The sequence below is a fragment of the Gobio gobio genome (genome assembly GCF_949357685.1).
Source record: "Gobio gobio genome assembly, chromosome: 2".
Classification (NCBI taxonomy): Eukaryota; Metazoa; Chordata; class Actinopteri; order Cypriniformes; family Gobionidae; genus Gobio; species Gobio gobio.
The window spans coordinates 14,865,460-15,009,638 of record NC_137098.1 but is presented as its reverse complement, the minus strand read 5'-3'; the positions used below and the strand labels follow the sequence as shown (position 1 = coordinate 15,009,638).

Below are 144,179 nucleotides of genomic sequence, written 5' to 3'. Positions count from 1 at the left end.
GGCAGAAGCACTCAATAGGTTCGTATCACCGTGTTATTATTAGTGTTTAACGTGATGCCCTCAGGGCAGAAGCACTCAATAGGTTCATATCACTGTGTTATTATTAGTGTTTAACGTGCTGCCCTCAGGGCAGAAGCACTCAATAGGTTCATATCACTGTGTTATTATTAGTGTTTAACGCGCTGCCCTCAGGGCAGAAGTACTCAATAGGTTCGTATCACTGTGTTATTATTAGTGTTTAACGCGCTGCTCTCAGGGCAGAAGCATTCAATAGGTTCGTATCACTGTGTTATTATTAGTGTTTAACGCGCTGCCCTCAGGGCAGAAGCACTCAATAGGTTCGTATCACTGTGTTATTATTAGTGTTTAACGCGCTGTCCTCAGGGCAGAAGCACTCAATAGGTTAATATCACTGTGTTATTATTAGTGTTTAACGCACTGCCGTCAGGGCAGAAGCACTCAATAGGTTCGTATCGCTGTTATTATTAGTGTTTAACGCGCTGCCCTCAAGGCAGAAGCACTCAATAGGTTCATATCGCTGTTATTATTAGTGTTTAACGCACTGCCGTCAGGGCAGAAGCATTCAATAGGTTCGTATCGCTGTGTTATTTTTGGTGCTTAACGCGCTGCCCTCAGGGCAGAAGCACTCAATAGGTTCGTATCACTGTGTTATTATTAGTGTTTAACGCGCTGTCCTCAGGGTAGAAGCACTCAATAGGTTAATATCACTGTGTTATTATTAGTGTTTAACGCACTGCCGTCAGGGCAGAAGCACTCAATAGGTTCGTATCGCTGTTATTATTAGTGTTTAACGCGCTGCCCTCAAGGCAGAAGCACTCAATAGGTTCATATCGCTGTTATTATTAGTGTTTAACGCACTGCCGTCAGGGCAGAAGCATTCAATAGGTTCGTATCGCTGTGTTATTTTTGGTGCTTAACGCGCTGCCCTCAGGGCAGAAGCACTCAATAGGTTCGTATCACTGTGTTATTATTAGTGTTTAACGCGCTGCCCTCAGGGCAGAAGAACTCAATAGGTTCGTATCACTGTGTTATTATTAGTGTTTAACGCGCTGCCCTCAGGGCAGAAGCACTCAATAGGTTCGTATCGCTGTGTTATTATTAGTGTTTAACGCGCTGCCCTCAGGGCAGAAGCACTCAATAGGTTCGTATCACTGTGTTATTATTAGTGTTTAACGCACTGCCCTCAGGGCAGAAGAACTCAATAGGTTCGTATCACTGTGTTATTATTAGTGTTTAACGCGCTGCCCTCAGGGCAGAAGTACTCAATAGGTTCGTATCACTGTGTTATTATTAGTTTTTAACGCGCTGCCCTCAGGGCAGAAGTACTCAATAGGTTCGTATAACGATTGCAGCAGCTGTATGGCCGGAGCCGCGTGCAGTGTGAAAGCTGTATCCCTTAACATGGGTACGGAAAAAATACGCACCGCATACGCACTGCAAACAGGGTATGTGTGAAACGAGCGTCAGCAGGTCCCATGCTCGATGTATGCGCCACTTTCATACAGCTTTCTTGTGCCACAGTGCCAACATACTGTTAGAGTTTTGTCCACCACCCTTCTTCCGTCATCATTATATTTTACGGGGAAGCCAAAATGCTCCCATACACGTGATTTGAATGATGCGGGGGGCTTTTCAAGTTCTTCTACTTCTCCGCTAGCCACTGTTGACTGATTAACATGTCCTGTTCACGTGAACACATGTGTTTCTCTGAAACTCAGCATCGAGTTTAAAGGAACAAGATTACTTAAAAAGCAATATCGGCAATATCGGCGATCGCTAAACAATTCAGATTAATCCACAAGTTTAAAAAAAAGAGCGCAATAAATCCGCGGGTCACGTGTGTGCAGAACCGTGGGTCGTGATCCGTACCAACTGCGATCCGTTGCACCTCTATTCATTGTTGTATGATTGTTTTAGGGTTAAAAAAACCCTAAAAACTCACTTGGCCGGCATGTTCCTGCCCTGCTTCACACAGAATATTAGGTCCGGCCCTTTAAGAGCTGCACGGACCAAATTCATTGTAACACCCGATTTCTCATTTAACTCTGTATATGTTCACTAAAGACATATCCGACTGCATTTACCTGAATACTCGACAGGACATGCATACATATTATTTACCATTCAAACCAAATTAACTGGTGTCGCGATCTGTCTGAGTGAAAGGCACACGCGACTGCGCACGCTTCAGGTCAGAGTCCGGCAGCGCGAGCACGTCACGGTCACGCTGCACTTTTCTGTTGCGTTCTTTTTCCTGAACTGCGCGTATATATTTGACTGTTCTGCTTCCATTGTTTAGTGAACAGTCTCCCACACACACGTCCTCACTCCTGTTGTCACACATCGACGCACATTTAGAAATACTGCTCTTATTAGAGTGCTGTCATTTTTAAAGTATCGGTACTAATACAATTATTACAATTATCCAACTTACCAAGTCGACGACAAATATTGACGTCGACTGATTAACAGCGTCGACGCAGTCGATTGTATCGACCAATCACGACAGGCCTAGTAAATAATGACATTATTTTAGAGGTGAACTGTCCCTTTAAAGGGTAACTAAACCCCAGTTCAGTGCTTAACTCCACCCACTGGCAATTTTTGGAAAATGCTGGAAAAGTGGGCGGAGCCCAATGGAGACAGAGGGGATGAACCGAGGGCGGGACTGAGCGGAGGGCGTGCACCTGAGACCCACAGTGACTGATTGATTGACAGCTGTCTGACTCGCGAGTCACAAAGATGGAGAATGACTGGAATGACGCCAGTAGCTTTGCAACAGAGCGGTCTTTCTCCCCCACCTTCACCTAAAGTGGAGGAGGGTGGATTGTCTGTAGACACAGACCCAGAGCCTTTTCAATGCAAGCCGCTGCTCAAACTGTGTTAACTCCCGATGCCGACGATGCTAGCGAAGCAGCAGCGCAAGAGAGAATGAGACCACTGACCTAATCTATGTACAGTCAAATCCTTACACTGAATGCCACTAAAAATAGATCAGATATCTGATATACATACGATGTATTTTCATTCAAATGAACTGAAGCAATAAGCAGCGCAGGACCAATAAGTTCAGACCTAATAGCCTTTTATAAACAGATTTCCTCAAATAAAACTCTATATATGTCAGCACGTTACGGTATTGTTGTTCGTTACCACGGCAATCACTTGCGTGTCAGGGTTTGAAAGCGCGTCTCATGTATGAAACTTATCTGTACACATGACGGGCGGCAATAATATCGCAAGAAAAGCCTGAAGTGTACTGACAACTGCATTATTTAACCGCATTTTCTTCATTACAATGTTAAAGGTCCCATGGCATGGCATTTTTCTATTATTTTATAATGTTTCCTGAGGTGTACTTATATTGTTAGTATGATTTTTACATCATAAAATGTCATAATTAAGAAATAAAAGAAATTTTTTCAATACTGATATTTGCCCTGTGGCTGAATGCCCCGTTTCAAGAGGCGTGTCTGCTGTGAGACTTCAGTAAAAACGCCCACTGTTGTGATTGGCTGACATCTTTGCATTTTAAATGAGCGGAGGGGGCGTGGTTTAACGAGGTCTACGAGGCACGAGCAGGCACGAGCTGCTGCCAGAGAGACGGATGGACCTGAGTTCACTTCACATCAGTTCTCAGCATGTCTCAGTTCAGTGAACTGTTTTAGTTACAGCATATACTTCAGGTTATTAGTCTATTTCTAGTCGGAGGGACTGTCACTCATGTCAGAAAGTTAGTAACTTTAGTAAATTATGAATCAGCGCTGACTGGAGACGCGAACCGTTTAGAACGATTCAGTCCGATTTGGTGAACTGATTTGGTTCACTAAAAAGAACCGGTTCAAAAGAAAGATCGTTCGCGAACCGGACATCACTAATGTACCAGAGATGGAGCTCAGCGATTGCTAACAAAGTTATTTATTGTAACTACTGAGTTATGAGAGCTGTGCTGTCAGCGCGAGGTTATGGTGTTTGTATTTGAGAGTTCTGAATAAACACGAGTCCCAGTCACACCGAGTCCGTCTTCATCATTATTACCAACTTTGTAACACATGCAAAGTATCATTACAGCTGTCGAGATGAACGAGTTACGAGTAAGTGTTGATTATAGCATTATTTTTAGATATTTTCCTATCATATGAAAAGTGTCAGTGACGCGCGTTGAGTACACAGCGCAAACAAAGACACAACAGCAGTAATCGAATGTAATCCAGTTTATTGTGGGGAAAGCTGCCTGGCCCGGATACGCTCACGCTTACCCCCCTTCTGCTTAATCTCTCGCCGTGTTTGGTGCCTCCGCTGTGGGCCAGATGCAGTACTGGGGGTCGGGGATGTTGAAGGCCGACCGATCAGTGCAGCCCGAGCTTCGGCGTGCGTGAGGTTTATCTCTAAAGAGATGTGAGTCTGCTGATGTTGAGCAGTAACGACTGTATGCACATTGTAGAACAGATAGACGCGACGAGGACGTACAAAAACACTGACTCACAAGATAGAAGCCGCAGTGTGTGCACGAATAATAAATAATTAGCTACACATAAGAAATCACAGATCAGAAGGAACTGAAAAAAGACTTCTGTTTTCATTTGTACATCCAAACTGCCAGCGTTCACTCGTTCACAAGCAATGATCTCTCGAGCGTTTGCATCGGTGTGCCAGATTCTCTGGTTGGAGGAAAGGGAGGTAACCATTCCTGCTTGGACGTAGGGCTGGGCAATTTTATCGATTCTGCTATATAAATCGATATTTTTTCCCCCAAGAAAGTATCGATTTTTAAGCCGCGAGTATCGATACATAAGTCCCATTCAAATCCCTGTGTTTAGCCCCATTTGCGTTGCAGGAAGAGCGATTTGGTCAGCCAGCCACTAGTATCGCTGTAGAGCAAGTTACCCGTACTACTAACTTTACACAGACGCTGACGTCTACCTCTTCTTGTTTACGGAGTCAGAGCGAGGAGATTCAAAAAAATGGCGGCGAATATAAATCCAGCGCCTTCATGCTTAAAAGCAGATGTGTGGGAGAACTTTGGGTTTAAAAAGAAGAAGGAAAGCGACGACTTAGACTCAGGGGTCAACAACATGAGTCGCCCGCAAGGACCACACGAGTTGCCCGCGGGTCTGTTCTAAAAATAGCTCACCATAGCAGCTGCGTTCAGTCGCTTCCGTGTTCATTTAAGCGCAGGGCTCCAGACTGAAGCCGAATATATACTAGTGTCTGTAAATAATAAACTGCAATATTACTCCTGCATGTTTTGCGTATGTGTGGATGAAGGGCGCCGCGCAATCGCTCTTGTAGTCTCTGCCGACACGAACGCATAAACCGTCACTTCATGAGAATTTACCGTTTCATTTGAGAAAACTGGGTGTGTCTCATTCAGCTCCTGGTTCAGTAGTCAGGGCACTGATCAGGACACAAGTCAATGGGCTGATCCCTGACTGAACTAGGGAGCTGAATGACTGAAACGCGGACCCACTGTCATATCATGAACACAGACACTGCAATCACGGCAACCCATCAAAATAAAAGTTCGGTTTAACGTGAAGAAATTGACTACAGATTGTAGCCTACAGTAAATTTAGCTACGTCTCTATGTAATAATAATACGTCTCTACTAATAATAATAATTATGAAATAAATAATACTAATTCTATAATTATTAATGGTTGCTTATTTTTCACTTGATCTTTCATTTATAAACAATGTTTACTTTTAAACAGCATACAGCCTTTACATGTTTATGTATTATTTACTTATGATTATCATCATATATAATAAAACATTTATTTAAAAAAAAATAGTGGTATTGTACCGACTACTGGAACTACTACTATACTCTTTCAGGTGTAAAACAGTTTGGATAGTTGTTAATATGAGAATTATGATGCATTATTTAACATGAGTAGCTCTCTTTGACTTTCTTTTTTAAAAGCTCTCAAATGAAAAAAGGTTGGAGACCCTTGACTTAGACAAAGCATTGCGGTTGATTTGCAAGCTGTGTGACACAAACGTGAAATACTCTGGAAATACTACCAAATGTCAGTGTCAAGCTAAAAAAGCTGTCAAAGAAACTGTTCAGAACAGGCCACTTGCTGCAATTTTTAAAGCTCCATTGTTAATTGCAATATTGCACTTTATTTACTTTTCAAAGGCTTGTAAGCTACAGTTTGCACTGTTTCAATAAATGGAACTAATTTTCTCAACACATCTTTGATTCAGTTTGTCCAGCATTTGCAAGCTGTAGACTCTCTGTCCAGTCAGAGACATATATTGTGTAATTGATGAGTTTAGTTTTCAGTTCAGTTAATTCAATCCAAGTAAATGAAACACTCACAAGATGTCACCAAAATCACTCTGTCCCCTTTAAATCTTTCAGAAAATGATGTAAGTGTATCGAATTATATCGAATCGTATCGTTGGCTGAATATCGTGATATATATCGTATCGTGAGCTGAATATCGTGTATCGTATCGTGAGATTAGTGTATCGCTACAGCCCTACTTGGACGTCAAACCAGGAGACTTCAGGATTGGCTAGTCTGGCCTGTCATTTTCTCAAAGGCAGAGAAAGACAGCCAGAACTCGGCTTTACACTGATCAACATTTCTATCCACTTGGGGACAATATTCAGGCTAGGGCAATATTCCTCTTTGACTAATGTACTTTCAAGATGGAGGGGCAACATGGCGACCGGCATTCGAACCCATTACCGTATGTATTTTCAATGGCATATTATAAACTTACGAGAATACTTTATTACTTGAAAGAAGTAAATAAACATCAATGAGCACATATATTTTTTAAAGAACTAAGTGTTTTTAGCTAAGAATAAACTAAAAAAGTTACACAGTGTTGCTTTAAAGCAAGTGTCAAGTCAGTTTCATTCATAATGTTTCTACTTCATGTAATATGACAGTTCATACTGGAGTGAAGCCGTTCTCATCATGTGATTGGGGGAAACATTTCTGAGGGCGTAGTGAGCTCGTGCAGGGGCGCGGATAGTGAGCCGTTGGAAGTGCCATCCTACATCACGATGTACCACAACGTCCAATAGGAAAATTCAACTGCAGTAGACACCGTTCAACCTTAAGAGGGCAGCACTTTGGCGGCTTTACACCATATTTTATAGAATTAAAACACTTTATACCCAAATGTCAAAACATTTACTCGAATCAATGAACAGCATTAATAAAGCCCCAGTATTACAGATCATTAACTAAAGAAAGTTGGTTTAGAGTTAAGTTACCCTTTAAGGACGAGCGGCAGCGTGTTCACTAGGCTGCGCTGCTGTCAATGTAAGACCTCTACACAACTCGTTGGCCTCTGTAATGTTGGTCGCAATTCATCAACTAACTGCAAAATTGTGTCGTGGGAGTCTGTTTTTATTTATAAATATTTTATCATCAAAGCACAGCACGGTCTCCAAAGGTCTCTCCACCATCAAACGTCGCTGCTCTTCATCTTATATCATTAATAAATATAACGCTCTCTCGAAAAAGGATTTTTTACTGTGATTTTTACCGTTGGATTTCAAAAAGGTTTGAAGTTAGGACACCAGTGGTGTTGTCCTAAAGTTGAGACAGCTTTTAGGATTTTTTGTCGAGTTAGGATGCTTCTGTAAAACCCATTTCCTATCCATAGTTAAGATAAGATTATGCACTTAAGAAATGTCATTCTGTAATAACGTTTGTCCTAAATGCGGTCCTAACTGAAATTGCCATGGTTACCAAACAGATAAGATAGGATTCTAAAGTTAAGATGTTTCTGTAATACACCCCCTGGTGACGATGTCTGTGTGTTGGTGGGTGTTGGCTGTGACAGTAAGCTTCTGCACGAATATAGAGCTTACCGCTGTTGGCGCATATTACCTATTATCCTGCCATTACTTATATTCTTTTGTTTTAAAAATACTTAATATTGATCTATTTCAGTTTGGGATTAGGAGATGATGATGAGCACACATGACGATGAGTGCTGCTTATATTTATCAAGCAGTAAAAATGCCTCTTCCCATGCCTGAAATTTCAATCAGTTTGGGAATTTTTTTCAGACTGAGGTGTTTACATGGAGCGTTTTCATTCAGATTAGAATTTTAAACTGACTGTAATCGGAATACAATGCTCCGGATTAATGCACCAAATGAAGACCAATGGTCTTCATGGGTTCCCGCAAACATCTTCTGCAACTACATCACTGTAGTACAATGCTCCGGATAACATCACCGTAGTTGTAGTTCTGTTCTAATTTGATATTACATCTGGTCTCTACCTATCTGGTCTCTGAATTGCAGAGGAGATGCTCACCTCCTGAGTGTTAATACAACAATATTGTGGTTGCTTATTTATGAAAAGAAAAGGCACAGAAAACAAAAATGCAAGAAAAGTATACTTAAACTGTATTTTTGTTTTCTGTGCCTTTTCTTTTAACACAATGTAGCAACATAACTGACCTCAGTGCTATTTTGTTGACCTTAGTGCTATGTTGACAAGTTTTACTTGTCAATAGGAAATTGTCAATTTTTAGGGAGTTATGAGTCTGTCTTTGTTGCTTAGATCTTATGATTTTTCTAGTAATTCTATTTGTTTACATTTCAGATGCAGTGAGGTGAGCTGGTCAGTGATGTAATGTTCCTGGCAGCCAAGTTTACTCCATCAAAAGAAAGTGATCCAGGAAATGTGTGAAAATGAGGATGTCCAGGATTCATGTTATCTAAAACTAAAATTCAAAAGCACTTGACAACCTCTAAGAATGATGAAATAAACTAGTTAAAAGTAGTTTAATTATAAAAAGTATCTTTGCTCTACCTATTTGTTGTGATATATTGCTGTATTTTATATTTTTGTTTCACTGGATTTGTTTTGTAATTGCATAAATGAAATGTCATAACTATATTTTATTGTAATATTTGGACCAAAAGGCTGTACAATAAAAATATAATTAGTGAACTTATTATTTACAATCAAGATTTGTTCTTTCATTTTGCACAATCATCAAACAGCAAAGTACAGACTGAATTAAAATGGTAGTTTTATATTTATTTATTGCAGGTTTGAGTGGCACACATTAATTTTAATGCAGTTCAAAAGAAACTTGCTTATCGTAAAGACAGTTTTGCATAGTGATACTAGATCATACATCTCCATTTTTGCATCCAGTAATCATAGACTAGCCAGCTTCAGAGAACTCTTCACTCCTTTAAGTCATCCAGTTGCTGCCAGCTCACCCAGGTAACTGAAGAATAAAAGAACAAGTCAATAATACAGCAATTGATCAAGAATGAAATATTTATATATATATTTTTTTAAATGTGAATACGTATACTATATAGAACAAATGGAGCAGAGCGTAAAACACTAATAATAACACAGCAATACGAACCTATTGAGTGCTTCTGCCCTGAGGGCAGCGCGTTAAACACTAAAAATAACAGTGATACGAACCTATTGAGTGCTTCTGCCCTGAGGGCAGCGCGATGAACACTAATAATAACACAGCGATACAAACCTATTGAGTGCTTCTGCCCTGAGGGCAGCGCGTTAAACACTAAAAATAACAGTGATACGAACCTATTGAGTGCTTCTGCCCTGAGGGCAGCGCGTTAAACACTAAAAATAACACAGTGATACGAACCTATTGAGTACTTCTGACCTGAGGGCAGCGCGATGAACACTAATAATAACACAGTGATACGAACCTATTGAGTACTTCTGACCTGAGGGCAGCGCGATGAACACTAATAATAACACAGTGATACAAACCTATTGAGTGCTTCTGCCCTGAGGGCAGCGCGTTAAACACTAATAACACAGTGATACAAACCTATTGAGTGCTTCTTTCCTGAGGGCAGCGCGTTAAACACTAATAATAACAGCGATACAAACTTAATGAGTGCTTCTGACCTGAGGGCAGCGCGTTAAACACTAATAATAACACAGCGATACGAACCTATTGAGTGCTTCTTTCCTGAGGGCAGCGCGATGAAAACAAATAATAACACAGTGATACGAACCTATTGAGTGTTTCTGCCCTGAGGGTAGCGCGATGAACACTAATAATAACACAGTGATACAAACCTATTGAGTGCTTCTGCCCTGAGGGCAGCGCGTTAAACACTAATAATAACACAGCGATACGAACCTATTGAGTACTTCTGACCTGAGGGTAGCGCGATGAACACTAATAATAACACAGTAGTGCTGGGCGGTATGACCAAAAATGTATATCACGGTATTTTTCTAAATTATATCGGTTTCACGGTATATGACGGTATTTTTTCCCCTATGCATGACAGGGTGTTAATCACATTTTCTACTGATTGAGAGAGGAAATACTGCAGGAGATTGACTAGAATACCCTGTTTTACTGTCATGACGAGTTGTAGAAAAATTCCACACTAGAGTTAATAGGTCTACAGGTTTACAAAATGATGCTGTGGAGAGACAACAACCAATAAAACACAGACATGCAACACGCTCAGAATCATACTTACAGACACCTGAATATTAAAAGTTGAGTTGAGGGCACCTTAAGCATTTTAAAAATCTAACAACAAACTGCCAAAACGAGGAGAAACGCGGATATTTGCAATACATTTAAGAGGACTCTCTGAACGAATGACACACATCAGTTTAACACAGAAAGAATAAAGCAATTACTTTTTGGCCCATTCTTCTTTGAATTGTCAGTTTATTTATTAACTTACATCATTGTCTTTTGTGTAGCAGAATAATCCATCGTGTCAGCGCGTTCGTGATCAGACATAGGTCATCAGTGCATACATTTCATTTTAATAAGACGTGATGAAATATGCGCGCATACACGCTTCTAGTTCATGTCTAGAGCACTAGAGTTTATGAAATATGTCCATAAAAAATTTAAACGCGCTCGCTCCGGTCTATATCAGTGCTATATGACCCATGTGGTGAGCGTTGTTAAACTCATCGCAGCGCTCCGTGCAGAAACCGCTCTCTCTCGCGCGCCGCGTGTAGTTTGAATTCTCAACTATAATCAAGGGCTGAATCCGACATCGCTCCCATAACCTCAAATATAGCATTATTTGGAGGGCACAGCGCTTTTTAGTGGTGTCTGAAACCCTAGTGGACGTTATTGAGTGCACTCATTCTATCCCATTGCACCGCAATAACGAGTGTACAGCCGATGTACACACAACGGTTGTCCGACTTCACGCACGTTTTCATTCACTCCTTCAAATAAAGTGATAACGTAGGGAATAGTGAATGAGAGTATAGGATACAGCCATAGGCTGTGCTGTAATGCGATCTCTACTGTACTCTGACTGCTCTTACTACAATGCATCAATGAAATGGGTCCCCTCTCAAACAATGACGCGCTGCGCCGCGTTCCGAACGTTGTTTAAGCGACATATACCGGTATTGCGGTATCATCAAAATTCATATCATAAAAAAAATAAATACCGGTATTCGGTATGAACCGGTATACCGCCCAGCACTATAACACAGTGATACAAACCTATTGAGTGCTTCTGCCCTGAGGGCAGCGCGTTAAACACTAATAATAACACAGCGATACGAACCTATTGAGTACTTCTGACCTGAGGGCAGCGCGATGAACACTAATAATAACACAGTGATACAAACATATTGAATGCTTCTGCCTTGAGGGCAGCGCGTTAAACACTAATAATAACACAGTGATATGAACCTATTGAGTGCTTCTGCCTTGAGGGCAGCGCGATTAAAACTAATAATAACACAGTGATACAAACATATTGAGTGCTTCTGCCTTGAGGGCAGCGCGTTAAACACTAATAATAACACAGCGATACGAACCTATTGAGTGCTTCTTTCCTGAGGGCAGCGCGTTAAACACTAATAATAACAGCGATACAAACCTATTGAGTGCTTCTGACCTGAGGGCAGCGCGATGAAAACAAATAATAACACAGTGATACGAACCTATTGAGTGTTTCTGCCCTGAGGGTAGCGCGATGAACACTAATAATAACACAGTGATACAAACCTATTGAGTGCTTCTGCCCTGAGGGCAGCGCGTTAAACACTAATAATAACACAGCGATACGAACCTGTTGAGTACTTCTGACCTGAGGGCAGCGCGTTAAACACTAATAACACAGCGATACAAACCTATTGCGTACTTCTGCCCTGAGGGCAGCGCGTTAAACACTAATAATAACACAGTGATACAAACCTATTGCGTACTTCTGCCCTGAGGGCAGCGCGTTAAACACTAATAACACAGCGATACAAACCTATTGCGTACTTCTGCCCTGACGGCAGCGCGTTAAACACTAATAATAACACAGTGATACAAACCTATTGAGTGTTTCTACCCTGAGGGCAGCGCGATGAACACTAATAATAACACAGTGATACAAACCTATTGAGTGCTTCTGCCCTGAGGGCAGCGCGATGAACACTAATAATAACACAGCGATACAAACCTATTGAGTACTTCTGCCCTGACGGCAGTGCGTTAAACACTAATAATAACAGCGATACGGACCTAGTGCGTACTTCTGCCCTGAGGGCATGGCGTTAAACACTAATAATAACACAGTGATACAAACCTATTGAGTGCTTCTGCCCTGACGGCAGTGCGTTAAACACTAATAATAACAGCGATACGGACCTATTGCGTACTTCTGCCCTGAGGGCATTGCATTAAACACTAAAAATAACACAGTGATACAAACCTATTGAGTACTTCTGCCCTGACGGCAGTGCGTTAAACACTAATAATAACAGCGATACGGACCTAGTGCGTACTTCTGCCCTGAGGGCATTGCATTAAACACTAAAAATAACACAGTGATACAAACCTATTGATTGCTTCTGCCCCGAGGGCAGCGCGTTAAACACTAATAATAACACAGTGATACAAACCTATTGAGTGCTTCTGCCCTGAGGGCATTGCGTTAAACACTAATAATAACAACACAGTGATACAAACCTATTGAGTGCTTCTGCCCTGAGGGCAGCGCGTTAAACACTAATAATAACACAGTGATACAAACCTATTGAGTGCTTCTGCCCTGAGGGCAGCGCGTTAAACACTAATAATAACACAGTGATACGAACCTATTGAGTGCTTCTGCCCTGAGGGCAGCACGTTAAACACTAATAATAACACAGTGATACGAACCTATTGAGTGCTTCTGCTTTGAGGGCAGCGCGTTAAACACTAATAATAACAAAGCGATACGAACCTATTGAGTACTTCTGCCCTGAGGGCAGCACGTTAAACACTAATAATAACACAGTGATACGAACCTATTGAGTGCTTCTGCCCTGAGGGCAGCGCGTTAAAAACTAATAATAACAAAGCGTACGAACCTATTGAGGGCAGCGCGTTAAACACTATTAATAACACAGTGATACAAACCTATTGAGTACTTCTGCCTTGATATCATCTGAATTTTTGCATATATCAGCTCCACAGACAGCGAGCAGTTTTGGAAAAGCATTTTTTACTGCAGTGACACGGTAACACTTTGCATTAGTTAACATGAACTAACCGTGAACAACATCTCTGTTCAGCATTAGTTCATCTTTGTTAACGTTAGTTCATAATATCCAGCTGTTCATGGTTTGTTCATGTTAGTTCACAGTGCATTAATGTTAGTAAGATTTTAATAATGCATTAGTAAATGTTGAAATTAAAATTAACAAAGATAAATAAATGCTTTATAAGTGCAGTTCATTATTAGTTCATGTTAACAAATGTAGTTAACTAATGTTAACTAATGTATACCTTATTAAGTGTTACCAGTGACACCATAAGCAGCTTTGATGTGGTCGAGCGATGAAGCAGTCAAATTAAAATGCATGTGATAGGACATTTAGACCAGTGTTTCCCAACCTTTTTTCAGACATGGCACCCTTTGAAAATGTTCTCCATTTTGTGGCCCCCCCTCGCATACGTTACGCTAGGGGTGTAACAGTACAGATTGCTCACGGTTCGGTTTGTATCACGGTTTTAGGTTCACGGTTTCGGTATGGTTCAGTATTTCCTATGTTCAGGGAAAAAATAACTACTGTCAAATAAAAATGAAGAAAATAATAAGAACAAATAATTTAAATACAAGCAGCAGCACAAATAAATACTATTGAGCAAAGATACTAATAAAATAAACTATGCTTTCCAGGTTTTTCAGGTAGGCCTACATCTAACATTAGTTTTCAGGTACAGAAATTGATTAAATGTAAAATAACATAGCATATTTGACTGTATAAATGAAAGATTAACCCTATTAAACTTACAAAAGCTATTCAATCAAGAGCAGTGAGTGATGTCCTTGTCTTTTGTTGTTTGACATTAAACAGACAGCAGTAAAGGCTACTGCCCCTTTAAGACTGCCCCTTTAAGAGCTAACGCTCGGATATGCGTCGTCTTTCTCGACTGTATAAAGTTTACTTAAGGCATACAGACTATGTCTGCTAGAATACTCATCAAGATGGACATGTTGACATACTTAGTTAACTAATTTATACCTTATTAAGTGTTACCAGTGACACCATAAGCAGCTTTGATGTGGTCGAGCGATGAAGCAGTCAAATTAAAATGCATGTGATAGGACATTTAGACGATGATTATTAGCTCTGTGCATTTCTAATGTTCGCTAATTATCTTAGTAAACGTTGGAGGATGTTGAATTTTAACAAAATTGAAAGTAAATACACTTACCTTGTTATGAATGCATTCTCTCCAGATCGGCGATAACGGCTCAGTCTGGGGGATTCCCTCCACACGTACAAACCTCTTGATCCCGCCTCTGCTTCAATTTCATTGGTTGAATCTGTAAACCAATCATTTTCCTTTCTGCCCTCAGAACATGTTTGAGTAAGTAAAACTCCCATCTGCGCTCTCAACAAAACTCTCACGCCGCATTCAGCGTCCTCCCAGCACCACGCAAACATCAACGCAAGCAACTGCACGATCCATACGGTCCGCCTCAGTTTCAGCCGGCAGCCGCAACCGCCGCCGCCGTCCTAGTTTTCCTTGTCCGCCGCTCATTCTGGCCCGCAGTCTATCGCGGCCGCAAACATTAGTTCCGCGGTCGCCCGCGATAGTTTCGCGGTCTCTCCGACTGTGACTGTTACCTTTCCTCGTGCCACAGGTGAGTCTATCACAGCTTCTCCTGCCCACGCTTCTAAGATATATGTTCCTCCTGTTTTTCATTCCCTGTTAAATCCATCTAGCCAATAAATAAATACAAATTTGAGGCTACCTGTGCAAATGTCACTATTTCCCCCCTACCCCCTCTCTTCCATTCCTCTCCTCCGCTATCGGCACAGACCCAAGCTTGAGGCTGCCTCCGCAAACGGTCTTCCCTTCCCCCCTCTCATTAATTTCTCCTCTGCTATCGGCACAGACCCAAGCGTGAGGCTGCCTCCGCAAACGGTCTTGCTCCCCCTTCCCCCCTCTCATGAATTTCTCCTCTGCTATCGGCACAGACCCAAGCGTGAGGCTGCCTCCGCAAACGGTCTTGCCCCCCCTTCCCCCCTCTTCCCCCCTCTCATTAATTTCTCCTCTGCTATCGGCACAGACCCAAGCGTGAGGCTGCCTCCGCAAACGGTCTTGCCCCCCCTTCCCCCCTCTCATTAATTTCTCCTCTGCTATCGGCACAGACCCAAGCGTGAGGCTGCCTCCGCAAACGGTCTTGCCCCCCCTTCCCCCCTCTCATTAATTTCTCCTCTGCTATCGGCACAGACCCAAGCGTGAGGCTGCCTCCGCAAACGGTCTTGCCCCCCTTCCCCCGCTCATTAATTTCTCTTCCGCTAACGGTGCAGGCCCAAGCGTGAGGCTGCCTCCGCAAACGGTCCTGCCCCCCCCCCCTCCCATTCATTTCTCCTCTGCTATCAGAGCAGACCCGAGCTTGATTTCTACATTTCCCAGATTTTAGCAGAAATTAAGAGCATTAGCCCCGGAGGCGGACCCAGTTCCTCCCTATTCAGAATTGATATTCCAGTAACTGTAACACATCTCTGGATTCAATATTTTATGCCATCTCACCCAGAACACTGCAATCCTACTGGACAGCTTGGAGAGCTTTTAAACAATTCCATTCCTCCTACAACCAATTTTCCCAACTTTCCTTCTTTCAAGTTCTTCATTAATCTCGTATCTCAACCAGATTAAGTCCATCCAACCTAGTACCATCTCAGCGGCTTTCAAATTTTCTAATCTACGGCCATCCATCCTACCATCTCCGATCTCCAAGTTTTAAACAAGGACACCATCCGTTTCCTCATCAAACGCAGCAAAACTGATCATTTTAAAAAACGTCCATTTCATCCATATCTCAATCTCCCGACACCCATACAGCCATATCAATATCTTTCCTTCTCCACTCTGGTATCCAAGCTCATTTGTATTCATCTCACTCCTTCCACATTGGAGCAGCCACCACCGCAGCCCAAAAGGACTGCCAGACCATCAAATTAAACTTCTGGGTTGGTGGTGTAGAAGATTTTATTATGTAAAGATTAGCATTTTATGGCTAATGAAAAGACACTATTATGTTCAAATGTCAAATGGTTGCTGACTGTGTTTAAAAAAGTGTGCTGACTTTGAGAGTGCCCTTTAGAAGGACAGGAACAGAATTAGAACTTAGAATGTGGTGATATGTGAGCCAAGGGGTTGTTACCAAAATGGGAAGACAGCTATGGTATATATATATATGCCAGAAAATAAGTGGCAAAGGAGGGGAGACCGGTTGCAACCCTCAGGCTTGGTTGTGTTGTGTGAATAAAGCCTCTTCTGAAATCAATGATCCTTTGTGAAGAAATTTTTATAGAAAGAGAATTCTTCGACATAAATGGCGACCCCGGCAGGACAACTCAGGAGCTGATAAAGACACCACGGCAGGACGTTCCTGGACGAATCAGCACAAACAGTGGCCACAAATTTGAATAGGTAAGCAGTTTTTGCTTAAGTTTGTGTTATTCGCCAGAAATGTACCTGTTATGGTGAGACAGCTTCTCCAAATTTAAAGAACTAAAAAGGATTTTTGATTTCAGAATAAATGCATGCAGTATAATTTCTAACAATTATGGCCTTGGGAATATTAAGAGATATGTAAAGGTCAGGTAAATTAGCTGTGTTTACTTGCTAAGAGGGCCTTGATGGATAGCAAATAAAAAGAGCACAGAAGTTTAAAAAGTTAGGTAAATTAGATGTGTTTACTTGCCAAGTGGGCCTTGAAGGATGGCAAAGTAACAAAAGTTTAAAAAAGTCAGGTAAATTATCTGTGGTACGAGCCAAGTGGGCCTTGATGGATGGCAAAGTACAGCATGCACACAGAAGTTAAAAAAATTTGGTAAATTAGATGTGGTTACGGCGCCAAGTGGGCCTTGATGGATGGCAAAGTAACAAAAGTTAAAAATAAAGTCAAGTAAATTAGATGTGGTTACGGCGCCAAGTGGGCCTTGATGGATGGCAAAGTAACAAAATTAAAAATAGTCCTATTGTTGTGTTAGGGAAGTGTATCAACAGGGATTTATTTTAATTGTATTATGATGTGTTTAGAAAATGTATCGATTTGATTAAAAAATTAAATTAGAATTAAGAAAATAGTGTTGAGTAAGTGTATCGATTTAAGTAAGGTAAAGAAAAATAAGAATAAAACAATAATTATTCTCTCAAAAGTATAAAATAGAGTGCTTGCTGGATTGTCTGTGGCTAAGTGTATGTGAGTGTGTCTGTGTGGACTGTGTGGACTTAAAAATAAGTTGTGGAGCAGTGACCCCCTGAACTCTGAAAGAGGTAGGGGAGGGGTGCTGCATTTGAGGAGAAGTATGAGAGAAGACTTGTATGAGTGCTTTGAATATTGTGAATGTGAGATTGTGAATGTTACATTCAGTTAGAAAAAGTGACATTGCAGAATTAGAATAAAGTAATAAATTATATGACAAGTTGTGAATAATTTTATACTATTCATGCAAAGTAAAGTTAAAAAGTAAAAGAAAAATTGGAAAGTTAAAACGCAGTTGGTGATTAAAATACTATAAAGCTTTCATATGATAAAAGTAAAAGTTAAATAAAATAAAATAAAGATAAATAAGTGATTATTCTTTTGAAAATTAAATTTGAGAACATTAAATTAAAACGAAAATCAAGTCTAGAAATTGGTTATTAAAATAATTATTGATTAAAGGACAATATGGCCACTCCAGTGGAAATGCTAGGGTCGAAATACCCATTATGTAAAGATTTAATAGATGAGATATCAAATACATGGCAAAAAAGAACTCGGAATATGATAACCAAATGGCCAAAAGAAGGGACATTTGATGTAACATTATGCGAAGAAATGGAAACCTTGATAAAAAATTACAAAATCAAGAACAGTTTAAAGAAAAAGAAGAGAGAAATTAAAAGAGAAAAGGAAAAAGCAGTGCTGGCATTGTTTAGAAAAGAAGGAGAGGAAGTATTAAGAAATATTAAACAGGCAAGGAAAATATTAAAAGAGGTAGACAAGGAAACAAAGAAAAAAGAAGACATGTTTTCTAACACTCTGTCAAATGTAACTCCAGAAGGGTAGTTCCCAATCCTAAAAGGACTGGTAGAAGTCATAGGAGAAATGCAAATGGAAGGGCAGGTGGATTTAGAAAATGAAAAACAAACAAGACAAGATGTGAGACAAAAGGAGAAAATTAAAACATTTGAGAAAAATGTACCGTTAGATTGTTATGAACAAGCACGAGAAGCATTAGAGCAACTAAAAACAAAGTATGCAGATAAAAAAGCAGAGAGAAAAGAAGTTGAAACGGAAACAAAAATAGGAGACTTAGATAAAAGCATCAAAGAAACAGAAGAATTGATAAAACACACAGAGAGACGGGCAAGTGATAGAAAAAAATTATTAGAAAGTTTAAATATAGAAAATGAAGAGGAGGTAACATTTGATGAAGAAAGGTGGTCACAAGGGAGAGAAACAGGGAAGCTAAGAACTCTAGCAAAACAACTCCCTATTTTAATTAGAGGAAATCAGGGTCAATATGTGCCTTGGGGTTCACAAGATTTGGAGGGCCTTGTCAATTGCCTTCCTGACATCCATGAGGGGGCTGGGAAATGGATTAGAGTGTTTGAAGAAGAAACAATGGGCAAATTATTGTCTGTGGGGGACATTAAAGCACTTCTGGCGAAAATTCTAGGTGGAGCAAAAATGGAAGAAATTCTTCAAGCTTCTGAACTAGACAGAGCTGTGAACTCTTGCTATATGGATGGGACTGTGTTTGATGCATATCGTCCGGCAATATGGCAGTCATTAAGAAATGAGTATCCAACCAAGATTAACCCTAAAGCTTTAAAAGGGGAACAGCTGGAGGATACAGAAAGTCCATTCATATATGTGCAAAAACAATTAAAAAAATGGAAGCAATAAACGGAAGGGAATCCAGAAGGAGACCCATTGATGGCTACATTGTTTAGAAATGCTGTGGTTGATGCTATGCCCCAAGCAGTAAAAAGCAAGCTGGAAGATGTGATCGGTTTAAACTCCAAAACACACAAAGAATTATGTGATCATGTGACTCATGCTGTAGAACAATACAGAAAAAATGAACAAAAACTGCAAAATCAAGAAAAAGAGCTTCAGAGAAAGTTGACTCAATTGCAGATTGAACAGTTAATAAACAGTCATAAGAAAAAGACTCAAGCTACACTAAAAAGAGAAGAGTCAGACCAAATGACATTGATGACTCATTTGAATGCTTCTGTGAATACCTCTGTAAATAGCCCAATGACTATGCAGTTTCCCCCAATTCCTCCAAATGCACACCAGGTTCCTGCACCCACAGTCGCTGTATATGCTCAGCAAGGGCCTGCAGAGTGGGAAAGGAATGCAATGCCAGGAGGACAGAGAGGGAAGGACAAGCTATGCTGGGGTTGTGAACAACCGGGACATATCAAAACCAATTGCCCAAACAATCCATGGCAACAGTCGCTCAGGGGTGAAGGGTGGGGTAATTGGCAACGACCCATCCAACGGCCAATTTATGGCCGACCCGCTCAGAGGCCAGTTTACGGCCCAGTAAACCCATGGGTAGGTCCAAATCAGACAAATCAATACTAGGGGTGCCCAGAGAATCCTATAGGGGAAAATCAGCTTCCAATTTTAACAACTAATGCTGATCAAGATCCAATGTTAAAAGTAAAAATAGAGGGTAAAAACATACCCATGTTAGTTGATACTGGAGCAGTGTATACATGTGTAAATTCAAATTATGCCTCACACCTCCCCTTATCTGGAAAATTTGCAAAGACAGTAGGATTCTCGGGACAAATACAGTTAATTCCTCTGACAGCTCCAGTTTGCTTACAGACTAAAAATAAAAGTGTGACCTTACCAGTTCTTGTATCAAATCAAACTCCTGTAAACTTGTTGGGAAGAGATGCATTATGTAAATTAGGACTTCAAATTTGGTGTTCTACAGACGGAGTGTATATAGACTTACAAGGAATAGGAACTCAAATGATGATTTCTGAGCCAAAAGCAAATATATACTGGTTAGGAAAAATAGAAAATTATGTAAGAGAAATCATTAATAAATGGGAAGTTTATTGAAGCGCAGATTTCTGAAGCTCAGTTACCAAAGTCAGGATTTCACTGTACTATGACATATGACGAAGAGAGAGATGAAAAAATAGAAAAGAAATGGCAAAAAGAAACGGACAGTCAAAAAATTGAGATTACCTCATGATAGATTTTGTATTTAAATCTTCCAGGCCAGTTCCTGTTTGTAAAATGAGCACCATTTGTCTTTAATGGCTCTTGGAGCCCATGAGTGATTGGATTAGCATCTATGCATTTGAATGTCACTGTTATGCTGATTGGATCAGTATCGATGGCAGGAACATTTGGGGTGTGTAAGAACGATCTCCTGTGGGAGGTCCTAACAGTTTTCCTTTGTCTGAAGCCCTTTGTCTTCCCTGTATAAAGTTCTGTCTCAGAACACAGAACGGTGGGTTAAGATTGTTGAAGGGCGGCATGATAACATCGATGCTGAAAGACTGCTACACTACAAACCTTCAATAAATTCTTCTCCCCACAAGATCTCTGGTCAAGCTTACTTATTTTATGTATTGGAGAAATCTAATACATTGGCGAGCCACCCAAACGACTGCTCGGCCAAATACACCAAAATCTAACAATTTGGCGAGCCAGCCAGGAGAGACTGACAAGAAGAGAACTCACCAGCTGCAACAAGAAACTGAATCCAGATTTAAAACTTCAAGCACAAAGATCTGCTTTCCAGACTGCATCTTGTGGAATCCAGAGTGAAACTTCCAGCTGAACAAAGATTTCCAGACTGAATCTTTCTCAAATATCCTAATTTGGTGAGTGAAACTTATCAGCTCTCTAAAAGAACAACTTCTGACAAGAATAAATAAGTAGACCAGTAAAGATTTGTAGTGTAGTCACACATACTGTGTATTGTTGAGAATTTTAAGCTTAGGCCTTTTTCATGAGTCTGTAGGAACCCATTAAATGATTTAGTTCTGAGGAGCTATTGTGGTGGGTTCGAGTCCCATCTCAGTAAGAATCATTTAAGAAGCGGTTGAGTCCGTTCTCATGTGATTGAAGGAGCTATTGAAATAAGTTTAGTCCTTTCTCTGGAAGTCTGTAGGAATTGTTAAAGAAACAATTGAGTCCGTTCATCAGAGAGATTGTAGAAGCAGAGGCTTAGCCCTTTCACTTTGATGTCTGTAGGAATTGTTAAAGAAACACATTGAGTCCGTTCGTCCAGAGACTGTAGAAACTGTATGAGGCTTAGTCCTTTCACTTTGATGTCTGTAGGAATTGTTAAAGAAACACATTGAGTCCGTTCGTCCAGAGACTGTAGAAACTGTATAAGGTTTGATCCTTTCTTTGGAAGTCTGTAGGAATTGTTAAAGAAACAATTGAGTCCGTTCATCAGAGAGATTGTAGGAGCTATTTTGGTGGGTTCGAGTCCCATCTGAGGCTTAGTCCTTTCACTTTGATGTCTGTAGGAATTGTTAAAGAAACACATTGAGTCCGTTCGTCCAGAGACTGTAGAAACTGTATATGGATTGATCCTTTCTTTGGAAGTCTGTAGGAATTGTTAAAGAAACAATTGAGTCCGTTCATCAGAGAGATTGTAGGAGCTATTGTGGTGGGTTCGAGTCCCATCTCTGTGTTTTCCTCTGCACTGCCAGGGAAGAGTTAACAGACAGCTGTAGGGTTTGGTTAACTAAGTTATCCTCTAAAATTTTTGTTTTAGAGATGAGTTAAGCCTCTGTTCAAACAGGGAAGAATTGTTTTTGCCTCTGTTTTTCAGACAGGGAAGATTAGCATACAGGCTAATTTTTGTGTTGTCCTCTGTTTTAAGCCTCTGTTCAAGCAGGGGAGAATTGTTTTTGCCTCTGTTTTTCAGGCAGGGAAGATTAGCATACAGGCTAATATTTGTGTTGTCCTCTGTTTTTTGTGAAGGAAAGTTAACAAGTCTGTTGATCAGAGAAGTCAGTGTTTGTGAGTGTGTGGTAACAGAACAAAGAGTAGCTAGAGTAGCTTCTTTGTGCTTCTCCGTGCTAGAGTAGCTTCTTTGACTAAGAAATTGAACCTCAACAAAGCTGCAGAGAAAACTGATGTGAATGAAGTTAGTCAGCCTGATAACATTTATCCTGATTTACAAGCTTTCTTTGAAACAGACGTAGCCATTCAACCAGTATCTGATGTGCCATTTGATTCAGTGAAACTATGTGGCGCTAAGAGAACATCTCAGAGATTTGAGGAAATTGAAAATATTTCTCAACCTGCTTACTCATGTGTCACACTGCAAAGTTGTTCCACCACCAACAGGGATAGGATAGGACGGACACATGGACCAGTGAGGAGCCCAGGAAAGAACCGAATGCAACAGGCATCGGGGGCCCATCCTTGGGTGAAGATTTCCCTCATAGGCATTCCCACAATAGTCCATCCTTACCTCACTGTTCTTTAGGTGTCGCAGGAATTAAGAAATAGGGAAAGAAGGAATAACAATAGCAGACTCAGATTGAACAGATGAGACAACCCTAATGTTTGCTGTCTTTTAGAACGAATACTGCTCTGTTGTCTTTTGTTCTCTTTCTTAATCTGTGCAGATACCACTTGACGGTTATCCTGAGCTCAAATATCCTAATTTGGGGACACATCTGCTGTACTGCCATGGCCGAGTCTACACAAATCAAAGATAATGACCAGACAAAAAGGCCAACCACAGAAAAGCATGGAACAGAACCCCCAAATGTAACCATTGCTGAAATGAAAGACAACCTGTTTGAATATTTGGACAAAAGGCTGGGACTGAGGAAGTGCCATGATGACATGTGGAAGAAATATGGCATTAAAAATTCAGAAGATGGATTATGGGACTTGCAGGATATTAAAAGGGTTTACGGAAAGACACATCACTTAAGGTCAAACACTAAGAGAGATGGATTATCTGTTATTCTGGGCAAACAAATTCGGCAACATTTGCAGAAGTGTGAGACTGACAAACTACATCGAGAGATCAATGCGGAAAAGGCAAAAGTTTGAGCACTTGCTGAACAACTGCAAAATGAAAAGAAGGAAAAAGAAAGACTCTTGAATGATAATGACAAGCTGTTAAAATTGCTTTCTGGGCAACAAAATTCCATAAAATCTAGCAGCAAGATAGAGAAAGAGTTGCTCTATCCATTTAAAGAACTCGAGAAGGTTCAACAGCGTCATCATCTGCTAGGAGAAACTGAGAGCTCTGATGGCAGTGATGTTGAACCTGAGACACATGTTCATGTCCCCAAGAAGAACAAAAAGATTAGACTTGCTCCTGTAATTGTCAAGAACAGAAGGACTGAAATTGAAGTTGACAATGAGGAGGAGTATGAGGAGGAAGGCGAAAGACGAACCCACATCGTAAAAAAAACTATTAAGAAATACATTCCCTGTAAGACATACCAGCCAGCTTCACCGGAGCAAGTAGACAAGTGGTCTAAGGAATTACCAGATGTGTACAAACAACCACGAAAAGTATGGCAAGTTCTTCAGCGGTTGCAGAAAATCTATTCCTTACACCCATTAGATGGAGCAATGATACTTAATATCAACATGAGAGACAATGATCAAAAAAACCTCACTGGAAGTGTTGAATCCAGGGTAGGTGAGTCTCAAGAGAACATTGAGGCTGGCTGGGAAGCTGTAAAAACCTTCTTGTTCGAACTGAAACCTGCAGAGATTAATTGGGCTAAAATTACCTTATGCATGCAGAAAACAGGAGAAACTGTTACAGAGTTTGAAGAACGCTTCACACAAACCTGGTTGGAACACTCCGGTGTAAATGACAGTGAGGATCTAGACAAGGATACTAGCATGCCTCTGAAAACTGCATTTGTGAATGGACTGAAACCTGAAATCTCAAAAGCCCTAAAAATCCGATATGACGACTGGGACAGTGTTGGGTCAGCTTTCAATCAGCTTGTTGAGTGGTCAGCAAAAATTGAAAGGACACATGAGGTCAAACTAAGAACTCTGCAATCTGGATCTTTAACACACAGCACAAGGAACATGGGGATTGATGTTCAAGAAAAAGGAGGTTGGAGATATACACACACAAAACCACAACGTCAAGAACGACACAGAAAGTGCAACTATTGCAACAAAGAAGGACACTGGTTTCGTGAATGCAAAAAGAGAATGAGGGATGAAAACAAAGATGGGAATGATCTCACCAAGAGGTTTGAGCAGCATACTGAAGAACAAAAGCACACCCTTCTAAATCAAACTCCAGGAGAACATAGCAGACAACCAAATGGCAAAGAAAACAGGTTTTGCAGTTCCTGTCAGAAAATAGGCCATTCAGAGGTAAAATGCTGGTCACTTGGAAAGGGTCGTCCTCCGCCTTATTTTCAGAAAAATAGGGAATTACTTTCTAAAAGCAAAGATCAGCGCGTATTTACAGGTAAAGCTCTCAGTGAGCTGACTGCATTGTTCATGCAAGGCCTTCAAGTATTAACTTCACTTGCGAGCGGGCTAGCAGCCTCTTAGCAATGAGTTTAATAGTAAAACATCCAAATATCCTGTTTGTTTTCTCATGAATAAACACAGAACACAACACTATCTGCCATTTCCAAAAGATCACAACTCCAAAATAAAAGCTTCAAGAGGATTCAAGCATTCAAGAGGATGATAAGTGTAATGGCAAAAATTAATTCGTCGACATCACTAATAAGAGACAAACCATAATCCAATTGTCTTTATAAAGATTTATTTTCCTTGCAAGGAAGAGCCACGGTCAAACGCAGCCGCTCGAGGCTACCTTGAGTGTGAACTGCTAAAACAAAAGAAAGCACAAACTTTTATACCCTCAATGTTTTAACAACCCCCTCAGTAATTTTCCATACATCTGGCGAAACCCACTGAAGGTTTCGCCTTGAGCAAGAGGTGAGACAATACACAAATGGTCCCCCTCCTGTCTTGGATCTCATTTGAATTAAAAGCAAGAAACACAATGGTCCTTCATCTTCATCTAACAAAGCATGTTAGCCAGGAACTCAGATTCCAAGAGCAATAAAAGATAAAAGGGACAATGTATGGCTTCCACAGGTGAGGCCTCTTTGATCTGACTCATTTAAAACACAATAGAGAAAACAGGTGTGGAAGATTAAATCTTCTGTGATTAAATTTTTCCCCAACAATTTCCCCCTTTTATCATTCTTTGATAACTTTCAAAAAAGAAAAATTTTAAATGTGTATATAATAAAAATAGAAGTAGTAATAATAGTCACTCATCACATTCATTAAAGCTGGGTAACAGCAACCTGTCGAGTCTTTCTGTGGCATGAAATGGTTTCTGTCACCACAAACCCAAATTACAGCATGCGAAGTGTCACTTGGTTTGCTAAACGTACAGGTAAAAACCTGTTGTGATACTGCCTATCACCGCTGTGCAGTTCCCTGTGGTCGAATTCTTGATGTCAATTCTGACTCTGCAGTCAGAACACCCTGCTTTCACGTTCAGCTTCAGTCTCGTGAGCACACGAACACATCTCCTTGAACATGCATCACTCTCAATTTTGTAATCAACATGTCTGTGTGGTTGTACCGCTGCGTTCTCTTTCGAGCAGACGTTGGATGTTTTGTTGGAATCTTCCCTTGCTCGATGTCCGCTGCAGCTCTAAGCACCACCTACTGGATTCTGTAGGCTTGAAATAGGGTTTAACTTGAGAACTGGTTGGCTCAGCACCACGTTGTGCCAGTGTCTCTGCTCCTGAGATGATAACGGCAAATGATGTTTATATATCTGCCCGCACAGACGTTTTCCTCCTGCTTCTCTCTCCTCTTGGCTCCTCCTCCCCGATCACTGTTGGGACCTTTCTGCAATGGCTCGCATGCACCCACGTCGCTCTCTCCGCTACTTTGACGGCAGTGTCGTCAGAAGCCTGACAAAAGGCCCTAGCCACCTTTCCGCCTTCCAGCTTTTCGTACTCAGGTCCTGTTTTACCACGTGATCTCCTGGCTTGATGTTGTGCAAGGGAGTCTCAGCCGGTTTCCCCTGAGCAGTTTTCGCCTGCACACATACACCAGACAACAGAGAAGACATTTCTTTGCAATAATTCACAATTCTATTGATGCAAGCTATTGTTTACCCCCTTCCATTCCCATGAATGGTGGTCTTCCAAAAAATGTCTCAAACGGGCTCAGATTTACTAAAGGCCTTTTCTCGTTTTCATGTATTTCAATATGCATCAAAATGCGAAATTTTCAGCAAATATTGTAACCCCCTTATAAACTTCATTCATTTGAGTACCATTACCATTACCATTCCCCCTTTGGCTGCAGGCTCGCCCATGCAGCCATTTATCATAATCATTGAAAATATTGTTGAGGTAAACAAGGCTTGCCATCACTTCTTGTCTAGACGCCATTTTGCACATTCACACATCATTCATAAGTTTCCAGCCACGTCTCCACAGGTGCTTCTCCGCTGCTGTGGCAAATGCCTGCATACTCTGTAAGGAAATCAAAGCATTTGTGTTAGTTTCAGATAATAAAATGCATTCTGGTTCCTTTGACTGCTGTGCTGCCGCGGCCTTCGCAGCCGCATCTGCTCTCACGGTTTCCTGTTGAAATAAACACTTTGTTGTTAGTTACGCTGCGCATTTAAGTCTTAACTTGAAAGTTTCCCATAAACATACTGAAAATATCCAATAAAATGGAAGACAAATCCATATTTCATCTCTGTAAGCCGGGCTAAGTCAGTAATCACTGTCACTGCTCTCCCATCATGTTAGGGGTGTGTGATACCTCCAAAATTCAAACATGCCAACTTTCTGCTATCAACCGTTTGACGACACACACATCCCTAGGTAAGACCCACAGTCACTCCTCAGAGACTAAACACTTTAGAAAACATATATGAAAACAAACAATCAGTGGTTCTTTTGATTAATCAAAATCAAAACAGACCTTTTTGGCATTCACTCAAACTAAACAATACAAATAAGTAAGATAGATAATAATCCATCTTAGCGCCTTAAATCTCTACATAAAACATCCTTCAGTTTACATTTTGTGCTTTGCCCACAGTTTCTCACTGTGCATCACATTCTTATCAACCTTCCTTCAGTCAGTCATTTCAACACAATTCTTCACAAACTTCCCTACTTACTATTTCCAACAGAACCATTTTCACTCATCATAGCCCACCTCTTATTTAACCATTAACAAATATAAATCTAAATTTGTTAATGTTAAATATACTTCATCAAAATGACAAAATTATCAATTCGTATTACGTTCAATCAGCTCGTTCACTCATCTTTATCTCGTGACATCATACTTAATCATACTCAATACCCAATTCTTTATCAAAATCTTTTCAGCTCCTGTTATCAATAAACAAAATTAATTAATTAATCAATTAGGATTTCTTTTAAAGTACCCTTTTCTCCATGCCCTGTCCATTAAAACTCCTCTTATATCATGTAATTTGGCAGTGATTCTTATCATCAAACTTGCCACATCAATTTCTTTAACGCTGGTTAAAACCAGTCTCTATTTTAAAAAGCATTCATATTTCAATGTCTATTTTAGCCTAATTTGACTTTGATTGTTCACAATCCCTGTCAGAAATCCTAATTTTTTATTTTTATTTTCTATTTATTTTTTTTATTTTTTTGTTTCCTGTATGAATCAAAATATGTCTAGAAGTTATCTAGATATTCTTTTAGAAGTTATCTTTTTGGTTCGCCCTCCGGCCTTTCATAAATATGAGGGAGTCTCTAGATCATTTGGATAGTGACTTCGGTTAAATTGTCACTTTGTCTCTTAATTAATCCAAAGATAAATTAAAATAGTCTTCATCCATGACAAATTTGGTCATAATTACTAGTGACAGACAGAGCTGGATGTCCAATCCACTTAAAGCTCGTCCCATGTTCTGATCATCTTTTCATCAGTTTCACTCAGAATAATCAACTTCCTCTAAAGTTTTTTTGTTTTGTTTAACTTAACTCATCTGTAATGATAAAGACACTAATTCCAGAGGTTACTGACACACTACACTCAATCATGACACATAAATATGAACTGCTCATTCTCAAAATGTGCTTTTACATGGTCTCTTAACCAGTTTCAAATATGTTCGTTCATTAGTTGTTTATTTTTAGAAAAGTCAGCTGGGTTGTTTTGTTCTGATATCATTGTTTTTGTGTAGTCTCAGCTTTAACTGAGCAATAACAGATAGAGTACAATCCCTGTTTCCAGCCTCTCTCTCTCTCTCTCACCCAGATAATCTTTTCAACAGTCTTCTAAGACTTTAACTATAATGTTAAATTCATTAACCCTTAAATCATTAATCCTTCACAAAGTTTAGAAATTTCATAGTGTAACTTATTGTTTCAAGTTATCTTTAGTTTAGATTTCTTTGTTATTCAGACCTTCTCTTTAAACTTCAAAAGCCATCCTCATCTTAAAGCCATCACCATGTCTCCAAATTATCCTCTGCCATCCTAATGACCTGCAGGATTAAGACTATGATAGAGACATATTAGTTCAATATCATACAGTTTTACTAATCCAAATAAATTTTGTTCTGCTCCACAAAGTTATCAATCACAATCACAGCATGGTCTCAGCTGGCTCTTGAATGCCGATCTCATTCATAGCTCTTTTCCTTCAGGGTGTTTCCTGGCTCTCAATTTATGCGGTATTTGGTGAGCGGTATAGAGGGGCCAATATTAGGGCAGGGGCTGCTGTGTCCAGTCTTGACCTTGGCCCTTACGAAACACAGCTTCCCCCCCCAACAGAGATGCTGCTGGCCTCACAGACATCTGCCTCACCTCTCATACACACCTCACATAAAACCCCCTCCTCCTTTTTTTTTTTTTTTTTTTTTTGGTAGGGGGTCCAAGGCGACTTATCGTGATTCCCCTGGCTTGGGTTGCCCCCCGTCAGGCCGTAGGAAGTCTTACCCGTCATCGGGAACAACCACATCGTGCTCAACCTCGTCATCGCTTTGAGATCTTTGACCCTAAACAGGATCCGATATTTTCTGGAGCCTTTTGGAAAGTGCATTCAAGAGTCATCAGAGCCATCTGGTCTGCTTTCAAATTAGCAAAAACATGGAGACAGGTTAATCATAACAGAACTTAACCACTAAAATCCAGCATACTTCTTCAAGGCTGCCCCATAGCAGTGCTTAGATTATTTTCAGTGAATTTAGCCAAAACAACTCTCCATTCCATTTAATGTTCTGCTACATCTGTGACTAAGGCCATCAGTTCTGTACATGGTGAAGGCTAAGAGTAGACAGAAGTTACTGGTCATATCATACATTAATCAAAATTTCAGTTCAATTTCCGTCTTATTGCCCTCTTGATGGCACCTTTTTTATATCTTAACAAATAACTGTCTATTGTGTTCACATAATGCCCTGTGCTTTTACTCATCAATATCTTCTATCATCTGTGGCACAGGCTCATATATCAGCTTTGAGCTGGTCTGGGATGAGAGAGAGAGACTCTGAGGCCTTCAGGGCTGGTACACTGCATTTTCATAAACCTTTCACTCCTCACACTAGCTCAGTGTAAGATCTGGCTTTGTTTTCAAATAAATATAAGACATTTTCCTTTTAACTCTATCCTTAGACAGAAATCACATTTTCAAGTGATCATAACTTTATATTTGTCTTTTGCCCCCAAAATAAATTCAGAAGCTATAATTTTCACTCAGATTGAGTCTCTGTTACTCAAATTAGGCCACGTGGTGGCCGGATTGAGATTACAAATTGTTTATTTCAGCTCAGCACAGGCTTATCTTTTGAAACCAAAACATCAATTTCTAGGGTTTTCAACATTTTAACACCTATAGTTATTTCAACAACCCAATATTCAGTCAAATCATCATTATCAGAGTTTTGCAAAGGTGAGAAGAGCAAGAACATATTTATTATATCTTTTTCATTTAACTCGGTTAATCAGGATTTATATATTTTATATATCTTTTACAACATGTTTTATCATCTTTAACTTTAACCTCATATTAAAATTATCTCAAATCCTTCCTTCAAAAATAATCACTAAAGAATTTATCAAGCTTATTATTTTCTCATTTTCTTAGTGTAAATCTGTTTTATTCCTTTTTTTTTTTTTTTTTTTTTTTTTTTACTGATTTCATTTACAGAATTTAGTCTGGTGGCCTGATTTGCCACACTTTTTTACACCTTATGGGTGTTCAGACACAGTTACGCGCAAAATCAATGGCCCAGCTGAGCACAATTAAAACGCTCTCATCTTTAGCTTATGGAGCAACGTTCAGCAACCTGTGTGCTCCAAAAGTGGCAGTCTGTCTGAGAACAGAGCTCGCTCGAGGTCCAATAAAACAGACAATGGCTTGCAATTTATGGTGCTTTATCAAAGTTTATCTGCTTTTTTCACCAACATTATTTTTAGTTACTCAAATTATATATCTCCCTTCGGGTATGGCACCTCCCCCATTTTATAAATTAATGAATACGCACAAACATCTACAAATTTGAATTCTCTTGTTCTCTCTTTGTTTGTAGCTAGTTAACTTCCAATTACAATAAAAACATTTCTGCCCATTATCTTCATCAGTCCAGCAAATTTCTTTGAAGTCAGGGTTTCAGAGCGGAGCTGCTTACAGCATTTGCTCTTGTTCATCTTACAATCTTTATACCGACTAATCAAATTACTGATCATATCACTCAAATTGTTAGCTAAAATTTAGTCAAAGTTCATACTCACCAGCGATCTTTAAACAGCTGTGGCATTTTAATTTCTCCGTTTCATTTCTCCACAGTCAATGCCTCTCACACCCAGCATTTCGGTGTCTGCTCACAGTTCTCACACGCGTTCTCACAACAGCCAATCGATTTATCCTTTTCCTTCAACTGACTCTTTCACAGTCCCAGTCCGGTCACTCAGCGGTGACACTCAAATCATGACATTTAATGAACTTCGTATACGTTGCATGCATTTCTGGCCATATAATTTTCTCATTTGATAAAATACCGGTGTCTCATATTCAGCTAGCTTGCTTTGGATTTCCCCATATTGGCAGTCTGATTCTGTGGCTTTTTCGCGCGCGCGCTATTAATCTGTTGGACGTCTCCGTACAGATCTGATCTCTTCACCCAAGATCAGCCGGGCGGACACTCGCAATAGTGCCCTTTTCGGGACTGCACACAACTCAGTCCCCGGACCGCACACAACTCAGTCCCCGGACCGCACACAACTCAGTCCCCGGACCGCACACAACTCAGTCCTCCAATTCGCCCACGTGATTTCAGTTTCTATCCCATAAACATATCAACCACGTTGCATTCGTCACAGAGTCAGACTCCCCCTATGGTTTATCCCTATCAATTCAATTTTCAATTTAACCAAATTCTAAAAAATTAAATAAAAATTCCCCCTGAATTTTTTCAAGAGTTTGTCTCTTACCAGAAGCGCCCCGTTGCCATCGGATTCGTTTTCTCTGATTCCAGTGTCTGGACCCTCCGGACACCCCCAGAGCAGTCAGCCCTTCTCCCTCAATTCTTCGGGGTAAGGCTGTGACTCTAAGTCCAGGATGATCGGGTCACTGTCTGCTCTCGGGGTCCAGAAGGCACATCCAAGGAATCCCACTTCTGACACCAACTGTAATGGCAAAAATTAATTCGTCGACATCACTAATAAGAGACAAACCATAATCCAATTGTCTTTATAAAGATTTATTTTCCTTGCAAGGAAGAGCCACGGTCAAACGCAGCCGCTCGAGGCTACCTTGAGTGTGAACTGCTAAAACAAAAGAAAGCACAAACTTTTATACCCTCAATGTTTTAACAACCCCCTCAGTAATTTTCCATACATCTGGCGAAACCCACTGAAGGTTTCGCCTTGAGCAAGAGGTGAGACAATACACAAATGGTCCCCCTCCTGTCTTGGATCTCATTTGAATTAAAAGCAAGAAACACAATGGTCCTTCATCTTCATCTAACAAAGCATGTTAGCCAGGAACTCAGATTCCAAGAGCAATAAAAGATAAAAGGGACAATGTATGGCTTCCACAGGTGAGGCCTCTTTGATCTGACTCATTTAAAACACAATAGAGAAAACAGGTGTGGAAGATTAAATCTTCTGTGATTAAATTTTTCCCCAACATAAGTTTCACCATGAACTCTTATGCTGTAATTTTAAGAAAGAAATATACAGCATGTGTACATGATATCTATATTGTGATCAAAAATGATCAAAGGAGGGATTGATAGATTTTGTATTTAAATCTTCCAGGCCAGTTCCTGTTTGTAAAATGAGCACCATTTGTCTTTAATGGCTCTTGGAGCCCATGAGTGATTGGATTAGCATCTATGCATTTGAATGTCACTGTTATGCTGATTGGATCAGTATCGATGGCAGGAACATTTGGGGTGTGTAAGAACGATCTCCTGTGGGAGGTCCTAACAGTTTTCCTTTGTCTGAAGCCCTTTGTCTTCCCTGTATAAAGTTCTGTCTCAGAACACAGAATGGTGGGTTAAGATTGTTGAAGGGCGGCATGATAACATCGATGCTGAAAGACTGCTACACTACAAACCTTCAATAAATTCTTCTCCCCACAAGATCTCTGGTCAAGCTTACTTATTTTATGTATTGGAGAAATCTAATACATTGGCGAGCCACCCAAACGACTGCTCGGCCAAATACACCAAAATCTAACACTCAAAATACATCATAATAGGTAAATCATAATAGGTAAACAGGGAGCAGCAATGAAAATAACTGAAAATGAATTTACAAAAAATTGGTTCAATGTACCAAATTCTGTTCCGCATGTATCTTTATATACAGGAAAGAATTGGGAAGGCAAAGATTTAGGGCCAATGATGAAAAAAGCTGAACAATGCCAGTGTTATTCATTGTTATTCAACAATAAATCCATTAATTTTTCACTCAATTGACAAAAATTTCATAAAAGTTGTGTGTGAAACAAAATTAATAGGAATTCCTCAAGAAATAGTTATAAATCAAACAGTACAAACGCAAATGATAGCAAAATCCCAATCAATAGAGACTGTTGAGAGTGAGATATTTAAGGAAGTGGAGCAACAAGTGCCAAGTGATTTATGGTCGCAACATGATACAGACGTAGGATTGGTCAAATCAGCCAGCCCAATAAGAATACAGCTTAAGCCAGGTGCACGACTGCCAAGAAAAGCACAGTACCCGTTAAAACCTGAAGCAGAAGCAGGCATAAAAACCACAATTGAAGGATTAGAAAAAGCAGGAGTATTAATAGAAACAAACAGTTACTGTAACACTCCAATTTTGCCTGTAATAAAAGCAAATAAAACAAAATGGCGTCTTGTGCATGATTTGAGAGCAATCAATGAAATAGCAGAAGATTGGCCAGCTGATGTTCCAAACCCGCACACATTATTGACAAATATCCCCCCAGATGCTAAATATTTCACAGTGATAGATTTATGTAATGCCTTTTTCAGCATTCCTGTAGAAGAAGAAAGTAGGTACTTATTTGCATTCACGTATGCACATAAACAATATACTTATACTCGAATGCCGCAGGGATTTAAACATTCACCGCATATATTTAATCAGGTTCTAAAGGCGGATTTAGAAGACCTAATGATAGACAGTACTTTGATACAATATGTAGATGATTTGATGATTTGTTCAACAACTCGAGAACAGTGTCACAAAGATTCTATTAAAGTCCTAACAAAATTAGCCCAGGGAGGTCACAAGGCATCTAAAAGTAAACTACAGTATTGTCAACCACAGGTTGAATACTTAGGAAGAATAATTTCGTATGGTACAAGGGCTATTGCTCCAGAACAATTAGAGGGCATAAGTAAAGTACCATTACCAAAAACAGTAAAACAAATTATGACTTTTCTAGGAATGACTGGTTTCAATGCTGATTGGATAGAAGACTATGCAATAAAAACATCTCGGTTACGTATGTAACCCTCGTTCCCTGAGGAGGGAACGGAGACGTATGTTAGTGACTAACGAATGGGGGTTTCGCTTAGAAGCCAATCATCTTCTAGTATTCAACAGCGCCCAATGGCAGTGCCAATGCCATGGGCATGCGGAATTTGCATGCGTAACGCCGCCCCACCTCGTGGGTATATAAGGAAGTACGCTGGCAACATCGCATTATGTTACTGCTGCAGGAGCCAAGACTGAACTCCGCGTTCCAGTGCAGCACAGCTGACGTGGCAAAGGAAACGTACGTCTCCGTTCCCTCCTCAGGGAACGAGGGTTACATACGTAACCGAGACGTTCCCTTTCGTTCAGTCACTACGACGTACGTTAGTGACTAACGAATGGGGGTTCCAATACAACAACGCCACTCAGCTGTCATCCAGTGCCCTGCGTAAGTGTGAGTACCCTGTCGTAAGACTAGTACAGACGAAGGACTCCCACTTATCACAGGAATACCAAGGTACACTGGGAAGCATATCCCATTGAGGGAATGCCAAGATGCCTACCGTAGGGAGGGCTTAGAGAATACACATATGACCCGCTGAGGGCTGCATATGGAAGATCACTAGGGTACCAGCCGAAGGTGGATTTTTAACCCTAGGGGTGGCAGGGACTTGCCAAGGGAAAGACACCTGCTCACTGAGGAGGCTTACGGTGGGAATACTCGTGTCGGGGTCGCCGGAGGGAACCATGCACATGGTGCACCTGGCCGGACATGAGGGTCTGGGCTCGAAAGGGCAGACTGAACTGATGTCGGCGTAAGCAGTGCTGGAGGAGCTCAGGGCTCTCGGGGAGCTCACCTGAGGAAAATATCGCACGTATCCAGTCCTGGGAGTGGAATGGCGAGCAAGAGAAGACACCTGAGCCTGGCCCATTACCGGCCACCCGTAGGGGCGAGTACATAGTCGGACACTGGCTCCACTCGGAGATTGTAGAATCTGGCGAATGTGTTAGGTGTCACCCAGCCTGCAGCTCTGCAGATGTCTGTTAGCGAGGCGCCATGCGCTAGAGCCCAAGAGGAGGCCACACTCCGGGTGGAGTGTGCCCTCACACCAAGGGGACATGGTCGGCCTTGCTGCTGGTACGCCAAAACAATGGTGTCCACTATCCAGTGAGACAACCTCTGCTTTGAGAGAGCACTTCCCTTCCGCTCTCCACCATAACAGACAAAGAGCTGGTCTGAGGTCCTGAAACACTGCGTCATGTCTACGTAGGCGCGGAGAGCGCGTACTGGACAGAGCAATGCCAAGGCTGGGTCTGCCTCCTCCAAAGGCAGCGCTTGCAGGTTCACCACCTGATCTCGGAACGGAGTGGTAGGAACCTTGGGCACATATCCGGGCCGGGGTCTCAGGATCACGTGAGAGTTAGCCGGCCCGAACTCAAGGCACGCTTCGTCAACCGAAAATGCTTGCAGGTCCCCGACCCTCTTAAGCGAGGCCAATGCGGTCAGCAGAGCCGTCTTCATAGACAAGAACTTAATCTCAGCCGACCGCAAAGGCTCAAAGGGAGGCCTCTGCAGAGCACTTAAGACTACTGAGAGGTCCCAAGAGGGAACGAGAGGAGAGCGAGGAGGATTCAGTCTCCTCGCCCCCCTCAGGAACCTGATGATCAGGTCGTGCTGACTTACCTTTTTGTCTCCCAGGAGATCGATATTGCGGCCACATATACTTTAAGGGTGGAGGGAGACAGCCTTCGCTCCACCCCCTCCTGGAGAAACGATAGCACGGACCCGATTGGGCATTTCCAGGGGTCTTCTTGGCGGGAAGAGCACCATGAGACGAAGAGGTTCCACTTCAACGCATAGAGGCGTCGCGTAGACTCAGCTCTAGCGGAAGTGATGGTAGCGACCACCGCAGGTGGAAGGCTACTCAAACCTGCCGCGTCCCGTCCAGAAGCCACACGTGGAGCTTCCAGAGCGCTGGACGCGGGTGCCAAAGGGTGCCCCGTCTCTGAGTGAGGAGGTCTGGTCTCAGAGGAATAGGCCAGGGAGGGGCTGTCGCAAGGAGTAAAAGTTCTGGGAACCAGGTCTGGCCGTGCCAATACGGGGCGACCAAAATGACCTGCTCCTTGTCCTCCCTGATCTTGCACAGTACCCGTGCAAGAAGGCTCACTGGGGGAAACGCATACTTGCGTAGCCCTGACGGCCAGCTGTGCGCCAGTGCATCCGTGCCGAGGGTGCCCTCGGTCAGGGAATAATACAGGGAGCAATGGGAAGAGTCCTGGGAGGCAAACAGATCTACCTGTGCGTCGCCGAACCGTTCCCATATCAGCTGGACCGTCTGGGGGTGGAGTCTCCACTCTCCGGGGAGAGGCTGAATCCGTGAGAGCTCGTCGGCTGCACGGTTCAGGTCTCCCGGGATGTGGACAGCACGAAGGGACCTCAGGCGCTTCTGACTCCACAAAACGAGATGGCGGGCGAGTTGAGACATACGGTGGGAGCGTAGACCGCCCTGGTGGTTGATGTACGCTACTACGGCCGTGTTGTCTGTCCTGACTAGTACATGTTGACCCCTCAGCAACGCTCGGAAGCGGTGCAGGGCGAACCGTACTGCCAGTAACTCGAGGCAATTGACATGCAGAAGGCGCTGGGGTCCTATCCAGGAGCCCGCGGCTACTTGTCCATTGCACATGGCACCCCAGCACGTGGATGATGCATCTGTTGTCACAACAACATGCCTGGAAGCTCGTTCTAAGGACACTCCGGTCCGTAGAAAACTGAGGTTCGACCACGGGGTGAGTGTCTGTAAGCAGGCCCGAGTCACTTGTACCCGGAGCGTGCCAGACCGCCATGCCCATCTCGGGACTCGATCGCGTAGCCAGTGCTGAAGCGGTCTCATATGAAGCAATCCGAGCGGCGTTACCGCGGCTGCAGATGCCATATGCCCCAGGAGCCTCTGAAACAGTTTCAGTGGAACCGCACTCTTGCCCTCGATTTGCCGAAGGGAAGTCAGCAGAGACTGCGCGCGCTCGCTCGAAAGCTGCGCGCACATGGCGACCGAGTCGATATCCATACCGAGAAAAGAGATCCTCTGCGCGGGGCAAAGTTTGCTCTTCTCCCAGTTGACCCGAAGGCCCAGACGGGCTTGGTGATGGAGCACCAGATCTCTGTGTCCGCAAACCTGCTCTCGAGAGTGACCCAGTATGAGCCAGTCGTCGAGGTAATTCAGGATGCGAACCCCGTGCTGCCGAAGGGGCGCAAGGGCTGCCTCGGCAATCTTCGTAAAGACGCGAGGGGACAGAGATAGCCCGAATGGTAGAACTGCGTACTGATATGCCCGCCCCTCGAAAGCAAACCGTAGGAACGGTCTGTGTCGAGGCAAAATGGAGACATGGAAGTAGGCGTCCTTCAGGTCGATCGCTGCAAACCAATCGTGTGGACGAACGCATTCGAAAAGGAGTTTCGCTGTCAACATCTTGAACGGAAACCGGTGAAGGTAACGGTTCAAGACGCGCAGGTCCAGGATTGGCCGTAGCCCACCGGTCTTTTTGGGTACAATGAAGTACGGGCTGTAAAACCCGTAATTCATCTCGGCTGGAGGGACAGGTTCGATCGCACCCTTCGCCAGTAGGGTGGCAATCTCCGCTCGCATGACGGGGGCGTTGGCCCCGATCATGGTGGAACGGACTCCCCGGAAGCAGGGAGGAACCTGCGCGAACTGAATCGCGTAGCCGCGCCAGACGGTCCGCGCGACCCAGCGGGACAGCCCTGGAAGCTGAAGCCAGACATCCAGAAACTGCACCAGCGGGGTCATACGGAGTACAGACGTACCCGGTGTGGGCTTGCAGCGATGCAGCGTCACCGGCCCGGACATGGGAGGCTGTGGGGCGTCCCGGTGCGGGGGCACGGTTGACAGCTGCGTCCTGACAGAGGAGACCAGGGAAGGACGCACGTTCCACTGGGGTCTGCTCTGCCAGGAGGCTGGCGACAGAGTGGGATGCGAGTGGCGGGACCCGTGGGTGGCGCACACCGTCATCACCGGACTCTGTGGGCTCAGGGATGGGAGTGTTAATTCTTTCTTGGACCAACATAGGGTGCTGCTGACCCGGGGGCCAGCAGCTGAACAAAGGATTCTCCCCCGGCCCTCCACCGGGGGAAGGAGTGGTCCTGCTACCATCTCCTTGAAAGAATTTCCCATCCCTGAGCCGTCCGTCTCAGGAGCGCCGCTTGGCCTGGCGTTTAGCGGGGCGCGGGGCGGCCTGAGGGGACTTGGACGCCTTCCTACGGCTTCCTCCGCGACCCGGCCCGGGTGAAGGCTGCTGCTTGGACCGGGTGGGAGGGGCGGGAGCCTTAGGAGGGCGTCCTCGGCGTGGAGCAGACTGAGGCGACTGTGCTGGCGGCTGGGTGGAGGCAGCAGCTGGCCGCCGGGGCAGTACGTGTTTTATAGCCTCAGTCTGCTTCTGGGCGATTGAGAACTGTTGGGCGAAGTCCTCAACCGCCCCGCCGAAGAGGCCGGCCTGGGATATGGGGGCATCGAGGAACCGGGTCCGCTCGGTGTCCCGCATATCGGCCAGGTTCAGCCATAAGTGACGCTCCTGGACCACATTTGTGGACATCACTTGACCCAGGGAGCGTGCGGTCACCTTCGTCGCCTGGAGAGCGAGGTCGGTGGCGGCACGCAGCTCATTTAAGAGCCCCGGATCAACTCCACCCTCGTGCATGTCCCTGAGGATCCTGGCCTGGTAGACCTGGAGGATCGCCATGGCATGCAACGAAGCGGCAGCCTGCCCCGCGGCTCTGTGCGATTTCGACACCAAGGTTGATGTGAACCGACAGGCTTTGGAGGGGTGCTTAGGATCACCACGCCAGGTTGAAGCGCTCTGAGGACACAGTTGCATCGCAACAGAACGTTCAACTGGAGGGATCCCAGTGTACCCTTTAGCTGCCGCCCCATCGAGGACGGAGAAGGCGGAGGAAGTCACCGAACGGTCGCGGGAAGACAACGGGGACTTCCAGGACCGCGTGAGTTCCTCATGCAGCTCGGGAAAGAAAGGTATTGGGGGCGGGGACTGACGGGTGTCAGCGCGGGCTCCCAAAAACCAATCATCGAGCCTTGAACGTTCGGGACAGGGTGGAGGGTTCCACTCTATCCCTAAGCTCGCGGCTGCCCGAGACAACATGGCTGTCAGCTCTGGATCTGACTCGGGCAATGCTGGCGCGCCCGAAGGCGGCAGCACAGCCGAATCATCATCTCCAGAGGACTCGAGCCCACCTTGTGATGCGGTGATCGACATCGCATCTTCCTCCGGAGCGCCAAACGAGATGCGCGGGGGGGCCGGAGCCGGCCCCGCGATCTGCGTCTGAACGCTCGCAGGTTGCAGTGTGCAAGACGGGGGTGTGGCCCGAGGCATGAGCGTCGGGGCTTTGTTCCACACCGTAACCGTCAAGTCACCCTGACCACCAGCCGAAGTACTGGGCCTCTGGGACTCAGTAGATCGGGGTGTGGTAGAGGGGACTCTCACTTCTTTACAAAGGTCATGGAGTCTTGACCGCAACACTGCGATGGTCATGTTCCCGCAGTGAGAACATGACTCATCCACGAACGCTGTCTGGGCATGCTGAAAGCCCAAACATACCAGACAGTGTTCGTGCCCATCAGAGGGAGAAAGCAACCGACCACACCCAGAAGTACACGGACGAGACATCCTGAAAAGGACGCGCCACGTGTAAGCTCTTTTAGGAGAGGAAAGCCTCGCAGAGAACGCCGAAGCGCCCAGGGACCACACACCAGCTGTCTAGCGGACCACTGCGCAGATCAGCAGGCAGGCAGTATGATGATCACTGGAACGCGCCGTAACACCAACGCCTCTGGAAAGCTGCTCGTCTCGAAAAGCTGTCGAAGACTCAGATCAGGCTTGTAGGAGTGAAGAGATCCTCTTGGCTCCAAAGCAGAAACATAATGCGATGTTGCCAGCGTACTTCCTTATATACCCACGAGGTGGGGCGGAGTTACGCATGCAAATTCCGCATGCCCATGGCATTGGCACTGCCATTGGGCGCTGTTGAATACTAGAAGATGATTGGCTTCTAAGCGAAACCCCCATTCGTTAGTCACTAACGTACGTCGTAGTGACTGAACGAAAGGGAACAGCTCCATTAAGGGAAATTATGAAAGAGGCAGGATTACAAAACTTAGGAAATTCATTAAAATGGAATATGCTTTGGTAGCTTTTGAATCTATTAAAAAGGAATTACAGAAAGAACCTGTGATCGGAAATCCTGACTATACTAAAACATTTGAGTTATATGTGGCAAATAGAACTGATGGCTATGCATCAGCTGTACTGATGCAAGAGACTTGCAGTGGCAGGAAAAAACAGCCTATAGCTTATTATAGCACCAGGCTAGACAGTGTAGCACAAGGCTACCCACCATGCTACCAGCAGGGCCTTGCAGCAGTATACTATGCATATGAGAAAGCATCTACAATAACTATGGGGTACCCAGTAACTATTTATGCACATCATAAAATTGTTGAACTAATAGAGCAAGGAAAATTTGTTTTAACACAAGCTCGTATTCTAGCATATTCATCATTGCTTACGTACCCAGATGTTACTTTTAAACGATGCAATACAGTGAATCCAGCTGAATTGATTCCTTTGGATTACGAAGGAGAGCCACATGAATGTGTGGCCAATTCACTGGCATTCACAAGGTTACGACCAGATCTTGAATCAACACCTATTTCTGAAGCAGAAGTCATTTACTTTGTAGATGGATCTAGTTTTAAAGATCACTTGGGAAATCATACAGGATATTCAGTAGTAAGAAAAGACATGGAAGAATTTGTACCTGTAGTATCTCAACATTGTGCACAACCTTGCTCTGCTCAATTAGCAGAACTAAAAGCGCTTACAGCTGCATGCCAACTTGCAAAGGGTCAAATTGCAAATATTTTTACAGATTCAGCATATGCTCATGGTGTGTCATTTATTTGGAGCAGTATGGAAACAGAGAGGCTTCAAAAAGTCTGATGGATCTCCCATCCAGCATTCTGAGCAAATATGTCAATTGATAACTGCTATGATGAAAAAGGTTGGCAGTCATCAAATGTCAAGCTCACAAAAAAGGAAATGACTTTGTAATTAAAGGTAACAATGTAGCAGATTTGGAGGCTAAAAAAGCCTCAGGATGTGTAGTGGCAATACTTACTCCAGTAGTTCTGATTGAACCACAACCACAACTGGAAGATATTGTTCGAATACAACAACAAGCAGGCTCTTATGAACATTCTATGTGGCATCAAAGGGGGGCCAAAAAAGATGAAAACGATATTTGGCGTTCACATGAAGGACAGATTGTTGCACCAACAGCGCTTTTGAACATTCTCATTTCAGATGCGCATGGATTTGATCACTGCGCAAGGGGGGAAGTAATACGAAAAATTAAACAACAAGGATATTGGTCTCCATATTTATACGCGATGGTAGACAATTTTCTGTCCACATGTGAAATATGTGCCAAATTCAATGTTAGAAAGGGAACAGCGACACCAATTGGTCACATACCAGTGCCAGAAGGACCTTTTAGGCATCTGGTAATGGATTATGTGGACATGATAAAGCGAATACAAGGTAAACGATATATGCTTGTGATAATTGATCGATTTAGCAGATGGATAGAAGCAGTACCATCTGCAGATGAGGGTTCAGGAACAGTAATCAAATTTCTAACAAGAGAGGTAATTCCTAGATTTGGAATACCATCAGAAATAAGTTCAGATAACGGGTCAGCGTTTATTCAAAAAACTGTAAAACAAGTATTGCAGCAACTTAGAATAAAACAAAGACTTGGTTGCATTTATAGGCCTGAAAGTCAGGGCATTGTTGAAAGATCTAATTTAGTACTCAAGGCCAAAATTAGCAAAATATGTGAAAGTACTAAATTAAACTGGGTTGATGCGCTACCACTTGCACTAATGAGTTGTCGCATGCAAACTAACAGAATCACGCATTTAACACCGCATGAAATGCTTACGGGTCGACCCATGCCTGTACCATATTGCAGAGGTCCCTACACAGGACCGCCGTTAGAACAATTGCAAATGGAATTGAGATCATATATGAGGAAACTAACTGCAATACATAAAGCTATATATTTGCAGGAAAAAAGAAAGCAGCCAAGTGAGGAGACGGAGACATCTTGTCCAGTTGTCCCAGGTGACCAGGTGTATCTGAGGGTATTCAGGAGAAAGTGGAATCAACCTCGAAGAGAAGGACCATATAAAGTGGTTAAAGCTACTCCAACTGCAGTCCAAGTGGAAGGAAAAACCACCTGGTATCATTTAAACCACTGCACAAGAGTTCCCAGAGACAGCGAGGAAGTAAGTCCAGAAACAGATGAAAGGGTGCAAAATGTTGAAACCAGAGAAAATCAACAGATTGAGTCCAATGATGTGCCTGATGATGATCGCATATCTGCTGCATCTGACACTGCAAGTTCAAGCCGTAAGCATCAGCACCCAATCCTCCTCCCAGGATCAAACTGTTGTCGAGACCACCCAGACTTCCTTACAATTAACTTTAAATGCCTCGATTAGTCCTAATTATAGCCCAGCAAAGACACCAGCCGAACAAAAATACAAAAAGTAAAACAACGTAGAGATGCGACGGATGAGGAAATTGAGAAAAATAGCGAAGAAGATGAGCTATGGGAAACAGCGCAAAATAATGATTGGTATAAATGGGCATCATTTACAGCAAAAGAAACAGGTTTGAGAAATTGCTTAATGTGTTCTAAATCACCCTTAAATAAGGTAATAGTTGTTCCAAATACGCATGATTACGTAAAATGTGCTGAATTTAAAAGTCACTTTTGCCACACAGATGACTTTTTTAGACCTTACTGCTCAGCAGAATGTTTAGGTTTTATGGGAAATTCTAAACTTCAAGATAAATTTAGTAGACCACATTGGGGAGATTGGTGTAGATATTGGGACGTAAATGCAAACATTAAACTGGAGAACAGGAAAAAATAGAAGTACCTAAATGGTACAGTACAGATTATAATCAAGAGTATGAGTGTTTTAACAAACCAAAAGGAGCTCATAATTTGGGAAAGTTTAAAGGAAAATGTGCTACTATTTGGGACTTAGATAGAGAAAAGGGTTGGGACACAAAAGTACCTGTAAGAGCCCCAGAACCACAAGCACTAGGAATAAGAAATGGGGAAAAAATTTATCCAGATAAAGAAGACTGTGAAACGCAAACTATTGCACTACCGTCAATAGAAGTATATGAAGATCAGACAATGGTAGTAGCAGATTTCTTTTGGGCTTGTGGGAGGAAAAAACTTCTAACTTCTTTGCCACTAAATTGGACAGGAGTGTGTGCTAGAGTGCGATTAATTCAAGAAATTACTTTAATGGAGTGGGATCCAGAACAAAATGCCATACAAGACACAAATAGAACCAAAAGATCTTATGCACCAGACCCTAATGTAAAAATAGATTCAATTAGTCAACCTAGAGGAATACCTCAGGAATATAAAGCAAGAGATGAAGTTAAATCAGGGTTTGAATCCATTTTTATATGGATAACACAAAACAAAAACACAGAATGGATTAATTATATTTACTATAATCAGCAAAGATTTATTAATTACACTGATGATGCATTAGCCGCACTAGGAGAACAACTAAAAGAAACAAGTAGAATGACATGGCAAAATAGGCTAGCCCTGGATTGGTTACTGGCAGACAAAGGAGGTGTATGTATTATGTTTGGAGATCAGTGTTGTACTTTTATACCAAATAATACTGCGCCAGGAGGAAAATTTAGCGAAGCTATGTTAAAAATAAAAAATTTAAGAATAGAAGTTAAGGCAAATGCTGGAAGTGAAGGAAAAATGTTTGACTGGTTGGATTTCAAGTTTGGGGCAATGGGAGCATGGTTCACTAAAATAGGAATATTCATAGGAATAGCATTATTAATAGGAGGAATATTATTCTGTTGTGTACTTCCGATAGCAAGATCATTAGTTGTCCAAACCACGGTAAAGCATATGGAAGTGCTAAAAAATCAAGACAATGGAAGCCTAATGGACAATAAAGACTGGCCTGATAAATCAAACTGGATTTTACAAGCATTGGAAGTTGATTCAAGTACCTCCAATGAGGACGAAGAAGATGAATGATGAGCCAGACCTTGGGTGTATGTGCTAGCCTAACCGCTCCCCAAAGGTAGCCCTCTACGATACGCAAAGTATCTGGGTTGAAGAAGATGACGATGATATAAAAAGAGCTTTTAATAGTATAATGCATGGTTTGATGTTTGACTATATTACATAACTGTGAAAACCACAGGCAAGGCTGAACAAATTACATTCTCACGCTTATAACAATGTATTGATGATAAAACATAGGAATTAGGGAAATTAGAATATTTTACTCCATTCCTGAAAAAGAGAACAAAGCAAAATCTGGAAGGAGATGTTTGGTTCTAATATTCCTCCGGAGTGTGGTTGCATAATCTAGTCATTGGTAGTGAAACTGAGTGACTTATTTTAAGTCATTAGGTAGCATAACTGAAAAAAACTGGATTCTGAAACTACACATCTGGGAAAAGGTTAGTAAAGGTGGGGCTTAGGTAAGCCCCAAAGGGGGGAATGTAGAAGATTTTATTATGTAAAGATTAGCATTTTATGGCTAATGAAAAGACACTATTATGTTCAAATGTCAAATGTTTGCTGACTGTGTTTAAAAAAGTGTGCTTACTTTGAGAGTGCCCTTTAGAAGGACAGGAACAGAATTAGAACTTAGAATGTGGTGATATGTGAGCCAAGGGGTTGTTACCAAAATGGGAAGACAGCTATGGTATATATATGCCAGAAAATAAGTGGCAAAGGAGGGGAGACCGGTTGCAACCCTCAGGCTTGGTTGTGTTGTGTGAATAAAGCCTCTTCTGAAATCAATGATCCTTTGTGAAGAAATTTTTATAGAAAGAGAATTCTTCGACAGTGGTCCTCAGATGCCTTTCAAACTTACATTTGTTTCAACCCCAGCCTCCTCAAACAAGCCATCTAACTCACTTCTCTTTAAGATGGCTGCCCCACGAAACTTAATTCAATTCAATTCAATTCAAATTTATTTGTATAGCGCTTTTCACAATACACATTGTTTCAAAGCAGCTTCACAGAAAGTGCATTTCATAAATGTACATTGAAAAATGTTAGAAAGAGAATGTTAAAGAAAAATGTTAGGATAAGTTAATCAATCATGTATTATTTTAGGCCATAACAACGCTGGCGTTTTAACTGTAGTATAAAACGTATTTATAATGTGAATGCTTGGCTAAAGAGATGCGTCTTTAATCTAGTTTTAAACTGGGACAGCGAGTCTGAACCTCGAACAATATCAGGAAGACTATTCCAGAGTTTAGGAGCTAAATGTGAAAATGCCCTCCCTCCTTTAGTGGACTTAGATATCCTAGGAATGACCAGAAGCCTCGAGTTTAGTGATCTTAAAGAGCGCGATGGATTGTAGGGCGATAGAAGATCCGTTAAATACACTGGAGCTAAACCATTTAGGGCTTTATAGGTCAGTAGCAATACTTTGTAATTGATACGGAACTTAATAGGTAACCAGTGTAGAGATGATAAAATTGGTGTTATATGATCATATTTTCTTGACCTAGTAAGAACTCTAGCAGCTGCGTTTTGGACTAACTGTAGATTGTTTATTGATGATGCAGGACAACCAGCTAATAAAGCATTACAGTAATCTAGTCTCGAGGTCATGAATGCATGAACTAACTTTTCTGCATCAGAGATAGATAGCATATTACGTAGCTTAGCAATGTTTCTAAGGTGGAAAAATGCCGTTCTTGTAACATATGAAATATGATTTTCGAAAGACAAGTTGCGGTCTAATATAACACTCAGGTCTTTTACTGTAGTGGATAAAGCGACAGGACATCCTTCCAAGTTAAAGTTGTATTGTGAGAGGTTTTGTGGGCAGTTTTTTGGACCAATAAGTAATACCTCCGTTTTATCTGAATTCAATAGCACGTAAATTACACGTCATCCAGTGTTTAATATCATCAGCACACGCTGTCAGTTTAGATAATTTAGCGTTTTCATCTGGTCGTGATGAAATATATAATTGAGTGTCATCAGCATAACAGTGGAAATTAATTCCATGTTTTCTTATAATATTACCAAGTGGCAGCATATATATAGAGAATAGCAGAGGGCCTAGCACGGATCCTTGCGGCACCCCATAGTCTACTGACGTTATCTTTGATTTTTCCCCATTTAGACAGACAAAATAGTAGCGGTCTGATAAATACGATCTAAACCAGTTTAATGCCTGTCCCTGAACACCAGTGTAATTTTGAAGTCGATCTAATAGTATTTTATGATCTATAGTATCGAACGCAGCACTAAGATCGAGTAGAACTAGTATTGAGATACAGCCTTGGTCAGAAGCTAGAAGTAAATCATTTGTGATTTTAACGAGCGCGGTTTCTGTGCTGTGATGCGGCCTGAATCCTGATTGAAATTTTTCATAGATATCATTTTCTTGCAAGAAAGAGCACAATTGAGCGGACACAACTTTTTCTAGTATTTTAGACATGAATGGAAGATTTGAAATTGGTCTGTAATTTGCTAGGTTATTATGATCTAATTGTGGCTTCTTAATGAGAGGTTTTATGACTGCCAACTTGAATATTCTTGGAACATGACCTAAAGATAAAGACGAGTTAATAATATTGAGAAGAGGCTCTTCCACTACAGGTAACAACTCTTTCAGTAGTTTAGTGGGTATTGGATCTAATAAACATGTTGTTGGTTTAGATGCAATGATAAGTTTATTTAGCTCTTCCTGTCCTATGGTTGTAAAGCGGTGTAGTAGTTCTTGAGGGGCGATAATTGCGGTTGAATAATAAGACATCATTAATGATTGTACATTTACAATTTTGTTTCTGATGCTTTCTATTTTGTCAGCGAAGAAGTTCATAAAATCATTACTACTAAACTGTAACGGAATATTTTGCTCAGGCGATGCTTGTTTATTTGTTAGTCTAGCCACAGTGTTAAATAAAAACCTTGGATTATTTTCTATTAGTTTGCGGAGATGCTCAGCCCTGGCTGCTTTTAGGGCCTTTTTATAACGTGACATACTATCTTTCCACGCGATTCTAAAGACCTCTAAATTAGTTTGTTTCCATTTACGCTCTAAGTTACGAGTTTCTCTCTTGATAACATGTGTAGCACTGTTGTACCATGGTGCTTTAGTTTTCTCTCTAACCTTTTTTAATCTAATTGGTGCTACAATTTCTAATGTACTAGAGAAAATGGTGCTCATACTGCTAGTCATTTCCTCTAGTTCATCTATTTGTTTGGGTTCACTTAGCAGCTGAGACAGATCAGGTAAGCTATTTGAGAATCTATCTATAGTGGTTGGAAGGATTGTTCTGCCTGGTCGATAACGTGGCGCAACATGACAGATTTCAGCAGTACGCAGTATGCAAGTTACCATGTAATGGTCAGTGACATAATCACTTTGCGGTATAATATCTATATCGGTTGGGTTGGTTCCATGTGATAGAATTAAATCTAGTGTGTGATTAAGACGATGAGTGGGACCAGTGACGTTTTGCTTGACCCCAAAGGAATTTAATAGATCTGTAAACGCAGCCCCTAACGCATCATTTGTGTTATCTACGTGTATGTTAAAATCTCCAACAATTAATGCTTTATCGACGTTGACCAATAGATCTGATAGAAAGTCTGCAAACTCTTTTAGGAAATCAGCATAGGGCCCTGGAGCTCTATATACAGTAGCCAGGGCTAGAGATAATACGGATTTCTTTCTTACATCTAAGAGCGTAACATTTAGCACTAGTACTTCAAACGAATTAAACCTGTGACCTGTTTTCTGGGTAACATTTAGAATATCTCTATAGATTGTTGCAACACCGCCGCCACGACCAATCAGACGGGGCTCATGCTTATAACAGTATCCTGGTGGAGTAGACTCATTAAGACCGAAATAATCATTTGGCTTAAGCCAGGTTTCAGTAAGGCAAAGTACATCGAAACTATTATCTGTGACCATTTCATTTACAATAACCGCCTTAGGTGTGAGCGATCTAATGTTTAGAAGACCTAGTTTTAGAAATTGTTTTTGTTCACTAATATTGCGATTTTCTGGTTTAATCACAATTAGATTTTTCCTAGATCCTACAGTAGATTTAATGTTTGACCTCACTAAACGAGGAATAGACACAGTTTCTATATAATGTTCTACATTGGTACTTATGTCAATTAAGTTAGGACAAAATTGGTTTTGTTCACTAATATTGAGATTTTCTGGTTTAATCATAATTAGATTTTTCCTAGATCCTACAGTAGATTTAATGTTTGACCTCACTAAACGAGGAATAGACACAGTTTCTATATAATGTTCTACATTGGTACTTCTGTCAATTAAGTTAGGACAGCAAATACTGTGATTTGGACTTTGACTTACTAGTCATATGATGGTGTGCAACGCTCTCGAGATGTTGTCCGACAGAAGAGCCGCTCCGATTCTGCTGGGGTGAAGGCCATCAGGACGGAAGAGCCTAGGTCGCTCCCAAAACAGATTCCAATTATTTACAAAGAGCAGCTTCTGTTCATTACACCATGACATTAACCATTCATTTAGAGCAAATAATCTACAGAACTTTTCATGTCCTAGTCGGTACGTGGGAAGCGGTCCAGACACGATGATCGTTGCTTCAGGCGATGTTCTGCGCACCGTCTCGACCAGGCTCCTGTAGTCCTTCTTCAGAACCTCCGTCTGCCGCAGCCTGGTGTCGTTCGTTCCCGCGTGCAGCACGACAGCTCCGATGCGCTCGTCACCGTTCAGGATCTCGGGAACCTGCGCAGCGACATCGAGAACACGAGCACCAGGAAAGCAGTGAGTGATAACCTTGCCTTTACCTGAGGTAGCGTGGACATGCCGGACGATGGAAGTACCGATGACCACAGCGTCGCGTTCCGTCTCGCGAAGAGGGGAGAAGCGGTACCGGGTGAAGATCTCGAAGACCGGGAGGGGCGGAGAGGTCCTCGCTCTGGTCCTGACTCGCGTCTTCCGCTGTGGAAACACCCAGGGTCCATGGTGCTGTGTCGGTGCCGGAGTGAACGAAACCAGGGATGATGATCGCGTCCTGGGTGCTTGGGTCCTGTGCAGAGAAACACACGGAGTAGACGAGGTCGGAGTCAAAATGTTAGTATCCACTGACTTGAGAGCATTGGCGTGCGATGTTTCAAGCGCTGTTCGCCGCTCTCTCAGCACGGCTTGTCTGTCTAGAAGGCCGCGAATCTGCTTCTCCAACGACTCCAACTCCAACTGCACCGAATGCAGCTCGAACGTGTCCTCACCTGCACTCAAAGGTAACATTAGACACACATCTGAGTTATTCGCCATTGTAGCAGAAGTGCTACGATGGCGAATTGTAGCTATCAGTGTTTACCGGGTGTAACGCTAAACAAGTTACCTAGTGCAAGGCTAGCGGGCTACGGCTAGTAGCGGAAGTTCGGATATAAGTAGCGATATCAAAGTGTCACGGGGTGACAAAACAAACCGAACGGGACTAAGATCCTGGTGAATACTGTTGCAGGATTTTCCAGTGAACCTCCGGTCTATGCCCTGTGAATCTGTTGCCATGGCAGCGGGGCTGATTGCCTGAGTGACAGCAGGTGTGGGGCAATTATAGAGAACGCTGTGAGAGGGACACCTATTGAGATGAGGCTTTAAAAACAGAGAGAAAACAGACTGTTGTGTGGATCTCCTCCCGTATGATGCTGTGTTTGTCAGCGGGTTGCTCTTTTTATTGAGGCTGGGCTGTGGAGTGGGGAAGATTGGAGTTGTGGAAGAGGAAAGGAAGGAGTGAAGTATTTGGCAGCGAAGACTTGAGGAATATCGTCCGTAGTGAGAAAGACGCAAGTGATGAGTATTTGATCCGTTGTTTATATGCACTAACACTGAAGTGGTGTGGAGAGTTTGGAAAACGTTTGGCACGAGTGAACTATTACACCGAGTGAATTAATGATCTGTCTCCAACTTCTGTCCTCTCCTTGCCGAATGTGGTGATCGCTGCATCATTCTTCTGCTTTCCCGGAGCAAAGTCAAGCCCTGATCGAGGACGAGATCCGATCTGGTGGGAGAAAAGACCGGTGGGTGAGTGCTGGCCCGAATGCACGGTGTGCGAGTGGAATTGCAGTGCCTGAAGTGAAGATTTACACGGTTTGTGCTGTGAAGTGAAATTTGTGTGTGGAGAAGTAATAGAAGTCTGCCGTGCACTCCTCTCCTACAGTCTTCCACCCGCTGTCTCTAACGAAGGGTCTTGATAAAGCAACTGCCCAACTTCCGGCTGAAACTGTGCTGTGTCTATCCCAGTGTTCAGCCGACGCGAGCGCCCCGCTCTAAGTGTCCTCCCCGCCTGGTGGTCTCCACACGCCCTATTGGAAGCCTTTACCCTGTTCAGAAGAAGAAAAGGTATATCAGTTGCAAGCTTCGTGTACTGTTGAACCGTTGAAACTGTGCTGTGCCTATCCCAGTGTTCAGCCGACGTGAGCGCCCCGCTCTAAGTGTCCTCCCCGCCTGGTGGTCTCCACACGCCCTTATTGGAAGCCTTGATCCTGTTCAAAGGAGGGAAGGTATATCAGTTGAAAAGCTTCACACACTGTTGAACCGTTGAGACCTTGCTGTACTGTTCCAGTGCTCAGCTGAAGTGGAGTGCTCCGCCCAAAGTGTCCTCCCCGCCTGGTGGTCGAGTGTTCCGCCCAAAGTGTCCTTCCCGCCTGGTGGTCTCCACACGCCCCTATTGGAAGCCTTTACCCTGTTCAAAAGGAGAGAAGGTATATCAGTTGAAAAGCTTCCCATACTGTTGAACCGTTGAGACTTTGCTATACTGTTCCAGTGCTCAGCGGAAGTGGAGTGTTCCGTCCAAAGTGTCCTCCCCGCCTGGTGGTCGAGTGTTCCGTCCAAAGTGTCCTTCCCGCCTGGTGGTCTCCACACGCCCCTATTGGAAGCCTTGACCCTGTTCGAAAGGAGAGAAGGTATATCAGTTGAAAAGCTTCACATACTGTTGAACCGTTGAGACCTTGCTGTACTGTTCCAGTGCTCAGCTGAAGTGGAGCGTTCTGCCCAAAGTGTCCTCCCCGCCTGGTGGTCTCCACACGCCCCTATTGGAAGTCTTGACCCCGTTTGAAAGGAGAGAAGGTATATCAGTTGAAAAGCTTCACATATTGTTGAACCGTCGAAACTGTGCTGTGTCTGTCCCAGTGTTCAGCTGACGTGAGCGCCCCGCTCAAAGTGTCCCCCCCCCGCCTGGTGGTCCCCACACGCCCTATTTGGAAGCCTTTACCCTGCTCAGAAGAAGAAGAGAGTGGCTCGCTCGCCCCCACCTCTGAGTACCTCCCTCCGGAGTAACCCCAGTGACTCGCTTCGCCCTCGCATCGGCATACTTACCTGGTTCCAGTCTGAATGGGGTTCGTCTGACCACGGCCTCCCCTCTTGAGTCCCGTAGAGGAATACTTACCCTGTGACCTACCTGGACGGCGCGGGGATTCCCCCCCGATTCCCCTCCGACGAGCCTCCGGTACGCCACGAACGTCCCTCCCCTCCCGTCCCGGGAGGTCGGTAGACTCTTGAACTGTCCTGGTGGCAAGAAGAAGATTTTAATTAGGACTGATCCAATTCATCGACCTTTTAACAATAATAAATAAACTGTATTATTTTATTCCCTTGTCTGTCTGGTCCTTGACACGTTCCTCGGGGTGGTTCCCGGGTTTCCAGGGGTGGGTGCAGTCTGGTTTGGCCCGCCCCGACCTGTGACAAAAGCAATCCGATTGTTTTTTATAGAGAATCGTATCGGAGATATGTTCACACGCTGTAAATAATAGAAAGTATTCGTTTGTAAGCGAGTATTAAGAAGAAAATCAAGGATTATGAATCAATTTGACGGAGCTCAAACACAAACAACGCGCTTAATCCAACCGATGCCTGCAAACCTCGCTTGATTCGATACTGCTGCCGCAGTGCCTCACAAATTTGATGCAGCTGCTGCAGTGTTTTGCTTAACTTGATACTGCCGCTGCAGTTCTACACCAATTTGATACCGCTGCTGCAGTGTTGTGCTTCTTGATGCTGCAGGGCTCCGCCAATTTGATACTGCCGCTGCAGGGTTTCACTTTACCTGATATCGTCGCTGCCGTACTTCACTTGATGCTGCCATACTTCGCTTGATGCTGCCGTACTTCACTTGATGTTGCCGTGCTCCGTTTGATGCTGCCATACTTCACTCGATGCTGCCGTGCTCCGCTTGATGCTGCCGTGCTCCGCTTGATGCTGCCATGCTCCGCCTGATGCTGCCATGCTCCACTTGATACTGCCGCTGCAGTGCCCCGCCAATTTGAGACTGCCGCTGCAGTGTTTGGCTTTACTTGATACTGCTGCTGCAGTGTCCGCCAATTTGAGACTGCCGCTGCAGTGTTTGGTTTTACTTGATACTGCTGCTGCAGTGCCCGCCAATTTGAGACTGCCGCTGCAGTGTTTGGCTTTACTTGAGACTGCCGTTGCAGTACCCGCCAATTTGAGACTGCCGCTGCAGTGTTTGGCTTTACTTGATACTGCTGCTGCAGTGCCCGCCAATTTGAGACTGCCGCTGCAGTGTTTGGCTTTACTTGAGACTGCCGTTGCAGTACCCGCCAATTTGAGACTGCCGCTGCAGTGTTTGGCTTTACTTGATACTGCTGCTGCAGTGCCCGCCAATTTGAGACTGCCGCTGCAGTGTTTGGCTTTACTTGATACTGCTGCTGCAGTGCCCGCCAATTTGAGACTGCCGCTGCAGTGTTTGGCTTTACTTGATACTGCTGCTGCAGTGCCCGCCAATTTGAGACTGCCGCTGCAGTGTTTGGCTTTACTTGATACTGCCGTTGCAGTACCCGCCAATTTGAGACTGCCGCTGCAGTGTTTGGCTTTACCTGATACTGCCGTTGCAGTACCCGCCAATTTGAGACTGCCGCTGCAGTGTTTGGCTTTACTTGATACTGCCGTTGCAGTACCCGCCAATTTGAGACTGCCGCTGCAGTGTTTGGCTTTACTTGATACTGCCGCTGCAGTGCCCCACCAATTTGAGACTGCCGCTGCAGTGTTTGGCTTCTTTACTTGATACTGCCACTGCAGTGCCCGCCAATTGAGACTGCCGCTGCAGTGTTTGGCTTTACTTGATACTGCCGCTGCAGTGCCCGCCAATTGAGACTGCCGCTGCAGTGCCCGCCAATTTGAGACTGCTGCTGTAGTGCTTCGCTTGATACTGCCGCTGCAGTGCTGGCCAATTTGAGACAGCCGCTCCAGTGCCCTGCCAATTTGAGACTGCTGCTGCAGTACTTTGCTCGATGCTACAGTGCTTTGCTTGATGCTGCAGTGCTCCGCTTGATGCTGCAGTGCTCCGCCAATTGATACCGCCGCTGCAGTGCTCCGCCAATTGATACCGCCGCTGCAGTCCTTCGCTTGATGCTGCAATGCTTCGCTTGATGCTGCAGGGTTTCGCTTGATGCTGCAGTGCTCCGCCAATTTGATACTGCCACTGCAGTGCTCCGCCAAATTTGATCCTGCCGCTGCAGTGCTCTGCTATTTTGATGCCTCCGCTGCAGCACTCCGCCTGATACTGCCGCTGCAGTGCTCTGCCATTTTGATGCCTCCGCTGCAGTGCTCCGCCAATTTGATGCTGCCGCTGCAGTGCTCTGCCAATTTGATGCTGCCGCGCTCTGCCAATTTGATGCCTCCGCTGTAGTGCTCCGCCAATTTGATGTTGCTGCTGACGCACTGCTACACCTGATGCTGCCGCTGCAGTGCTCTGCCAATTTGATGCTGCCGCGCTCTGCCAATTTGATGCCTCCGCTGCAGTGCTCCCCCAATTTGATGCTGCTGCTGACACACTGCTACGCCTGATACTGCCGCTGCAGTGCTCTGCCATTTTGATGCCTCCGCTGCAGTGCTCCGCCAATTTGATGCTGCCGCTGCAGTGCTCTGCCAATTTGATGCTGCCGCGCTCTGCCAATTTGATGCCTCCGCTGTAGTGCTCCGCCAATTTGATGTTGCTGCTGATGCACTGCTACACCTGATGCTGCCGCTGCAGTGCTCTGCCAATTTGATGCTGCCGCGCTCTGCCAATTTGATGCCTCCGCTGCAGTGCTCCCCCAATTTGATGCTGCTGCTGACGCACTGCTACGCCTGATACTGCCGCTGCAGTGCTCCACCAATTTGATACTGCCGCTGCAGTGCTCTGCCAATTTGATGCTACCGCGCTCTGCCAATTTGATGCTGCAGTGCTCCTCCAATTGATACTGCCGCTGCAGTGCTTCGCCTGATACTGCCGCTGCAGTGCTCTGTATTTTGATGCCTCCGCTGCAGTGCTCCGCCAATTTGATACTGCTGCCGCATTGCTACGCCTGATTTTGCCACTGCAGTCCTTCGGCAATTTGATGCTGCTGCTGCTGCTGCACTGCTTGTAGAAGATTTTATTTATTTAGAAATTAGCAATTTAAGGCTAATTCAAAGACACTATTATGTTTAACTGTGTGCTGAGTATGTGCATTGACTTTGAGAAAGTCCTGTAGGATGACAAGCATAGGATTTGTGTCCTCCAGAAAAAGAACTTGGAATACAGTGAAATGTGAGCCAGGTGCTTAAAGCTTGTTACCATAATAGGAAGACAACTATGGTATATATGTGACAGAAAGTCCAAAGAGGGTGTGGTCCTTGCAAGCACCCCCAGGCTTTGTGTGGTTGGTGTGAATAAAGCCTTTTCTGAAATCCTTGATCCTTTGCGAAGTAATTTTTATGGAAAGAGAATTCTTCAACATATTTGGCACCCCAAATGGGACTGGCTCAGGAGCTGATAAAGAACCGCGGCAGGGTGTTCCTGGACGAATCAGCACAAACAAGTGGCCACGGTAAGCAGTTTTTGCTTAAAGTTTGTGTTATTCGCCAGAAATGTACCTGTTGTGGTGAGACAGCTTCTCCAAATTTAAAGAACTGAAAAGGATTTTTGATTTCAGAATAAATGCATGCTGTATAATTTCTAACAAAAAGGCCTTGGGGATATTAAGGAAATATGTAGAAGCGTAAATTAGGTTATGTGTATTCTTGTCAAGCCAGATAGTTTTGATAAAAAGGTTTTAATTGTGCTTTATCATGTTGAGGAAGTGTATTGATAAACTTGATAAAAAGGTTTTAATTGTGTTTTATCATGTTGAGGAAGTGTATTGATAAATTGGACAAAAAGAGTTTTAATTGTAAGTTATTGAGTTGAGGAAGTGTATCAATAGACTTGACAATAAGAATTAGTGCATTGATTTGATTAAATAAAAAAATAAGAAATACAAATCGTGTTGAGGAAGTGTATCGATTTGATTAAGTTAAATAAATAAGGAAAAAATTAAGAGTAAAACAATAATTATTTTCTTAAAAGTATAGAATAGAGTGTGTTTGCTGGACTGCCTGTGGCTAAGAATAGTGTGTGTGTATGTGTGTGCAAGTTTGAGTGTCAGTGGTTAAAAATAAGCTTTTCCTCTTGTGAGGGTGTCTTCCAGCATTCTGTAATTGGAGGTGCACATTTCATTTGAGAAAGAGATAAAAGAGTGTCTGTATGAGCCCAGGGACAAATATATGAGCCCAGGGACAAGGATGATAAAAAATTATTGTCCCCATTCAACAATAAAGGGACTTGTATGAGTGCTGTGAATATTGTGAATGTGAGAGACATTCAGTTAGGAAGAGTGGTGTTGCAGAATTAGAACAAAATAAAGAAGTCATATGACAAGTGGTGAATCATTTTATTAATGCAAAGTAAAGTTAAATAGTAAAATAAAAAATTGGAAAATTAAAAAGTAGCTGGTGATTAACAGATATTATATATGATAAAAGTAAAAAGGCAAAGTTAAATAAAATAAAATAAATAAATAAGTGATTAATTTGAAAATTATATTTGAAAACAAGTTAAAGTTAAAGAAAGTAAAGTAAAGTAAGTTAAAGAAGTGAATCAGGTCTAGAAATTGTTTATTAAAATAGTTATTGATTAAAGGACAATTATGGCCACTCCGGTGGAAATGTTAGGCTCAAAATACCCACTGTGTAAAGAATTAATAGATAAGATGTCAAATAAATGGCAAAAAAGAACTCAGGATATGATAACCAAATGGCCAAAAGAAGGGACATTTGATGTAACATTATGTGAAGAAATGGAAACCTTGATAAAAAATTACAAAATCAAGAACAGTTTAAAGAAAAAGAAGAGAGAAATTAAAAGAGAAAAGGAAAAAGCAGTGCTGGCATTGTTTAGAAAAGAAGGAGAAGAATTATTAAAAAATATAAAACAGGCAAGGAAAATTTTAAAAGAAGTAGATAAGGAAACAAAGAAAAAAGAAAACATGTTTTCTAACACTCTGTCAAATGTAACTCCAGAAGGGCAGTTCCCAGTTCTAAAAGGGTTGGTCGAGGTCATAGGTGAAATGCAAATGGAAGGACAGGTGGAGTTAGAAAACGAAAAACAAACAAGACAAGATGTGAGACAAAAGGAGAAAGTAAAACATTTGAGAAAAATGTACCGTTAGATTGTTATGAACAAGCACGAGAAGCATTAGAGCAACTAAAAACTAAGTATGTGGATAAACAGGCAGAAAGAAAAGAAGTTGAAACAGAAACACAAATAGAAGACTTAGATAAAAGTATCAAAGAAACAGAAGAATTGATAAAAGGTACAGAGAGGAGGACGAGTGATAGAAAGAGACTATTAGATTAGTTAAGAACCCTGGCAAAACAATTACCTATTTTAATTCGGGGGGCTCAAGTTTCTTACGTACCTTGGAAGTCACAGGACTAAATGGGCCTTGTCACGTCCCAACCTGACATTCATGAGGGGGCTGGAAAGTGGATTAGAGTGTTTGAGGAAGAAACAATGGGGAAGTTGTTATCTGTGGGGGACATTAAAGCACTTCTGGCGAAAATTCTAGGTGGATCAAAAATGGAAGAAATTCTTCAAGCTGCCCTAGACAGAGCTGTGAACTCTTGCTATATGGATGGGACTGTGTTTGATGCATATCATCCAGCAATATGGCAGGCTTTGCGAAATGAGTATCCTACTCGGGTAGATCCTAAATCACTAAAAGGGGAACAGCTGGGGGACACTGAAAGTCCAATCATATATGTGCAGAGACAATTAAAAAAATGGAAGCAAGAGACTGAGGGGAATCCAGAAGGAGACCCATTGATGGCTACATTGTTTAGAAATGCTGTGGTCGATGCTATGCCACAAGCAGTAAAAAGCAAACTGGAAGATGTGGTCGGTTTAAACTCCAAAACGCACAAGGAGTTCTGTGATCATGTGACTCATGCTGTAGAACAATACAGAAAAAATGAACAAAAACTGCAAAATCAAGAAAAAGAGCTTCAAAGAAAGTTGACTCAGTTGCAGATTGAACATTTAATAAACAGCCATAAGAAAAAGACTCAAGCTACATTAAAAAGAGAAGAGTCAGAGCAGATGGCTGTCATGACTCCTGCAAATGCTTCTGTGAATACCTCTGTAAATAACCCACTGACTATGCAGCTTCGTCCATCTACAGCAATTCCTCCAAATGTACAACAGGGTCCTGCACCCATGGTCAATGTCTATGCTCAGCAACAAGGGCCAGCAGGATGGAAAAGAAATCCAACAGAAGGAGGACAAAGAGGAAAAGACTCTCTTTCTCTCTGCTGGGGGTGTGGACAGCCTGGACATAACAAAACCAGGTGCCCAAACAATCCATGGCAACAGTCACTCAGGGGTGGGGTAGGTGGCAACAGCCCTATCAAGGTCCATGTCGAGGCCCAGTAAATCCTTGGGGAGGTCCCAATCAGGGATATTAGGGGTGCCCAGAGAATCCTATAGGGGAAATTCAGCTTCCAATTTTAACAACTAATGCTGATCAAGATCCAATGTTAAAAGTAAAAATAGAGGGTAAGGACACGCCCATGTTAATTGACACGGGGGCGGTACTAACTTGTCTTAATTCGAATTATGCGTCACACCTCCCCTTGTCTGGAAAATTTGCAAAGACAATAGGATTCTCGGGACAAAAACAGTTAATTCCTATGACAGCTCCAGTTTGCTTACAGACTAAAAATAAAAGTGTGACCTTACCAGTTCTCGTATCCAATCAAACTCCTGTAAATTTGTTATGAAGAGATGCATTATGCAAATTAGGACTTCAAATTTGGTGTTCTCCAGAAGGAGTGTATATAGACTTACAAGGAATAAAAACTTAAATGATCATTTCTGAGCCAAAGGCAAATGTATACTGGATAGGACAAATAGAAAATGATGTAAGACAAATCATTAATAAATGGGGAAAGTTTATTGAAGCGCAGATTTCTGAAGCGCAGTTACCAAAGTCAGGATTTCACTGTACTATGATATATGACGATGAGAGAGATGAAAAAATAGAAAAGAAATGGCAAAAAGAAACGGACATTCAAAAAATTGAGATTACCTCAAAATACATCATAATAGGTAAACATGGAGCAGCAATGAAGATAACTGAAAATGAATTTACAAAAAGTTGGTTTAATGTACCAAATTCTGTTCCGCATGTATCTTTATATACAGGAAAGAATTGGGAAGCCAAAGACTTAGGGCCAATGATGAAAAAAGCTGAACAATGCCAGTGGAATTCAACAATAAATCCATTAATTTTTCACTCTGTTGACAAAAATTTCATAAAAGTCTTGTGTGAAACAAAATTAATGGGGATTCCTCAAGAAATAGTTATCAATCAAAAAGTACAAAAACAAATGATAGCAAAATCCCAATCAATAGAGACTGTTGAGAGTGAGCTATTTAAGGAAATGGAGCAACAAGTGTCAATTTATTTATGGTCGCAACATGACACAGATGTAGGATTGGTCAAATCAGCCAGCCCAATAAGAATACAGCTTAAGCCGGGTGCAAGACTTCCAAGAAAATCACAATACCCATTAAAAAGAGAAGCAGAAGCAGGCATAAAAACCACAATTGAAGGATTAGAAAAAGTAGGAGTATTAATAGAAACAAACAGTTACTGTAACACTCCAATTTTGCCTGTAATAAAAGCAAATAAAACAAAATGGCGCCTTGTGCATGATTTACGAGCAATTAATGAGATAACAGAAGATTGGCCAGCTGATGTTCCAAACCCGCACACATTATTGACAAATATCCCCCCAGATGCTAAATATTTCACGGTGATAGATTTATGTAATGCCTTTTTCAGCATTCCTGTAGAAGAAGAAAGTAGGTACTTATTTGCATTCACATATGCAAATAAACAATATACTTATACTCGAATGCCGCAAGGATTTAAACATTCACCGCATATATTCAATCAGGTTCTCAAGGCTGATTTAGAAGACCTAATGATAGACAGTACTTTGATACAATATGTAGATGATTTGATGATTTGTTCAACAACTCGAGAACAGTGTCGCAAAGATTCTATTAACCCTCAGAGCCCGACGGCATCGCCCACGACGTCACACGGCACCTCCGATAAATATCTATATTATTTCATGAAACTTTTATAGATTTTCTTACCGTTTTTTTTTCCAGCAGAAAGCTAACGAGCTAGCCATCACGGGGGTGTCTTTGTAGCCTTTACAGAAGGTTTTCTATCCAGCCTGGAACATGTGCATCTTTTTGGAGTTATAAATCAAAACGCTTACATCCAAGATTTATCCACTTGATGTCCATAATTTATAAGTTTTCCGTCATTTTTGCCGCTAGCTCGATGCTAGCTGCCATTTTGGATGAGGGTTTGACCAATGACAGGCTGATCCGTCATCCACGTTGGTGTGCGTCATTACGCATGAACCACAGCTCTGTTATTGTGAAGAGAGAGAGACGCACGGCTAGTGTTGAGGATAGAGAGAGAGAGACGCGCTGCAGTTTTTAGTAGTTTTGTGGAGAAAGTTTGAGGAAAAAGTTTGAGGAGAAGTTCCTGATAGGAACTGTTTTGAGGCTTGGCACCAGTAAATATCCAAAATCCAAAGAGGCCAAAAGCGCCTGGACTTTTTTTGGAAAAATTTAAATAGTTTTGGTTCTGTATAAGTTATCATGTTTATTCCTGAGTTCCAGGACTCCAAAGACTTGAACAAACTGTTTTCCAGAGGAAATATGCTTAGCTTTTATTTATTTGTGTGTGTTTTCAATAAATACTTGAGTGATTCAATTTCCGTTTTATGTTTTCATTTGTCTTTATGGTCCCATAACTTATTTTACATTCAGGTGACATCAATGCAACACAAATATACTGACAGTGCAACTTGTCTTGAAAAAAAAAGAGGTGTGTCAATTGTCTGTGCACAACAGGGTTGATGCTTTTTTAGTAAATAACACCAGGCGGAAAATTAATTGTAAAAATACCCTTAGGTCTTAAAGGGTTAAAGTCCTAACAAAATTAGCCCAGGGAGGTCATAAGGTATCTAAAAGTAAACTACAGTATTGCCAACCACAGGTTGAATACTTAGGAAGGATAATTTCATATGGTACAAGGGCCATTGCTCCAGAACAATTAGAGGGCATAAGTAAAGTACCATTGCCAAAAACAGTAAAACAAATGATGACTTTTCTAGGAATGACTGGTTTCAATGTTGATTGGATAGAAGACTATGCAATAAAAACAGCTCCATTAAGAGAAATCATGAAAGAGGCAGGATTACAAAACTTAGGAAATTCATTAAAATGGAATACAGATGCTTCAGTAGCGTTTGAATCTATTAAAAAGGAATTGCAAAAAGAACCTGTGATTGGAAATCCTGACTACACTAAAACATTTGAGTTATATGTGGCAAATAGAACTGACGGCTATGCATCAGCTGTGCTGATGCAAGAGACTTGCAGAGGCAGGAAAAAGCAGCCTATAGCTTATTATAGCACTAGGCTAGACAATGTAGCACAGGGCTACCCGCCATGCTATCAGCAGGGCCTTGCAGCAGTATACTATGCATATGAGAAAGCATCTACAATAACTATGGGGTACCCAGTAACTATATATGCACATCATAAAATTGTTGAACTAATAGAGCAAGGAAAATTTGTTTTAACACAAGCTCGCATTTTAGCATATTCATCATTGCTTACGTACCCAGATGTTACTATTAAACGATGCAATACAGTGAATCCAGCTGAATTGATTCCTTTGGATTACGAAGGAGAGCCACATGAGTGTGTGGCCAATTCACTGGCATTCACAAGATTACGACCAGATCTTGAATCAACACCGATCTCTGAAGCAGAAGTCATTTACTTTGTAGATGGATCTAGTTTTAAAGATCACTTGGGAAATCATACAGGATATTCAGTAGTACGAAAAGACATAGACGAATTTGTGCCTGTAGTATCTCAACATTGTGCACAACCTTGTTCTGGTCAATTAGCAGAATTAAAAGCCCTTACCGATGCATGTCAACTTGCAAAGGGACAAGTTGCAAACATTTTTACAGATTCAGCATATGCTCATGGTGTGTGTCATTTATTTGGAGCAGTTTGGAAACAGAGAGGCTTCAAAAAGTCTGATGGATCTCCCATCCAGCATTCTGAGCAAATATGTCAATTAATAACTGCTATGATGCTACCAAAAAGGTTAGCAGTCATCAAATGTCAAGCCCACAAAAAAGGAAATGACTTTGTAATAAAAGGTAACAATGCAGCGGATTTGGAGGCTAAAAAAGCCTCAGGATGTTTAGTGGCGATAATTACTCCAGTAGTTTTGATAGAACCACAACCACAACTGGAAGATATTGTTCGAATACAGCAGCAAGCAGGCCCTTATGAACATTCTATGTGGCATCAGAGGGGGGCCCAAAAAGATGAAAAAGATATTTGGCGTTCACATGAAGGACATATTGTTGCACCAACAGCACTTTTAAACATTCTCATTTCAGATGCGCATGGATTTGATCACTGCGCGAGGGGGGAAGTGATAAGGAAAATTAAACAAGGGTATTGGTCGCCATATTTATATGCGATGGTAGACAATTTTCTGTCCACATGTGAAATATGTGCCAAATACAATGTTAGAAAGGGAACAGCGACACCAATTGGCCACATACCAGTGCCAGAAGGACCTTTCAGGCATCTGGTAATGGATTACGTGGACATGATAAAGCGAATACAAGGTAAACGATATATGCTTGTGATAGTTGATCGATTTAGTAGATGGGTGGAAGCAGTACCATCCGCAGATGAGGGGTCAGGAACAGTAATCAAATTTCTAACAAGAGAGGTAATTCCTAGATTTGGAATACCATCAGAAATAGGGTGACAAAGGGTGACCCTCTACGATGCGCAAAGTGTCTGGGTTGAAGAAGATGACTATGATATAAAGAGAACTTTTAATAGTATAATGCATGGTTTGATGTTTGAATATTCTACATAACTGTGACAACCACAGGCAAGGCTGAACAAATTGCACGCTCACGCTTATAACAATGTATTTATGATAAGACATAGGAATTAGGGAAATTAGAATCTTTTACTCCATTCCATAAAAAAGAAAACAAAGCAAAATCGGGAAGGAGATGTTTGGTTCTAATATTCCTCCGGAGTGTGGTTGCATAATCTAGTCATTGGTAGTGAAACTGAGAGACTTATTTTAAGTCATTAGGTAGCATAACTGAAAAAGCTAGATTCTGAAACTACACATCTGGGAAAAGATTAGTGAAGGTGGGACTTGGACAAGCCCCAGAGGGGGGAATGTAGAAGATTTTATTTATTTATAAATTAGCAATTTAAGGCTAATTCAAAGACACTATTATGTTTAACTGTGTGCTGAGTATGTGCATTGACTTTGAGAAAGTCCTGTAGGATGACAAGCATAGGATTTATGTCCTCCAGAAAAAGAACTTGGAATACAGTGAAATGTGAGCCAGGTGCTTAAAGCTTGTTACCATAATAGGAAGACAACTCTGGTATATATGTGACAGAAAGTCCAAAGAGGGTGTGGTCCTTGCAAGCACCCCCAGGCTTTGTTGTGTGGTTGGTGTGAATAAAGCCTTTTCTGAAATCCTTGATCCTTTGCGAAGTCATTTTTATGGAAAGAGAATTCTTCAACATGCTCTGCCATTTTGATGCTGCACTGCTCCGTCTGATTCTGCCACTGCATTGCTCTGCCAGTTGATACTGCCGCTGCAGTTCTCCACCAATTTGATGCTGCTGCTGCAGTGCTCCACCAATTTGATGCTGCTCCCGTACTGCTCCGTCTGATTCTGCCGCTGCAATGCTCTGCCAGTTGATACTACTACTGCAGTTCTCCACCAATTTGATACTGCTGCTGCAGTGCCCCACTCAATCCATGCTTCCACCGCAGCACCTCACCTGTTTTAAAACCGCCACAGCAGTGACCTGCCTACCTCAATACTGCTGCTGCAGTGCAGTCTCCCATTCCTTCTGTTCTCCAATTTTGGGGGGGTCTTCTAGACTATTGAAATAATTATGCAAATTCCTTAAGTAATCAGTTTAATCCCAGAATTCTCGCTTGCTGTCTGATTCTGCATTTAAGTTTTTGGGGGGCAATCGGAGCTCGGGTAGAATATCCTCTCCGAGCCCCACTATAGCAGACAGCAAGCCAAATCTGTTTACCACTTTCACTAAGATTATATGGGCACACAAACTCGTGAAGTGAAGTTATTAAACGTAATTTTGGGAGGAGTACGCCCATCTAATCTTCCAATTAATACCAAGGTATAAAACCAGCAGCTTACCTCTTCCCATTTTTAGTTCCTGCAGCATCCCTCCTCCTCCCCTGCTCCTCCTTTTGTACAATTTTGCCTGTTATAGGGGGGCAATCGGAGCTTGGGTAGAATATCCTCTCCGAGCCCCTCTATAGCAGACAGCAAGCCAAATCTGTTTACCACTTTCACTAAGATTATATGGGCACACAAACTCGTGAATAACCTTATGTGATTTTGTAGCTGAACATATTCAGCATACTACAAATTACGTTAGGATTTTATTTATAGATTTTAGTAAAGCTTTTGATTCAATTTGAATTGATATTCTTTTGCAAAAAATTAATTGATTTAGGAGTATATGGTGATTTTATTTGGTGGATTAAAGACTTTCTTTTAAATCATCCTCAAAGAGTAGTTGTCAATGATATGGTGTCAAAAACAATTATTGTAAATACAGGAGTTCCACAGGGAACTATTTTACCACCTTAACTTTTTTGTTGTATGCAAATGAATTTAAAATCAAGGATTCATATTTTAATTTATTTAAATACATATGGCACTTGTTGTCCAGCTGAGTAAAGCTGGAACAGAAAGAGATGCACTGTATTATAGTTACATACATTTGCTTCAAAACTGGTGTAAACTGAGCTCACTGGAGATAAATATGAGAAAAACCAAAGAATTAATTATTAGTAGGAACAGAGCAGATGTTATTGAAGGTTTAGAACCTTTGACACTTAATGGATATCAAATAGAGACAGTTGGAAGTTTTAAATATTTAGGAACACTTATTGATAGTAAATTGACATTTGCTGGAAATGTTGAGTATGTCCTTAAAAAAGCAATGCAGAGATTATATCTTCTTAGAAGGTAACAACACTTCGGTGTGAGTCAATATATTTTATAGATGGGTTATAAGAATCTTGTTCGAGAGTGTTATATGTTTTAATATGACTATGTGGTATGGACTAAGCAAAAACTGTGCAGAGTAGTTAAAATTGCAAGTGCAATTGTAGGACAACCACAAAGACAATTAAATTCAATTTATCAAACCAGAGTCAAACAAAAAGCACAGAATCTTTATTGAAGATTGTTCTCATTCCTTGAATATTACATTTCAGCTTTTAACATCAAAAAGACGGTTTAGGCAACCTCAAGGAAGGACAAGGGTGTATCAAATATCATTTGTGCCCACTGCAGTCAGAATTTTAAATACTGGGATCTGAGTGTGAGGGCGATTGTGTTACTTGTTGTCTTTTTATGTGATGTTTGTGATGATCTTCAATGTGTTTCTTTGTGGTGAAGCCAACGACAAATTTCCACTTGTGGACAATAAAGTGACTAATAAACTAACTAACTAAAGTTCACAACGAATTGAATGAACCACAGAAATTTGACTCCTGCTCATTTTCTGGTCGGTAACTGACTTACATCTCTACCACCCAAGACCACTGCATCTAACCCTCAGCCAGATGCTCAGAATCGAGAAACCTTGTCAAAGAGATGAAAATACAGTCAGAGGCTGTTGAATGAATTTTGGACTCGTTGGCGCAAGGACTACTTAATGAATTTAAGGTCTGCTCACCATTGCGTAAATACCACAACAGAGGTACTAAAGGTGGGAGATGCTGTTCTTGTGGGAGAGGACAAGATGCCACGACAGACGTGGAAGACAGGAAAGATTGAAGATGTTTTCCTGGGGAGAGATGGTTTAATACACGCATGTTGTGTGCGCACTTCCTTTGGAACAGTGTTGAGAAGACCATTACAGTTACTTTATCCTTTGGGAATTAATGATTAATGGTTAGGTCAATTTATTATTTGCAGTTTATCAATATTGAATAATGGTAAATATAAAATAAAAAATGATCGTCATTGCTTAACTTCTTAACCCGCACCGGTTCGTGGGCGGGTGTGTACTTTTATTTACTTTTGTTTTATACAAAATATTCAATCAACTATCACAAACTATGCATCATTTGAAAGCTAAAACACTCAAGATTCATGTTCTGAACTTGTTTTTGCAATAAATACACCAGAGAGGAAAGGGTTAAATGAAATGCTAAAGGACCGTCCATGTAAACATTAGCATAATATCAGCGTTACTCATCTTTCATCTCCTGTCGTTCAGATCAGATCGGACGAATCCAATAAACACCCGCATACATCTCTGTGTAAGAGTCCATTCTTCAAAATGCATCCCACTTTTTAATCCAAAACAACGAAAAAATAGGGAAAAAACTAAAAATCCTCCGTTGTTTGCAAGAGAGTTTTGAGTTAGCGTGATCAATCATGTCCATTTTCAATGAAATATCGATTCTATTCCGTGTCTGGCAAACTCCCCCTGCTAGAATGGCTTCTCCCACGTGCAATGGTTCAACCCTCGTCTCTCTCCTTCAATCAGAGACTCTTCTGGGATGCATCATATAGAGGAAGTGCCTTACAGGCTTGGTGAGCTGTCAATCATTGCGCCCATGGTTTTCGTTGGATAAAGGCACTCGGTGCCCAGCCAATGCCTTTCCAACAAAGGTTTGATTGATGGACTTAGTAACCAATCAAAAGGCATTATCTTGCGCAGTTTGTGTAAGTAGGCTTTGGTGAATACTGTTTGCGCGCTGGCTGCGCGTTCTCCATGGCGCAACTGCAGTGGAGCGCGCTGTCTCTCACTGACGCTTCCCATCAGCTAAATGAGTTTTTTACACTTTGTAATCTCTGTAAATAGTTGCTTTAGTTTTTCAGTAACTGTTTATCCATTATAATTAGTAGTATATTGCAGTTTATTGCAGATTTATTTGAATGAAAAACTACTCTTTACAATAGCAAATGTTCTGAAATAAATGGCCTTTTTGAAATGACGCCTAGACTTTTCTTGACATAAAAGCTCACAGAAGCTACATTACTGAGAGAATCATCCTCATATTTGAATCATGACATGATTAGACATTCAGTTTTATATTTAAGTTATTTTCAGGCTCTTAACATTAAATTATAATATTTTTTTCCCTAAGTGAAAACAAAAAACGTGAGTCACTTACATGTATATTTACATGTATATTACTCTGTTCCCATATTACTTTGAGTTATTATGACTCTTGGGTAGCAATATTTCAAGTGTCTAGTTTAAAATAAGACCAGGTTTATGAATATAGACCATAGGGTTTAAGAGCTGCAGACATTTTCATTTGGGTATATCGTTTTCAAAGAATTCCTAAAAAATGGGGCGCTTGTTAAGAGGTTAAATGTTTATGATAGTTTTGTTTGTTTACCTTCACAAACGAACTACATTTCCCATGAGAAGCTGCGTGAGAGTAGCCTAGAAATCTAGACGCACCCTAGCGGCAGCAAATCTAATTTGCCACGAGTGTAGTCTAGCAACTCTCGGTAGACCTGCGAGCTGGAAAAACCAAACTCTGGTCAATCACAGCGTGTGTAGAGTTGGTGGACGGGCTTAACATAATGACGGCACGTCACGGCAGAGTTGCAGAGGTTCCGTGTGCTCCTCGTAAACAAAGAAGCTGGCGAACAGCGGTCTTTTGAATCGGCTTTGGCCGCAACTCTGGAAGACTTGGAGTTAAGCTTTTCTTTGAGAAAAGAACAAAGAACGGCACTGAAGTCATTCTTAAGAAAAGAAGATGTGTTCTGAGTTTTGCCAACCGGATATGGCGAAAGTTTAATCTATCAACTAGCTCCGCTTCACCTTCTTTGCTCTGGTTGGTTGTGGCGCTCATGGCGCTATCCAGTTGCGTGCAGAGGGAATTTGAAAGACAACCGTTTATCTTCCAACATCTTGATGTGGGTCTGACTTGTCAGGCTAGCGTGAGAGATGATCGGCAGAGAATGCTGGGAACGGTCGGGATTGCGCCTTCTATATTTTTTTGGTGGTTAAACATATACAGTTGTTTTGTTTCTCATCAAACTTTGATCAGTAAAGTTCCCGCAAAGAAGATATGTTTCTCGTCTCATTCATTAACTCCATTCTAAATCAGGTTTCTCTCCAGAGTGAATTATCAAGTGGTTTTTAAGATGTTCTTTTTGATTGAAACTCTTTCCACACTGAGGGCATGTGTGGGGTTTCTCTCTATAGTGAATTGCCAAGTGGTCTTTAACCTTCTCGAGGCTCTCTTTTTTTCTTATCAGTGCCAGAGAGACTCAAATATCTGTCGTTTTTTATCATTCAGGCAAGTGTTATACATCATTAAATTATGTTAAGTTTCTATTTGTTTGTGTACAGTCACAATAAAAACTAAATGTTTTGCTTTTTGCAAAATAAAGAAAACAAACATGATGCGCAATCTGCAGCCTCTCTCTCAAAGACGTTCATTCAGATAGTCTTCAGAAAAGGAACTCTAGCTTAGTGAATACTTGTCTCACAAACATGAGACATATGTCTAAAGAAACTTTGAAATGTCAGGTTTTAAAAAATGTAAACCAAATCGAAAACAAATATTCTGTGTTTATGTTATCTGTTCGACTGTGTCAGTCATCCGCGATCTACTTCATTATCCCCCCTATGCGGCCACGGCCACGGATTGCATGCTCTTTCAGATTCAAATACTGACAATCCAAAGTCGATGCCCACACATCAACTCATACAAACACATCTAGTGAAGCGCTGTAAAGTTACTTCAGCTACATCGTTTTGAGACGCATTTGAGCAGTAATCCTGGATTTATTCTCCTCATGCAAAACCTCATGTTCATTTCTGAAATCAAAGGACTCCGCCGCTGATTGTAAGGTACGCTTTGTTCTGCTAGCATCTGTAAATATTAAATGCAAAAAGACCGTTTAAATATGAATCCTGTTGCAACATTAAATGTCATACACGCAAGACTGTTTAGACAAGATTTATTTGGCTTGTTTTGGACAGATTACAACCTTTTTTATTGTAAAAGAGCCTAGTGTCACATCAATCAAGCTTTTATTCGCAAATGTCTGCTCAGATGCTATAAATATAGTACCAGTGAAACGTATATTGCTTCATATTGATGTTTAAATATTATAGCCTAATGGTATTTTTTTTTATTTAATATCAAAGTTTTTTTTGTTTTGTAGAAAGTGATTTTTTTTGTTTTGTAGAAAGAGAATTGCTTTCTTTAAAGTGAATTTCGTTTTATATAAATTGTATCTTAATTTTTATTTTTTTAGAATGAGACTACTTTCAAAAACAAAAAATAGTAAAACATTTTTTTAAATGTTCTTCCTAGTCATTTTTGTCTTGTTTCTAGTCTAAATATTTAAACATTCTAAAATTTAAGATGCATTTACTAGATAAGTACAATATAATGTCATTTGTCCTGCTGCTCATGATGCGGGCTATTATGTTCTTTTGTCCTCTCAGGTGATACTCATCATTATTCATTAGCTATCACGACTCATTGCATACTGGCTTTATGAGAAAAACTGTCTTACAAATTTTAAATCAGTGTATTGTTTTATGTGAATGAGTAGGCTCAATGATTCTCACATCAGTTTAAAGCAAAAACTCTATGCAAATACACCCATTAGTCAAAGGTCTTGTGAACACATATCTATTGTGTGTTCTGAGGCCTTATTATTATTATTATTTTTTTTTTCAAAAATCATGCATAAACATTTTTCTCTCAAAAATACAAGCATGTACATACATGTTGCTCAGATATTATGGTAACCCATTTTGTGCTAAATACAGTGTAATTAAATTTTTGCCATTAATGTGTTTATAAGCAACTGAAAAAAAAAATACAAATATCAGAGCATGTCAACTTCTAAAGGGCCCCAAAACAGCTCAGACTCCTAGTGGTTAAAATATCCTTTATGATTGAAACTCTTTCCACACTGTTGGCAGGTGTAAGGCTGGTTTCAGGCTGACCATGAATTTTCATGTGGATTATAAGGCTTCTTTTTTGAGTGAAACTCTTTCCACAGTGTTGGCAGGTGAAAGGCTTCTCTCCAGAGTGCATTCTCATGTGGGCTTTAAGGTTTCCTTTTTTATTGAAACTCTTTCCACACTGTTGACAAGTGAATGGCTTCTCTCCAGAGTGAACTCTCATGTGGTCTTCAAAGTTTACTTTAAAACTGAAACTCTTTCCACACTGAGGGCATGTGTGGGGCTTCTCTCCAGAGTGAATTCTCAAGTGGTCTTTAAAATGTCCTTTATGATTGAAACTCTTTCCACACTGAGAGCAGGTGTAAGGTTTCTCTCCAGAGTGGATTCTCATGTGAGCTTTAAGGTTTCCTTCTCTATTGAAAGTCTTTCCACACTGAGAGCAGGTGTAAGGTTTCTCTCCAGAGTGAATTCTCATGTGGTCTTCAAAGTTTCCTTTAAACCCGAAACTCTTTTTACACTGAAGGCATGTGTAGGGGCCCTCTCCAGAGTGAATTATCAAGTGGTTTTTAAAATGTCCTTTCTGATTGAAACTCTTTCCACACTGAGGGCATGTGTGGGGTTTCTCTCCTGAGTGAACTGACAAGTGGTCTTTAAAATGTCCTTTATGATTGAAACTCTTTCCACACTTATGGCATGTGTAAGGCTTTTCTCCAGTATGAATTGTCATGTGATTGATAAGGCTTCCTTTACAAGTGAAACTCTTTCCACACTGTTGGCAGGTGAAAGGTTTCTCTCCAGTATGAATTATCATGTGCTTGTTAAGGCTTCCTTTATAAGTGAAACTCTTTCCACACTGAGAGCAGGTGTAAGGCTTCTCTCCAGAGTGGATTCTCATGTGGGCTTTAAGGTTTTCTTCTCTATTGAAACCCTTTCCACACTGTTGGCAGGTGTAAGGCTTCTCTCCAGTGTGAATTCTCATGTGATTTATAATCCTTCTTTTTTGAGTGAAACTCTTTCCACACTGAGAGCAGGTGTAAGGTTTCTCTCCAGAGTGGATTCTTATGTGGGCTTTAAGGTTTCCTTCTCTATTGAAACTCTTTCCACACTGTTGGCAGGTGAAAGGCTTCTCTCCAGAGTGGATTCTTATGTGGGCTTTTAGGTTTCCTTTTTTATTGAAACTCTTTCCACACTGTTTGCAGATGAAATGACTTCCAGTTCCAGTCATTTGAGCTATTTTTCGTGAAGAAGTGTTTTCAGTCTGTGAGCGACTAAAAGTCTTATATCCAGTAATGAAATCATGATTGTTATATTGATCTTTCCCTTTCATTTCATTCAACGCTTCACTATCCTCTTTCAGTGCTATCAGGTCTAAGGCAAAAAAAGAAAGTTAATACCAATTTAGTAGAACAAAGCAACAGACATCCAATCATACATGTTAAGCATCAAAACCAACTGCAAGCAAAAGAGCACAGCAGAACAAAATAAAAATAAAACGATATATGAAAAACTTGTGACAATTTTAGTTTTAATTATTATTAATGTTTCATTTTCCAGATAAACAGTATTTGTGAAGAGTTCCCATCATTGTATAGAAACTGTTTGTTGAAGTTACAAATGACCTACTTTTGCCATATGATTGTGTATCAAAGTAAAATAATGACAAATGTCTTTGAAACACAAAAGTTGAATTGCACAAAAATGCATTTTTAGAGGCTAAAATTCAACATGGTTGTGTATTTAAGCTGTGAATATTTCTACTGAAAACATTTTTACACGCAATCCCATTAACAAAACAAATAATTCATAATCACTTTTGCAGACTTAATTTGCAACATATTAACTCAGGAAATTTTCATTCCACTTTATTTTGCTAAACAAATTCACTTCCACTTGGTTCAAATTTGGCAGACTATTCAACATTGCACACATGGGAACTGCAGGAATAGCAGTAAAGCACTGATACCTAATCTCCACCTGCTGTTAGTTGAGCAGGTGTTGACCAAGTCCAGAGCAACAGAAACAGAGAATCATTCCTTCACAAAGGTACTGCAGAAAAACCTGGCTTCAAACAGCTGCTAAAGACAATTGGCCCCCGATACAATTTGCCTTGCCGTAAATATTTTGCCCAGGATGCGCTCCCAAAACTGTATTTTAGTTTGCGAACAGTTGTCACAGAAGCTTTCTCTGATGGTTCGCACTTTGCTACCACGTCCGATCTATGGACGAGCCGAACCTGCGATCCCTACATCAGTCTTACCATTCATTTTATTGATGGCGGGGAGCTGAAATCCGCTTGTCTGCAAACCAGTTACTTTCCGAATTAACACACCGAGGAAAACATTGCAGATGGATTACGTGACGCACTTGTGTCTTGGAATTTGAGAGAGGAACAAACAAGTTTGCATTACAACACATAACGGGAGCAATATAGTCAAAGCGACTGAATTGAATAAATGGACAAGGCTGCAGTGTTTCGGGAATCACCTTCATCTTGCTATAGGAACGTTTTAATATGATTTATTTTATATCAATATAAACTGCAGTTTCCAAAGTGTGTGTGTGTGTGTGTGTGTGTGTGTGTGTGTGTGTACTTGTCTACCTATGTAACAGGGGACCTTGGTGTCGTAACACACTCACTAACAGGGGACCTCTGAGCCAAGAGGGGACATTTTTCAGGTCCCCTGTTGGTCATGCTTTAAATCATGTTAAAATCAAGTAAAAACACTAAAAAAACACTCTGGTGATTTTTTTTACTTTTGACCAAGTGGGGACCTACAAGTGTGTGTGTTTAAATCATGTGAAAATTAAGTAAAAACACTCTGGTAATTTTTTTAAAACTTATGACCAAGTGGGGACCTAAGTGTGTGTGTGTGTTTAAGGTCATACTCAGCAGCTCCCCTGTAGGCTGGAGCAGGAACTGTAAGGGCTCTTAAACACACGTCGTTCACACACACTCCTCTATTGTTTGAATGGCCTGCTGTCCCAGAGAGACTCTGCTGTTTAACAGGCTGCTTACTAAAGGAACAAGCATTACATCTCTTTACTAGATACCCTGACTAGTTTCAAACTTTGCATTACATTACAATTAAATTCTACACAGAATCCAAGAAAAAAGGATTTAAAAATCTAAACAACCAGAATGTAATTAGAAGTTTTGTTTTTGTATTTTTTATTTTAACATATTTTAATGACAGTAGCCTATATTCATTGAATATTATTGTATTTATCAAAATAAACAGAAAATAGTACAAACTTTACTATTCTTTTAAACAAGTGTTAAGACATTATTTAAAAAAAAACATTTTAGCTCAAGTATTTGTATAAATAATGTGTGACTTTTGCCCCATGTAAAATGGGGTGTAAAAGGCCCACCTTACCACCTTATACATTTATGAGTTTTTTTAAACAAACCACTTTTGATTTATTTATGATTTACACAATGGCTCGGTCCCCTGTTAGATAGTAAATCACGACACCAGTGTGTTTGCGTTGTCATTTCTTGCCATCATAAACACACTGTGGAGATTTAGAGTTTTTATAGCAATAACTGAGTTTTAAGAGTTAAATCAAGCAGAAATAGTTCTCTAATGTATTAATTGCAGATCATCTTTGAATAATGATTATGTTAAACACAATGACTCGGTCCCCTGTTAGATAGTAAATCACAACACCAGTGTGTTTAATTTGTCATTTCTTGCCATAAACACACTGTAGATATTTAGAGTTTTTATAGCAATAACTGAGTTTTAAGAGTTAAATCAAGCAGAAATATTTCTATAATGTATAAATTGCAGATCATCTTTGAATAATGATTATGTTAAACACAATGACTCGGTCCACTGTTAGATAGTAAATCACGACACCAGTGTGTTAGCATTGTCATTTCTTGCCATCTCAAACACACTGTAGAGATTTAGAGTTTTTATAGCAATAACTGAGTTTTAAGAGTTAAATCAAGCAGAAATAGTTCTCTAATGTATTAATTGCAGATCATCTTTGAATAATGATTATGTTAAACACAATGACTCTGTCCCCTGTTAGATAGTAAATCACGACACCAGTGTGTTTGCGTTGTCATTTCTTGCCATAAACACACTGTGGAGATTTAGAGTTTTTATAGCAATAACTGAGTTTTAAGAGTTAAATCAAGCAGAAATATTTCTCTAATGTATTAATTGCAGATCATCTTTGAATAATGATTATGTTAAACACAATGACTCGGTCCCCTGTTAGATAGTAAATCACGACACCAGTGTGTTTAATTTGTCATTTCTTCATCTCAAACACACTGTAGATATTCACTGTATATATTGAGATAACTCAATTTTATGGTGACTTGCATTAAAATGTTTATCCGTCTCAATTAAATTATGTGAACTGAATGACTTTTAACATTGACACTTTAGTTATTTAACCAACTGATGATTTTCAAGTCAGCAATCAACACACAACTGAGTTTTGACCTCCAAAATCTTATTATAGTGTATTTTTATGGTAAGTATTGGTGTTTTATGTTTTAAATCAAGCAGAAATCACTCTTTAAGGAAACAATTGCAGGTCACACTTTATACAGTGAACATGATTTCCTTAAATTAACTTAAGTCCCCTGTTGGATGGTAAAACACGACACCTGTTTGATTGCTTTGCCATTTCTTGCCATCACAAACACACTGTAGAGATTTTGAAGGTCAGAACTAAATTTTTTGGTGACTTGCATGAAAATCTTCATCCGTCTCAATTAAATTATGTGAACTGAATGTCTTTTAACATTGACACTTTAGTCGAAGATTTTCAACTCAACAATCAACACACAACTGAGTTTTGACCTCCAAAATCATTATACAGTGTATATTAAATTTAAATAAAAAATAAAAATTTCCTTACAAAACAGTTTGACTCAAGTTTGACTCTCTACTGCTTATTCATTATTGTTTATGTTACATGGTCCATGTTTACATTACAGTATAAAATTGTTCCTAAGTTTTCCCCTTTTATATAGATGGTAATGACTAAATATCCTCGCACACCGAAATTTTCACACGTTAAAAAAAAGATCAAGCACGTTTACACACAGCCTCTGAAACTTTCCTTCCTTCATCATAAAAAAAAAATCTGATCAGGTTCAGTTTTCTGCATTTTTCGCATCCATAGCAAGCATTTAAAGAGGGGTTTCAAATTTCTGTGTTATTCATTTTTGTGTTAAAATTTTGAACATAAGTTGAACAGTTTAAAAAAGAAAGTGTGAACCTTCAAATTAGCCATTATAGTTCATAAAGTTTTGCTGGCGTTTGTATCTAATTGAGAAAAGAATGAATGTAAATTTAAAGATGTCGTCATTGAATGCATTTTGTGCCAAAGCAAATAAATGATCCACAGTTTAGCCACATAGGCTGATGTGATCCCTGAGTGAAGAGTTTTGAAAAAGTGATGAGTATTCAGAAATGTGTCCTAGCAGATGTTTAAAAAACCCTGTAATATCACTATTAGTAAGGGATCACTGTATAATATCAGTCTTTAAATGTGAGATATTTAAAGTGAACCTAAAGTATACTTGCAATAGTGTGATTTTAGCACAATTAAATATACTTAATGGATGTTTCGCAAAAGCGTTGTTTAGTGATATTGCGTCCTTGTGTTTCTGCTGTACGTCATCAGCAACTGTCTAAGTTCAATTACAATACTCAAGAACACATGTACAGAGGATGCACAAAAGTACCCGGATGTTATAAGATATATGAGTATAAATAACTCCATACAGATCTATTGTTTTACAAAAATAATCTATTGTTTACAAAAGGAGAAAACGTGTGTACTTTAATGAAAACTTGGACCATGTGACATAAACTGAAGTTAACAGCAAAAAAATATACTATAATGCTGACTGTTGTTAGTGTTTTTTGTTGTATGAGTTAAAAGTGTATATATTGGGTGAATCCTCATTGTGTTCTGGAAGAATGAGTTGATTTAAGACATCAATGAAGTGTTTTGGTAGTTTTAGCACATTTTAAACGTGAAATGAACTGCTTTGCTTTGAAAGGTGTCCTAGCGATTGTAGCTGAGAGATAGACGTCAAACAGACTCAAACAAAGACCCAGAATTCTGTGGTGTTACAGCACTGTGGCTGCTGTAAATGGCTGCTGTACGGTTTCTTTATGAAATAACAGGCACAATGGCAAAGATATTTCTGCAAAAACTCCAAAGTAATGTTCGGTTGCAGTGAGAAAGTCACAAGAGACAACTAAAAAAACTCATGCGTGTATTTAGCCTAGTGTAGATCTGTTTGCTTACACATCCCCCAAACTCCATTTACATATGAATACAGGAAAGGCCAAAGCCATTGTCTCACAGGTGAGGAACAGGCCTAACAGAGCTGTTAGACCCATGTCACAGACACAAACTTCTCATCCAAACTAGAGAAAACGCTGGGATTTACCTGGGAAAATTAAATCAATGTACACTTTTTCCAATCCCTACGACACATTTTTCAATACTTGGGTCACTTTTTTAAAACTCTTCACACACTTTTTCACACAAATTCACACAACTGAATTTCAGCTTGGCACAGCAGTTATTTTAGTGTTCAAAATGCACTAAAACTACCAAAAAGGATTCTGAGGATTCAAAAGAATCACCCAATATTTCAATATGGTAATACTGCCGAAATGTAGCAAATTGTTTGGTTTTTTTTAATTAATTTTAGTTAAGTTTTGAACATAAGTTAGGGAGTTTTGAAAAGAGAATCAAAATTTTTTCAAATTGGCCTATACAGTTCATAATGTTTTGGTGGTGTTTGTGTTGAAGTAAGAAAATAATTCTTATAAATCGAAAGATGTCGCCATTGAATGTATTTTATGCCAAATCAATGATAAATTATGACTTTAGATGGCCCCACTTTATATTAGGGGGCCTTAACTACTATGTACTTAAATAGGTACTATGTACTTATTGTGTTCATATTGTATTGCAAAACACTTTTGCTGATATTGAGGTGGGATACGGGTAGGGTCAGGTGTGGTTGTATTGGTAAGTTTAAAGGTAGGGTTAGATGTAAGGGAAGTGTCAACAGTGTAATTACAAATGTAACTACAGAAATTAATTACAGATGTAATTACATGCAGGTATATTTAAAAATGTAAGTACAATGTAAAGACATGTATGTACACAATAAGTGCATTGTATCAAATGGATAATTAAAATGTTAGTACATAGTAGTTAAGGCCACCTAATATAAAGTGGGTCCCTTTGGATTTTAAGATTTTATATTTCAGTATAATTCCTGCAGAAATGAGTTGATCATCGTTCTGACTTGAATGTGTTTGATCAGTTCTGAAAGCAGTGTGTTAGCATTCAAAGAATGTGCTAAAAATATATAGTTTTGCAGATAGTTAGGTACGAATAACAAAAGTGTTCGTGGATTTTGGAAAATGTGGTCATTGAATGCATTTTGTGTGAAAGCAATGAAAAATGATTCACAGTTTTTAACATATCAATTTAGTATTGGCCAATGCAATAAAAAAAAAAAACGTAAAGCGATATGCAGAAAGCTGTGGGGCTAAACACCAAGAAAATATCACTTCTAATAAGATGAAAATATATTTAATTTAATTTTTAAAACAATTTAAAACATGTCAACAGTTTTATTTTTATTTATTTTTTTTACATTTGCTGGGACACATTTCTCAATCCTCATTTTTTTTTCACTGTTCACTTTTTGTCTTCACTCAGTGATCACATCAGTCTATGTGGCTAAACTCTGGATCATTTATCATTGCTTTGGGCACAAAATGTGTTCAATGACGACATCTTTCAATTTACATTCATTCTTTTCTGACTTTGACACAAACACCACCAAAACATTATGTACTATACAGGCCAATTTGAACATTTTTACATTCTCTTTTCAAAACTGTTAAACTTATGTTAAAAAAAATAGACATTTGCTACATTTCGACAGTAATACCATATTGAAATATATTTTGAATCTAAAATACTATCAAAACAAATAGATTTAGCTGGTGTTAGTTTTTAAATTGCATTGCCATCCATTCAAAAGGGAAAAATTTAGGAATAATGTTATACTGTACTGGACCAAGGACCATGTAACATAAACTGCAGTGAATTATAGTGTAAGTCTTTTTTTGAAAAGAAAATTTTACAAAAGAAAACATTGTGTAATGATCATGTGTTTTAGGTCTGTGTTTTATGATTGAAAAAGTGTGTTTGTTGGGTCCTTTTTGGTAGTTTTAGTGCATTTTGAACACTAAAATAACTGCTGTGCCAAGCTGAAATTCAGTTGTGTGAATTTGTGTGAAAAAGTGTGTGAAGAGTTTTAAAAAAGTGACCCAAGTATTGAAAAATGTGTCGTAGGGATTGGAAAAAGTGTACATTGATTTAATTTTCCCAGGTAAATCCCAGCGTTTTCTCTAGTTTGGATGAGAAGTTTGTGTCTGTGACATGGGTCTAACAGCTCTGTTAGGCCTGTTCCTCACCTGTGAGACAATGGCTTTGGCCTTTCCTGTATTCATATGTAAATGGAGTTTGGGGGATGTGTAAGCAAACAGATCTACACTAGGCTAAATACACGCATGAGTTTTTTTAGTTGTCTCTTGTGACTTTCTCACTGCAACCGAACATTACTTTGGAGTTTTTGCAGAAATATCTTTGCCATTGTGCCTGTTATTTCATAAAGAAACCGTACAGCAGCCATTTACAGCAGCCACAGTGCTGTAACACCACAGAATTCTGGGTCTTTGTTTGAGTCTGTTTGACGTCTATCTCTCAGCTACAATCGCTTTTTGATTTGATTTGATTTATTTAACAATTAAATTTTAAAACAAGTACAATGCAGGCCCAAAAGACCATTTCATACATATAAAAAACAAAATTGTCGAGGATAAAATACACAAAAAAGCCATAGGCTTATTTCCATTGTGGTCCTCAGAGTTCAAGATAGACGAGCAGTTCATAATGGGAATGAGATCAACACAACACACAATCACATACACATATAATACCTCAAACATAATTAAAAATAAATTTTTTGACTTCACTTCTAAAAGGACCTTCTTCTTTAATTTGTTTTAAGCAATCAGGCAATTTATTCCAAGCAACTGCACTGGAATATAAAAACGAATTCTTCCCATTTATACCCCTATACCGACACACATATATATTATTAATCCTTGACCTTGTAGAAAAACAATGAACATCTCTTATGAAAACATAGTAGTCACACAAATACTTAGGAACATTTCTCTGTAATATTTTATACACCATCATCAGCTTAAGAAAAATTACCCTCTTGTCCACTTTTAAAAACCCTATTTCCTTAAAATGATTAATATTTAAATGCATTAGTGGATGAAGGCCTAAAATAATTCTACACATTTTGTTCTGAGCAGTCTGTAATTTAATTTTCACTCGTTTGGTAGAGCCACTATACCAAAAAGCTGCTGCATAATCAAAATGTGTTTGTACTAATGCACCAGCTAACATTTTTAAGGTTTGTGTATCTAGGTAAGCAGCCTGTCTTGCTAAGAATTTAATTTGTTTACAAACGTTAGAATGCACTTGAACAGCCATACTATCCCCAGTCAGTTTATTATCTAAAGTACATCCTAAATATTTCACTTCTTGCTTAGCATTAATCATCAAATCTCCTACCCTCACTTCTAATTTGGAACATTTTCTCAATTTAGCCGCAGAACCAAATAAAATAGCTTCTGTTTTACCCAAATGTAAAAACAGCTTATTTTGAAAAAAAAAAACAATTGGATACTTCCTCGATCACTCTACTTAATTCACTTTCTATTATTTCCTTCTTCTCATCAGTGGCAATTATTGCTGCATCATCAGCATATAATAGAAGGTGGCTAGAACAAGCCATTTTTAGATCATTTATATATAGTAAAAAAAGTAAGGGTCCCAATACACTACCTTGTGGTACTCCACAAGAGATGGGCAAATTATCTGAAAACACTCCATTTAAATATACCATTTGACACCTATTTGAAAGATATGAGTTAATCCATTTACATGCTTTAGTGTCAAAACCCATAGCATTTAATTTTAATAACAAAATATTATGGTCAACTGTGTCAAAGGCTTTCTGTAAATCTAACAATACCATCCCACTTAATTTACCATTATCCAATTGTTTCTTAATATAATCTGTCAAATACAAAATTGTTGTCTCAGTAGAGTGAATCTTCCTAAAGCCAGACTGAAATTCATACAAAATATTAAATTTAGAAGTATATTCTACAATTTGGTCAAATAAAATCTTTTCAAACACCTTGGACAAGGAAGATAAAATAGACACAGGCCTATAATTGTTACATTCCAACCTACTCCCTTTTTTAAAAAGGGGGAAAACTCTTGCTTGTTTTAATTCATCAGGTACATTAGATTTGCCTATAGAGAGATTTAAAATATGAGTAACCATAGGGGTTATAAAATTAGCTGAGTCTTTAATAAACCTTACTGGAATATTATCTAAACCTGTTGCTTTATTGCATTTCAAATCTATTAGTTTCTTATAAACTGTAGTCTCATTTACCTTATTAAATGAAAAACCTCCTAAAGTGACACCACAATTGGCATAATAGTCCCTAACTAATTTGTCATTATATAAACCGGTCTGAACTGGTAACTCCTTTATCAAATTTTCAGCAACATTAGTAAAGAATCTATTAAAACAATTGGCCACTTCTTTCTGGTCTGTCAATAATTGATCATTAACTTTAAGACTAATTCTCGAACCCTTACTTTTAGCTCTTTTTCGACATCCTAAATCATTTAGAACTCGCCATAATTTTTGAGAATCCTGTTTTACCTCACTAATCTTATATTTAAAAAAATCTTTTTTTGCATCTTTAATCTTACATCTTATCTCATTTCTTTTGTGTTTAAAATTTTCATAGTCATCCTTATTTCCATTCCTTCTAAATCCTCTTAGACTATCATTGCGTTCCTTAATATCCTTCAAAATACTATCCGTCATCCATGGTTCTGTTCTTTGTTTTATTCTTACCTCCTTGAAAGGCGCAACTTTGTTCAAAACTTGCAAGAAATTGTTCTTAAACTTATCCAAATGTAAAAAATGTAAAAAAATTGTTCTTAAACTTATCCCGCTAGGACACCTTTCAAAGCAAAGCAGTTAATTTCACGTTCAAAATGTGCTAAAACTACCAAAACACTTCATTGATGTCTTAAATCAACTCATTCTTCCAGAACACAATGAGGATTCACCCAACATATACACTTTTAACTCATACAACAAAAAACACTAACAACAGTCAGCATTATAGTATATTTTTTTGCTGTTAACTTCAGTTTATGTCACATGGTCCAAGTTTTCATTAAAGTACACACGTTTTCTCCTTTTGTAAACAATAGATTATTTTTGTAAAACAATAGATCTGTATGGAGTTATTTATACTCATATATCTTATAACATCCGGGTACTTTTGTGCATCCTCTGTACATGTGTTCTTGAGTTTTGTAATTGAACTTAGACAGTTGCTGATGACGTACAGCAGAAACACAAGGACGCAATATCACTAAACAATGCTTTTGCGAAACATCCATTAAGTATATTTAATTGTGCTAAAATCACACTATTGCAAGTATACTTTAGGTTCACTTTAAATATCTCACATTTAAAGACTGATATTATACAGTGATCCCTTACTAATAGTGATATTACAGGGTTTTTTAAACATCTGCTAGGACACATTTCTGAATACTCATCACTTTTTCAAAACTCTTCACTCAGGGATCACATCAGCCTATGTGGCTAAACTGTGGATCATTTATTTGCTTTGGCACAAAATGCGTTCAATGACGACATCTTTCAATTTACATTCATTCTTTTCTCAATTAGATACAAACGCCAGCAAAACTTTATGAACTATAATGGCTAATTTGAAGGTTCACACTTTCTTTTTTAAACTGTTCAACTTATGTTCAAAATTTTAACACAAAAATGAATAACACAGAAATTTGAAACCCCTCTTTAAATGCTTGCTATGGATGCGAAAAATGCAGAAAACTGAACCTGATCAGATTTTTTTTTATGATGAAGGAAGGAAAGTTTCAGAGGCTGTGTGTAAACGTGCTTGATCTTTTTTTTAACGTGTGAAAATTTCGGTGTGCGAGGATATTTAGTCATTACCATCTATATAAAAGGGGAAAACTTAGGAACAATTTTATACTTTAATGTAAACATGGACCATGTAACATAAACAATAATGAATAAGCAGTAGAGAGTCAAACTTGAGTCAAACTGTTTTGTAAGGAAATTTTTATTTTTTATTTAAATTTAATATACACTGTATAATGATTTTGGAGGTCAAAACTCAGTTGTGTGTTGATTGTTGAGTTGAAAATCTTCGACTAAAGTGTCAATGTTAAAAGACATTCAGTTCACATAATTTAATTGAGACGGATGAAGATTTTCATGCAAGTCACCAAAAAATTTAGTTCTGACCTTCAAAATCTCTACAGTGTGTTTGTGATGGCAAGAAATGGCAAAGCAATCAAACAGGTGTCGTGTTTTACCATCCAACAGGGGACTTAAGTCAATTTAAGGAAATCATGTTCACTGTATAAAGTGTGACCTGCAATTGTTTCCTTAAAGAGTGATTTCTGCTTGATTTAAAACATAAAACACCAATACTTACCATAAAAATACACTATAATAAGATTTTGGAGGTCAAAACTCAGTTGTGTGTTGATTGCTGACTTCACTGAAATCTGAAATCATCAGTTGGTTAAATAACTAAAGTGTCAATGTTAAAAGTCATTCAGTTCACATAATTTAATTGAGACGGATAAACATTTTAATGCAAGTCACCATAAAATTGAGTTATCTCAATATATACAGTGAATATCTACAGTGTGTTTGAGATGAAGAAATGACAAATTAAACACACTGGTGTCGTGATTTACTATCTAACAGGGGACCGAGTCATTGTGTTTAACATAATCATTATTCAAAGATGATCTGCAATTAATACATTAGAGAAATATTTCTGCTTGATTTAACTCTTAAAACTCAGTTATTGCTATAAAAACTCTAAATCTCCACAGTGTGTTTATGGCAAGAAATGACAACGCAAACACACTGGTGTCGTGATTTACTATCTAACAGGGGACAGAGTCATTGTGTTTAACATAATCATTATTCAAAGATGATCTGCAATTAATACATTAGAGAAATATTTCTGCTTGATTTAACTCTTAAAACTCAGTTATTGCTATAAAAACTCTAAATCTCCACAGTGTGTTTGAGATGGCAAGAAATGACAAAGCAAACACACTGGTGTCGTGATTTACTATCTAACAGTGGACCGAGTCATTGTGTTTAACATAATCATTATTCAAAGAGGATCTGCAATTAATACATTATAGAAATATTTCTGCTTGATTTAACTCTTAAAACTCAGTTATTGCTATAAAAACTCTAAATCTCCACAGTGTGTTTGAGATGAAGAAATGACAAATTAAACACACTGGTGTCGTGATTTACTATCTAACAGGGGACCGAGCCATTGTGTTTAACATAATCATTATTCAAAGAGGATCTGCAATTAATACATTAGAGAACTATTTCTGCTTGATTTAACTCTTAAAACTCAGTTATTGCTATAAAAACTCTAAATCTCTACAGTGTGTTTGAGATGGCAAGAAATGACAAATTAAACACACTGGTGTCGTGATTTACTATCTAACAGGGGACCGAGTCATTGTGTTTAACATAATCATTATTCAAAGAGGATCTGCAATTAATACATTAGAGAACTATTTCTGCTTGATTTAACTCTTAAAACTCAGTTATTGCTATAAAAACTCTAAATCTCCACAGTGTGTTTATGGCAAGAAATGACAAAGCAAACACACTGGTGTCGTGATTTACTATCTAACAGTGGACCGAGTCATTGTGTTTAACATAATCATTATTCAAAGATGATCTGCAATTAATACATTATAGAAATATTTCTGCTTGATTTAACTCTTAAAACTCAGTTATTGCTATAAAAACTCTAAATATCTACAGTGTGTTTATGGCAAGAAATGACAAATTAAACACACTGGTGTCGTGATTTACTATCTAACAGGGGACCGAGCCATTGTGTTTAACATAATCATTATTCAAAGATGATCTGCAATTTATACATTATAGAAATATTTCTGCTTGATTTAACTCTTAAAACTCAGTTATTGCTATAAAAACTCTAAATATCTACAGTGTGTTTATGGCAAGAAATGACAAATTAAACACACTGGTGTCGTGATTTACTATCTAACAGGGGACAGAGTCATTGTGTTTAACATAATCATTATTCAAAGATGATCTGCAATTTATACATTATAGAAATATTTCTGCTTGATTTAACTCTTAAAACTCAGTTATTGCTATAAAAACTCTAAATCTCTACAGTGTGTTTGAGATGGCAAGAAATGACAAATTAAACACACTGGTGTCGTGATTTACTATCTAACAGGGGACCGAGTCATTGTGTTTAACATAATCATTATTCAAAGATGATCTGCAATTAATACATTAGAGAAATATTTCTGCTTGATTTAACTCTTAAAACTCAGTTATTGCTATAAAAACTCTAAATCTCCACAGTGTGTTTATGGCAAGAAATGACAACGCAAACACACTGGTGTCGTGATTTACTATCTAACAGGGGACCGAGTCATTGTGTTTAACATAATCATTATTCAAAGATGATCTGCAATTAATACATTAGAGAACTATTTCTGCTTGATTTAACTCTTAAAACTCAGTTATTGCTATAAAAACTCTAAATCTCTACAGTGTGTTTATGGCAAGAAATGACAAGGCAAACACACTGGTGTCGTGATTTACTATCTAACAGGGGACCGAGTCATTGTGTTTAACATAATCATTATTCAAAGATGATCTGCAATTTATACATTATAGAAATATTTCTGCTTGATTTAACTCTTAAAACTCAGTTATTGCTATAAAAACTCTAAATATCTACAGTGTGTTTATGGCAAGAAATGACAAATTAAACACACTGGTGTCGTGATTTACTATCTAACAGGGGACAGAGTCATTGTGTTTAACATAATCATTATTCAAAGATGATCTGCAATTAATACATTAGAGAAATATTTCTGCTTGATTTAACTCTTAAAACTCAGTTATTGCTATAAAAACTCTAAATATCTACAGTGTGTTTATGGCAAGAAATGACAACGCAAACACACTGGTGTCGTGATTTACTATCTAACAGGGGACCGAGTCATTGTGTTTAACATAATCATTATTCAAAGATGATCTGCAATTAATACATTATAGAAATATTTCTGCTTGATTTAACTCTTAAAACTCAGTTATTGCTATAAAAACTCTAAATCTCCACAGTGTGTTTATGGCAAGAAATGACAAATTAAACACACTGGTGTCGTGATTTACTATCTAACAGTGGACCGAGTCATTGTGTTTAACATAATCATTATTCAAAGAGGATCTGCAATTAATACATTATAGAAATATTTCTGCTTGATTTAACTCTTAAAACTCAGTTATTGCTATAAAAACTCTAAATATCTACAGTGTGTTTATGGCAAGAAATGACAAATTAAACACACTGGTGTCGTGATTTACTATCTAACAGGGGACCGAGTCATTGTGTTTAACATAATCATTATTCAAAGATGATCTGCAATTAATACATTATAGAAATATTTCTGCTTGATTTAACTCTTAAAACTCAGTTATTGCTATAAAAACTCTAAATCTCCACAGTGTGTTTATGGCAAGAAATGACAAAGCAAACACACTGGTGTCGTGATTTACTATCTAACAGTGGACCGAGTCATTGTGTTTAACATAATCATTATTCAAAGATGATCTGCAATTAATACATTAGAGAAATATTTCTGCTTGATTTAACTCTTAAAACTCAGTTATTGCTATAAAAACTCTAAATCTCCACAGTGTGTTTATGGCAAGAAATGACAACGCAAACACACTGGTGTCGTGATTTACTATCTAACAGGGGACCGAGTCATTGTGTTTAACATAATCATTATTCAAAGATGATCTGCAATTAATACATTAGAGAACTATTTCTGCTTGATTTAACTCTTAAAACTCAGTTATTGCTATAAAAACTCTAAATCTCTACAGTGTGTTTATGGCAAGAAATGACAAGGCAAACACACTGGTGTCGTGATTTACTATCTAACAGTGGACCGAGTCATTGTGTTTAACATAATCATTATTCAAAGAGGATCTGCAATTAATACATTAGAGAACTATTTCTGCTTGATTTAACTCTTAAAACTCAGTTATTGCTATAAAAACTCTAAATCTCTACAGTGTGTTTATGGCAAGAAATGACAAGGCAAACACACTGGTGTCGTGATTTACTATCTAACAGTGGACCGAGTCATTGTGTTTAACATAATCATTATTCAAAGATGATCTGCAATTTATACATTATAGAAATATTTCTGCTTGATTTAACTCTTAAAACTCAGTTATTGCTATAAAAACTCTAAATATCTACAGTGTGTTTATGGCAAGAAATGACAAATTAAACACACTGGTGTCGTGATTTACTATCTAACAGGGGACAGAGTCATTGTGTTTAACATAATCATTATTCAAAGAGGATATGCAATTAATACATTAGAGAACTATTTCTGCTTGATTTAACTCTTAAAACTCAGTTATTGCAATAAAAACTCTAAATCTCCACAGTGTGTTTGAGATGGCAAGAAATGACAACGCAAACACACTGGTGTCGTGATTTACTATCTAACAGGGGACAGAGTCATTGTGTTTAACATAATCATTATTCAAAGATGATCTGCAATTAATACATTAGAGAAATATTTCTGCTTGATTTAACTCTTAAAACTCAGTTATTGCTATAAAAACTCTAAATATCTACAGTGTGTTTATGGCAAGAAATGACAACGCAAACACACTGGTGTCGTGATTTACTATCTAACAGGGGACAGAGTCATTGTGTTTAACATAATCATTATTCAAAGAGGATCTGCAATTAATAAATTAGAGAAATATTTCTGCTTGATTTAACTCTTAAAACTCAGTTATTGCTATAAAAACTCTAAATCTCCACAGTGTGTTTGAGATGGCAAGAAATGAAAAATTAAACACACTGGTGTCGTGATTTACTATCTAACAGGGGACCGAGTCATTGTGTTTAACATAATCATTATTTACTATATAAAGTGATGACCTGTGATTATTACCTTAAAGAACAATTTCTGCTTGTCCAGTCCTATATATATATATGTTTTTTTTTGGTGCAAGAAATCAAATCTCACTCTAAAAATCTCAAAAACAAAGGACATTTTTTGGGATTTTAGAGAGCAGAAACTATGTTTTATTCAAAAATAAGTCACACATTGAAATACCTTTACTGTAAAAAAAATGTGGGTCTCCAATTGAAAATTTTCTGTAAATTGATGCACTTTAATTCAATTAAAATTCAAGAAATTCAATTTGGCCAACTAAAAAATTTAGATGTGATCGGTCACTAGAAAATTTTCAATTGGAGACCTGATTTTTTTTTACAGTGTTGGTGTTCTTGAAAATAAGCTTAAATGAGAGATGTGGACGGATCATATACTGTAAGTATGAAGACACAACAGAGAATGAATTTCTTAAAGATAACTCTTAATTTTAAGAATTTTTTTATTTCTTACATTCTTTTCTGTAATGTCCACAACATGGCTTTTTCTCCGTTGTGTGCTCATTGTGTTCCCTGATGCCTGTGTGAACATTATATAATTATAATTATATATATATATTAAATAATGAAGACAGACTTGACTGCCAGCTCTCTTCCCTTTCACACACACAGCTCCATTGCAGGCTATGGAGGTCCCCTGTTGGATAGGTAGACATCGGTCAGGTCCCCTCTTGGCATGTTTAAAAATAAAAAAATAAATGCTTATTTGAAGTTATATTATGAAAAAAGACCTTAAAACAAAATTTTGTATCTAAGTTTTGTTTCTTCAAAATGACTAGAAACACAGGTCCCCTCTTGGTCAGTGTGGAGTGATGGTCCCCTGTTGGTAATATAGACGTGTATGTGTGTGTGTGTGTGTGTGTGTGTGTGTGTGTGTGTGTGTGAGAGAGAGTGCATGTGTGTTTGTGTGTGTGAGAGAGTGTGCGTGTGAGAGTGTGTGTGTGTGTTTGAGAGAGAGAGAGCGTGTGTGTGAGAGAGAGATCGAGCGACCGTGTTTGTGTGTGTGTGAGAGAGAGAGTGTGTGTTTGTGAGAGAGAGCGAGTGTGCGAGACAGCGTGTGTGTGAGAGAGAGAGAGAGAGAGAGTGTGTGAGTGTGTGTGTGTGAGAGAGAGAGAGAGAGAGAGAGAGAGAGAGAGAGAGTGTGTGTGAGTGCGTGCGTGCGTGCGTGTGTGTGAGAGGTATGTGATGGCTGGTCAATAGAGGGCGCTGGGGCGCCGCCCCCATCCAAATTCCAGAAATATACAAGTATACAAAAATTATATAAAAATGAAAAATTAAATAAATAGTTTACTCATACGATGTGCTGGCTGTTAGTAAGAGCCTCAGCATTTAATAAAAACTGGCTTTGATGGGTTAACTATTTTATGTTTCATGCGGTTTCATGTGCGAGGAACGCCGGACAAATGGACGTCTATCTGAGTTAAAAAATCTACGGGCAGCATGTGACCTGAAGCTGGTCTCTAATTGGTTTTTAAAGATCCTCCTCCGGACGCAGGTCGTTGCGTCCCTGGCGAATCAGAATTGGATGCGTGTTATTTTATCCAATCTGATTGGTTCTCGTCCCCTGTCATTCAACTTTACACTCTTGGCCACTAAAGCGAAAGTTCGCGGGCGACACAGTCACTCCGACTCCGCCAAAACCTTATTAGGATGATCAGTTTCGTAGAGATGGCAGCAGTTAAACCAAATTCTTTCATAAGGCGTTCGCTGGAAGAAAACAAAAGGATAAAGGATCCAGAACCGGACCAACGTGATTTACAAATCCAGCAGCAGCAGGCCAGTGACAGAGGATGAAGCTGCACTCGGAGCTTCACGCATTTGTTATGAGAAACGTAGGTGTCTGACTGGATGTGTTGTTAGCATTCTGTGTTATCCTTATCAAATGTCTTTCAGGCTGACCTTGAATTTGCTTCACAGGTTGAACGCAGCATTAGTATTTATCTATCTCAACACGTCTGACCCGTTCCATGTCAAATAAAAACACTTTAATTCTGATTCTTCAAAAATATCATTCATTTCTGTAGAGCTGGAGATTTGAATAAGGATCAAATGAGTGAGTTCAGCTTTGAGAATGAAACCAACCTGTGTGTTCCTCAGTTTCTTCATATTTCACTCTGAATGTTTCCTCAATTTTTATGTCTTCACTCTCCTCTTTCTCTGTTTGTTCCTCAGTTTCTTCACGCTTCAAACTGAATGTTTCCTCAATCTTTATTTCTTCACTCTCCTCTTTAATAAACGCCATCATTATAATAGTGTCACGTGGATCTCAGTCGCTTTAGCAGGAGTTTTTCGGTGTGTTTGTCCTGTTTAAGATGAGAATAATTAACAGAAAGAAAAACACTCAAAACTAAATCTCTGATACCCCTTTTCCACCAAGGCAGTGCTAGAGCTAGATCGGAGCCAGAGCCTAGTTTCATTATAAGCAAAAGTTTATTTGAAAGTAAACTAATCCTTTAAGTAGCACCAAAACATTGCTGGGCTAGAACGGGGCTAGAAGTAAGAACTGGTTACGTCAGGCCCTGGGGGCGGGGTCAACAAGACCAACACAAACTTGAGATCCGCCATTGTTGAAATAGCAGCTAATGGAGCTAACAGCTGCTGCTCGTTTGTAATCTCCGTCTATACAAATTAAGGGGAACTGCATGAATGTGTTGGATTCGCTGTGTTTTGATGCCGATGTAGGATCGTAAAGCCATGTGAATCAATAGTAACACAATGTTTGCATTGTTGATGGAAGGCTTGCTCGCAGCGGTGCTGTGCAGAGACCGATCGCCGTATGATAACGAGTCCAGTGAGAGCATATGACTCCTTATCAGGGTTCTTGCAGGTTTCAGAAAGTCAAATTTAAGACCTTTTTAAGACATTTTAAGACCATAAAGATTGAAATTTAAGACCTATACGACGCATTACCAAAATTATTTAAATCAAAGAAATAAAAAAAAGCAAAAAAGCAATGATATTAGTAACCCTCCACAGCCAACAACGTGCCAAATGCCCAAAACCTTAGGCCCAAAATGAAAATAGGCTAAAAACAAACTTGCCCTCAAATAGAATAGATTACAAAACAGCATATTAAAAGCCTAATAGAGATTGAACAGGGGATGCACAAGGGAGATAGGATAAACTAGGGATGCACGATTTGGGGAAGATATCTAATTGCGCTTATTCTGGTTAAAATGCAATTTTTTTTTTTTTTTTTTTTTTACAAATGAAAAGTGTTTGCATATAACATTTTATATATTAATGTTTAAATATTGAGACTAATAATAATTATTATATTCGATAAATACAAATATTTAACAAAATTAGAAATATTACTATTACAATAACATTTTAATTATTAAAAAAATTACAAATAGAGTATTTAAGAATATATATAACAATATAATACTAATAATAATAACAAAATGTATATTTTACAGAAAACTTATTTTACAAAAAAAACTGCTGGGTTACCTGTTAATATGCAGACACCCTATGACTTAAAATCATTAGAAAGGTCTAAAGATTTATTGTAAAAAAAAAAAAAATCTGTGTTTTTTATCTGTGATATTAATTTCTTAAAGTCTTAAAGAAAAAACTGTACATTGGAGAAAAACATATGGGTTGTCATATACATTTATTTAGAGAGAAGTATTATTTTTCATATTTGTTACCCAAACGTTTCATTCATACTGGAAGCCAGAGGGCGCCCTCGAGCAGAAACTCCACATTTCCCTCAGAGAAGTAATCCTTAGCCCTAATGTGAAGCTAAGCTAGCGATGTAGGATAAACTGAAGATAGAAACGTTTTGACTGATGAAACGAAGACAATAAACACGACTGCATCAAGCTATGGTGTATTTGAGTTCTTCAAGCCTTCACTATTGTCATAATAATAAGGTATGCAGTGCTGATTGAGTGCAGACTTTATCACTGTTTAGAATAATATAAAACAATGCATGTCTGCCTCATTCTGTCCAGAAAAATACAACGTTATTAAACGTAGACGTATTTTGCGGGCAGGTAATTGCATTTATCACAGGATTTGTAGTTTTATCACAGAGTACGTGTACCAACACCAATATCCCCCAGAAAGAAACTACTACACAACGAACGAACGCTCTGAGAGCAGAGCAGCAAAGACTCTAAAGCTCCGCTTTCGCGATTCGATACTTTTTTGCTACAGTTTAACGTTAATAACTTTCTGCAGCCAGCGTTTCTGGAAATGAACGAGGATAACACCTTTTTTTTAAGACCTAACTAAATGAAATTTAAGACCTCGGGTGAAAATCTGGTCGTTTTTAAGACGTTTTAAGGCCTTAAATTTAAAAAATTACATTTTAGACATTTTAAGACTTTTTAAGACCCCGCGGGAACCCTGCCTTATGCTTTTGATTCACTCATGCGGCTTTTTTTTATATATCATACGTGTAACGGTCTGCACAGCGCCGATGCATCTCGAACAAGCCTGGTGTGTGTTTCCCGCTGCCCAGGGTTGCCAGGTTTTCACAACAAAACCCGCCCAATTGCTACTCAAAACAAGCCCAATCGCGTTTCAGGGGGGCTTCCCCGGTAAAAATCACATTTGGGGGTAAAATATTTGTTTTTTTGGCATGGTTGCCTACTAAAATTCGCATTCCCGGGGCTAAATATTACACAATTGGGGTCGCTTCAACCCGCAGACATTAAAAACAGCCCGTGGCAACAGTGATGAAGTAGCCCAATTCCGCGGGAAAACCGCAGACTTGGCAACGCTGTCTCGCTAGCGTTGCTGAGAGAGATGAGACGTATACAGTGACGTAAGACCTGGCTCTGTTGTGGCTCTCAGCCCGTGGAAAAGCAAACGTTCTTAGAAGGCTCCTCAGTCGAACCAACTATGAACTGGGACTAGCTCTGGCTCTGAACTAGCTTTAGCACTGCCTTGGTGGAAAAGGGGTTTGAGTGTCTCAATCAGCTCTAGTTCAGTAGTTCAGTCTCTGGTAAGAGAGTCAGAGAGAATTAAAGGGTTAATTCACCCAAAAATGAATATTATCCCATGATTTACTCCCCCTCAAGTCATCCTAGGTGTATGACATTATTCTTTCAGACGAATACAATCAGAGTTATATTTAAAAAAAGTCCTGGCTCTTCCAAGCTTTATAATGATAGTGACTGTTGGGTCATTTTTGAAGTCCATAAAAGTGCATCTATACATCATATAACTGCTCCACACGGCACCGGGGGGTTAATAAAAAGCGAATGAAGCGAATCGATGCGTTTGGGTAAGAAAAATATCCATATAAACTCAATAAAGTAAATTATCTTCTGGTGAATCGCCTTCCGTATCAACTTACGGGAAAAAATGTTTGAAAGAAGAATATCATATACACCTAGGATGACTTGAGGGTGAGTAAATCAATTAATATTCTAATATTAATTTTTGGGTGAACTATCCCAGTACACTGCGAAAAATGCTCTTCTACCGTAGTATTTTTTTCTTGTTTCCATTCCAAAAAATTCTTAAATCCAGATGCTTTTACTAGATAAGTAAAATGACATATGATATTTTTTCTTGAAGAAAAACAAAAAACAAAATGGAGTTTTTGCTTAAAGCAAGCAAAATGACCTGCCAATGGGGTGAGGAAAATAATCTTATTTTTCTCTTTGGGATAGAGACAGGAATCAAGATTTCAATCAGAAACAAGATTATTTTTCTCACCTGATTGGCAGATCATTTTGCTTACTTTAAGTAAAAACTCACTTCATTTTGACTTTTTTTTTTCAAGAAAAACTATCTTATGTAATTTTACTTTTACTTTTTATGTAATTTTTCTAGTAAATGCATCTTGATTTAAGAATTTTTAGATATTTAGACTAGAAACAAGACAAAACAACTAAGTAAGAAGAGCATTTTTTGCAGTGTAATGTATTACAGATACAGATTACTATATAGTCTCATGTCATTTTACACTTCCATGTTACATGTTCCACTTTACATGTTAGTGTTTGTTCTCGTTCATTTACACTGTTTGAACCGCTCGAGTCGCGATTCGAATCACTGAATAATTTTGCTAAATATTTGATTCGATTGACTCGGAGTGTCGAAAAGTTCCGTTTCTCCATCTCTACTCGCCAGAGACTGACTCGTGTTTATGATGAACTGATTCACGATAGAGGGAGAGAAATGAGACGCAGCTTTTCTGTTACTGGTGTGGATGAGACTTACTCACACAAAATATCCTTCTTTAAAAAAACATTGCAATGTTATATTCAATAGTGAATAAACTATTTTCACGTTGCTTGTAAAAACTGAACGGGTTATATCGATTTAAACATATTAAATGCTTAAAACAAACCTTTCTTCAGCCGAATCACAACAGATGCAGGCGTGCGGCGCATCCTTATGACGTCATACATCCGCACCAAAATAAAAGTCCCGGCTGCGTCCCAATTCGCATACTATCCGTACTAAATAGTATTCGAAAAAAGAATTAGTATGTCCCAAATCTTAGTATGTTGAAAAAAGTATTCCAAAGATTCCCGGATGGTTTACTATTTCCGGTCAGAATCCGAAGTGCGGATCGATGCGCACTCTAACGGCTGATATTGCCCACAACCCATTGCGAGATGGACGAGGATTCGATTAGAACTACAAACGCGGATAAAAAGTGTTAAAAAACTACAAACATGACGGTTACGCGAGTCTGACGGTTAAGTGGAGAGGATTAGATAAAGTGGTTTGAGTGAGCAATTATCAGTATTTAACCTGACGAAAAGATATTCAATATTATCCACATTATATTTCTCCTTCAGCAGCATTGAGAACTTTTGTAATGATACGTTTGGCCATTAACTTTGCAAACACATGAGAGGAGTCTCTGCATTAAAGACCCACGAAAGGCAGATCATCGAGCGACTACATTTCTCTCCGATAAGGTAGGAAATTAAATTGAAAGTGGGGGATTTGAAGTTTTGAACTGTCACGATGATTGACAGGGCAGTTTAAACGGTGACGGGACGCACGTAACAGAGTCTGTTAAAGATGACGAAGTAGTATGTCCCAAAGCTTGCATACTCTTCTGCTACACACTCAAAAGTATGTACTTTTTCTTCACAAAAAGAGTACATACTTTTAGGACGTAGTATAAGTAGGCGAATTGGGACGTAGCCCCCGTTTACACTCAGCTTCTTCTTCTTCTGTTTTATGGCGGTTTGGCAAACCAACTTAAAAAGGTGCATTCCCGCCACCTACTGATCTGGAGTGTGAAGCTCACATATAGGCTACTTAATCATCTCTTTACCTTAAAAAACAAACAAACAAAAAAAACACAATATTCAAATTCTATCCATTATTCCAATCCTTTTTAAATACTTCAACATTATTTCATATACCCTTGATTGCATTAACCCATTTCCTAATAGCACCTGCATCGATATATTATTTATTCCTATCATTTCTAATTCATGAGATAACTGAGATCTTTCACTTTCATATGCAACACATCTTAAAAGAATATGCTCTACCGTTTCTGGCAGACCACATTTGTCACAATAACCATTTTCATGTTTTTCACACTCAGCTGTGTATGAACGGGACTTTTATTTTGGTGCGGATGTATCTGTTGTGATTCGGCTGAAGAAAGGTTTGTTTTAAGCATTTAATATGTTTAAATCGATATAACCCGTTCAGTTTGTGATTGTAGACCATAGACTGTAAAAAAATATATTTTTTTACAGTCTATGGTCTACAATCACAAAAGTGCATAGAAATGTATGTACTATTTTTTTTTATCAAATAATCCCTACATTAAACTTAAAACAGTGACAAATGTGATAAAAAAACATGTTAAAAATAGTTAATATAAAATCTGCCAGTTCAATAAATGTCCTGTTTATAAATTACACACACACAAATAAATAATTATCTATTCATTTTGTATTTTATTAACGTGTTTCCCTGAAAGTATATTTTAAGATTAATTATAAAGTGGCAAACACAAGAATAATTATTGCTGACCTCTGGTTGTTGCCCATTTTATAAGACTACATTAACATATGTAGTCCTAATAATTGACAAATACACACACATTTAGTCACAAAAAGACAAATATGTAATTTCCTCATCCTCACATTATTCCAATCTAAACCTGTATGACTTTCTTTCCTCTGTTGAACACAAAGGGAGGTGTTAATGTTAGACTTTCTTTGGTTCAAAGGTGAACAGTGAATAAGAACATTATGCTTAATATCTGCTGTTCGCCCAACATCTAACAAAGTCATATAAGCATGGGCGCCGTATAGGGGGGAAAAGTTAGGACAATTCCAAGGGCCCCTGACAGAGAGGGGCCCCAACAAATAGGTAAAAACTAATTCATTTTTTTATTATATTATACACTATATAAACTATCATCATTGAGTATATTTCAAATAATAATAAAATTAATGATGTCTTTGATTTTACTTATTTTGGCAATAAGTTAAATATCCCCATTGACCAAAAAATAAAACATTAATATTGACCGACCACACCCCCCTGTATCTGCATGAAATGGTTTGGTCCTGCCTTAGCGCACTCATCAGAGACGGTCGGACGGACGGTGATTAGTTAGTCGCAGACAGTCAATCACGGCGCGCTAAAAATACAGAGCGATCATAATGTTGAGAAGCAAAATAAAATCTGGTTTTCAGAAAAGGAAAGAGAGAAAGGAGAGAGAGGAAAGACGAAAGACAGGGTGTCGTTCTGTATCCCAGTTTTTCCACCAAGAAAGGTGGGTAGCCTTTAGTCTGTGAGTGGTATTATTAACCTGTTGTCCATAATGAAATAAGCTAGCTAGCTGCATGCTAGTGTTAGCCTAGTAAGCCTACATTTCATCAACATTTAATCAGTGCAGGGAAACGTTTAGCAAGATATTCATATTAAATCATTGTCCATGCCCCTTTTAGCAGACTTAACAACAGAGGAGTCACCAGCACCCCAGTCTCCCCATAACTGCACCCCTCCCTGTCCCAGTGAAGAAGGTGAGCAATACTGTGGTAATGACTTAGCATCATTACAGGGAGACTGTGTGTGGTTCTCTGTCTCTAATCTATTGCTCTTTTTTTACCATAACAAAAATGAAAATGAAATATTTATTAATGACAGAAATCAAACAAATTATTTTCTCACATAATGACCATTATGACATAAAAACAAAACTCCTATCTGTACTGGATGCAGTTAGAAACAATGAGTAAGTTAGCTTACCTCAACCTGCATGTAAATTACAGACAATATTAAAATAATCCAGTTTGATGCGTTCATTTAGACTGAATTTTGGCCGTTGAATGACATCTATAATACAGACTTTATTATTCCCATCATGAAGGACAATTTATTTGAGAAGCTTACACACACACACACACACACACACACACACACACACAAATCTATTTAATGTATGTAATCAAGTCGTGGTGATACTATAGGTCATTTATGTCATTGTTCTTTAGTGTTAGTGTCATTTATTGGTATATGGTATATTTTAATATCCTGTATATATCACAAATAATGACTATTGTAACGCTTGCCGTAAAGCAAGTCAAATTTGTAGTTTCTTATGTCTTATTCGAACTACAGAAACGCGACCCGATCTGGCAATCTTACATAGTGTGGTAATAGCAAATATAGAGACGCAAAGCAGAGGCATAAGTGCCTTTCACCCTGTTACAACTTGATGAACCACTGAAACGATTTTGGAAACATTATTTTAAGGTAAAAATGTTTACATACTGTTGCTTTAAGGACATTTTTATGGTTGCTTTTAATCTTGCATCAAATAGTGAACTGCATAATGTATGCAGACTTGCATTTACAAATCACCAGCAGTAAATATTGTGCTAGTACTAGTATTGAACTACAAGAAGCAAGACAGTTGCAAGCCTTTGATTAGAGTTATGTAAAGCTTTTGATGGGACAGTTAGGTCCTAGAGATTTGGTGACAACAGCTGCGCAGAGGGGGCCCAATTAGATTTTTTTGTCATGGGGCCCAAAATTCCTGGCGGCGCCCCTGCATATAAGTTTGAAATAACAAAAAGTGTTCAATGATAACAGCTTTTTCATTGTTTGTTGAAATGATGTCAAATGAAATTCCAGGACTTTCAAGGACTTAAAAAAAAAAAAAAAATTCAAGGACTTACAATCAAATCATTTTATTGTAATTATTATAATAATTATATTGCAATCTAACTATTTGTTTGCACTAAAACTAATGCTTATATTTTAAGATTTTTTTTTTCAAACACAAATGACAGATAAGGCATCCAGAATACAATTTAGAACTTATTAATTAATATATATTACATATGTAAAGTTTATAATGGCTATTATTGGTCAATAAATCATATTTTATAATATTGGCAGACCTCATTTTGAGAAACAGTCTTTTATCTGTTTTTCAGTGCTTTCACAGCGAGACATTGTGATCCCAGTAGGTGGCAGCGAGGGGCTGTCTTAATTCTGTGACCCTAGTAATGATGGTAGGGTCACAGAATTCGGCACAACACTGGAATGAAACAAGGTTGTAAACAAAGACATTTTCTAAACATTGAACAAAACCGACATGTATTTTTTAAATACCACCACACCGGTGCGTTGCTGAAACAGCTGCTGTATTTATTCAGTGGCCATAAAGGTTTTTGACTTCACATTCCGCTCCATATGCATGTGTGCATGTACAGTTATATTCAATAGTGAATAAACTGATTTCACCGATTTAAACAGATTAGACTCCAGCCGATCACAACAGAAGCAGGAGCGCAGCTTTATGTCTTCTTCTTCTTCTTCTTTATTTGCGGCAGACTAGACGCATCAGTGGCGTATTGCTGCCCTCCTCAATTCATTTAAAGAATTCATAGATTTATTAGATTATATCCTTATACATAATCCAGTCTAGTGCAAAAAGTTGATAAAATTTTTTGTTTGTCTCATATTCCTTATTACTAAGAAATTATTTCTTTATGATGTCACATCACCACACCAAGAGAAATGTCTGTCTACTAGTTTTACCAGATAATCCCTATATTAAACTTAAAACGAGACAGCAGGAAGTGGCTGCCACTGGCAGCCGACAGTACCTGCCACTAAAACCGGACGTCAGCTGTCGCAAAAAAACGGAAGTCAGAGGAGGCTGCCGCTAAAATCAATTTATAATAAATGTTAACACTTATCTTATTTTTTAAAGTACAAAGTCAGTATTATTTAATTAAAACGCTTATCAAATATAAAAAAATGATCTTGCATAAAATAAAAATAATAATAATATAGAGAAATTGTTTTGTGCATCCCGGCCACGACTTTACATTCAGCCTTTGGAGGAGACTTTCGGTATAATGGACCGTCGTCAGTGAGCGACATTCATTTATTCATTCATTCATATAAAATACTTTATTTTGCAGTAAAGTCAGCAGTTTTCGTTTATTTGCATTTTGACTTATAGTTTTGAGTGACAGATGTCGTATTTGATTTAGCCTATTTTTGTCTGTGACATATTTTAGGTGTTGACAGTATGCCTATAAGAAAAAATAAATAAATGATTGCTTGGCCAACATAGCCTTTTACTTCTGTTATCCTCAGTCTCTCTCTCTTTCTGTAGAGGACATTTAAAAGAGAGATTCTGGAAACGAAATCTAAATTTAGCTGGATCGGTCGGGAATAAAATAATTTATAGCGCGTGAGCATGGAGTGAATTTGAAGCGCGAGCGGGAGAGTGCGGTGCTTAATAGATCTTATTGCGGGAGCGGGACGAAAAAACAGCCCCGTGCAGATCTAATTTGTATTTAAAGAAAGTGCAGAAATAAGAAAGATAAAAGAAAAAAATAACAAAAAAGGAGAGAATGGACTGATTCCTCTTCTTGAGAGAATGGTTGAGTAATAAATAACACTTACGCAAGTTAAAATTGGGAAATTATCTTGCCAGGTTGCTCTACCACGAATGCACTAAACGTTTTTACTACTAACGTTTAGTTCAAGCGATTGCGCCAGGCTACACTTGAGTTACCGACCGCTACCATCTTTCACTGGGAAATTTAAACCCGCGCCGCGAGAAATCTGATCGCGGGAATGCGGACCAGTCAAATCCTGTAATCACCAGTGTGCTATGAATTCTGGGATAGGGTAGGCTGCGAAGTTGTGGTAAGGTTCCATCTGCTGTACCCTTCCTTTGCCTGAGAAACGAAGGGCGCATTTTGAGTCGCTTTCGACTTGCGGCAGCCTTCGTCGCGCTGCTGTGACGCAATCGCACTTCAAATGCGGCCTTCAGAGGTACAGCCTTCACATTGGAACAGCCTTCGTAGTGCCGCTATGACGCAATCGCACTTCAAATGCGGCCTTGGAAGTGCGCGCCCTTCACTTTGGGACACAGCTTCTGTGTCTGTCTGACTCTGTGTTTTTGTTGTTGTTGTTGGTTTAGTTAAGCATACAACCTGTATGTAGATAAAAAAGGGAAAATATACATGCCTAATTATGATCACCATAGAAATGGACCAGATCAAAAATGTCTGTCAGGTAAAACCTTGGATGAAAACAATTAATACATTTTCAAAATGAAATCACATTCGGCAACATCAACAACAACTTAAACACAGGGTCCAGTTACTTGACTTGCATAGAGGAAAAAGGATGCAGTCTTTTGAGGAAGCATCAGCCTGTTGGTGTAAACAGAGGCACAACATAAACATAAAAGTTACAATATAAAGTGATAAAATGAAATAACATTTCTAAGAACACTTACAGGAAGGGAGAGAAATGGATCACAATTTAGAGGTGGTTGCCAAGTGGCCACTACATATGAATCAACAACATGAACATCTTTGCCCTGGTTAAAAAAATAATAATAATTTACAGCTTAAAAGCAGAAATGTCATTTTTACATAGTGTTTAACAAACAGGTTTGTTAATGAAAGACCTATTACCTTCTGTCCAGCAATGTGTGATAACTGAGAAAGGCAACAATTCACCACCTGTTGCATGATGATCAGAATGTTTTAGGTTCAAAAATCATCATAAATTACTTAAAATATACTAAAATTATATTTTTTAAAAAGTTGCTAACCGTTGCTTCCACTTCCTGGTTCAATCCTAAAGACATCAAATCAAGTCTTTTTAACTCTGTGGTACCCACTGCACCTATGATCTCATATGGTGATTGTGTCTCATCCAAAATATGATCCAACTTTAAAAAAAAAAAGAAAAAGAAACAAATCAACAACAATAATAAACAAATCAATCAATAAATCAATCAATCAATATAGTCAATACATGTTTTAATATTTATAATAATACTAATAACCAATCCCAACTTTTTCTGCTTTGCTCAAGACAGGATATGATAGTTCAGATTTAAATATGTTCCTTCTGTGAAAGCATGTATATACCAGTGGGTTTGGTTCGTTTTGCAACTGGAAATCTGGGATCTCTTTCCTGGCACGTATATTTGTCCGCCCCCAGCAATCAGTGTCAGGCTCCTGAGAACTTGTTGAAACTACAAAATACAGATGTTTGGAAAATGATAAAGTAATGTTGATTAGAATGAAAACATTTAAGATTAATGTTTTCATTTCATCAGGTGGTTTGTAATACAACATTGCCCATTTCTTACTGGCTAGCAAATTGTGATGTGTAAAAAGCTTAAAAGACTAGACCTGGAGAAAAGATTACTATAGATTATAGCAATTCAAATCAATGTTACCTTCTTGACGTGCCATGATGCAGTCTGTAGTGTACAAAAAAAAAAAGATTATAATATGACAACAGTTAGCTATGGCTATTAGAAACTGTCACTAAAAGACAATTTAAAAGGCAATAGGCAACATGAAAGGTACTAAACACTAAAACTACCTTCACTCCTGAATGTCAGTTTCCCATGTAGGCCAATGTGGACAGATTGCTGTGTTTGCATCTTCAGAGTTTTTGTGTATTTCTCATTAATCCTTTTGTTATGAAGATGAAAGTATAGTCGGAGAGAGAACATATAATGTTCATCTTTCATTTGACACAATGAGTACTTGCTTGAAGACAACTCCCGGTTTAGCTGTACTGCTACAGAGGAGTTAACAAGAGCAGCTAAATGTGGTGCCATTTTCAAACTCCTCAAAAGCTCCTCTTGTCTCTTTTGATTTTTCTGATGGAAGCGATCGTACAAGGAGAATCTTGCATTGGTTCCAGTCACAGGATGCAGTGAGGAGAATCTGTCCGAAGAATTGCTGGCCACATTTCCAGAGACTTTTCTTGATGAGAAGCCGACACTTGTCACCCATGGGAAACGAACTTCAAGTCGTTTTTCCACTGCAGCCTGGATGTGTTCGGCAGTGTTTGCACAGAGTCGGCCATCATATGGCTGGAAAAAATGCTGGCTGGTGCGGTTATTAAAGTGTCTTGCAACACGTCCAGCAATGTCTGACACACACACTGTGGGAGGGTGTTTAAAGCTCAACAGTGCATCTCCATGGTCACGGGCTGACTCTTGCCACCACAGTGCTGACTGGTAGTACACCACAGAGTGTGCAGGTCATGTGCAAAACACCACCTATATTATATTTGACAAAAAAAGAAATGGTGAAAAACATCCTCAAAACATTTTATATGCATAACAAAAACCGAAAGAGAAATTTAAAATTACAATGTCTTACCACCAGCCTTTTGAAGCTTGATAAACATCTTGGGGTACAAGTCCTTGTAAAGGAGTAGCTCCTCAAGTCGGTTTATCAAGTCAGTGCAACTACCTGCATGTGATACTCCAAGGGCACTGCAGGCTTTCACCAAATCTTCTTTCATTGGCTAAATATACAAGTCATAGTCAATACAGAAACAAAAGGTAAAAGAAAAACAAATCATTATTAGCAGAATAAAGTACCGTACATACAGTTTTAGACTCCAGCACTTGTAATATGGCATCTTCATCCATCTCCAAGCCACAACTTGAGGTGGAGGCTCGATCTTTCTGAGACAGACCTTTTAACACTTCCGTCTTTGGAACATTGTCGCTTATCCTACAGCAATTACCCAACCATGGAGTAAAGGCAGTGTATGTCAAGGGACATGAATAAGGATTGGCAAGTGGATTGCCTAAAATTCAAAAAATGTAAATAAATATTAGGATTTAAAATGTAAGCTATGCGTACCCCCACTCAACCCCCAAAATAGCTCTTACCATCACAGAACCCAGAAGCAATAATTTCCTTCTCAAGTGTCTCCCATCTTGTCCTCACATTAACTTGAGTGTCCTCTTGACTGATATTGTCCAAGTTTGGCCGCCTAAACAGATGTGCTGATATACAACCAAGACAATATGCAAAGCAGTAAAATATCATGATCAGTCGTTATCTACATTTTACAATAACAATTACAATTTACAATTAACAATAACACAATCCACCCTAACTATGTTTTACCTGGCAAATCAAAAGCAATTTTCCAGTTTCCATCTGCAATCAAAATGGGAGGGTTGTGGCACACAGCACACATGAATAACTATAGGAGTACTTCCTCAAAGCAGAGAAATGATAGAATGCCTTTCGAATCCGATTGTGTGGAACAGTGATGTCGGCATGATCCTCCATTGTTCGCAAAAAACGTCCAAGGGCAATATGATTCTATATTTTAAAAAAACAATAACAAAAACAACCACTCACATTAATAGACATGTAAAAGTATTTGCAAAATGCAAGTCATGGTTTCCTGTCACTCACTGCGAGCCCAGATGTCAGAAGATAACAGAGAGGAATGGTCAAAAAAGTCCTGTTTTCATAATTGTGAAATCCAGACTGATACTCCTGAAACCTCACTGGACGTCTACAGACAAGGCAGCTCTTCACATACACTGGAACATCTGGAGAACACAGAAATTGAATACAAGATTTAAATGTTAAAAATGTAGGAAATGCACATACCGGTACATTATACACATATAAATCTAAAATTAACCTTGAGTGACCAAGGATACACCAAACACCGTCCCATGCCGTGTAATTAGCACCCTTTCTCCGAGAGCTGGAGGAGTTGGGCCAGGGCAATAAGGACAGTTGGACTCCAGGGGTTCAAATAAGTCTGGGATTTGGCGCTCTTTTGTTGACAAATCCTCTGGAAGGTCTTCTGGCACCCTCTTTTGCCTCCACAAATAATCTGTCAATTCCTTTATGTCAGCAGAAGCCAGTGCTGCTACTTCGGTCTCTGCAATATCTCTGACCCTTTCATCCACATCGCTGTCTTCAGCATTTGGGTCAGTCTGACAAGAAAGGAGGTGGGGTTTCTCTTGAAACAGCCACCACATGCACAAGTATCTGTGCACGCAGCTTCTTGTTTTATTACGGCACTGGCAGTGCCACTGGCCCACATGGCTATCAAAAGAAACCCTTGTCCTTTCAAACTGACACCAGTTGTCTCTTACCCCAGTAAACACTGAAAAATAAACAAACCTGACAGAGGTTTGCTCGTGCCAAAAAATCGGAAACACACAATCAACACCACCAGCAATACTTTTGATTTTGAGCAAACATTCATCTTGCCGGGTTTTGGACAACAGGCCACTGTCTACCATTGACTGCAGAGAATCCTCCCTAAGCGCTGGTGGTGCAGAATAGCACACAGCTCTGTTTGTCCGCTGAAGGGGATCACACTCCATGCCTGGATTGCCACTTTCTACTCCAATCCTCATAAAATCTCGACAGAGAGGTGACTCACAGGCAATAGAGCCTGAGTCAACTTGTGTTTTTTACATGAATAGGGACTCTGGGTCCATGGGCATCTTTTGGAGTGACAAAAATCCCATTTCTCTCATCAATACAAATGATTGGTGATTGCTCCTTAACATGCTGCCTTGCCATTGGGTTTTCAGAGGATGGGTCTTCTGAGGGACAATATGCATTATAAATATGTAAAGACAATGGCCCTCATTTATCAATCTTGCGTAGAAACGGGCGTATATGTTGGCGTAAGATTATGCTTACACTCCTCTCACCGCCTGATTTATGAAGCTGTGCGCACCTCTGAAATCCAGGCGTACGCAATACCTGCCCTTGATAAATGCCGCGGCTGAAAACGATCGTCATTAGAATAACAAGCCCCTATATATTCAAGTCTCCGCCTCCCCCACGCCCTCATTTTACGCCTTGGACACTCGGAAGACGGCAATGAAGCGAAACCTCTCTGACGTGGAGACCGAGACCATCACCAGGGAAGTGAAAAAAAAAACTAAATTTTAGTTTTATTTGGGAGTTTAAAGAGTGGGATTAAAGGCGCCCACAAAAAGGTGTACGGTGGAAATCCAGTTTAAATAGCTTTTTGGATGAGAAATTACCTATCACAATTCATTATTTTACAGCACGTGTTTTGAAATAATATGCATTTAATTTCGTATCACATCACATGTATTGGGGTGTACAATAGTGATGATGATGTGATGTGGAGTACCATTCATTCACATTAATATAATTGCATGACAATTTGTTAGATTCTTATTATTATTATGATTTGTATTATTAATGATGCTTATTGTTATTTAGAAGAAGAATTTCGTTATTATTATTATTTATTTTATTAGTATTTAAAAGAAGAAGAATGTCATTTTTATTATTTTGTCAGTCTGAATTATGTTCAGTCCCAGTCCGTGCGCAGCTAACCGGGCCTAACCAACGTCAGGTAAAGCGCACAGGCTCGCAACTGGAGGAATACATATCAAATGCTTTGGTAAAGTCACACAAATTAAACATTGAAGTCCATGTTGCACAAAAATAAACACTGAAGTTTATAATTACTTATTCACACGGGATTAGTATATGTGGGGAGCTCTGGTGATTTGTAATAATCGCAGAGAATGTCTGTGATCTTAATCCCGTGCAAATCGGCCATGTCTGTAATATGTAAAGTAAAAATTCCCCCGCAAATGACCTACCATATTTCGCCGAACACCGAGGTCCTGTGATAATATGAGTCCCATGCGAATCGGCATCTATTTGACCGGGATTAGGCGGATCGTATATAATTTTTGCAAGGTTTTTGTGTCCTGTGCGCATTTCTATCTTTATCTTTCACGAAGAATGGAGCTAGGCTGCATATAATGCGCACCGTTATGACTTCCCGTGCGGCCGCGCGGATTATAGGCTACTACTTTCACTTTAGAATGAGCACAATTTGGGAGTAATTGCTTGAATGGTGTGTTTAATATTATTCTTAATGAAAAACACAAAAACAGAACAGTACAACGACAACTCGCTTAAATGGGCACTTTTACATTAGCTTTGAAACTGAATCTTCCGTCATATATTGTTATTATATTGCTCAGTTACGTTTTTAATTGCGTCTGTTCTCTAATTGAACAAAATTATTTGTATTACTATAAAACAATCAAAATGATATCGATACGACTGTTTATAATTTCATACAGCTATATAACGAAAAAACATTTTCAAGTAACATCATATCCGGGAGATAAGTCAGTAAATTTGAGTAAAATCACAGCTTATCCCGTGCAAATGCGCCAAGCAAAATTCAGATGTGGGGTAGTAATTTCTAAATCACACGAGGTCCCCAGATAATACTTATCCCGTGCGAATAGGGCTTTATTGTCAGGGTTGGTGAAGGGAAAGGAGCGAGGACTCAAGGATGCAGAGGAAAGGGCTTTTTAATGATAATAAAACAAAAACAAGACAAAACAAACTACCCCGAGGGGGAAAAACAGAAATGACTTGACTTGACTTGACTTGACTTGACTTGACTTGACAGGGAGCAGGTGGACTGCAAACACAAGGAGATTAAATAGGGAACAAACAAAAGAGGGTAACGAGGGAAGACAGGTGGGGCAAATGAACCAATAATCAGGAAACAAGGTGGGCGGGGTTAGACAATGGACACGAGCACATGGCACAAAGAAACACTTAACAAGACATGTGCTCACACCAAACATGACATGAACATGCAGCTAATGAAAACTCATCAGCTGGCATGTTCACACAAAACATGACAACATGACGTAGCACGTAGCCAGTGAAAAACACCAACCACGTGCTACACAACATAAGACAAAACATAACATGAAAGCACACGGCCGATGTAAACATGAACCGTGTGCTACACAGACAGAAGAGCACACGCTCACGTGACAAGACAGAGTGACAAAACAAATACACGGAGCATGAATGTCCGAATCCCAACACAAAACTGAAACCCAAACTAGACCGAAGTGCTGGGATCCGAACACCATGCCCGCACACAAAACACAAGGACAGAAGAGCACGCAGCTTGAGCATGCTCAAAGCTGTGCGCTCACACAAGACAAGACAAACAATACAGGAGTGTCAGGGCTCTGTCACATAACCATGAATAAACTAGACCGAAGTGACAGAACCCTGACATTTATTTGTTGTTGTTGTTTTTACAGTGGGTCATAATATAGCATATCTTTGTCAGTGCGTTTTGTGGTGTTAGGAATTGTTTTTCTGCGCATTTTCGCACTAACTCAAAACGTGCGTACACCACCTCCTGAGCTTTGAGTACGCCAACGTCCATTATTGATAAATCTCAAAGTCACCATGGTTTTGGGTGTACGCCAGGTGTATGCTGGAAAATTGGTGTACGCTCTTTTGATAAATGAGGGCCAATATGTACACAAAGATCAACAAATATAACATTTTCATAAATGCCAGTATCAAAAGTACATACTATCTGACTTCTTGGTAATTTTGCCTGTAACTGCAAGATCTGCAAACAGTACAAAAATATGAGGAAAGTTAAATCTTAACATGGATAAAAATCTAAATGAAACTTCAAAATGTTACTAATTACATTACACATACCATGATTATGGAGGTGCTTTTTAAAGTCAGGGGCACGACACAAGATGTGCTGGCACTTAGGGCAATGCCAGTGGCACCTCTTTCGTTGTTGGGAACTCAAACAAAAGCAAGGAACACAATATTTCTCTGGAAAGACAAGAACAAGTTATTATTCTTTATTCGGATCATCATTAGCCTCCACAAAGCAATCCATTTATACTAAAATAATGAAAAATTAGCTTAAAAATAATCTTCTCTAAAATCTTACTTAAAATAGGAAGTACACTACTTGGCCTATAGTTACATAGGTACTACATTTTAACTTGCATTCAACATGAACAAATATGTAACATGCATGTGTGGTTTGTACAATACTTAGGGATGCCATTATCCTCAAAATATATGGCATTCTTTAAATGCTTTGCCTGAAAGTGTTCAGGACTTGACGTCACCCCAGCTGTACAGTAAGGACAACTGCCTGTCCCAGAATAGACTTCTCATGTATTCCAAAAGCAAGTGGTACACCTGCACATGCATTGCATTAGAGAAAATAACATACATCAACATAGCAAAATATGAATTCACATATAACAGTTAGAACATTTCAGAAGCTGATTAGTATTTTTCCATGGATAGGTTTTTGCATGTTCTGTTCAAATGAATTTGTAAGATTTGGGAAGTGTAATGGCTTTTTACCTGCCATAACTGACAGCCAGGTGCACAAAATGTGAAGACCGGTGTAGTAAAAGAGTAGTAGTTCTTAAAAGAACTGTTTGGTCAAAACTGTAATAGTAAGAAAACAACTTAATGGATATCAGACAATCCCCTGAAAAATTAAACAAAAAGATATGGTTAGTGCTGCATGTGTATCTTCTCCAGTCAAACAGCATTCATTTTATATTATTCAATAGATTCTATTAACACGTTTACAAACTTTAATATTTAATGGTAAAGGTATTTGAAGTAAATGATAGCCCCCTAACATACTAAGACAAACTTTTATTAGAAATGTAACATGGTACAAAGACGTTTCTACAATTAACTAGATTAAATTGACCAATTAAACTAAAGTACGCAAAGTTACACTGTAGTAAACTAACATAAAAGTTAAAATTATCAAACTTACAAAGCAACAGTTATACATTACTACGATCGCCAATTTTCAAACTTAACGCTCCAACAATCACCGTCATTACTGACGTGTTTGGCTGCTGTCGTAGTTAAATGTGATTGGTTGCGGCCACGTTAGTCGATACTGATTGGCTGCCACCAAACGGCAGGTCCCGCCTACCGTCTGGCTGTCAGTAGGGCTGCGTCCCAATTCGCCTACTTATACTACGTCCTAAAAGTATGTACTCTTTTTGTGAAGAAAAAGTACATACTTTTGAGTGTGTAGCAGAAGAGTATGCAAGCTTTGGGACATACTACTTCGTCATCTTTAACGGACTCTGTTACGTGCGTCCCGTCACCGTTTAAACTGCCCTGTCAATTATCGTCACAGTTCAAATCCCCCACTTTCAATTTAATTTCCTACCGTATCGGAGAGAAATGTAGTCGCTCGTTGATCTGCCTTTCGTGGGTCTTTAATGCAGAGACTCCTCTCATGTGTTTGCAAAGTTAATGGCCAAACGTATCATTACAAAAGTTCTCAATGCTGCTGAAGGAGAAATATAATGTGGATAATATTGAATAAATATCTTTTCGTCAGGTTAAATACTGATAATTGCTCACTCAAACCACTTTATCTAATCCTCTCCACTTAACCGTCAGACTCGCGTAACCGTCATGTTTGTAGTTTTTTAACACTTTTTATCCGCGTTTGTAGTTCTAATCGAATCCTCGTCCATCTCGCAATGGGTTGTGGGCAATATCAGCCGTTAGAGTGCGCATCGATCTGCACTTCGGATTCTGACCGGAAATAGTAAACCATCCGGGAATCTTTGGAATACTTTTTTCAACATACTAAGATTTGGGACATACTAATTCTTTTTTCGAATACTATTTAGTACGGATAGTATGTGAATTGGGACGCAGCCTAGCTGTCTTCCGGCTGTCATCGGCAGGTACTTCCTGCTGCCAGCTGCCGGGTTTTTTTCTGAACCCCTGCTGCTGAAAACAGTGACAAATGTGATAAAAACAATAATGTTTGTTTGTGTATGAGTTTTTTCACAACATTGTAGAAACGTATTTGATTTGATCAAATTGTCTCCTTGCAACGTTACAGAAATGTAAATTACCATTGTGCTATTAAATAAATTTCAATAATACATTCAACTATGAATTTTGTCATCTTTATAGATTTTTTTCTACGTGAATTTCTATGCACTTCTGTGATTTAAGACTCAGCAGTGAACGGGACTTTTATTTTGGTATCTAAGGGTGACGTCATAAGGCTGCTCCGCTCCTGCATCTGTTGTGATTCTGCTGGAGGAAGGTTTGTGTTTTAAGCTTTTAAAGTGTTTAAAGCGACGCATAATGAATGATGTATTATTAGATGTAACACTGCATTGCTTTATCTAACATGTATCAGCGTTGTGTGAGTAAAGTAACAGAATAAACTCATGAGTAACAGAAGGAGCGGCTCATTTCGCTCTTTATCGTGAATCAGTTCAAACATGAGTTCAGTCTCTGGAGAGAGAACCGGAGCTTTAGACTCTCCGAGTCAATTGAACCGATTGATTCACAACAAGTGATTTATCTAACATTTATCAGCGTTGTGTGAGTAAAGTAACAGAATAAACTCATGAGTAACAGAAGGAGCGGCTCATTTCGCTCTTTATCGTGAATCAGTTCAAACATGAGTTCAGTCTCTGGCGAGTGACGAGAGAACCGGAGCTTTAGACTCTCCGAGTCAATTGAACCGCTTGATTAACAACAAATGATTCAGTGATTCAAAGCGCTCCATTTCTATTTCTACAAATCATTAAATATCTAAACTGGCTAATCTATTTAGGGTCTGTATAATTTGCATTCTTTTATTAGCTGTGTTAGAACTACTGAACTAGAGCTGATTGAGATACTCAGAGATTTAGTTTTGAGTGTTTTTAGTCTAATCAGATGATTTAAGTCCATTAACTCTCTCTCTGACTCTGTGACCAGAGACTGAACTACTGAACTAGAGCTGATTGAGACTCAGAGATTTAGTTTTGAGTGTTTTTCTTTCTGTGAATTATTCTCATCTTACAACAGGACAAACACAGAAAACCTCCTGGTGAAGTGACTCAGATCCACGTGACACTATTATAAAGATGGCGTTTATTAAAGAGGAGTTTGAAGATGTGAGGATTGAAGAAACATTGAGAGTGAAACATGAAGAAACTGAGGAACAAACAGAGAAAGAAGAGAGTGAAGAGATGAAGATTGAAGAAACATTGAGAGTGAAACGTGAAGAAACTGAGGAACAAACAGAGAAAGAGGAGAGAGAAGAGATGAAGATTGAAGAAACATTGAGAGTGAAACATGAAGAAACTGAGGAACAAACAGAGAAAGAAGAGAGTGAAGAGATGAAGATTGAAGAAACATTGAGAGTGAAACGTGAAGAAACTGAGGAACAAACAGGTTGGTTTCATTCTCAAAGCTGAACTCACTCATTTGATAATTATTAAAATAGTCCAGCTCTACAAAATTGAATGATATTTTTGAAGATGTCATAATTACAGCGCTGATTTTTGACATGGAGCGGGTCGCCTCATGTGCACAGACACGTTGAGATCACATGACCAGACAAACACTAACACTGACCTTCAAGTGAATCGGTGAAGATCTGACTTCCATTCATTACGACACATTAAATAAGGAAAAGTAATTCTACTATAAAAACTTTTATAATTACTTGTGTAACATTAAACCCAAAATCTACTTCTGATTTGAAAACCATTAATTTATGTCACTTAATTATACTAGATAACAGTATCTAACACAATCTGTATTTTGCATAAAGCATAGCATGAAATGTGACTGATCAGCTTTACATTTGTTGTCTACAAGGGATTTTTTCCTCATCCTCAAAAGCACTCTCTGTTTAGCTAACATGATGTACTATAATAATAATAATATAATAATAATAATACATTTTATTTGTAATGCGCCTTCCTCAAACTCAAGGTGCTACAGCATATACAGAACAAAATACAAGGGAAAAGAATACACGTAAAAAAAAACAAAAAAACCTTTTGCCAGGAACGGTACGTTTGAGACAGGTCTATAGTTGGACATATCAGCAGTGTCACTCCCAGGCTTTTTAAGAAGTGGCGTCACTGCTGCCATTTTTAGAGCAGAAGAGATGATCAAGCACTGACAATAGCTGTGATATGGGGTACAATAACTGGCAGACAGTTTTTCAAAAGAGTAGTAGGGAGGGGATCAAGTAAGCAGGTAGTTGAATTCATTGACAACAAAAGTTTAGAAAAAGTCAAAATCAACAGCATTGAAACGTAAAAAAACAAGATTGGGGGGGGGGGGGGTGCAACTCAAGTTCAGAAGCTTTGTCACAGGCAATAGCATTATAATAAATGTTCTCCATTTTGGTTGAGAAATAATTGAGAAACTCATTACAGTGGTAGAACAGTTGATGTTACTAGGAGGTTTGATGAGGTTATTGACTGTCCTGAACAAAACTCTGGAATTACAGATGTTACTACTAATAATAGTAGAATAATATGCCACCTTTGCAGCTTTGAGTGCATTATGATACTCAATCTGATGCTGATCAAACATTGATCTATGAACTGTTAGGCCAGGTTTTTTTTGTATTTTCGCTCCAATTGCCTACCTAAAGCCTTCATTTGGCATAACTGAGTTGTACCAGGGAGATGACCTCTTAAAAGAAACAACACGTTTTTTCAGCGGTGCAAACTGTAAAAACAGCATTAAATTGGTCAATAGAGGCCACAACCGGTAAGTCACCAATAGTATGACTAAATTGATCAAGATCAATATCACTGATTTTTCTGAAACAAATAACACGTTCTTTCACAGTCTGCAAAGAAGGAGGGATCAAGTTAAACGTGAGGAGCTTCTGATCACTTATACAAAGGCCTACATCAGTACAGTCGAGTTGTTCAACAATTACTCCTGAAGTGCAAACCAGATCTAATATATGACCATGTTTGTGTGTTGGAAAGTTAACATGTTGAGTCTAATTAAAACTTTCTAAAATATCCATGAAGCTCACAGTAGTGTGGCAATCTAAGTCGTCAACATGAATGTTTAAATCGCCATTTAAAATAATAACTGGACCGATTGCACTGGCAAGTGTCAAAAACTCAGAATTAGGTCTGGGTGGACGATTGATATTTAACACTAGAACTGGTGAATGACTATTTAATTTAAATGCACTGAAAAAATATCTAATGTCCATTTTTCTTTTCTCTGTCATTTTATCTGTGTCATTGTACTGTTTTCTTGCTGTGTTTTTCATTAAGAATAATAGGCTAATGAACCCAAAATTCAAGCAACCTGCCCCCGAATTGGCGCTAATTCTAAACCTAAAGTAGGCTATATGCAGACGGCCGCTCTGCCAGATCTGTGTTGTGTTTTGCTCAATATGATAATAAGTGGCAGATCAGAGGGCTTGGTGCAGTTGAATATCTAAAGAATATCATAGTATAAAATACTATGTGGAGGATGCAAGATAATTTAATAATTATAATATGACTGTGTGGTGAACCTTACTCATATTTAAACAACTATCACTTTGTGTTGTTGGTCTCCCTTAAATAGGCACTTTTACATTTCGCTTTGAAACCAAATCTTCCGCGATCATCTTGTCTGTCAGCTGTTTGCTCTAGTGATGAATGAAATCTGACTCTCGTTCGGCTCTTGCTGTATTGAGCAGACACGTTCAGGTTTTAATTGTTGTGTCTGTTCTCTAACTGAACAAAATTATTTTATTACTATAAAAATGAAAACGACGGTGGCCCGGGGCGGTGCCGCAGTGGGCAAGTGATGTTAACAGTGTTTTGCCTAATTTGTATTAAAGAGAAAAGAGTCACTTCATCTGATGTTTAAAGTGAATAAAATAGCATTGACAGCTTACTGGAGTTTCACAACTGCTGTCTGAAGAGCTTTGTTCTCTCCCCAAACTTGTGTGGTAGTTTTTTTACGGTCTATGGGTAACGTTAGTTGAGGTGCGCGGTGGATCAAACCACTGTGGGGCAAGGGGGGGACGCATTTTTTGTCCTGTTTGCTTTTGTATTGTTTTACTACTTACACATTTATTTTCAGTATATATAATTATATTATTTACAATACTCAGTTTGGTTTTTAGGGGGGGACAGCCCTCAGATTGGGGGGATCCTGTCCCCCCACCCCGTGATTTACGCCCCTGCCCTCATGTCTCTGGGGCTGCTGGGCGGGAGCAGCCCCGGCCACCTACAAGCTCCTCGCAAAGTGCAACAAAAACAGCGTTGATTCCAGTTAAGGCTGAATGATTAATTGCCTTTGTGATAATATAACGTTATGGTAAAACGTCTCGGTTACGTATGGTAACCCTCGTTCCCTGAAGGAGGGAACGGAGACGTACGACGGACGGACCGACGAATTGGGATCACTTCTGGGAGCCCCTATCAGCTTCGAGCTATCTAGAACCGGCCAATGAACAATTGGCGTGCGAGATTTGCATCTCGCGCTCCGCCCCGCACTGCGGGTATAAACAGGAAGCGAGAGCGAATGCACGCTGTTTTTCACTGAGGAGCCAAACGTAGTGGCTCAACCTGCAGTGATGGTACAGAAACTGTGGCGACGGGACGTACGTCTCCGTTCCCTCCTTCAGGGAACGAGGGTTACCATACGTAACCGAGACGTTCCCATTCAGTCGGTCACGTTCGACGTACGTCGGACGTACCGACGAATTGGGATCCCCTATGGAAAACGCCATAGTTACTACCACTTCCAGCGCCCAGCGATGAGCCCTTCAGACCCCGATCTGATGCGGGCGGGAATTCACGCAGGGAGAGTCCAAGCTGCTGTTCCGCAAGACCCATTCAGCTGACTGTATTGGATAACGCTGGGAAAGCGTGCCTGTGAAGGCAGCTGCGGAAGCCACATCATGCCCAGAGGGAGTTAACATGTGGAGAATACACGTATGGGCTGACCGTGGGCAGCACAACATACGGAAGTCCCAGGGGTGGCCCCGGCCAATTAGTGGAGGGGGAACAACACGTACCTGGAACGGCAGGAAAGACACGGGCTCGCCGTAGGGAGCCGTACCGTGGAAGAATACACATATGGGACCGCCGTGGGGGTCACTACATATGGAACCCAGCCTAACACAAGTTCCACCAATGCATACGAGTGTTAGACCTGGCGTCGAATGCTCTGCCACGTCCGACTGCCGCGGGTTGCGGAGGACTCAACAGGGTTCGCCGTTCCGGGGAACTCGACTGGAGCAGAATAAGCGCACGCATCCGTCTACCATAGGGGAGGGAATGGCGCAGCAAGCCGACATTAGAACAGGCATTTCGGTGTTACTGACTATGGGAAGTGAGCACACAGGAAGATACCGGCTCTACACGGAGGCTATAGAATCTAGCAAACGTGTTAGGTGTCGCCCAGCCCGCAGCTCTACAAATATCTGTCAGCGAGGTGCCACGAGCCAGCGCCCAGGAAGAGGCAACACCCCTAGTGGAGTGGGCTCTTAACCCGAGCGGGCAGGGCACGTCTTGGGACTGATAAGCCAAGACGATGGCATCCACTATCCAGTGGGCCATCCTCTGCTTGGAGACAGCCTTTCCCTTCTGCTGTCCTCCGTAACAGACGAAGAGCTGCTCTGAGGTCCTGAAGCTTTGCGTTCTGTCCACGTAAGTCCGGAGAGCACGGACGGGACAGAGAAAAGCTAGGGCTGGGTCTGCCTCCTCCGAAGGCAGCGCTTGCAGGCTCACCACTTGGTCCCAGAAGGGAGTAGTGGGAACCTTGGGCACGTATCCAGGCCGGGGTCTCATGATCACATGAGAGTTACCGGGCCCGAATTCCAGGCACGATTCGTCGACCGAAAATGCCTGCAGGTCCCCTACCCTCTTGATGGAGGCCAACGCAATCAGGAGTATAGTCTTTAACGACAGGATTTTCAACTCAGCTGACTGCAGAGGCTCAAAGGGTTCTCTCTGTAGTGCAGTAAGCACCAGAGCTAAGTCCCAAGAGGGTATAGAGGGAGGACGAGGCGGATTTAATCTCCTCGCTCCCCTAAGGAACCTGACGATCAGATCGTGCTTACCTAGAGATTTCCCATCTACTAGCTCATAGTTAGCGGCGATAGCGGCAACATAGACTTTGAGGGTGGAGGGAGACAGCCTTCGCTCCAACCCATCCTGTAGAAAGGTAAGCACAGATGCGAGCGCACATCTTCGGGGGTCTTCTCGGCGAGAAGAGCACCAATCGACGAACAGGTTCCACTTTAACGCATAGAGGCGCCTCGTAGAGGGGGCTCTAGCGGAAGTGATGGTGTCAACTACCGCTTGCGGTAGGTCACCTAGAACCTCCGCGTCCCGTCCAGGGACCAGACATGGAGTTTCCAGAGGTCTGGACGCGGGTGCCATAGGGTGCCCCGTCTCTGAGTCAGGAGGTCCTGTCTCATAGGAATGGGCCAGGGAGGTGCTGTCGCAAGGAGCACTAGTTCCGGGAACCAGGTCCGGTTGGGCCAATACGGAGCAACCAACAAGACCTGCTCCTTGTCCTCCCTGACTTTGCACAGAGTCTGCGCAAGAAGGCTCACTGGGGGAAACGCATACTTGCGTTCTTCCCGGGGCCAGCTGTGGGCCAGGGCATCCGACCCGAGGTTCCCCTGGGTCAAGGAATAAAACCACTGACAGTGGGTCGTCTCTGGGGAGGCAAACAGGTCTACCTGTGCGGCCCCGAAACGACTCCAGATTAGCTGGACCGCCTGGGGATGGAGTCGCCATTCTCCCGGAAGTACCTGCTGACGTGACAGCTCGTCGGCCGCAATTGATATGCCATTGCAGTTGAGGCCCCGTCCACAGACCCGAAACTGCAAGCCCGTTGTACGTGGCACCCCAACCCGTGGATGAGGCATCCGTGGAGACAACGGAGTGCCTGGACACTTGCTCTAGGGGAACTCCCGCCCGGAGAAACAAAGGGTCCGACCACGGGCCGAAGGTTTGGCGGCATCTCGGAGTCACTTGGACACGGAGGGAACCGCTGTGCCACGCCCATCTCGGGACTCGATCGTGTAGCCAGCGTTGAAGCGGTCTCATATGAAGCAATCCGAGCGGCGTTACTGCGGCTGCGGATGCCATATGCCCCAGGAGCCTCTGAAAATGTTTCAGTGGTACCGCTGTCCTGCCTTTGAACGAATTCAAGCAGTTCAACATTGACTGGACGCGCTCCTCGGTGAGGCGCGCTGTCATGGCGACCGAGTCTATCTCCATACCGAGAAAAGAGATCCTCTGTGTGGGACAGAGTTTGCTCTTCTCCCAGTTGACCCGAAGTCCCAACTGGCTGAGGTGACTGAGCACCTTGTCCCTGTGTTCGCACAACTGCTCTCGCGACTGGGCAAGAATCAGCCAGTCGTCGAGGTAGTTGAGGATGCGAACGCCATGCTCTCTCATGGGAACAATGGCCGCCTCCGCAACCTTCGCAAAGACGCGGGGCGACAGGGACAGGCCGAAGGGTAAGACGCGGTACTGATATGCCCGTCCCTCGAACGCGAAGCGCAGAAAGGGCCGGTGTCGAGGGAGAATCGAGACATGAAAGTACGCGTCCTTCAGGTCGATCGCTGCAAACCAATCTCGGGGACGGATGCACCTGAAGATGCGTTTCTGCGTTAACATCGTGAACGGCAGCCTGTGAAGGGACCGGTTCAGGAATCGCAGGTCCAAGATCGGTCGTAACCCGCCGCCTTTCTTGGGTACAATGAAGTACGGGCTGTAGAACCCGGACCTCATATCGGCTTGAGGGACCGGCTCTATCGCGTCCTTCGCCAATAGGACAGCGATCTCCGCCCTGAGCACAGGGGCGTTCGCCTCCACTACAGTCGTGAAGTGAACGCCCCTGAACTTGGGGGGACGCCGGGCGAACTGAATCGCATAGCCGAGTCTGATGGTACGGAGGAGCCACCGAGACGGGCTGGGAAGCGCTAGCCAGGGTCCCAGACTCCGCGCAAGGGGGATCAACGGCACCACAGACGTACCCGCAGCTGGGCAGCGAGGCGGAACGCAGGGATCCGGCTCGGACGGCATGGGAGCGGCCCGAAGCGGGATCTGAGTGTGCTGTGCAACACTTACCTGCATCCGCGGAGGGGACGTGCGAGTGTGGGGAGGCCGCTTGTGTGCGTCCCGACAGCCAGCGTCCCCTGCTGGCGAAGGGAGAGGTACTTGAGGGTGGCGAGGCATGGAAGCGTCGACCACCGCCAAGCGCGCTCTCTTGGCACCCATAGATATTTGAAACTGCTCTTTTATTGAAGTTTTGGGTGAACAGAAAAACAAAAGATTCTCCCCCGGCCCTCCTCCGGGGGAGGGAGTGGTGCTGCAGCCATCTCCCTCAGAGCAGTTTCCTCCATCTCTGGGTGGCCCGTCTCAGGGTCGCTTGCGACGGCGCTTGCCACCTGGCTTGGCAGCGGCCTGAGCGGGCTGGACGTCCTTCCCACGGCCGGCCCCACGCCGACGGCCGGTGTTAGGCTGCTGCGGGGCTTTGGCGGGGGCGGAGGCGGCGGCAGGTGGACGTCCTCGGCGACGAGTAGCCGGAGGCGCTGCCGCCGGCGGCAGTGTAGGGGCAGCAGCGGGCCGCCGGGGCAGGATGTGCTTGATCGCCTCCGTCTGCTTCTGGGCGGCCGAGAACTGCTGGGCAAAGCTCTCGACCGCGTCGCCGAATAACCCAGCTGACGAGATGGGGGAGTCCAGGAACCGATATTTATCGGTCTCCCTCATATCAGCCAGGTTAAGCCAGAGATGCCGCTCCTGGACCACAAGTGTGGACATCGCCTGACCAATGGAACGGGCGGTGACTTTCGTCGCCCGGAGGAGCTCTGGGTCAGGCCTACCCTCGTGCATGTCAAGGAGCGCTTGGGCCTGGTGGACCTGAAGCAGCGCCATGCCATGCAAGGCGGACGCAGCCTGTCCGCAGGCCTTGTAAGCCTTCCCGGTCAGACCGGAAGAGAACTTACAGGCCCGGGACGGGAGACGTGGGTCACCGCGCCAGTTAGAGGCGGTCGCCGGACACAGTTGCATCGCGATGGCGCGCTCCACTGGCGGGATCCCCACGTAACCCTTGGCTGGCCCGCCGTCGAGGGTAGTGAGGGGGGAGGAGTCACTCGGTCGGTTTCTGGGAGAAAAAGGTGCCATCCACGACCTCGTGAGCTCCTCATGCACCTCCGGGAAGAAAGGTGTCGGGGCGGGACGCTGAGAACCAGCGCGAGCCGCCCCGAGGAACCAATCATCCAACCTAGAGGGTTCGGGACACGGTGGAGGGTTCCACACGAGCCCAACCCTTTCGGCGGCCCGGGAAAGCATAGCAGCCATCTCGGGGTCCGGGGCAGCCGTTGCCACTCTCCCAGAGGGAGGCAGTACAGCTGACCCTTCATCCTCCGAGGACTGAAACTCCCCCTCCGATGCAGCGATCGACATCTGCTCGTCTACCGGAGCTCCGAAAGACACCACTGGTCTCCCGTGGGAGGGTCCAGCGGTCTCTCTCGGGAGCTCTACCGGCTGCGGAACCAAGGGAATAGGGGCCTGCGGAGTTTCACTCGGCGGATTTGCCCTAAACGTGATCCTCAGATCACCCTGGCCATCCAAAGAAGCAGGTCCACCCGGGTTAGGGGTGGACCTGGTTCGTGGGATGGGTAAGGGGACTCCCCCAGCCCGGAGGTAGGAGAGTCTCGATCTTAGTTCCGAGATGGTCATGTTCCCGCAGTGGGAACATGAGTCATCCACAAACACCGCCTCAGCGTGCTGTTTGCCCAAACACGTGAGACAGCGATTGTGACCGTCAGTAGGCGCCAGGGAACGACCGCATCCAGAAACGCACGGGTGGAATGTCATCTTGAAAAAGACGCAGCGTCACCCGTGTACTCTTTTGTGAGGAAACACTCTGTGCTGAAGGATTCAGGGGGAAACGCGACAGCGCACGGGATTGTAGTGCAGCCCGTGCCTGTACTCAATACAGGAAAACGCCCAACCAGACCAACAGAAATTTGTTGCTGTGAAAACAGCAGTTTTCTCTGTAACACAGAGGCAGCTGATGAGCTTCCCGCGGTCCCGCTGGAATGTGCCGTCTCTCCAACACGCGTTTCTCCTTTTCTCCGGTTCTTCAAAAAACTCCTGTCTTGCTGATAGCAGCGAACTCAATGTGAGTGGTCTTCGTTCTGCCGTTTGGCTCCGAAGTGAATGACAGCGTGCATTCGCTCTCGCCTACTGTTTATACCCGCAGTGCGGGGCGGAGCGCGAGATGCAAATCTCGCACGCCAATTGTTCATTGGCCGGTTCTAGATAGCTCGAAGCTGATAGGGGCTCCCAGAAGTGATCCCAATTCGTCGGTACGTCCGACGTATGTCGAACGTGACCGACTGAATGGGAACTAGGGATGGGCAACAGTGGTCGAGTAATCGAGTACTGGAACGTGACAGCGATCATCGGTCATGAGAACGTGAGAGCGCATTCACGTCCTTTTGTGTTGAGCTATGTCGTAATAGGTTCATAATAATCTTCATATTAATATTGATATAGGGTGCGTTTGGTTGAGTTTATTAACCAGCTAGCAAGCTCTGCAGGGTGGTGTTATTTCACAGTTTCAGCTCAAAGGGAATGCTCGATATTACTGACTTGGTTATTTGAGACGGTCATTTTATAAAGATGTTTCTTTTTCAAAGACATTGATGCATCATAATCTAGCAGTTATTTTTTGTTTTATATGTTCATGTTTTATATCTTCATGTTTTCATATACCTGTTTTCATGTCAAGTTTGTATTTGTCAACAACCATTTTCATAACAGTTTTCATTATCTCAATGACGGACATGCCCCGCCCCCTGCACATGCCCCGCCCCCGAGTACTCGAGTACTCGTTTTTGAGACCTATCGATGATCGAAATGAGAAATTAACAAAAATGCCCATCCCTAATTCATACATTTGTTCATTAACAGCTGATTCTGTGTAAGATGTTGCATTACAAATAGCTGTCACTGCTTATTTCTCTGAATAAATATGAGATGGATGTGCGTAGTTTACATCAGTCTTAAGGTTTCCAAACATAATTATGAATGGATTTGGAGGGATCATTGTGGTCTTTCTTTGTGTCACCCACTAGTGCTGAGGTCCAGAGGAATTTTTATGGCAGTCTTTAGGTTGGCGCAGGGGAGAAACTGCATGTGGACCAATGAGAAGTCCTGTTTTTCCTGGGTTTAGTACCACAGGTGGTCTTCTTGGCCTCTTAAGAGGTGTCTGGCTGTTGTCTTAGCATCTTTATCTGATGGCGTTAGACAGTTTGTTTGTGTTAGTCCACCGAGATCAAATCAAAATGTAGCAAACCTTTGTCTCTGATATGGGCAGAGAGGGGGCTCCACCATAAACTAGGTCCTGGAATGTTGAGTTGGGATTTGTATGGGATTATGATTGAACAAACCGTCTGGAAGATTAATTTGGGTCTGCGCCCACAATTCCTACATATGCAAGGTGCCCATCGTAATCACTTGGATTTTCCCCTCAGCAGTGGAAACAAATGAATACTCTTCTGTATCACCATAAATAATAGTACGCCATTGAAAACGGAAGTGCCTGTTTTTATTTGTGTACATTAAAAATGACATGCCTTTGAAAACTAAAGAATGTTGCATTGTACACTTACAGAGTAGCATTTACTATGAATTTAATTTGAAAAAATGAACACAGTCTTGTGCTATTTTCTGAAACGTGCAGCATGTTGGTTTATATATTTATATAGTTAACATCACATTTATACACTGAACAAAATGAACGCAACACTTTTGTTTTTCATGAGATGTACACAAAAGGCCTATTTCTCTCAAATATTGTTCACAAATATGTCTAAATCTGTGTTAGTGAGCACTTCTCCTTTGCCGAGATAATCCATCCACCTCACAGGTGTGGCATATCAAGATGCTGAGTAGACAGCATGATTATTGCACAGGTGTCCCTTAGGCTGGTCACAATAAAAGGCCACAAGGAGACACGTTTGGCTGTATACGTTAAAATCTTAAATCATATGAGTGTTTCGTCCATACGGATCCATCGTTTTGGGAGCATGAAACCGATATTTTTTTTAAACCGGATCCCAGAGTGGATAAATCCGAAAATGACACCCTTGCGTTTTCATGTATATAGAGCCAATCCATATATTTTGTGAAATGGTGATTTAATAACACCACATTACGCGTGGGAAAGACTAGAAAGAAAGTTTCCTCATATTTATACTCCTGTGGCTGGACAATTTCATGTTCCTCGTCACCCTGGTGTGCCAATTTCTTTTTTAAAGGAATGAGAATATACTTCAGAGATATTTTACTCATAAAAACAATTCTTGGGGTTCCAATAATTGTGTCTAATGTGTTTTGGAGAAAAACATTTATTTCTGACTGATTTTTATGAAATATCAAAGGGATAAACAAGGAAGATTTATTTTTACAGCCATCTTTGAAATAATATGTAATCAATAATTCTGACCACAACTGTATATCTGTGTGTATATCTGTGCTCTGTGTAATGTCCAAAACTTAGTACTTCAGGCTCTTTCTGTGTTTCGCTGCCTCTTCATGACAGATCGCTTCCTGTACTCCTCAGTTGTAAGCTGCTTTGGATAAAAGCGTCTGCTAAATGCATAAATGTAAATATCAGGGAGTGGAAATGGCTAATAAGCTACTCTGCAGCTATCTTCTAGCTATAGTGGTAATTCCATGTGTTTTTTGTCTAAATCTTACATTTACATTGTCCTTTAGTAGATACTCTTATCGAAAGTGTGACAATCTCATTATGAAATGCATAAGTAAAGTGCAAGGAATTGTTCATCTGTCAGTCACCATTCATCTTTGAAATAAATATGTCAATATTTTATGGATATACAATCATCATTCCCTATTGCCGAAATCAAGATGGCGACGTCTTAGGTTCCAGCCCTCGTTACCTTTATCTGGATGATGTACGTCACCTGCGGCAAGATGGCGGTGGCTGTCGGGTGGCATTGAGGTACTCTCAGAGCTCCTTTAGAAGACTCCCGCAGCAATTTATTTTTTTTATCCGCGGTAAGAGCGTTCTTCATCTGCGTTCTAATGATCACGCTTTCTGGATCATGAAAGGATACGTATCCTCATCATTGGGTGACTAGTGGTCCGTTGTTGAGACACTGCAGGGAAAATTATATGATAGGGTAGCTCCCAAAACATGAACTGGATCGATGGAGCGGGAGCTTTCAGACTTGTAGACAGACAGTGGCCCTCCAGGACCAAAGCTGCTCACCCCTGATCCATAGGATAGAATAGAGTATTATAACATACACATTGTTGGTTTTGATGCTTTAAATGTCTAAATTGTTTTATGTATGTTTTTTCCCTAGACCTCATGGAACTGAAAGAGGCAAGTCATGAACTCAATGAAAGGGAAGAAGAGAGAGAGCATTATGATAAACATCATGATTTCATGACTGGAGAAAGATCGGCACAGGCTAAAAAGACTTCCTCACAAAAAAGAGCTCAGAAGACAGGAACTAAAAGTTATTTCACCTGCCAACAGTGTGGAAAGAGTTTCAGACATAAAGGAGACCTTAAAGTCCACATGAGAGTTCACTCTGGAGAGAAGCCTTACACCTGCCAACAGTGTGGAAAGAGTTTCAACCGAAAAGAAAACCTTAACAGGCACATGATAATTCACACTGGAGAGAAGCCCTACACCTGCCAACAGTGTGGAATGAGTTGCAGAAATAAAGGAAACCTTAATGTCCACATGAGAGTTCACACTGGAAAGAAGCCTTACACCTGCACTCTGTGTGGGAATGGCTTCACACAGGAACAAAGCCTTAAGGAACACATGAATATGCACACTGGAGAAAAGCCGTTTACATGTGATCAGTGCGGAAAGGGTTTCAGACGTAAATTGACCCTTAATATCCACATGAGAATTCACACTGGAGAGAAGCCCTACATCTGCCAACAGTGTGGAAAGAGTTTCAATCAAAAAGAAAGCCTTAACAGGCACATGAGAGTTCACACTGGAGACAAGCCGTTCTCCTGCCAACAGTGTGGAAAGAGTTTCAGACATAAAGGAAATCTTAACACTCATATGACAGTTCACACTGGAGAGAAGCCTTACACCTGCCCACAGTGTGGAAAGAGTTTCAATCGAAAACAAAGCTTTAACAGTCACATGAGAATTCACACTGGAGAGAAGCCTTACACCTGCCATCAGTGTGGAAAGAGTTTCAATCAAAAACAAAGCTTTAACAGTCACATGAGAGTTCACACTGGAGAAAAGCCTTACACATGCCAACAGTGTGGAAAGAGTTTCAGTGAAAAAGGAAACCTTAATGTCCACATGAGAGTTCACACTGGAGAGAGCCCTTTCACCTGTACTCTGTGTGGGAATGGCTTTACACAGGAACAAAGCCTTAGGGAACACATGAATATTCACACTGGAGAAAAGCCGTTTACATGTGATCAGTGTGGACAGAGTTTCAGACGTAAATTGACCCTTAATATCCACATGAGAATTCACACTGGAGAGAAGCCCTACATCTGCCAACAGTGTGGAAAGAGTTTCAGATATAAAAATGACCTTAAGCACCACATGATGATTCACTCGAGAGAGAACAGTTTTAGATGATGTCAGTGTGGAAAGAGTTTCACAGACAAGTTTCTTTGAAAATGAATTTTACTATGCAAATGAGATATACACTAATCTAATATGCCCAAAATACACCCAAATAGGCTTATTTTTTCCTTTACTCCCACCACAATAAAACTTATATAAAAGTATATGAAAAGTAACTTTTTTTGTATTACAAGTTTCTTTTTAAATGATTTTGAATATACACATGAGCTCCACACTTATTGAATATGTCCTAATTTGCATAGAAGGCCAATTATCATCCAATCATCCTACTGCCAATGGGTGATGGCAATGCTGCTTTTAGACAGGCCTCTAACCTGAAAACTGCCTGGCTTGGTAGTACCTGCCAGGGGTATAACCCCCGCCGGTATTGTTCCACTTCCTGATCTCATACAGAGCAGACGTGCCTTCTATCTGCTCCCCGCTCTGCTTTGGCGCTGATCTTTTTGTCTTTTTTTCTTGACTCCCTGCTTGCTGGACTCCTGAAAATACTGAAATGCAGGGTTTTTCCTGGGTCAAAAATGGTCTTCGGTGGTGGCTGACAGACATGGTCATCCATACATACACACACACACACACACACACACACACACACACGCACGCACAGTAAAAAAGTACCCTACCCACGTGATCTGCAAGTGCAATACTGACAATACATTTTAAATAAATTCAAAGAAAGTTTGTAATTTTTGCTTATCTTATTTTGATACCTTGATGTTTGTTTTTGTTCCTCATTTTTACACTATTTACTGATAATTGTTTTGGTATATAATCATTTCAATATTAAAAAGTAGTATTACAAAATGAACAAATAGCCTAATTTTCTGCCATTTACAATTTCATAAAATTATCAGCTAGCTTTTTTCATTTCATTTCTTTATTTATTTAAAAGAGGACAATGTGCATTGATCAACATTACAATAATGTAAATGTACCTGAGTTAGCTCAAAAGTGCTAATTTTCATCGGCAGTCCTCCAGCCAGATGTAAAGAATGGCAACCTTAAAAATAATCACAATTATAAAATCACAAAATAAAATTGCATACTACACATTATGGTTAGCAAATACAATGAATACAAAATAGTTATATAATATATAAATACACAGAAGGAATTAGTGCCGACAGGTTTGATTCTCTACAAGCCATTTTTTTGCATTCTTTTTGAATGAAGAGAATGACAAAGACTCTCTGATGGTTTCCGGTTCCATTGCTGACCTGCCCTTACGGAGAAAACAGCCTGACCAAAAGCAGTTTTTCTCCGGGGGATAATACAGTCTTCCCTCACCGCTCCTCTTGTTACCCTAACCTCACTTGATCTAAACTGTATAAAGTCACATAGTGGAGGAGGGGCTAAACCACGTCTGATTTTATAAATTAAAAAGATGTTGTTAAATTTAATAAGATTATCCCAAGTAAGTATCTGATATTTACTTAGAATACTACAGTGGTGGTAGTGGTATGGTTTTTTGTCCAGTATTTTTAATGCTTGTTTATATAGGGTTTCTAATGGTTTTATCGTTGTAGAATGCGTATTGGACCAACTTATTAGGCAATATGTAATGTGGGATAAAATCATGGAAAAGAAATATAATTTCGCAGCTTCTGTCGAAAGGGAGTCTCTAATGAATCAAAACCATTGAGTAATAAAGTCCGAACAAAGAAACTCTCTCCCGCCTGAAATTCACACCAACGATTGGTCGCCGCCGGGAAAGTGGGCGTAGTTTAATGGACCTCAAAAGACAGTAACACCAGCATATCGGGGCTCAGTCAACTTGCAAGGACCCCGACGAGACAAATTTCCTTTTCCTCCCATCTCATCAGCGCGGCTCGCGGGCTTCGACCTGCGTGCCGGCGCGGTCCAGCCAAGCTGTTGTTTCCTTTGAAGATCGACGTGCTCCGCGACGCAGTCAGCGGCGCGTTCCACCAGACGAGGAACTTAGCTGGACGAGATGAACTTTCCCTTCCAAGACGCTCCCTTCCCAAACACCTTTAAAAGTCCCGTGGACCAATGAAGAACTGGAAGAACCAAACGGAGAGAGCGCTTCAGCGCACGGACACTCTGAGAAACGACAACGCACGCATCTTGCTTTACACAACACCAAGAAACCATGCAAGTATCAATTCTACCGAAATTTAGATGCGTTTTAAGATGCGTTCACAGGCTTTTCTGTAGCTCAAACAGTAGAGCATGGCGCTAGCAACGCCAAGGTCATGGGTTCGATTCCCAGGGAAAGCAAGAACTGACAAAATGTAAAATGTGTATCTTGAATGCAATGTAAGTCGCTTTGGATAAAAGCGTCTGCCAAATGCATAAATGTAAATGTAAGATTGTACCCCTGTTTAAGGTGATATGGTTCTTGCTGGCTCCAGTGGTTATGTCTGGAAAGGTGTCGGATCGGACACGATCAAACCCTTCTTCCTTTCCCTTCTCCCCTTCCCTCCTCCTCATCCTTTCCCTTCTCCTCTTTCCACTATTCTGTAAATACATGTATTCTTTATTTAGTCATATGTAATCGTAGTATTAATCTTTATTAAAACCATGATATCCACGTTTTGATTGTCATTGTTTTGCTCACAGAACACGAGTCCCTTTAATGTCAGATCTAAGCTACGAGCTCTTATAAGCATCGTTGAATGCTTTAATTAATACCATAACTCTGAAAGTTTGTCCTTTGTGGCCAGAGGGATAAACTTCCCGAAAATTGGGTAGGAAGAATAGACCTAGTGAGTGGATAAAGAATTACAGCTCGTTCTTTAAACGGAACGGAGAGGAATTTTGAATCAGCTCCCTAGAGGTTATTCTGTGATTATTTAATATAGATATATCTGTAGTTAATTACAATAAATTGTTGTTAACTATATATATATTATATATTGCATAAATACCGAGGTTAGGTATTCCCATTTTGGGTGATTTTGGAGATTTGTGATTAGATTATAACCCGTTATGATTGATCATAAATCCCTAAATATTAATACCCACAATTCCCTATTGAGCTAATTTTTAATTTAAATATATATGTAACCCTAAGACGCTACAAACCTTTTCCAGAAGATAACATGTTGCTGTCTCCGTAGAATGATTAGCCCTAAAGCCAAACTGCATTGAATGTAATGGAAAAGAACTGCAATTAAGATGATTGGTGATTTGTTTAGCAACCAGTTTTTCAAAAACTTTAGATACTGTAGGCAAAATGCTAATAGGTCGGTAATTAGATGTAAGAAGGGCATTACCACCTTTAAATACAGGAATAAAACTAGCAAGTTTCCATGACTCAGGAAATTTCCCTTGATCTAATGACACATTAATAATATGTGTTAGTGGACCCATAATTGGCTGACCTATTTGTTTTAGCATGAGTGTGTCCATCCCATACACGTCTTTTGCTCTTGAAGACTTAAGCTGTGTAATTGCCTTTTCCACATCGGATATAGAAACAGATTTTGGATATAGTGGAGGCTCAATTAACAAATCTGAACTCATGACAGGTAAGTTGTTACATTCCACAGGGAAACTTTTGGCTATGGTATCAACAGAATCAACAAAATACTCATTTAATGTCTGTGCCACGGCAGATGGATCCTGTAAAAGCATGCCATTATTCTTTAACTTAATTGAATTGTTACTAGAAGAAGTTTTACCTGTTAGTTTATTGATCTGTTCCCAAATCACTTTTGAGTTTCCATGACAGTTTTTAATGATTGTAATAAAAAAGTCTGCCTTTGCCTTTCGTATTTGTCTTGTCACTTTATTCAGTAACAAAGCAAATTTCTCTCACAAGGTAATTTGGATTTTATGGCTTTTTTAAGGGCATTGTCTCTGTCTTTCATTAATTTTCTGATATCATTACTGATCCAGGGAATTTCTATTTTTGAGTTTAATTGTCACTGCAAATTCATTAATTTTTGTTTGTAGGCATTCAGTGAATTTCTGACTAATTATTTCCAAATCATTGTCCAATAATAGAGTGCCCCAGTTCATATTTCTTACTGCTTTATGAAATTCTTCCTGTTTGCTCCTTGGAATGCCGATGAACTCCTTTTTTCCGGAATAAGCTGCAAATCGCTTTCTGGTTAATTTCCTTATTATCAGCACCATGTTGTGATCTGAAAGGCCAGTTAACATATTGTACGTTTTTGTGATCCGTTCCGGATGATTGGTGAAGATTAAGTCAATTAAGGTGCTACAATTGTTTGTGATCCGTGTCGGTCCTTTAACCATCTGGACAAGATTAAATCCATCCGTAATTTGCTGCAGTTTTTTCCTTGTACTGTTATCATCCCAGTGTAGATTAAAATCGCCCATCACTATAACCTCCTTTTTAAAATCACACTGTTTTAACATTTCCTTTAACTTATCATAAAAGTCTTTGTTAGCAGATGGTGGTCGGTATAGGACTATTAGTGTCAGAGACATCTGACACTAATAGCTAACAACAACTTTATTCTGGGTTCACCTCACTCCAGTCTAAACTAAATGATTTTAGGCTATTTCACGAGTTCACACTTACATATAATTTATGGAGAGTAGTTTAAATGCGTATTTGGCGTGCTGTCCGGGGGGAGGGCTTCGAGCTCGGAATTTTGGCCCGAACCCAAAGTACCCCCCGTATATGTAAGTGGCTGATAAAATAAAAGTGTGGAGAAGGGGTGGTGGAGGGATGCTAGAAAACTTTCAATGAATGGAGGTAAGACTGCTGCGTGTATATATACCTCTTACTGTTGATTAGCTGAGTGCTCTCCACCTGTGTCAATTATCTGAACGTATTCCTCCCGAACTTTGTTTATAAAACATCATTTCACGAGTTCACACTTACATATAATTTATGGAGAGTAGTTTAAATGCGTATTTGGCGTGCTGTCCGGGGGGAGGGCTTCGAGCTCGGAATTTTGGCCCGAACCCAAAGTACCCCCCAAAAATGCTAAGCATAGGACAGCCGCCTGCTAAATACCCCCCAAGAAGAGCCGAGCTTGGCGGGCTGGCATTCGTGAAGGGGCTTGATTGCTTGACCGGTAGGCCCTTGAGGGCTGCTGCGGCACATCATGCCGGGGGATTGCCTGCAATAGAAAAATGTAAAAAGAGAAACATGGGAGAGACAACAGTATTAAAACATTAAACATTTCCTTGCTGCGTGGAAGCTTTCCACTCTTTCGTTCTGCGTGGAAACTTTCCACTCTTTCGTTCTGCGTGGAAGCTTTCCACTCTTTCGTTCTGCGTGGAAACTTTCCACTCTTTCGTACTGTGTTGGAAACTTTCCACTCTTTCGTACTGTGTTGGAAACTTTCCACTCTTTCGTACTGCGTGGAAACTTTCCACTCTTTCGTACTGTGTTGGAAACTTTCCACTCTTTCGTACTGTGTTGGAAACTTTCCACTCTTTCGTACTGTGTTGGAAACTTTCCACTCTTTCGTACTGTGTTGGAAACTTTCCACTCTTTCGTACTGTGTTGGAAACTTTCCACTCTTTCGTACTGCGTGGAAACTTTCCACTCTTTCGTACTGTGTTGGAAACTTTCCACTCTTTCGTACTGTGTTGGAAACTTTCCACTCTTTCGTACTGTGTTGGAAACTTTCCACTCTTTCGTACTGTGTTGGAAACTTTCCACTCTTTCGTACTGTGTTGGAAACTTTCCACTCTTTCGTACTGTGTTGGAAACTTTCCACTCTTTCGTACTGCGAGGAACTTCCTCTCTTTCGTACTGCGTGGAAACTTTCCACTCTTTCATACTGCGAGGAACTTCCTCTCTTTCATACTGCGAGGAACTTCCTCTCTTTCGTACTGCGTGGAAACTTTCCACTCTTTCATACTACGTGGAAACTTTCCACTCTTTCGTACTACGTGGAAACTTTCCACTCTTTCGTACTACATGGAAACTTTCCACTCTTTCGTACTGCGTGGAAACTTTCCACTCTTTCGTACTGCGTGGAAACTTTCCACTCTTTCGTACTACGTGGAAACTTTCCACTCTTTCATACTACGAGGAACTTCCTCTCTTTCATACTGCGTGGAAACTTTCCACTCTTTCATACTGCGAGGAACTTCCTCTTTTTCATACTGCGTGGAAACTTTCCACTCTTTCATACTGCGAGGAACTTCCTCTCTTTCATACTGCGTGGAAACTTTCCACTCTTTCATACTGCAAGGAACTTCCTCTCTTTCATACTGCGAGGAACTTCCTCTCTTTCATACTGCGTGGAAACTTTCCACTCTTTCATACTGCGTGGAAACTTTCCACTCTTTCATACTGCGAGGAACTTCCTCTCTTTCATACTGCGAGGAACTTCCTCTCTTTCATACTGCGAGGAACTTCCTCTCTTTCATACTGCGAGGAACTTCCTCTCTTACGTACTGCGTGGAACTTCCACTCTTTCATATGGCGTGGAAATGTTCCACTCTTTCAAGCTGTGAGAAACTTCCCCCTGTGCTGCGTCCATGGAAACTTTCCATTTCTTACTGGAGCCTGAGAACATAAGAAGGAAAAGATGAGTGTTTGATCGGTATATTCTCACTGTGTACTAGTCAATAAGGGTTTGGTGGGCTTTTTTGATGTGGAATCGATTGGTCCTGATATAGCTTTGGAAAGCGTCAGAAGACCATCTCCCGAGAGCTTGGATCTGCTGTTGGGAGAGGCCTTTTTTGAGCTGCTGAGGTTGTTACCCCAATACGGAAGGAGTGGCTTGAAAAGTTCTTTGCTGAGCCCCTGATAGTTGGAGAACGAATTTGAGGTGTTTCTTTGAGGATACCAGCGTTATAGGTTGTCTGGTGTCGGGACGGGTGGGCTGGGATCTTTGAATCCCTTTGATCAGAGAGGGTTTGGTGAATTGTTTATTTCGGGGGAGGAATCGCCGTACATCAATTGTGGAAAACTGCATGCAGCTCAAGTAACCTTTGATGTATTAAGGTAGAAAATAAATGAGGTGATTGAAAGGAGAGAAAAATCATGGAACGGTATGTTTATAAGAGAAGTGAAATGCTTTAAACATCTCCAGGCCGTCATGTAGGATTGAGGTTTCTGGGAAAGAACATCACTGCTTTGGCAGTGGAGAAAATTAGCCAGAGAAACTGAACTCCTGGGAAAGCAGAGGGAACATCACTGCTGTAGTAGTGGAGAAAATTAGCCGGAGAAACTGAGCTCCTGTGAGAGCAGAGAAAATGGCACTGCTGATGCAGTGGAGAAAATTAGCTAGAGAAACTGAGCTCCTTTGGGAGCAGAGTGAACAGCACTGTTGTAGTAGGAGAAAATTAGCCGGAGAAACTGAACTCCTGTGGGAGCAGAGGGAACAGCACTGCTGTAGTAGGAGAAAATTAGCCGGAGAAACTGAACTCCTGTGGGAGCCGAGGGAACAGCACTGCTGTAGTAGGAGAAAATTAGCCAGAGAAACTGAACTCCTGTGGGAGCAGAGGGAACAGCACTGCTGTAGTAGGAGAAAATTAGCCGGAGAAACTGGACTCCTGTGGGAGCCGGGAACAGCACTGCTGTAGTAGGAGAAAATTAGCTAGAGAAACAAAGCTCCTGTGGGAGCCGAGGGAACAGCACTGCTGTAGAGGGAGAAAATTAGCTAGAGAAACAAAGCTCCTGTGGGAGCCGAGGAAACAGCACTGCTGTGGCAGTGGAGAAAAATAGCCAGAGAAACTGAGCTCCAGTAGGAGCCGAGGGAACAGCACTGCTGTGGCAGTGGAGAATTAGCCAGAGAAAACTGAGCTCCTGTGGGAGAAAAAGGAGAAAAAGTTAGACGGACAAATGGAGAAACGCATTGTGTAACCTAAAGGACTCTTATTTTGAAATGTTTATGCCTTATTATTGCGGGATGCTCATTCAAATTCATACGAGATAAAACAACAACAACCTTTATATCTATAGCACGTTTAAAAACGACATGAGTTGACCAAAGTGCTTTACGCTCTCAACGGTACTAATAAAGCATTGAAAAAACACCCCTACATCAACACACAAAACACAAACACACATCTCAAACTCCCAGTCCTTATGGGCAGTTTTAAGCATGAGAGAAGAGATGTGTTTTCAACACAGATTTAAACCGTCCTAACAAGTCACAAGATCTGATACGCCGAGGGAGGCTATTCCAGAGGCGTGGCGCAGCCACAGAGAAAATACAGCCTTACAACTGTATACACCGTTTTCTTTACAGTGATTTATCTTAATATGTTGTCGTTGATACAAATTCGCTTTGCATAAATGTATGCTATTCATTGATTGTGAAATGCTCTGAACTCGAGTATTGTTCAATCCAGTAGAACGCACAATGGTGCCACATTCAGGTTTTGAAACGTGATCGCTCACGTTAATTCAGTGAGATCATAGCCTTTGAATTTCTTTTGTTTCATAATAAGATGGTAGGCTATAACAATCATTGATATGCTTGTTATACGATAGCCTGCCCTAAAGGTATTGATGTTACATTTAAAAAAGCGGGTGCTCCCAAATACATTGTTCAGTTCGCACACGTCTATTTATAGTCACAAAAGCGAGTATGGTCGCACTGTGTTGAGCCCTCTGTGACCGAGCTTATGTGAGCGTCAAGTTGAGAAGTATTGAATCAAGGCGGTGATTATCAGCTGAGTCCAACTGGTAGCTGATTGTTTGGCGTAATATGCCCTGTTGCATTGACAGCATTTTAGTGATTTAGCCTCACAATACGTTCGCTCGCTTTACCAGCTGCAAGTAAATTGATCGTTCATCACCACGGCGACCGCGTGCGCGTACATGATGAACGCACTTTTCCTGTGTGAAAAGTATCTGTCTGAACTGTAGTACACAGAGGCGGAAAGATCGCAAGAAAAAGTAAAAGAGTTGTAATACTTTATCTTAAGACAGGAACTGTTGTAGGTCTCCCTGTTGCAAGTCTGTGCTGTGTGCACTCCTTTACATTGTCCGAGCACTGCTCTTGCGGTTGGCTCGTGAATGCTGATGGAAGCGGCCGAAAGGGGTTTTTAGATAGCTTATAAATTTGTAAGGAAAAAGTATTGAAGTATTGTAGAGTTGATTCGAGCCGTGTAGACAGCGTGGGTGGGCGGGCGGGGCGAACTGCCGTCCGTGCTAGAAAACTTTCAATGAATGGAGGTAAGACTGCTGCGTGTATATATACCTCTTACTGTTGATTAGCTGAGTGCTCTCCACCTGTGTCAATTATCTGAACGTATTCCTCCCGAACTTTGTTTATAAAACATCATTTATTTTACTACACATTGTCCAAATAAATAAGCTGAAAGACTGTGGATGATTAAAGCTAATTCTTACTATCCACTCTTGCTAAATTGGGTAAGCACACTTGTGTTCTCATTTCAGGTGTTGTTCTGAGTAAATGATTAAACTGATTCATGAGTTCAGTGTTGGACTGATCAGTTGTTCTAACCAGTTGTTAAAATGATTCGGTTCAAAGGAGTCATTAGGTCGCGAATCGGACATTAGCAGACTCCCCGTCTGTGAATCCCGTCTGTTAGAACATTGCGAAAGATTTGTCAACACACAGAAAACACTGTTGTGAACTTCTGTTGTTTCTTGAAGTAGAGACCAGGGGCCCGTTTCAGAAAGGAGGTTAAGTGAAAACTCTGAGTAGGTTAACCCTGAAATAAGGGAAACTCTGGGTTTTCTGTTTCAGAATGTGAGGTACGTCAAACCCGAGAAAGCAGGGTAAGCCAAGCCCGTTTCTGAAAGAGAGGTAACTTATAATCAGAGTCAGTTACCAGGGTAACTTACTCTGTGAAACTAACCTGGTCAGAAGCAGGTTTTCTTTGGTAAACCCAGAGTTTGTTTCATTCTCCTCACCCTTTTTAAAGCACCAGCTGTGTTTAAATACTTTATTCATTCATTCAAACGCCACAAATGCTTTTCTTACTGAGTATTTTGGTCGTAAGTCAAGTATAAATATTAAAAAAATTATAAATTTAATCTAAATCTAAAGTAAGCAAAGTTTATTTAAAACAAATTAAATTTTCTGCCACTTGACAAAAATACAAAGTAAGAAAAGCATTCTTTGCAGGAACTTTCATTGCTCATATTTTCATCATGAGGACACTGTCAAAGAGACAAAAATGGCATGTCCTTTTATACAGGATCCTGGCGTTCACTTGATAATCCTCTAGAAGTAACCTAATAATTTGAATTTCCTTTAGGATTTCCAGTGGTAGGACGCATTGATGACACTCATATTCCCATCATCACACTTTCTGAAAACGGATTACTGTATGGAATGGAAGGATGCTGCCAGATGGTAGTACGAGATATATGGCATAACCACCACCACAGCTGTTAAATACATTTATTTACAATTTTATAGTCATCTTTATTTCCTACAAATACTTTATTCTTTTTCCTGTTGGATGTTAATATTCTTCCTCCACTCCTCTTCATCTGTCAGTGGTGCTGGTGTTTGGCTGGCCTGAGTAGAAGTCAAATGTTAATGTCATTACCCTGATTAATAAATGTAACAGGTGGGATTAGAGAACATTTCATTATGTGAAAAGAGCATAGACCCTTTTCACATTTCTGGGTTTCCGAAGCTGAAGTTGTCATAGTTGGGTCAACTCTTATAGCGGTGAATGAGAGAATACATTAAATATATATTTTTGTGTCTCCATTTGCTCAAATAGCAAAAGAAAAACTCCACAATAGTGATTTCACAACTTTCAAAAAGATGGAAAAATTAAGATTTATAACTGCAGAGAAAAGAGAGAAAGATGTTAATTTTAACTATCACTCCCATAGACGCTGTATTAGAAACACTCTCACAGCAGCGGTAACTTGATTTTTGTAATTTGATGCAAAAGTAATATAATACAAAGTATTAGTGTTATAAATGTACATACATAAAAATAAAAAAATACAAAAAACGTTGCAGGATTTACGATATTGATAACCATTAAAACACGTCATCACAGTCTGTGAAAAGGGTCTATGTGGGAAAAGCTGCTGCACATTGGATACTGAATTATATTTATTTAATATGTCAAATGTTTCAGTCGACTCAGAGTTGATTAAACTACCTCAATTCAGCTGTTCTGAAACCCAAAACTCAGAGTTTCCCATCTCAGAGTAAGTCAACTCAGAGTTCAGGTTTAAACTCAGAGTTGGTTGAACCTCCTTTCTGAAACAGGCTCCAGGAGACGTCGGGATCAAAACAGAAGTGATTCTTTTAATGAGAACTCTCTGTGCTGCAGGTCGTCCGAAAACAGTCTGCTTTAACAGTACAAAATAATGCAATTTATCTACATTTTAGGGGGAGGGGTTATACAGCAGAGGAGGAGACACTCTGAACAATACAATGCAAATGTTGTATAGGTAAAAAGGACACACCCTACTATGAAATCCCTACCAGTCCCATTGAATCAGCATAACTATTCGCATGCTGATACTGGCCAGGAACTCCAATTCCAAGAGCCATCCCAGAGCCATTAAAGACAAAAGGGGCAACGTCTGGGCTCCGAAAGGTGGAGTCTCTGTGATCTGACTCATTTAAAACACAATAGAGAAAACAGGTCTGGCAGGAAAGGAGACTCTTGCTTGAGCCTCTGAAATCAGTAAAACAGGTCTGGAAGATTTGCATAGTAGACTAAATTCATCTGATATCATCATTTTTACCTAAAATGTTAAATGCAATGTACTTTCTTAAATTTGTAATCCAACAACACTCCATAACCGGATAGGATTTGTTTCCCGTTTATTGAAAGTATGCTTTATGTCAGCTGGTCAGAGAATCAGTCAATGTTTTTTGAGCGCATTTCACACCCAGCGGTAATTAAAGGAAAACATCGTCTGATAGCGCCACGTGCAACATGGATTCGGTCTTCAGACCTTTTGATTTTGATTAACGTAATATGTGAAATATTAGAAAGCTAAGAATGCTTATTTTGAAGACAGAGAGAGGGAGGAGCTCTCTGGTCGTTCTCTCTGTCACTCAGTTAACGCAAGTGCAGCAGTCATCTATTCTACATCACTCATAAATCACAATAACTCATCAAATAAGGCTTTGGCGGGACAACAATTTGTTTTGGCCGCCGCCAAACAATTTTCAATGTAGGAAAAACCATGAAATTGAATTAATTAACTGGTCTCTCAGCGCGATTGACAAGATTTTCTCACTGAGGAAGGGTGCTCCGGGAGAACCCATCTGCCCGGACGGGACCTTCCCCGCGGGCTACACGCGGGGCGCCTGGAACAGCTGGCAAGTCCTGTGCCTGGAAGTCCTGTCTGTGGAGGATGTGGAGGATTCATAATTGGCATTATGATAGTGGGGTTCCTATTTCTCGGCCTTGGGATTGCCCTGACCTATCGGAAAATTGGTATGACAGCTGCCAGTAAATTCACCCAGCCGCTGTCTGTGGAAATTAAAGAGTGCTTCGGGGATGTGTGTGACCGACTGAAGGTATTAGATCAACGAGTGACATTGATTGAGGAGCTGTATCGTAACATCTCAGCCCGGACTGCGGAGACGCAGGGAAGAGTGGGTTCCATCGGGGGTCAGGCTAGTGAACTGCTACGCAATATGTCTGGTCTGACCATGAAATCGGATGAAATGTCCAGGTCCATTCATGAACCGGACGCTCGCTACTGACGCTGAGGATCAGAACGGATTGATTGATTATAGTCTGGAAAATTACCGAACTGTTTTAATTACCAAAATTACTGTGTGTACTATGTATGTATGTAATGTTTGCATGTATGCTTAGCAAACTGCATTTCTTTATTTCTGGAGAGCGTGTGGCGGCGCTTTAAATAGCAGCGGCTTGGAGGCTTGCTCCAAACTTCATTTCGTTGCATTGTACTTGTACATGTGTAATGACAATAAACTTGAATCTCATCTCAATCTCATCTCATCTTCCGGGTCAGGCCTTAACCAAAATGTGTCCTCAGTGAAATATTTAGTTAGAAAGTAGTTTGTAACTTAAAATGTTCTGATTGGGTTTCTAGCCTAGATATTGTTGTTGCTAGCTTCTCATAACACTGGAAAGCTACTTTACACACGGTGGAAGTCTGATGTGTGGCCCGCCTGGTCTGAAATACTTGCTAACTACAAAAAGAGAAGCAGTTTTGGTGTCTGGCAAAATCATTTTAAAGAGCTGGAAAGTATGTTTATCTGGTTTTTCATCTGTCTTCTGTGTGAGAGTGAATCATTTAGTTGATAAGAATGACTTCTGCCTGTAATCTCGTAATCTTACCAACAATACCAATCATTTGTAAATCTACCAGCCCAAAATTTTATCTCACCACGTTACTAATGACTAAGATGGCTATTCTGACTTTCTTCTGATGTTATCTGTGGGGGAATGTCATTACGTAAGGCTTGTTTGCAAAAAAAAAAAAAACTGGAGACAAGATTGTGCGAACAATTCCTAAGGTCCTTTTAATTCTAAAAGTCTTTTGTGGCAAGTGACTTCAAATGTATCGTGTTTATGCATAGGTTAACTTACTGAATGGATATGAATGTGTTAGATATTTGGCCCGTTTTTCCTACTTGTGACTTTATGGCTTCTTGGCTACAAGTCAATTAGGCATAGTGTTGAGTTCATTTGCATATTTAAAATAGATTTTTCCTAGAAACTTGTAATGTTACTTTTCATGTATACTTTCACTGTGTGAGGTTTGATTGTGATAGGAGTAAAGGAAATAAGCCCATTAGGGTGTATTTTGGGCATATTAGATTAGTATATTGCTCATTTGCATATTAATTTTCAAAGAAACTTGTAATACAAAAAAAATTACTTTTCATGGATGCTTTCATTGTATAAAGTCTTATTTTGATAGGAGTTAAGGTAAAAAATAGCCCCATTGGGGTGTATTGTTGTCTGGCCTTACTGGCACACATCTTGGATTGATGAGAATTCTACATATTTCTACCAGAAAGACTCGGGAGAATAAATACTGTGACAATTATCCATTTATTAACAACCCAGCAAGCAATAAAGTACTTTGGCATAGGCCCCGTCCGTAGCTCGCAATCTGAGGGTCCGGACTCTGCATATCCTGCCTGAAGACGAAGGCAGAGGTGCAGCCGACCCCCCCTTGAGGTATGGAAGGGACCATCCTGGTGGTGGTGGGGTGGATGTAGGGAAGGATTTGACTTGGAGGTGGTGGGGAGGATGGCGGTGGATTGGAGCGTCAGCATCTGCGAACTCAGACATGAGTAATTACCGATCTTTTATACCCAAGTATTAGAATGTGATTGGACAGATAAAAAGTTTAAGTGACGTGACAATTAAGTCTTCCTGGCAGAACTTATGCTAAAGCTTTCATTTCTACCAGAAAGACTCGGGAGAATAAATACTGTGACAATTATCCATTTATTAACAACCCAGCAAGCAATAAAGTACTTTGGCATAGGCCCCGTCCGTAGCTCGCAATCTGAGGGTCCGGACTCTGCATATCCTGCGTGAAGACGAAGGCAGAGGCGCAGCCGACCCCCAAAAAATAGGTGGAAGAATGCTTCCGCCCGGACGGAGCCTATCCCCCAAAACGGTAAATAAAGTAGACCCACCGGTCTTGTGTCCTGGAGTTCCTAAAAAGAAGAAGGACAAGAGTTAACGTGGTAGGCGTGGACATAGAACGCGGCCTGCTGAAATGTTTTTTTTTTTTTTTTTTTTTTTAAACACATGTATAAACCACAGAGACAAGGCCGTAGGGCCATGCGGTCTACTTAGACCACAGAGACGAGGCCGCAGGGCCACGCGGTCTGCTTAGACCACAGAGACAAGGCCACAGGGCCACACGGTCTGCTTAGACCACAGAGACAAGGCCGCAGGGCCATACGGTCTGCTAGACCACAGAGACAAGGCCGCAGGGCCACACGGTCTGCTAGACCACATACAATATTTTTTTTTTATATATACCACCAGTAGTTGCATAGGGATTACCTGAACCATTACTGGAGAGCTTGCTGAGCTTCAAGGATGATTTTTGAATCAGGTCTTATGTAAGACTCGAATGCCGAAGAAGACCATCTGCCCAGGATCTTGATGGCTGCAGTAGAAATGCCACGTTCAGCTGCTGTAGTGGCTGCCCCAATCCTGAAGGAATGGCCGGTATACTGGGAGGAAGATAGGCTGCAACTTTTGAGGACAGAGACTAGGTGATTCCTAAACCAGGCTTTAGAGAGAGGTGCTCCGTTAAGTAGGATAAATAGAGGGGAATGATCTGAGGATCTCTGACGAACTTTAAGAAATTTGAGCATGGATGAGAAGGGACAGAAATTGTTGCCAATTTTAGAAATTGTTAGTGTGACTCCAGAACCTTCAGAATCACTTTTAGAGTGCTTGAGAAAAAGTGTAAAGAATTTAGGTGAAAAGCGTAAATCAGAGAAGGAAAGACCATGAGCAGGATCGAAGTGATTGGTTGCTGAAGTAAATTCCCCCGGACGCATGAACCCGTAAAAAGCAGTTAGAAACACAGCTTCTAGTAAAATGTTAGTATATGTGGAAAATAGGCCGTTACGGATGGAAGTAATTAATCTTTGCAATAAGGGTAACGTAAAAGGCAACCGTTTATCTGGAGAATTACTAGAGGATTTACTAATGCCTTTTAGCAATAGCCGAATGGAAGTAGCAGAGAAAAGACTTGGAAAATCAGGATTAAAATATTTGGCGTAGAATTGAATTCCTGCAAGTAATCTCCGAATGGAAGAAGGTTTAAGATTGCGTTTTTCGAAATTAAAGATAAGAAAGGAGCAGACCGTCGTAATCAAAATGGGAAATAAAGGAATCTGAAAGGAAAAACAAAACATTAAAAAAGAAGACCAAGTGGAAGTGTAAGCTTTATAGGTAGAAGGAGCTACTCCTTTAGACATATAATGTCTGGCTGATCTGACCAAGTCGTCTAATTTAACATCGCTGCTGATAGGGGAGGGCAAGGTGTGGGATCCATATTGGCTGAAGGGCAAAGCCGTCTGAAAGTCTGAAAACGAAAACGAGATAATGCATCAGCAATGACATTGGAGTGTCCGGGTATATGAGCAGCTTTAATGATAAAATTAAAGACAACTGATTGCCAGATTAGGCGTCTCACGAAAGGCATAATCGTTGGGCAAGATGATCTGTCTTTATTAATGATGGCAACGACGGCTTCGTTATCGCAGAACATCATGATGCGTTTCCTTGACCACTCTGGGCCCCAAATTACGCTGGCTATAACTATGGGATAAAACTCGTAGAGCGCGGAAGAAACGGAGCCAGGAGTAGACGCGGGAAATGCTATTGGCCATTTATCTGCGAACCATTGTCCTTGGAAAAAAAACCCGAATCCAATGGATGGGGCGGCGTCGGTAAATAGATGTAGGTCTGCTGATGATTCGAAAGCATCATTGTAAAAAAAAGAAATGCCGTTCCAATCATTTAGCGAATCGCTTAGGTCTTGAGTAGAATGAGCCAATGTTAGCAAACGAGAAATAAAAGCCCTTCCTTGCGGAATTATACGCATGGCAAAATTTAGGTGACCGAGCAGGGAAAGTATATCACGCTTCGAAACGACACGTAAAGAGGAAAAACTTTCCAGAAAGGATCTGATCCTTGAGAGCTTTTCGTGAGGAAGAGAAGCTTGTATTTTGACCGTATCGAGAGAAATGCCAAGAAATTCAAGAGAAGTAGAGGGCCCCAATGTTTTTTTTTATAGAGAGAGGCACGCCAACATCACTAAATACCTGTTTAAGTATGTCGAGGATGGAAGATTGAGAATTAGGAAAATCAATCAACAGAAAATCGTCAAGTAAATGCAGAACAAAAGGAAGCTTACAGACATTCAGCAGAATCCAACACAAAGCTTCGGAGAGACTGTTGAATATGTGGGGGCTACTTCTACACCCGAATATGAGCCTTACAGCAAAATAGAACTTAGAATTCCATTTAACTCCAAAAAGAAGCCAGTCGGAAGGGTGGATTGGCATGGTTTTGAAAGCATCTGTAATGTCAGCCTTAGCTAACCAAGCACCTTGGCCAGCTAACTTGATTAACTGAATGGCGTTGTCAACCGAGGCACAGTGTAGAGAGAAAGGAGTTAGAGGAATACATTCATTAACGCTTGCTATGTTAGAGGAATGAGGAGAAGACATATCGAAAATTAGACGTTTTTTGCCAAAATATTTGCGCGTTGCAATACAGGAGGAGAAGCGAAAGGGCCGATAACATATCCTTTATTAACCTCTTTCTCCAGTAGTGCTGAAACCACTACGGGTTCATTTCTGGCTGATTGCAAATTTTTTGCAACGAAAGAGGCAGAGAGGTGTGAAAGAACTCCCACCCGAAACCCTTGAGACAAGCCAGTGATTAAATAATCCACAAAAACCGGATCAGGGTGAGAAAAAAGGTCATTTGAAAGGTTTAAAATATTGATAGGAGTAGATGGGTGACTATTCAGAATTTTCTCTGATTTGGGGCTTTCCTTTTGGCTTCCGGTTTGTACCGGCGTGGACAGACGGATTTCGGGTGCGGATCCTTGCAAGAACTACAGATGTGGAGAAATTTACAATTAGGATATGAGCAGACAGATTCATTGAAACGAGAACATACAGGAAAACCATTGAAATTTGTGGTATGGCGACCTCTGCTGTCTGAAGAAGGTCTTACTTTTTCAGCACTATGGACAGCAGCCGGATCATTGTTTGCGAATGCTTTGGGGCAGAATGCAGCCGAATGACCGTGAGCGCTGCAAATCGCGCACGCCAAGATTTTTTGGCCGCCGAAATGACGGACGAGCAGTTCCGTGTCTGTAACTGACCAGTCTATTCTTGAATTGAAGAGTGCGATAAATGAAGCAGATTTAGCAGAAAGTGACTTGTGGTATTCATAAAACAACGTGGCCCGTATCGTTGGCTGAAATCCGCAATCATAGATAAATAGAGATCTAACTCTTCCCCAGGGTATCTGCAGGTTTCTGAGAGGTTGATTTAAGACTTTTTAAGACCTTTTTAATACCGTGCAGAATGAAATTTAAGACCAATTTGAATTTCATTGCAACAAATTTGAAAACAGCAAACGATACCACCAAAAACAATTCTAAACATTGTTTATTGACATATTGAAATAGTGAAAAAACAACAAATTGCACAACATAGTCTTCGCATTGACTAATCATTAGGCAGAACATTGACAGCCTACAAAGATTTAAAACAAACACTGCACAGCAGTAACATGAGGCATGTACACTGCACGCCAGTAACCTGAACATTGGGTTTTTACTGCATAGATCTCAGTTCTTTGCCCTTCGTGTCCAATTCTGTTTCAATTTGCTGTAATTCATTTATTTTTTCTTTATATCGCTTCCTCATTGTGTTGGATTTTGTAATGAGCTGTGCCATCAAGGTGCCAGCCTTTCCCTCAGCTTCTTCTGCCAGCTGGTCAGCATCCTTCTGCAGGCTAGCAGATACCTGGACCAGAATGCACCTTTTTTTTCTCAGGTCCTCGATGTCGTCTTCCAAAGCTTTGCGCTTCTGTGCCTGGACATCAGTGATCTTCATTTTCTTCTGTTGATCAAGGTGCATTCTGTATCTTGATCTAGCAGATGCAGCAGAAGCCAGTAACTCTTTTGAGATATGGACATTGAGGAGCCCCCCACAGACACTGACATAATCACAAATTAGTCGATGGCTGACCATTGTCTCCTCCTGCATATTGCAGGTCTCCACTTCTTTGTTAATGGAGAATCCTCTCTCCACTGTTACCTGCCCATGGGACAGTAGAAGCAGTTTCTTGCAAAAGCTCCATAATTCCTCATAATGTTGCCCAAGACTCCATGCAGGAATATGTCTAGCCTGGTTTCTGTTGGCCGGTATGACAGAAAGCTCTCATTTTCAAAAGATAAAAATTCATTAAACTGCTGGATTATAACATCACCTGCAGAAAACAACAAAATAATATTAATTTAATTATAATAAAATATGCATTTAAATGAATACATACTATTTACACAAGCCATTTTTTTTTTACATTTAGAAGCACATTTCCTAACTAGATTGAATACATTTTGATAGAACTGAACTATTCTTTCCTACCAGCAGAGACACCTCCCGACAACTGTTGGGCTTGCAAAAACCTCTGCATCAGTTGTGTCATACTGCTCTTGCACCAGTCAGGGTCAGACAACATCCTGCTGGGGTCCAAACAGGCCACCTGCCTCACTACAGGATACTTTAAGAGGGCTCTTGTCCTGTACTGTCTGGATGATGGTACACATCACCTTGACACAGTCTTTCCTAAACTCCAGGACTGTAAGTTCACCTATCTTTTTCTGTTTCTGTAGTTCCTGATGGGAGGATGCAAACAACCTTTTATAACCTATTATTACCTATTATAAAATTAAAGTTTTCTGCTGAATCCATCAAAATGACAATTTTATAGGTGAAAAAAATACCTTAAGGAGTGATTCTGCACCTAAGCCTATGTTCACTTCCTTTGAGTTGACCCAACTCTGCTTGTCACTGACATCCAGCCTGACCAGCTGCTGTGGACTAATTTCCTTGAGTACATCTTTCTTGACGAAACGCCTCAGCAAACTCTGCCAAAAGACACACTAAGAAATGTACCCAACTATTTCATTTAATTTTATTTAAATTTAATGAATTGACATTCAACAAAATATACTACTGTAGTATACTATTGTAACATGTATTGTTCTTTGTGTTTGCTTCATCCCGTTGTCACTTAAACTATGCAAACTTCCATAAGATTGAAATTAAATGATCAGATTCATTATTAGCATTATCAGAGTGCTGTACTAGAATTACCTTTATCAGCTCAGCCAAGTCTTTGGCAAGGAACGGAATCACTGGTACATCTGTTTGATAGAAGGTAAGGAAAGGATTGAAGGTCCTTGTGATAGCCATGTAGAAATGTAGCTTTGCCAGGATAAGAGGATCTTTTTCAGCAACTTCAAGAGTGTCATAAGACGCTGTTCCTGGATTTGGTAGCTTATTTTTCCTAACTGCATCCATGTACATGGTCACTGATGGCCAGAATTCCAAAGCTCTCTCCACGACTGGTAGATTTTCAAGCCACCTGTGTCCACAGAATGGAAGTGGAAATTTTGTGCATTTGGTTAGAGCGGTGAAATCCTCCCTCCTAGCTGGCGTATTGTGGAAGAGTATGTGCAATGCCCTCAGAACCTTCTCTAGCTTCCACATGGAGAAGCCATGTTTGCAGGCATTATGTAGGGTGTGGAGGCCACAGCTCCCCACCACAATTAGCTGTGTTCCACCAAACTGCTCACGATGCTCTTGTTGCAGCAGTTCTAAAAACCTCCAATTGACATTTGGTCCATCCATGGAAACAGATAGAAGCTTTTGCAAGTCTAGCTGCAGTGCACATTCCTG

At 40.6% G+C, this 144,179-nt stretch overlaps 2 protein-coding genes across 3 annotated transcripts; one reads left to right on the top strand and one right to left on the bottom strand.

The window, feature by feature from the left end:
* Positions 1-69,294: 69,294 nt before the first annotated feature.
* On the bottom strand, positions 69,295-93,706 carry LOC307141544 (uncharacterized protein). 2 transcript variants are annotated; one of them, XM_079841866.1, is made up of 3 exons: positions 93,639-93,706; positions 89,405-89,625; positions 69,295-71,420 (listed from the first exon to the last, which is right to left on the bottom strand). In XM_079841866.1, the coding sequence occupies exons 2-3, from the start codon at positions 89,565-89,567 to the stop codon at positions 69,991-69,993; spliced, it is 1,593 nt and encodes a 530-aa protein (XP_079697992.1). In that variant the 5' UTR covers positions 89,568-89,625; positions 93,639-93,706; the 3' UTR covers positions 69,295-69,990. The 2 variants fall into 2 exon arrangements, with proteins under 2 accessions (XP_079697992.1, XP_079697993.1); XM_079841867.1 differs by lacking the exon at positions 89,405-89,625 and having other exon boundaries at positions 93,639-93,700.
* Positions 93,707-110,274: 16,568 nt separating this feature from the next.
* On the top strand, positions 110,275-136,104 carry LOC307139840 (uncharacterized protein; the record flags this gene model as incomplete). Its single annotated transcript, XM_079838960.1, has 3 exons — positions 110,275-110,643; positions 122,600-123,278; positions 135,948-136,104. Exons 1-3 carry the CDS (start codon positions 110,334-110,336, stop codon positions 136,102-136,104), a joined length of 1,146 nt encoding a protein of 381 aa, XP_079695086.1. The 5' UTR covers positions 110,275-110,333.
* Positions 136,105-144,179: the final 8,075 nt, after the last annotated feature.

Excerpts from the sequence above, each read along its gene's own strand:
- LOC307141544 (XM_079841866.1), bottom strand. The coding sequence starts at position 89,567 with ATGATGGCGTTTATTAAAGAGGAGAGTGAAGAAATAAAGATTGAGGAA. Across the intron at positions 71,421-89,404 it reads AGAAACTGAGGAACACACAG|ACCTGATAGCACTGAAAGAG; the intron begins GTTGGTTTCATT and ends TTTTTGCCTTAG.